The sequence below is a fragment of the Centropristis striata genome, chromosome 9 (assembly GCF_030273125.1).
Source record: "Centropristis striata isolate RG_2023a ecotype Rhode Island chromosome 9, C.striata_1.0, whole genome shotgun sequence".
NCBI classification, from domain to species: domain Eukaryota; kingdom Metazoa; phylum Chordata; class Actinopteri; order Perciformes; family Serranidae; genus Centropristis; species Centropristis striata.
In genome coordinates this window covers 26,015,331-26,137,226 of record NC_081525.1, presented here as the reverse complement: position 1 = coordinate 26,137,226, position 121,896 = coordinate 26,015,331, and the positions used below count along the sequence as shown (strand labels likewise).

The window sequence follows — 121,896 nt, the reverse complement described above, 5'->3', positions numbered from 1 at the left end:
GAGGGGCTAAAGGATATGAAACAAGGAAAATACTAATAACAATAATCACAATAATTTAAGGAAATTTAAATAAAACGGTGTAAAGTTTACAGAGGTTATAGGTTTTAACTACCTATTTGTTAATAATTAACAATTAGATTAAATGTACTGTTTGATAAGGAGGCTTTATTTATTTAAGAGGGAGAACAAGCTTCCTATCGGTGACGTACACTGGCGTGATGACGTCACGAAACTCACCTGAAGTTCTAAGCTGAGCCGTTTGAGGCCCCTCCTCCTCCTCCTCACCTGTCTTCAGGAAGATTTAGGAGAAAGTTTTCAAACCAGTGGAAGATCTCGCAGCGAACAAGTGAAGCTTTCAACAGGATTTCGTTTTTCTTTTTTTAAAATAAATAATATTGATCCTTTTCTTCTATAAAACGAGTCTCGTGAGAGTGACGGACAGGTTATCACACAAGCGGAAGTTTACAGGTAAGTTTGCTGCTGTCAAATGTTTCTGTCCAGGTAAAACGTGGTTGTCAGGCCACATTATCAGCCTGTCGAGGGGAAGGAGAACATAAAAAGAAACATTGTAATACTTAAAAACCTTTTATTAAAAAGGAAATACTTGTATTTAGTGTAAATGAGGCAGCCAAAGCTCACCTTAAACACTGAGCCGTTAGCCACAATTAGCTTTGAGCAGCTCCAGGCCTTCTTTAACTTATTAAATCTAATATCTTCATTAATTATTCCTTCATCATGGTTTGAGGAATTATTGGCCCAAATGTCAGCTGTGGTCGCTGTGAGCTTGGTTAAACCACATATTTTGGTTTGTGGTTTTCAGAATTAACATTGTACATGTAAAATCCTAGGTGTGTGTCCTGTTTTGTTTTATTGTTGTGTGTGTGTGTGTGTGTGTGTGTGTGTGTGTGTGTGTGTGTGTGTGTGTGTGTGTTGGTGACTGTCAGCTGCTCTCCTCCTCATCCTCACCTTACTGGTTCTGCCACACATGCAAGTTTCTACCTGCCTGCCACAGAGTTTCACAACAGTTTCACCTTTGAATTCCAAACCAGCTCTCTCTTCCTTTCCTTCACAGTAATTTCATATTATTATTAATATTAACTGATGCACTGCTTGATTCAGAGCTGCATTTCAATCAGACTGACTGATTGTTTGCCTGTTGTGGAAAGTCACTTTGACATGATTTGAGAGCCAGATGTTTGGATCTAGTTTAAGTCTTTCAGTCTTTGTAGGTGGTGTGGACCAAGGTTATAATAGTTTGGGATTTTTCCCAAGGAGCTCTTTGTGATCAGTGGAACATCTGAGACTGTGGTAAGCAGCAAGGTTATAATAGTTTGGGATGTTTCATTGATTTCGTTGTCAATTTTTGTTTTCAAATTCAGTTAGTTTTAATTAGTTCTAAGAGTGTGTTTGCTGGTTTTAATTAGTTTTTATTTTCAGGAAAATGCTTAGTTTAAGTTTAGCTTTTATTAGTTTTAGTGTTTTTGTAATGGGGTATTTGTTGGGTGCCAGATTTTTTTAAAAAAAAGTCACAATAAATGTTGCCTTTTTTTTCCTTTGTCTGATCCATCTCAGCCCCAATAAGTTTATTAATTCATAAAACCAGATAGATGAAATAGATTTCATATCAAGCAAAAAGGTGTACGTATGAAAAAAGTTGACAGACGAAAACAAAGGACATTTCACTATAACTTTAGTTAGTTTTAGTTAGTGTTGTAAACACAAAATACTGTTTCAGTTAGTTATCATTTTTTTTAAAAACTCTCATTTTTATTTTTATTTCAGTTAACAAAAATGTTTTTTCAACTATTGTTTTCTTTATTTTGTTAGTTTTCGTTAACTATAATAACCTTGGTGTGGATACAGTTTTTTATTGTGTGTGTGTGAAATTTTTAATTGGTTAAATTGTCATACATGAAAGTCTGATTTCAACTGATCCAGCAAATCTACATCACATCAATGCAATGTGAAAAAATAACTACAAATGATAATAATAACAATCATAATTTTATCCAATATTACAATAAAGTAGTCTTGTCATTGATATTGGCACTTGGTCCATACAATCCTCAGAAAACAGTCCAATATGATGTCTTAAAAGTCTTGTTTTGTCAGCCCCAAAACCCAGTTTTATAACAAAAAAGTGAGAAATATCCAAAAACAAAACAAACCAAAACAGCATTTTCTTTCACCATATTTACATTAAAATTACTGAAATGATTAATTCAAAATAAGTAGTAGTCGAATAATTGTTGCTCTAATCTCCAATCTCTTTTCACAGTAATGGAATCAGCACAGTGGCAAAACCTCTTAACACATTCACTCGTCTTTTAGTTTATATTCATCAAATTCTGAATAAATATACATCATAAAAAAGTCAGATGAACTTATTTCTGTTCTTATTTTACAAGCATTCTTTTTCCTTACACACAGGATCTATGCTTGAAATTGTGAACAATTTTCTTCACGAGCCTCCAGATAGCTTTACATTTACACGATCACTTGTATTATATTTCACAGTCCAAAAAAACCTGTTGTTTTTACGGTAAAAAACCGGCAGCTGTGGTTGCCAGAACTTTACCATATTGATTTCACGTTTAAGATTGCCAATTTATTCCATATTTTACCGTAAAAATAAAGTTTTTCCATTAAAAGAAACGCTGTTCTGCCATATAATTGACAAGAAAATACTTTATAAATGCTGCATAAATTAAAGATTTTACCATTAAATCTTACAGTATATTTTTGTTAGAGATATGGTGTTTAGTACATTTGACAGTGAGAAAAAGTATTTTTACAAAAGATAAATGCAAAAATTACAATGATGGTTTGTATATATATTACAGTATATATTTACTGCAAACACAGTGCCAGTGTATTTAACAGTGGAGTAATGGTTGTTTTTTTTTAAAAACAACTGTAAAAAAAAAAAAAAAAAACAGTTTTGACTGATTTATACATTTAAGGTGTTTCATTGTTACTGAAACTGAATTAATCCATTTATCATTTTATGGTCTTTTACTGTCATGGTTTAGCAGTTTTTCACCGTAAAATCTACAGACATTTTTTACAGTGTAACTCAGTCATTAGTATTTACTGGAGTTTGCTCGAAGCACATTTGAAGAATTCCAGTTATGTGTCGCTGTAAAAGTAGGCCTCAGTCTGTATTCACTTGGTTGAACAAGGTGCTCTGGAGTTGTAAGTTTGCATGTTGTTGGGCTGACAGGAGTGGCCTCAGCTTAAAATGAAAGAGTCACTGGAGTGATTATTTACCTACTAGAGGAGGCACACCTTTGCTGAGTGTTTGTTTTAGTAACAGTAGTGGTTGCCTGCCATGTTTTCTTCTGACTTATTGATCATTTAGAGCAGGTGCCCTGACTGACCAAAGGAAAGCTGTCTAACCTGACTGAAGGCAAGCCTCTGAAACCCATCTCTTTCTTAAAATGATCGCGGAAAATACACCGTTAATCGTAGAAAGAAACTGTAAAAGCAGCCATTATCACTGGAATTTGACCTTTCCGACAGTCCTTGAACAGATCATAGCTTATGATAGTCTCTGCTGGGAAAAGTAACCAAAACAAAGCTTAAAATTGTGATATTTCTGTCAAAATCACTTTATTCTACATGTCTCAGTTAAACATGTTGCCAAAAATAAACTGTTTGGAATAACTACATCCTGTTAAAAACATTATATTCTGCTCCTCAGTGACACTGAATTAGGGCTGCAAAATTAATCAAATGGATGTTAACTCCTTAGGGTCCAGTCTGCAAATTGCTAATAGGCTAACAGTTAGCTCTGTAGCAGTACAGTATGTATGTGCTGCTGCTGCAGGAGGTATTCACTTAGCGATCTCTGTTTGTTTACAACAAGCACCAGACACTCTGTACACACACTAAAAACTGTTCCTATTGTTTGTTTAAAAGTAGTGCAATAAAAATACTGATGTTTTCTCTGATGAACATGATGAATAATCGTGATTAGTAATCGTTATTACAATATTGATCAAAATTATCGTGATTATCATTTTGGCCATACTCATGCAGCCCTACTGTGAAGCCATGATTGATTCTGCTGAGATGAACGGTCACATGACAAATATTCACTGAAAATCTGTTCACACTGAAAAGAGAGGAGAGTTCAGGAGAGGCTGGAATAGTTCAATATGTAAAGCCTGTGGAGACCCAATTTTATTTCCCCAATATTCACAACACTTGTGGGCACTTGAAAAGTGTTGTGTTTATAAATTCCATTTTATTCCAATCTTTAAAAAAATGTTTTAATGTTTTTTGTTTTTTTAATGATTTATGTCATTATAACTGTGTTATTCTGCACAAAAGACATGTTTGAGTTGTTCCCACTTTTAGCCATGTCTGTGCTGATTCCATAGAGCTGCAGGATTTAGTCCACACACCACTCTGTGATAGAAGTTCTCTCCTTTAGGATTTCATAAGCTGCTTGATGTTGTTCACTTTGCTGAACACCCTTCAGGTATGTTACCGCTCCTCCCCTTTGCGTCTCCTTCTGCTAAACAAGTCGGGTTCAAGTCACAGTGGCTCCTCACTAGGCAGGGCACTGATAGTGGGAGTCAAACACAAAGAGACTGACTGCAGCACACCGAGGCTTTGGGCTATGTGCAAATGTTAACCATGAAGTGAGCGAGAGATGCCATCATATGCAGTCATGCAGTCATTTCCTGGTCCTGAAACACAGCAGGGCCTGTGTAGGAACCCAGGAAGCTTTACTCAGGGCAAGCAGATCTATAGTGTAGCAAACACCCTGTCAATTATTAACAGCCCAGTGCTCTCATTCCCCTGATGTAACCATAGCACCCAGCAGACTGAAACTCAGCCAACAGCCTGGGATCTGCTGCTGCTGCTGCTGCTGCTGCTGCCTTGTGGGAAAGACTACACAAGACACTCACATACCACTAACAGTGGGAGCAGGTGGACCCATTTGACTTTATGAACCCGCCAGAAAGGGAATAATTGAGGATAAAGATCATCACTCTGGAGTCTGTTGGTAGCTGAAGAATGTCACTTCCTTTTTTCATTTTCTAGATTTCAGGTTGAAGTGTCCTTTCTGTGGATTGTTTTGTCTTTGGTGGACTTGGAGACGTGCATCAGTGACATAGTCAGACTAAAGTGACTCAGGTAGTTAGCAAGTGGTTTTTTTGTAATCAAAGAGGACTGCAACAGTTGTATCATCATGAATGTGACGCAGAGAAGGAAACTACTGAAGCACTTTGGCTCTCTGCCCCCGGAGCCTCCACCACCACCGCTGCTGCTGGTGCCTGTAAGTGGACGGAGACTGTAGCAACAACCTCTTAGTCTTATAGCCTGAGCTCACTGCAAAAACTGAAATCTAAGTAAGATTAAACATCTTAGATCTAGGAGATATATGCTTATTTTTGTCTGATAAGATAGTTCTTCTTAGTCAGCATCTTTTATGTTCGACTGTTTCACTTGTTTTAAGTGTTTTGGTCCTTAATTATCTAAATAGGATATTAAAGCTTGTTACTGGGATTTTATGACCTATACTGAGAAAATACATGCTTAAAACTAGAATATCAAAAGTTACAAAGCTGTTTCATCAACACTTACAAGAATAAAACTGCTATTTCAAAGTAATAATTTCTTACTTCAAGCATAACTAAGAAATCATAACTTTGACATAATTCTACCTCTTCACATACTTAAAACAAGCAGCCAGATGGAATCAATTTTTTTATTATCAATGAAACAATATAAGTGTGTATTGTTGTGTAGTATGTATGTAATTAACTAGTACATTGGCACATAGCTGGAAATTGACACTTGATATTTAAACATTTAACATGAAACATTTAACAACAACTATTTAAAAAAACACTTTTTATTAGTTAGAATACACTAATTCTAAGGTATTTTGGGGTTTGTTAAGATTAGATATTTTTACTTGTTTTGGGAAGTCTTGGCAAGCAAAATTTTCTTGTTCCATTGGCAGATAATTTTGCTATTTTTAAGCAAAATATGCCTTATTTTTGTACTCTTTTTTTTTTTTTTTTTTCTTCTTCTTCTTCTTTTTGAGAGGTGGCTTTCTGGAGTGTGTCCCCGCTGATTATAGTATTGTAACTTAATTCATGTGTATTGCACTGGATCAGTTTCCAGTTTGTAACTATAGCAACAATGATATTGAGATCAGTGAATTTTAAATGCTGTCTGCTTCCCGCTGCTCCATTATGACTATTTTGCTCAATATTGAGATCAGGATCATTTAATACAGTACTCACTGACTTTGAAACATCATACATTTATTGAACTTTTTTTAATAGTCTTTAAACTGTGGGTTTTCTTGAATTTTAAATGTAATTCAGTTTTCAATAAGAAAAGTACTAAAGAAATGGATAAATTAAAAACAAATATTGTATTAATAAGTATTCAAGCTTTAGTCAAGCTCATAGAACTTTACCTTTTAATTTTAGTTAAGATCCCAAAGTTTAAATTTATGCACTGCTGAGACAAGTTGTTGATTAGTTAAAATCTTAAATAAAGAGGCACTAGCTAATATGCGTAAAACTACCAAATGCTATTATTTGTAATACGATATAACAACAATCTGATGATCTTCTAGTGCTTATTTTATGTTTAAATAATACCAGTATATCAAACTTCAAACAGGGGATTTTACATATACATTTATGTGCTACTATTTTGAATAACTGCCAACATATACTCTCATCACAGACAGATAAAGTATCTGCAATAAAATTTGGCCACCCATCTGTCGGCCTGGCTTCATCGTGCGTGCTGCAGGAGGTTTTTGGCTGTTTATCAGAGAGAGAAATCCAAAGATAAAAAGTTACACGTGATGAGTTTTTCATTGCACCATTCAAGGACAAAGATAGTAAAGCCACTCACTCATAAAGCACAAAATGCTTTAAACAAAGTATAAAACAGATGCATGCTCATAAAATAATCGTAAAAATCAAATGGGTAAAATAAAACCCAACACGGAGTATGGTGTGTAGTTATGTGTGGAAAAATATTATTTTCTGACAAAAGCCAACTTCAAATCTGTTTGCATGTAGGGCTGCAACTACAAAATATTTACTATTTTGTAGTTTATTTTCATGTCCATCCCAGTTTCTCCAATGTGATGTCTTTAAATGTCTTGTTCTGTATATTCAGTTTAATATAAAACAAAGCAGAGACAAGCAGGAAATTTACAGATTTGAGAGGCTAAAAACAGCATCTTTTTTGCTTTTTAATTTTATTTAATTAGTGGTCAAAATCGTCGGCAATTATTTTTCTGTTAATCCACTAATTGATTAATCGTCAAATTGCAGCTCTATTTATATTTTTTTAGTATTTTTGTTGTATGTACCCTTGAATTTCCATCTAATATGAGTTAATATTCATCACTCTCCTCTCTGTGATAATGTTGCCTGTCACATTTACAACACTTTGCTCTTTTTCTGTCTGTGTTTGGGGGTTTGTGTACAGCAGTGCAGTAAATCCATGTCTTTTCAAAGGGCACTAGAGGGCAACTTTGAGAGTGGGCAAAGGTTGGTGGGGGAGGAGCGCTCCAGGTGAGGTCTCCTAGATGTTTTTTCCTTCTCTCCCTGCTGAGACGGAAACTCCACAGCTGGTCATATTACAACTAATTTCAGCCGAAGGAGCTCAGGTTTCTTTTTAACAGAGAGCCACCATCCTCACAGAGCTGATCCGAGGGGAAGTAACTGGAGTTGGATGACTGTAGGATCTGTGATTGTTTTGTTTTTGGTGTTTGCCATATGGAATATAAAGAGCTGGCTGTTCATTGAGCACCGGGGCCACAGGTGTTTTGTTTGAGCGTAGAAATCCCAGTGGGAAATGGAAGTGAGGTTCAAAGACCAAGCGGTAAGTGGAGAGGGAGGGACACAAAGCATTAATAGGCTTACAGTATACCGCTTTCTGAACGCAGCTGTTAAAAATCAACAAAGGAAATCAATATGTAAGTTTCTCCAGCTAAATGTTCCTTCAAGCTGGGTGGGTGAACACCTTAAGGTGCAGGAGGGTGTGTGCTTAAACCAGCCCTACGTCAGTAAAATCCTTTATTTGTCTCGACGTTTCTCAGTTTTTTGGCTAAATTAAATCCCATAATCACCAGATTATTATCGGAGCTTTTGCGCTAAAACCATATAGTAAGAAATGTTGGTTAATGACAGTGTGATTGATGGAAACTGTGTGTGTGTGTGTGTGTGTGTGTGTGTGTGTGTGTGTGTGTGTGTGTGTGTGTGTGTGTGTGTGTGTGTGTGTGTGTGTGTGTGTGTGTGTGTGTGTGTGTGTGTGTGTGTGTGTGTGTGTGTGTGTGTGTGTGTGTGTGTGTGTGTGTGTGTGTGTGTGTGTGTGTGTGTGTGTGTGTGTGTGTGTGTGTGTGTGTGTGTGTGTGTGTGTGTGTGTGTGTGTGTGTGTGTGTGTGTGTGTGTGTGTGTGTGTGTGTGTGTGTGTGTGTGTGTGTGTGTGTGTGTGTGACTGAGATACATTGCTCTCCATTGTTCAGAAGCCAGATTTTTTTTTTTTTTGGAAATCTGAACCTATTTTAAGGCAATTCCGTCGACTGAGAACTGATAGCATGTAACTGTTGCATGTTTTCTTTCCCTACCTTGAGTGGTGGATGAATATTGGATACAGCATTAACTTCAACTTCAACTGTTTTCTCAGCAGGGCAGTTAAAGAAGCTGTTTTACAGACATGCTATTTGCTCATCATTTGATTGAGTTATTACATGCATACATTTCTGGTTAATGATTTTTTTTGACTCGGATGAGCTACTGATGCACAAATTCAAAGACTGTAAATAACCATTTTATCTTCCATTGACCCGCTTTTTAAATGGGCAGATTTGTGTTTCTAATTGGGCTGTCTACGTTCAGTTGTGAGCTGTTTTCTTGCATGTTGTAGCTATAACTATCTGCAGTGAAACTAATATGTCAAACATTAACTCCTTTAGTGACAGTTTCGATGAGGAAAATCCACAGCCAGCTTTTATTTGCGCGATCAGGTCAGTTGCTGTGTTTTTTCTTCCCCCCTCAAGTTTATGATTAACCCGTTCAAAGAAACGGCCCACTGTTCACAGGTCACACACTGTACACCAGATTTTTGTGGTGATCATATTTGAGATTCCTGCCCCTCAAAGGTAGAAAAGAAGGGTTAGACTTGTACAGAAAAAAACATCTCAATTGTGATTTATAACCCACTGCAAGTATATGGAAGTGTCCGTCTCTGCAGAAATCCTGTCCTGTGCCTGTATTTTCTCTTTTCTTTTCATTTTCGTGTGTTTTGGATGTTCTGGGCTTCAAAGCACCAAAAAAAAAGAGCAAAAACAGCAAGGCTAAACACCGAGCACACAGAGCAAATGAGGGTGAAGCTCTCACTTTTATTGAGTCGGATATGACAGAGCAAGTTAGAATGTTGTGCTTACAAACAGTAAGTTACAATTCCTGCATAGTACATTTTACTCACTGCGGCCTTGTATTTCACTGCAATATATATAAGTCCTGTACCTTTATGTAATCAGCACAACCATGGCTAGAAGTGGGAACAACTCAAAATGTCTTTAGTGAAGTAAAACAGTTATAATGACAAATCATAAAAATTGAAAAGACGCAAGTTACTTATCTCTGATAAATTATTGGAAAAAAATTGGGTCTCCACATGCTTTTGAAGTATTTACATTTTTAAAACCTCTACTTACAACATCTCCTGTCCTCTCTTCTCTGCTCTGTGTGAACAGCCTCTCCTGTCCTCTCCTCTCTGCTCTGTGTAAACAGATTTTCAGTGAATATTTGTCATGTGACCGTTGGTCTCAGCAGAATCAATCATGTCTTCAGTGTCTCTGAGGGGCAGAATTTAATGTTTTTAACAGGATCTAGTTATTCCAAACAGTTTATTTTTGGCAACATTTTAAATGAGACATGGAGAATAAAGTGGTTTTTGACAGAAATAGCACAATTTTATGCTTAATTTTGGTTACTATTTCTAACGAAAACATTTGTAACCTATGATCTGTTCAAGGACTCTTGGCTTAATTTAAAAAGTGTTTGCAGGATCAGTGAATTCATGTAGTAAATTCCGGTATTTGGGCGTGACGGTACACTGGATACTTTGCTAGTGTTTGCTCAACAAGGTTCCTAAAGTTGTAAATGCCATCTTGGTTCCAGTGCCACTGTTACGACATGTCGTTGCCTTGTACTGGTTGTGTGACCTACATATTCTACTCAAGTGTTTGAACAAACTCCAAACTGTTTTTATCACTTGATTACAACAGTACATCTCTGTGTCTAGTGTAGCCTGCTTGACCCGTTCTCACTGTAACTGCACTGCTGAAAATATAGTTCAGAGCCAGCCCTCGCTTTGTTTTAGTTTGGTTTTGAAAAGAGCTACAGTAGTATGTGGAAAATGATGAACACGAGAGGCATGTTGTCATGTTAGTGCAGCGTAAAGAGTAAAAATCTGTGGTTTGGTGTGTGAATGAATGTCTGAATGTTGCTATCCAGGAATACTGAAACAACTTGAAGTGTTGTATTAGTGATTTTGTCCCAAGCTTAAGGCTTGTTAATGAAAACTAACAAAATAACAAAAACTAGAATTGGAAAAAACATGTTTGTTAACTGAAATAAAAATAAAAATGAGAGTTTAAAAAAAAAAAAATAACTAACTGAAACTGTATTTTGTGGTTACAAAACTAACTAAAACTGAAATTATAGTGTAATGTCATTCGTTTTTGTCTTTGTCAACTTTTTTCATACGTAAACTTTTTTGGTTGATATGAAATCTATTTCATCTATCTGGTTTAATGACTTAAACTTATTGGGGCTGAGATGGATCAAAGGGGTAACACTTTACAATAACCAACTAAGTGATATTTATAGATGGTTTATAAACCAATTATTAACCACTTACAAAGTGCTATACATATTTAATCTTTAAATGTTTTCAACCAATTTCTTAAAGGTTTAACATACATTAACATACTGAATATGGTGTTATAAATGTCATGAGTGCAAAACTATTAATAAAGTAATAATTATAATGCAATTGTTGTTAATGGTAAAGTAACTACCAACTTACATTAATATACCATCTATTTGCCATTTATAAATTATAGTTCAACATTAATGAATTATCTATTTACCATTCTAAATGGCCTATATACAGTTTATAAATAATGATTACACTTTTATAAACTATTTGTTTACCATTATAAATGGTCTATTTACCATCTCTAACTGATGGTTATTGTAAAGTGTTCTCGACAAAGGAAATACCATTTTCTATAACCAACATGACCAAAAAACCTATATAACAACTTGACTGTCTACAAATAATCTACTATTTCAGCCTGCAGCGTTGAGTGATCTGACTGTTTACACAGTCAAACATAGAAATGTTCTCCATAGAACAGCCGCAATGGATCTGTGTCACTTTAAGAGGACATATTTTGTCTCTAGAGCTGCCACGGATGCAGGTTATTAGATTACTCAATCAACAGAAAATTTATATCCAACTATTTGATAATTGAACTATATTTTTATGCCAAACACTTGCTGCTTCCAGCCTCTCACATGTCAGGATTTTATGTTTTTCTTTGTCATATATGACAGTAAACTGAATATATATTTGTTGTTGTTTTTTACCGTTAGGCAGACAAGACATGTCACCTTGGGCTGTGGTATTTTGTAGATCAAATTAATAGATTATTCGACGGAATGTGAGATTCAGATTAATCCATTTTGACAAGAACCAAGAGTTGCTGCTCTGTTTTTCCTCAATGCAATGTTTACTGTATGTATGCTCAGTGAAAAAGCCCCGGGTGTTATATGTGTCGGCACCTAAGGGACTTTTGAGCGCGCACACACACACACACACACACACACACACACACACACACATTCTTGTACTTCTATCTTTGTGAGGGCCCTCATTGGAATAGTAAATTCCCTAGCAAGGTTCTAATAGTTTTGGATTTTTCATTAGTTTTAGTTTTAATTTGGTTGTGATTTTTTATTTTCAAATTCAGTTAGTTTTAATTAGTTTTTAGAGTGTGTTTGCTAGTTTTAGTTTAGTATTTATTTTTTGAAATGCTTTAGTTTTAGTTTAGTTTTTATTAGTTTTAGTTTTTTGTAATGGGGTATTTGTTGGGTGGGAGATTAAAGAGGTCACAGTAAATTTTGCCTTTATTTCCTTTGGCTTATCCATCTTCAGTATGTATGAAAAAAGTTGACAAAGATAAAAACGAAAGACATTTTTACTATAATTTTAGTTAGTTTTAGTTAGTTAATTTTATTTCAGTTAACAAAAATGTTTTTTCAATTCTATTCGTTATTTCTTTTCATTAACTATAATAACCTTGTTCCCTAACCCTTTAAGTTAACCCTTAACCTAACCTTCACCATCACAACCAAATGCCAAACCCTAACTCAGCATAATTGTAACCTTAACCCTAAAACAAAATCTGAACTCTCAAAAAAGCCTTTAAAGGAGTGAGGACCGGCCGAAATGTCCTCACTTTGCAAAAATGTCCTCACTCTGTTGGTTAAAAACTTGTTCCGGTCCTCACTATGTTGGAAATACAAGAAGACACACACACACACACAGAGGAGCAGGTAGCCCCTCCTCCATACCGGTCAGGCAGGATTGAGACAGGTGAGAGCATGTCGACATCAGGTTGAGTAGTACACACTCTCTCTGCTTGGCTAAAGCTCAACTGTCCTCCCTGTTCGTACCTGGATTATGTATTAGAATTTATTTATTTATGATTTAAATTGTCAAAGATAAATATTTTTTTAGGCCAAAATATAAATGTATTATCTTTATTGTTGTTTGTTTTCTTTCTTTCCAGAAACCAGGAATGGAGGAGCTAACAATATGGGAGCAACATACAATAACACTAATCAAAGTAAGTAGTTGTTTGTTGAATAATCTAAGTATGAAGTACTTGAAATTATATGCATTTTAGACGTAACGATGATGGGAGTTATGATGAAGATACTGATGTATTTTCCCACTCCACTTTAAAAAAACAACAACAAAATGAAATTCCCAAGAAACTAAGATAATTTGAAGTGCAAAGGGGTTACTGAGTGGCTGCACCAACACAGATGTGAAAGTCGAAGCTTGGTGTAAGACACAGAGGCAGCTCCAGCCTTGTTTCTGTGGGTATTGTAAAAGTGCTTGCGGGGGTTGATCTGGACCAGGCTTCAGCCCTCTCAGTTTCACAGCAGACTCCAGGAGGAATTCCGATGGACACGCCCTGCTGCACCCCGCAGCACCGGAGCCTCTTCACTATCACAGCCAGCACTGCTGGAATGTGCTCCGACTCTCTGCACATGCTCATACTCTGCCCACTCACTTTCCTGCATTCTTCCTCTTCGTTTAGGTTTCTCTGTCTTGAACTGAGCTGTCGTTTTTTTTAAATCTCATTCTCTCACGATGACAGGATCCCAAAGTGGGGTTCGGCTTTGCCATTTCAGGAGGCAAGGAGAAGCCTCACCCAGACAGTGGGGACACGGCTGTGGTGGTGTCAGATGTGCTGCCAAATGGACCAGCCATAGGACGACTATTGTAAGTTGACAACCAGGACTTTAGGATGGTGTTCTTTTTGTCAGCAATATATTATTTAGTTTTAGTCCTGTGTCAAATATCCTTATGAGTTTTTATTGTATTTAGTCCGTAGTCGACTGAGCATCAAGTCTAATCTTAGTCAAAGAAAAGTATTTTAGTATAGTTTTTTTTTTAGTCTTTAAATTATCTTGAACATTTCAGTCTGTCTATTCAAGCCAAAAACAATACATTTGTCAATGTAATTAAACTTATTAAACATAAGATTTTATCTAATTATGAAAATAACAGGTTGAATAATTAAAAATGCAGATTCAGAGAAAGTGTCTGGTCTTGTGGTTTCATGGTTTCCATTTTCAAGAATACATGCAAACATGAACATACACTGTAAAGTAAACATAGTCTAAGCACATAATGTAAAGCCGCAAAACCAATTTTTTTAAACCCAGGACAAGAGCTGAACCTCCTCCAGCCAAGACACACTTTCTGATTCACATATTTATTTTGGACATGAACAATCAAACAACTGTTTTGGGGGACCCAATTCTGTCTATAGAACTATTTATAAATCAATGACAACCGTACAGAGTTCCCCTTACTGTGCTCTAAGTGATGCATGGATCAGGGTTTTTTAATACCTGCTATAAGGGCCAATTTGCACCTCCAAACCCCACAATAAGTGACAATTCTGGACTGACAAGGACTGAGTGCTGCGTTTGAGAGAAAGAGAAACTCATAGAAAGCTTTTTGTTACTTCAACTAGATTTTTAGTCCATAATATTTTAGTTTATTGGTGTGTTTAATGACATTGGTGTAGTATCATCATCTTGTCTCAGTCATAAATTTTCATTACTAGATTAACACCACTGTAGGAACATTTAAAACTTGACCATTGAAATGAAAAACACATGATTACGTACTTGTTTTTACTCATTGTGTGTGTTTGCTTGTGCTCTGCAGCAACAAAGACCAAATTGTCATGGTCAATGGAGTGTCTATGGAGAACGTCCACTCTAACTACACCATTCAGACCCTCAAGTCATGTGGCAAGACTGCAAACGTAGTAAGTAACCAAAACACTTCGATGGCCTCTAATCTCTGATTTTTCACTGCCCTTTTTAGTCTTTAAATCTCTCCGTCTTGCTCTCTGTAGACAGTAAAACGCCCTCGCAAGATCCAGATCCCAGCGACCACCAGACCGTCTCGGGCCGCCTCCCATTCAAACCTGCTGGACCCGGATCCTCCCAGACGAATGCGACGATACTCTGACGGCAGTGACAACCGAGACCGCTATCGTTACCGCGGCCGCAGCGCCTCGCCCGAGCGCAACGGACATGGGAACACACTACCGTTAATGTCGTCGGGGTACAAGAGGCTACCACATCAGGACGTTGTAGAGAAACCCATCAAAACTACGCTACGTAAAAAGAGAATCACAGATGGTAAGACTTCAGGAAAGTTTGTCCTGGTGGGAGTGCTGACATCGGATTTGACTCTTGTTGCTGTTGTTCTCTTTCCTCAGAGTACGGGTTGAAGCTAGGCAGTCAGATTTTCATCAAGCACATGACGGATACGGGCTTGGCTGCCAAGGAAGGAACGCTGCAGGAGGGAGACCTCATCCTCAAGGTGAAATTTAAGATTTAGATGATTCATTTAAAGCCACTGTTTTTTCTCCATCCATTCATCCATTTTTCTCAGCTTATCCGGGGCCGGGTCGCGGGGGCAGCAGGCTAAGCAGGGCGTTCCAGGCATCCCATTCCCCAGCCACAACGTCCAGCTCCTCCTGGGGGACCCCGAGGCGTTCCCAGGCCAGGCGAGAGCTATAATCCCTCTTCTCTCCTACCAGTTGGAGGTGCCCGGAACACCTCTAACGGGAGGTGCCTAGGAGGATCCTTGCCAGATGCCCAAACCACCTCAGACTGTTTTTTCTTCTCATGTTAAATGATTTGTCTCCTTTGACCAGATCAACGGCATGACGACGGAGAATCTCTCCCTGCTGGAGACGAAGCACCTGGTGGAGAAGAGCCGGGGCAAACTGACTATGACTGTCCTCAGGGACGACCGCAAGTTCCTGGTGAGCATCCCAGAGGTGGAGGACAGCGCCCCCAACAGCGAGGATGACCGCCGCCGAGACAGCAGCTCTGAACTGGAAGGTGAGGGATGAAGGTGGAGCGGGAGGGAGGGAAGGAAGAGAGTTTGGGTGTTAAATGTGAGCATGGTGGGATGAAGTGGGAGCAAGAGCAGCTCTGAACCACAGAGTGTAAGAGGAAAGACAGAGACATGAATGAGAGACAACAGATGAAGTATCTCGCTGTGTGTCCGTCTTTGCAGAATTTGTGGCCTCACTAATTAAAGTTATTTTATGCTTCTCATCAGATATTTCAGATCTTGATGAAGACGTCCCGACTCACAGAACGTCCCGTCAACCCACCAGAGAGAAACGGACACGCAGGTACACACAACAACAACAGTAAAAAAAAAAAAAAGCTAAAAGCCAGCCACACCTGACGTTTACGGAGCGTTTGCAGAGATGATGTCCCACTGTACTTTTTACTGGCTACACATGAGGAGTAGGGTCGTGTCAGTCATATATCTTATAATGTAATATATAAATATTATATATAATGATCTAAATTTGATTTAAAAAATTACATTCATGCTTTTTTATGTCCACTAATAAAATGTGAATATCAGAAATCAATGTGTACTGACAAAATGAAATTGTTGATCAAGAGCTCAAAAGAACTTTAGCTCATAATGTAAAGCAGATGGATGCATGTTTTTTGGTTTTAAGAGAAAAAGCACTGCATCTTTTTTCTTTTTCTTTTTTCAACCCAGGACAAGAGCTGAACCTCCTCCAGCCAAGTCTCGGGATTCATCACCTTTGCGCTCCACTTTGACTCGGCCTCCTGTAAAAACCTACCCCTCTCGCAGAGGTCAGTCCTGCTGAGAATCACTCTCCCAGCAGAGCTGCACATGACTGTGAACGCTTAAAATAAGAAATTAACTCTTAAAACAAGATAAATTATCTAACACTTCTAAATCTAAAGTTTTTTTAAATCTTGGTAAGAAACAAGTAATTAGCAGTGCTCTCTGCTCGGGCCAGTTCATCGCTGCTTGCAGCTTTAATTTATCTTGTTTTAAGAGTTAATTTCTTATTTTAAGCGTTCAACATGCTCATTTCTTAATTTAAGAAATCTTGTCAAGTAAAATTATCTGTCCATGCAGCAAGATCATTTCCCTCAGATTTAGTTTTTCTATCTTGTTTTTAGACACACCTTTTTTGCAGTGTTACAATAAAGATTTACAATAATGAGTTTTGTTATTTCTACAGCTCGATCTGATTCAGAGTCGGAGCGCAGTGCCTCTCCTCCTCCTCCTCCTGTGAGGAGAGACAGCCCAGACATGAGGGATCACTCCAGCAAATACAAGTCAGTTTCATTACTGTTTAACTCATCAATGTTACAGATGTGGAAAAATGGAAGAATTGACTGATTATTTTGAATGTTTATTATTCAGTAAAGTCCCAAACATCCAATAAAACTATTATTTATCGAAGAATCAATCTTACCCTGTGCTTGTGTTTGTATCTTAAAGTAATCATCTGGGAATTCTTTTGACTTTGTTTTAGTTTCAGTTGTAATCTGACTAGTTTGACAGTGGATGAAAAAATAATTATCATTTACATTTTTGTTTTGCTCATTCTGTAGAGCTCTGCCTGGTTTGTCCACCCTCCCCAACCCGCGCTCCTCTCCTATACACCCCAACTGGACCGCCTCTCGCGCCTCCTCCTCTGCCTCACGGCCTCGCAGGCCGGTGTCTGACTCCGACTCTGACCGCAGCGCCTCCCCTCCACCGCGCAGAGAGAGCCCCCGCCTTGACAGATACAAGTAAGGACAACATTTGAGTCAACTCAGAGTTTAAATTAGAGAACCTTAGGAATTACAATGCTGATGAACACCTTGAGAAATCTTTTTTTCCTAACTGTCTCGTCTCTCGCTGCAGACCTCTTTCTGACCTGCCTCACGCAGGACTGAGAGACTCCCCCATCAATGTTCGCCAGGAGCCACCTAGGAGGGTTAACTCTCCTCTCAGAGTCCTGCCCCCAGGTCAGTACACACACAGCGAAAACAATCCAATTCCTTTTGATGGTACACATCCTGGATTCTGTCCGACACCTCTCTGACAATATTTGTTCTGAAGGTTTGATGCTGAACACGTGTCAACAGTCAAATAAAGCACAAGCCAGAGCAAACATGAGGGGGCTCTGTGCAGCGTTTTTAAACCGCAAACCACTAAACCAGGGGTCTCAAACTCAAATTACCTGGGGGCCGCTGGAGGCAGTATCAAATTGACCAAAAACGACACAAAATTACAACAAAAAAAGACACAAAATGACAGAAGAAAAACTAAATTACTCGAAAAAGACACAAAATGACCAAAAAAAGACACAAAACTACTAAAAAAGATACAAAATGACTGAAAAAAGACTAAATTACTTTTAAAAAAATACACAAAATTACCTATAAAGATACAAAATGACCCCAAAAATACACAAAATTACTGAAAAAAGACACAATTATTAGAAAAAAAGACACAATTACCAAAAACGACACATATTACTAAAAAAAACATACAAAAACAAAAACACACAAAATTACATTACATAACATTTCCACTTCTTCCGGTAACAACAACAAGGCAGATAATAAACGTTCCGGTAGCAGCTGCCTTTCTTTTTGTTAACGTCGTCATAGAAACAAGTGAAACAAAGCTCCAGCCGGAGCAATAAATGGACCTTCCACATACAACACGGTAAAGTGCCATTCATATAAAACTCATATTAAACTTTCATATCAAGGTGGGGGCCACAAAATATCGTTACGAGGGCCGCAATTGGCCTGCGGGCCGCGAGTTTGAGACCCATGCACTAAACAGTAACCTGTGTTTGTGGTGACAAACATGTAACCTACAGCATAGAGACTGACAGAAGCTGCCAATACATATCTATAGTTGAAGTTAGTCAGAATCAGAATTATTTTTATTACCAAGTAGGTTTTCACATACAAGGAATTTGCTGTGGTGTATTGGTGCAAACAACAAAGTACTAAATACTAGTACTAAATATAAATATAGATGAAGGAAACAAGTACTCTGAGTCAAAAAACAGCAACATAAATAGAAAGAAATATTATTCATGCAAATATATATATTAAAGAGTCAGTTCAATTTAATCATAAACAACATATTTGAAAAATATATATAAAATTAATTTTAAGGATATTTATTAACTATAAAACACCTAATATACCTAAATAGATGATACACATCCACTTACTTTTACCCACAGGATCAAAACACACTTTCTTAAGTTGGAGAAAATAAACTTAGCTTAATACAGCTTTGTCTACCTTGCCTGATCTTTATTTAATTAAAAAAAAAAAAAATCATTTTTTATACTACTATCTACTTTTACTACTTACTTACTTTTATCTACTTATCCTACTTTTTTCCTAGCTTGTCTTTTTATTTATTAATTTGATGTGACAGTGAAAGCAATACTTGTTGCTGTTTAAATCTGCCATATGTTATAGCTGTTTTTCTTTCATTCTCAGACTCTGACTCGGAATCAGAAGTCAGCCTGGCGCCTCCTCAGAGGCAGAGCACCACGTACAGTCAGGACTCCCTCAGCAGATACAGGTACAGATGAAGGTCCACCCAAACCCCCCCACCCCCTCCCCGAAACCCAAACAAGATCTGAAGGACTGGGACACTGAGCAGACTGTGCACGCATCTCCCTTTTTAACAATAGCTAATCACGTTTTATTAAAATTTACACTTTTCTGTCTTGTGATTTTAATTGATTTGCTCATTTTATTCATGAAGTCTCATTTTATAGCCTTTGATTTTGCTTGATTTGTTGTTGGGTTTTTTTGACTGTGTACCAAGTGTTTGTGTTTGTGTTGACATTTTGTTAACCAATGAAATAAAAGTGACTTATACTGAACATGTCCCTCTCCTGTATGTGGCTAAATGCTGATTAAACAGAGGACACCTATCACCAAAGCAACAATATTCCAATCAAACATCTGTAGAATAGTTTCCCTAATTGCAAATCTGCATGTTTTATTCAGCATGTTATAAACATTGGTAGTACACATGATCAGGACATACTGCTAATGCTACTGAATGGTTAATTTTGATCAGTTACAAAGCAGTTTACCATCAAAGAGAGAGCTTCCCTCAGAGACACGAAGGTGAATATTCAACATTTCAGTCTCACCCTCTCATCAATAATCATCATATTAGCCACGCCCCCCCTCTCCAAACGTAACTGAGATTTGTTGTCTTCCTCTTCCCTCACTCCCACCTCCCTCTCTTCTCTTCCAGAGTGCTGCCAGACGTTGCCCTGCACCCCCAGGTTGATCCACCACGATGGAGCCCCCCCAGCGTCACCGCCAGCAATCCGCCACAGAAAGGTGCGTGTGCATAATGTTTCAGCTGAAGTGTGTCTGTTTGTTTGCTCTTAGTCATTATGCACTGTCAAAGAAGGAGTGTCTGTTTGCTGTTGTTTAAATTTAAAGATTTTTAAGTTGTGTTGGGTTTTTTTTGCACATGAACTTTTAGTTTTAGATAGTTAAAGCAACATCATCAGTACAGCGATTTTCGTTGATTGATTTATTTTTTTAAATTGGCCACAAGTGGCATGAATAATGGGGGTGGGGGGGGGGGGGGGGGGGGGTGTCGGGTCTCATACACATACTATACATAATGAATAATTTGCATTTTTACAACCTCTCCTCAATGCTCTGTGTCAGCATTCTGCAGTTCTGTCTGGTTTCTAGTGAATGTTTGTCAAGTTGCCCTTCGTCTCTCTTAATGTTTTTAACAGGATTAAGTTTTTTCAAACGGTTTAATTTTGGACACATTTTTGGCTTTAAAAGAGACTCGTAGAATAAAGTGACCTTGACAGAAATATCACAATTTAAGCTTCATTTTGGTTACTTTTTCTAGCAAAAAAACTTTTGTTCAAGGACTGTCAGGAAATGCTGACGATAACGCCTGTTTTTCACGTGCACTGAAGTCTGCACACACATGTATACATACACTAAAATAAAAATATGACACGTGCAATATGACACCAAGCTTATGATAATTTTGGATTTTTCATTAGTTTTAGTTTTAATTTTGTTGTGATTTTTTGTTTTCAAATTCAGTTAGTTTTAATTTGTTTTTAGAGTGAGTTTGCTAGTTTTAATTAGTTTTTATTTTTTGGAAAATGCTTAGTTTTAGTGTTGGTTTTAGTTTTTTTGTAATGGGCTATGTGTTGGGTGCCAGATTCAATTAGGTCACAATAAATGTTTCCTTTATTTCCTTTGTCTGATCCATGTCAGCCCCAATAAGTTTATTAAGTCATAAAACCAGACGGATGAAATAGGTTTCATATCAACCAAAAGGGTTTCCGTATGAAAAAAGTTGACAAAGATGAAAGACATTTTCACTATAATTTAAGTTAGTTTTGCAACCACAAATTACAGTTTCAGTTAGTTATCGTTTTTTTAAAAAGTCTCATTTTTATTTTTATTTCAGTTAACAAAAATGTTTTTTTTCAATTCTAGTTTTCGTTATTTCGTTAGTTTTCGTTAACTATAATAACCTTGAGGCACACATGTATACATGTTATCTATTGGTCTTTACAGCTGCTTCAGAGACTGAATCAGAGGCCAGTTATGCATCTGTCCCTCGCCGGGCGTCTACAGACAGCACCAACTCCAACCCTCCTAACAACCGCTACAGGTGAGGACCTTCTGTCATAAGAGTGAAGTGACGCAGAGCTACCAAACACAGAGGTTCACACTGGAAAGCTTCACAATACGATACTTCTTGTATAAATGTGACCTAAAAAAAGATAAGATATTCCTTTTTTAGTCCCACAATGGGGACATTTTCAGTGTTATTATAATAATAATCATGTATATATAATATTAACAAGAAATATAAAAGTATTAACAATTTCAACAAGAAGACATTTAAAAATTAGGAACAATTTATACAGTATAGAAAGACTCAACAGTTTAAATGGCATCATTACACAGAGAAAAGTTTCTATATTGCAAAGTGAAATGATAATTCACCTGATTGAAGTAGTGCAGTGATTCCCAACCTCTGTTCCGCAGCACACAAGTGTGCCGTGAGAAATCATTAGGTGTGCCATGGAAGATTATCCAATTTCACCTGATTGGTACTCTAAGTGAGCGGCGTGAAGTGAGAGGCAGAACAATTAAATAATCTTCCAATAGAGAGCAGTGTTTCAGTGCGTTATGTCCAGCAGCTGGAACAGTATTGCAACTTAGCGACTTTGTTGATATATTTAGCAACTTTTCAGACCCCTCCAGTGACTATTTTTCAAAAAAGCAACTTGGGACAAATCTAGTGACTTTTTCTGGTGTTATTGGAGTCTTTTGGAAAGTCCTTCCAGTGTGTGCTGCCGTGGGCCCGTCCCAAAGCACTCACAAGCAGCCCAGTCCTCCAGCAGCAGTCTCTGCCAGCTGCAGTCAGAGCAGAGATGTTAACCCCTCAGCGTCCAGTCTGCAAATGAATCGTGCATGTGCAAAGTCGCCACTGGCTGGCTTACAGTCTGTGTTGGATCACTTTTGCCGGATCCTAGGTCAGATAAAGGAGGAGGGTTGGAATTGTGACAGATGACACATGTAGTTCTAAACATATTTAGTTTTTTACTGTCTTTTTGACATTTTTGTTTGGTGGTATGACGTGTTTTTTCTAATGTAAAATTTGTGCCGTGGCACAAAAGAGGTTGGGTAACACTGAAGTAGTGCACTGACGTCGGTGTACATTATAGTGCAGTTATTGTCAGTTTCTACTGTGAGCAGCGCTGCTTGGAGAGTCTGAGAGCTGCAGTAAGGAAGGACCTTCAATATCGCTCTTTCACACACTTTAAGTGTAGCAGTCTGTCTCTGAAGGAGCTCCCCAGTGCTGTTAAAGTGACCCGTGGGACAAACTAGAAACCTAACTCTAAACTCACAAAATACTTCCGAGGACCTACATTTAACCTCAACCAACACTGTTGACAGTAATCCAGTTGGCTATTTATAGTAATGTGAGCAGGTGTGCCATCAGAAGTAGATCACATCATGTGTCTACAGTTTGTTAGATATTTGTTGATAGTCAACAAATAAAGTTTTACCCAGTTGATTGGCAATAGTAAAACCCTTACTAAGAAATCGTTGCACAGCAGCTTAAGATAGAGACAGGGGAGTTTAAAAGATATAAAACTAAATACATTACACGCAAATGCTTTTTCACTCCTGACCCCTTTAGCTCTGGCTGGTTGATGTAAATTGCAACTCTTACGGTGCAACAGTACAGGAAATGCACAGACACCTCAATGCAGTTATGAAAATAGAGCTTTTGTATGTGGATGTTGCACCGATATGCAAAGTAGTTAGAAGGCTTCTTTCCTAAACATAGATCTCTAATAAAGAATATTTAGCATTATAAATACAATGTCTGCCTATTCACTGTTGTTTTTCAGCAATCTGTAGGTTATAAAGGAAAGGAATATTTTATAGCAGCCATGGAGCTATCTATATCTATATATATATATCTATCTATATATATATATATATATATATCTTATATATATATATATATATATAAGTAACACTGACTCTTTTATACTCATTTTTATCATGTGTTATTTCTTGTTCTGTATCACAAATTACAAAACGGTTAAATTATGTATTATACTTCATCGTATTCGTCTTGGAAACAGAGTCCTGCCTGATCTGAAAGCCACCTCTGTGGCTGTGAAGCAGGAGCCTCCTCGTCGAATCCCGTCACCCACCAGGCCTCCTCCTGACGGTCAGCTCACTCTCCTCTGTCTCACACACACACACACACACACACACACACACACACACACACACACACACACACACACATCCTCTGCTTCTCTGTTTTGTCTTAAGTTTTAGAGCAGAAAGGTCAAAGTCGGTCCTGACCACAGTCTCTGTTGTCCTCTATTCAGATTCCTCAGAGTCCGACCAGCTCTCACATCTCAGAAGGTCTGGGAGCTCTGAGCGGGGTGAGAGCCACAGCAGGTATGGCTGAGCGTTACCAATCAATCAATCAATCAATCAAACTTTATTTATATAGCACTTCTCATACACATAAATGCAACTCAAAGTGCTTTACAAAAGCCATCAGCCCATCCGAACGTGTAAAACACCCACAAACAGTATGACAGAGGTAAACAGGACAGAGAGCAGCATAACCATGCACAACCATGCACTTTATCAAAGTTATTGTTTACTCTGAACCCCAACAAGCTGTTTTGGGGTGTGTTTTTTTTGTTTTGTTTTTTTTGCTCATTTCACTTTTACATTTTACTCACTGTGGCACTGTATTTCGCTGCAATAAGTCCTGCACCTCAATGAGCAACTCAAAAATGTATTTGAAGTTGAATTTTGCTGATAAATTATTTTCAATAAAATTGAATTTATATATACACTTTTCCAAGTGTGAATGTGTTGCTGCACAAATATCACAGATGATGTTTTCTCTACCTCACAGAGCTCCGCGTCCTGCTAATGGAACAGACACACTCAGGTCTGGGATTTCTGTGAAGAGCAACCCACCAGCCTACAGTAAGACTCCAGACTAGAGCTACTGAAATTACCTGATTGACAAGAACATGCATTTGAGTTTGTTTTTATGTAATTTATCAAGGAAAAAATATCCAACCTCTGCTGATTTTAGCTTCACAAATAAGAAAGGTTTCCTCTTCTATGTTTTTCACTTTGAGCTGTGGTGAATTGTGCTTCGATAGACTAAATAGTAAGATTAACTGACAACAAAGAAAATGTATATAAGTATCACTAGCAGGGAGTCTTACCATTTCTGTATCTCTTGTAGCAAAACCTACAGAGGAGCCAATCTACTCCCTACCTCCAGACTCCTATCCAGCACCTATTCCAGGGTGAACAAAGCACATGTCCATTCAAATATATCTTCATCTTTGATCTGGTTCATTAATCTAAACCGATATTAATACATCTCTAACCCTTCCTCCATCTCAGGTACAGCTCAGACCTTCACACAGTGTTGTTTGTGAAGGAGGGCAGTGTGGGTCTGAGGCTCGTTGGGGGCAACGATGTTGGCATATTTGTAGGTGGAGTTCAGCCAAATAGCCCTGCATACATAGAGGGAATGAAAGAGGGAGACCAGATCATGCAGGTGAGAAAATGATGCTCTACACTGAAAAAATAATAATAATAATAATAATAATAAAATAAATAAATATACACATGTATATACATTTTTTAAAAGTAAACAATCTGGCAGCAAAATATGCCACTAACCCTTAATAACCAAGTTATTTTACATATATATTTTTTTAAATACAGATAATGTACAGTAAATATCTTTATTAAAATAAATAAAAATGATTTATACTTTAATATGACTGTGTTTGTGTGCAGCCAGATGTTTTAGGTTTTTTTACATTCAATTTATTTAATTTATGTATTTATTTTTTACATAGGATTCACTTTAATTGAAAATGTAATTGAATAATACTGTGCAAAAACAAAACGATCCTTAATGTCCTGTTATATTAATTTACAGATTTCAACTTCCATTTTATGGTTAAAATCTTACTTTTTATGGCATTTGCACTTAATGAAGAAAATGTAAAATAATACAGTACATTTCTGGAAATTATTCTTTTTTTTTTTTTTGTACTTTTGGTTCACCTTGCAATAGTTCATTATTAACGTTTTAAAGCTTGACATTAATGAAGAGGTTAATATTTATTTTAACATCTAGAACAGGTAATGCTGCTAAAAGCATTACAGCCCTTGTTTTGGCGTGTCAGCTGATTTTCATCAGTCTGCCAAAGATGGAACAAGTCATCATGAGTCAGCACAACTTATCTTGTTATGTGATCAAATCTTCTTTGCCATTTAAGCTTCAGGAGAGGCAAAAGTAAAACCTGAATTGCAGAACTTTTGTATCCATCCTCTGGCAGACAGAGTAACTGTTGACACGTGCTTGTGATGTTCTGTATGCCTGCAAGTGAGCTTGCTGCATCTCTCATGTACAGTGTTTCCATGCAAATAAGTGCAGAGTAATATAACAACATCTGTGTCTGCCCTTTGTTACTTCTCTTCTGTCAAAGCTCTCCAGTGAGGGAAATTCTCTGCATTTGAATGCAGAGTGTCTTTTTCTTGGACACTTTGACTGCCATACGCCTAGCTGCTGCCCTGTCCCTATGGTCTTGGTTGTTTTTAAAGCTATGAATGGCTTAACTCCCAGTGGCGGTTCTAGACCAATGTTACTGTGGGGGCCAAGGAAGGGCCAGTGTTTAATCAGAGGGGCACATTAAAAAACGGCAAGGATGATATTTAAGCATTAAAAACCTTTTATTTTAGCTTATTTAAAAATAAAATTTGAGTATATTCGGACGATACAAATACATTGATTGAAACAATGAGACTTATTAACAATTACAATTATTTTTGTACGACAATATTTTATCATTTTTGTGCACACGTGTGATTTATCAAACGATCGTATCTCTCCAATCACAGCGTAAGAATGATCGCTGTTGATAAATGTGGCGGCTCGAAACATGCGTAATTTAAATACCACGCCCTAATATATACCCGATTCAGAAGACTCGCCTTCAGACTTTACGACACCGAAGGGCGCAATGCGGCCAAAAGGAGGATTTTTTTCACCCTCTAAAGTCAGCTTTATTAGCAAAGTGCACCGTTACAATTAACAAAAGGGGCAATATAGACATATTAATGAAAAATGCAGCGACGGAGGTTCATGAAATAAAAGTACTTATAGTTATAAACTCAAACAAGTTCAGTGAATTCAGTAATTCTAAAAGAAGAGGAATTTCTCAGTCAGAAAGTGAAACGCTGACGTTCAACAGCAGCAACACAACAAACTAGTTTTGTTTGGCAGCATAAAAAGTGAAAAGGAAGGAAATCAGTGGTGCTGTCAGCAGAGTAGCGGACTATTAAACTCCCGGCGAGGTTTGAGTAATTACATCGTGATATATAAAGCCCAATAATCTATATAATATCCGAATATTGCTATTATTATGATGGAGAGATATTATTGACCTCTTAACATTTACTAATAATGATGTCCTAGTGAGATGAGCGTGTGGCAGCGCTGATTGGAAATGTTTCTATTCGGGCAGCACCGCTGGTGAAGGAGACGCTGACGCTCCGGTGTCGGAGCTGGTTAACAGTAAACAGCAGAAGACAACAACATTTAATATCCTCGGCTGGTATTCTGTTTAAAGAATTTCACGATCGCAGGGTGTATTTATTTTTGGATTATGTTTTAATGATAAACTATGTAGTCTAAACATGTTTTGCTTTGTCACTATTAAAAATCAAAACACCACAGAGTTTTATCAACTCCAGGCATCGATACTGTAGTCTAAGATCAATTCTCCGACTCAGACGTGTGCACTTCACGCTGACTCAAATTTGCGTAGACGAGCTGAGAGCAGACGTGAGATCTGATTGTACCGTCCACTCACGTCCAAATTGATAAATGCCGAGGCTTGCGTAGAAATCATCTTACGCCCACTTTACGCTCACTTTCTGACGTACGCTCGTTTGATAAATGAGGGCCAATAAGTCCAAACTCTCTGATTTCAGCTTCTTCAATGTGAATATTTCTGTTTTCTTTGTTCCTTTTATGATAATAAACTGATTATCTCTTTGGTTTGTGGACAAAACAAGAGATTTGAGGACGTCATCTTGTGGTTTGAGAAACACTGATTGATATTTTTCAACATTTTATTGACCAAATAACTAATCGATTAATCGTTTAAATAATCGTCAGATTAATCGATAATTAAAATAATAGTTAGTTGCTTTTTATTGCAAAAATAAACTATCATACAATGTACACATTCTGGGTTTCTTTTGTGTACAATGAGATATTGTTTGAGCAAAAAATAGGTAAGGATTGTTCCTTAAAGTCTCTTTTAAAAGCAGTACTATTGTTGCTTCTTTTAACAATGATAATACCACTACCTCTTACCCTACTCTACCCTCATTTTTTTATGCTGTATTATATGTTTTTATGTATGTCACATTATTTTATGGTTTATTTTATCTGTTTTATATATAATGTTCATGCAATGTTTAGTGTATGTATATTGTATATTTCTGTCATGTATTTTTACTTTAAGCACATTGAGTTTACGCCTGCCGTATGAAATGTGTCATATAAATAAATTTGACTTGACTTGACTTTCGACCACTCCTGACCCATTTAGCTCCAGCTGGTTGATGTAAAATGCAACTCTTACGGTGCAACAGTGCAGGAAATGCACACAGACGCCTCAATGCAGTTATTCTTCAGAATATAGAGCTTCCCCTGCTGGCGATGGGCTTAATCAGCATTGTGTGAACTTGTTTGGCAAGGGCTTGAATATAACAGACGTAACTAGAAAATTTCCTCTGGGGAAATTTTGAAAGGGCCTCGGGGGCTACTGCCGGTGTGTGTACACTATGATGAGATTCTTCAGAGATTTCAAACTATGCCCTTCAACCTCTGTGTGTGTGTGTGTGTGTGTGTGTGTGTGTGTGTGTGTGTGTGTGTGTGTGTGTGTGTGTGTGTGTGTGTGTGTGTGTGTGTGTGTGTGTGTGTGTGTGTGTGTGTGTGTGTGTGTGTGTGTGTGTGTGTGTGTGTGTGTGTGTGTGTGTGTGTGTGTGTGTGTGTGTGTGTGTGTGTGTGTGTGTGTGTGTGTGTGTGTGTGTGTGTGTGTGTGACATGTATGTGGAGGAGTGTGCGCTTCCCCGCACATTTGTGTGTGTGTGTAGCGAAAATCGCGTAAAGTTACCTGTGTGTGTGTGTGTAATTAAAATCGCATAAAGTTACCTGTGTGTGTGTGTAGCGAAAATCGCATAAAGTTACCTGTGTGTGTAATTAAAATCACAAAGTTACTTGTGTGTGTAATTAAAATCACAAAGTTACTTGTGTGTGCGTGTTTGAAGCATGTGTATGCATGTGTGAGGAGTGTGCACACTTACGCGCATGTGTGTGTGTATCTGTAACTGTAATCACATCAAAGATCAAAGGCAATAAGATCAAAGCAATCAACTGAATTAACTGATACCACCTGTTAAAGTTCCGAAAGAGTGACAGCAGCCAGAGGTGGACTGGAATTTCTGGCCTCGAACAGAAAGCATTTTTGGCAAAAACATAATACCTATCATTGATTCGACTTCACTTTGAGCGTCCTGAATTCTTCCTGAACGTCTACATATGTTTTTTTTTTTCAGAAAAATGAAAAAATAGCTTTGTTAGAGCGATCTAAAAGAACTGTTCCATATCCCTTTTTCAAATATCTCCCTGCGTTTTTAATATGGGACCCAATGAGGCTGTTGGTGGTGTTGGTGCCGCATCTGTGCGTCGTACGCCCAAACTATAACTCTGACAGCTTTACTAGAGGATTGTGAGTGAGAAGACAAATTTTCCTACGTTTCTGTGTATAAATTATTTCTGTAGAGTGAAATTTGTGGCCTGGAGCGCAGTTTTAAAATGTATTTTTTGACAGTTTTACCTCTCCCTCTACACTCTGAGCGATGACATCACACACTCTGACACGAACATTCCGTGCAATACACACCCATTATAATCTCAGAATTTCTCCAAAAATTATCATGGTCATTGAACAGGGATTGATAAAAAACTATATGATACACAAGACCGACACACAAGACTTGTGTCTACTGTTTAAAGTTTAAATGGAGCCTCTAGGTGAAATTATGCCGGAGAAGTAGACGTTTAAAAATCTACAATGATTGTTCTTTTTCGCTCATTTTTTGTCGGCTGTCCCATTAATTTCAATGCAAAATTTTTCGCGACGTAAGTCGCGAAAAATTCATATTCTGTAGAGAAAAGTAATAGCACACCGATCCCGATCAAACCGCACGTTTTGATATATAATTTGTCCTGCAACTCTTTAAGTTGTAGGACTAGTAGCGGGACAAAATTACGTCCGGAAGAGGAATAAGAAGAAATCCACAGTATAACAGTAGTGCTCGGGGCTTCGCCCTGGTCCCTACAGCTATTGCTGTATGGGACCAGTGCTCGGTGCAATTGCCCCGAGGCCCTAATTAATATGTAAAAGTCCTGCAGTCAGGCTTGAAATAAAATATTTCAAATTGCAAACTGTTTTGGAATCTATAGGTCCTCTAGACTGTATTAATCTTAAGATAAAATGTCTTACATTACTCCTCCCAATTGTCTCTTATTTTTTCAGGTCAATAAAGTAGATTTTGGTCATTTCACACGAGAAGAGGCAGCCAACTTCCTCCTGAACATCAAGAAAGGAGAGCGAGTTGAAATCCGCACTCAGAACAAAATGGACAGTAAGTTTACCACTAAACTTCTCCGATGATCAATCAGTGGTGGAAGGAGTACTCAGATCCTTTACTAAAGTAAAATTACTAATACTACACCATGATATTACTCTACAAAAGTATCAGCATCAACATGTACTTAAAGTAAAGTAGTACTTGTGCAGAATGGCCACACTCATATTGTTTTTTATATATTCCACATATATAATTGTATTATTATGATTATTATTCATGTATTTATGTAAGCAGCAAGTAGGGCTAATTTCAACTACGTAATATACTGTGATGTGGTTTAATTAAAAAAAAATTTAATCATTTTAAATTGAGTTGAATTAAGTTTTTTGTGTTGAATCTCGACCTGAAGAGCAACTAAAGCCGTCAGCTAAATACAGTGGAGTAAAAGTTACATTATTTTCCTTTAAAATGCATTGGAGTAGAAGTATAAAGTTACAGAAAATGGAAATACTCAAGTACAAGTATCAAAAAAGTACCTCAATAACTGAAAGTATCATTTTCCTTCTCAGTTTATAAGAAGATCATCAAGTCAAACCTGGCAGACAACTTCTACATTCGCACCCACTTTGACCACGAGGCAGACGGCCCCATCGGGCTGAGCTTCACCAGAGGAGAGGTGTTCAGGGTGGTGGACACCATGCACCGCGGGAAGCTGGGCAAATGGCTCGCCAGCCGCATGGGGAACGACCTGCACGAGATGGATAAAGGCACCATCCCCAACCAGGCCAGGTCAGGAAAACACTGACAGGAGATTTCGATTTCTAGTTTAACCAACAAACACACTGCAAAAACGGTGTGTCTAAAAACAAGATAAAAACACTAAATCTGAATGTTCTAATGAACTAATGATCTAATTAATAACTAATGCTTATTTCTAGATTTAATAATCGTAATTTAAGAAATCTTGTCATTTAGTGAAATTATCTGTCCATGCAGCAAGATCATTTCCCTCAGATTTAGTGTTTTTATCTTGTTTTTAGACACCCTTTTTTGCAGTGCATGATTCAGTTCTTATAACTGTCATTATCTTCCTGCAGGGCTGAGACAATGGCCAGCATCGAGCAGGCTCAGCGGCTGACTGGAGAGAGGCAGGTTTCGGGACCAAGAGCTGAGTTCTGGAAACTACGAGGCCTCAGAGGGAACAAAAAGAATGAAAAGAACGTGCGGCGATCTCGTGATGACCTGCTGCAGCTCACCATCCAGGGCAAATTCCCAGCCTACGAGAGAGTCCTGCTTAGAGAAGGTTGGTGTGTTTTTTACCCTCACACACACAGATGATGTCTTATAGAAACATGTCCTGACTTGAGTCCTTTTTTCTGCAGCTAATTTCAAGCGACCCATTGTCATTCTGGGTCCTCTGAATGATATTGCCATGGAGAAGCTGGCCAGAGAGAAGCCTGATGAGTACGAAGTGGCAGGTTGGTTTGTTTAAAATAGAAAATTCTTTCCTAACTTTTTAGTTCTTCTGATCTGATGTTTACATTATAAACTTTTTCTGCAGACATGGTTCCTCGCAGTGGAGGAGGAGACAGCGGTTCCACAGTTATTAAACTGGACACTGTGAGGAGAATAGCAGAGAAGGTAAGTCTTCAATTGAGCAGAAGTAATGGTGGTATTAGTGAGCTTCCACACCTAACCTGTTTGGTTCGGTTAAAAAGAACTCAGGTTAGTACGGTTCTTTCATGCTGGAGTGAAAGCTGTCATTCGAACCCTGGTGTGGACCAAACAGCCAAACTGAGATAGATTGTTTGTGTTGTGAAAGCAAACAAACCAGCAACAAGATGATAACACATGATTCTGACGTGATTTTGGCACATTTTCAAAAACGAAACTATTAATAAATCCACCTTCGCTACTGTACAAGATGTCTTCGTGAACTCTTAGTGACTACAAAGAACATAAGGATACACATCAGAAGAGTAAAAGTGTTTTACGACCTGTTGTCAGTCACCAGAATTTGATTTCCCCCTGTGGGTCCTGATGATGCGGAAAAACAATGTCAAAAATGTCCAATCAATGAGTCAGACGTGAACTAAGATGCAACAATGTATAATTCCTCGGCCCCAATCAACCTCACTTCAGGTGTAAAAGTACTCCATAACAACAACAACAACAACATCTTGTTTTGATGCGTTTCTGTGCACCCTTCACACCTCTGTTTGCTCTTCTCTTCTTCCAGGACAAGCACCCTCTCCTGGACATCACTCCCACTGCAGTGGAAAGGCTGAACTACATCCAGTACCACCCCATGGTGCTGTTCCTGGACCCTCACAGCCGCAAGGACGTGAAGGCCATGAGGCAGAGGTACAGCCCCAACTCCAACAAGAGCTCCAGACGCCTCTACACCCAGGCCCTGAAGCTGAGGAAACACTGCAGCCACCTTTTCTCAGGTAACAAGCTGAATCTGTCCCTGCCATTTGTTATCTGTTACCACTCACTCACTCTTCATTATAATAACTTTCCCCTCCAGCACGTATTGACCTGCAGCCCAACTCCAATGTTTGGTACGAGAGTCTAAAGGATAAGATCCGCCACCAGCAGTCAAAACCTGTCTGGGTGTCTGAAGTGACGGTATGACACGCACACACACACACAGGCACGCACGCACGCACGCACGCACAAACACAGATGCACACACACACACAGGCACGCACGCACACACACACACACACACACACACACACACACACACACACACACACACACACACACACAGACGCATGCACTCACACATACACACAAACGCACACACGCACGCACACACACAGACGCACGCACACACACAGACACATACGCACACACAGAAACAGACGCAGGCATGTAATAAAACGCCTTAAACTCGTCGTCTGCACCTGCCTAAAGACTGTTAAATAGGTGTGCATACAGGCGATGACATCAAACCTCTAACGTGCGCGTGTAAATTCCATTCACTTTCAATGAGTGTCACATACGTGACGGGTGAACTACGCCCATCTGTACGCTCATCTCAATGTACAAATAATTATTTACTTTATGATGACGAATTTTGAGTTACACAGCTGCTTCGCTTCATAATTAAAGCAGTCCATGTATTACCAAGAGAGACAGATGAGACAGTTTAGGCTATTTCAGTCTACACGTGCACATGTTAAGGTGTCGTGTTAACGCCGGTAACATGTGTACGCCTATAACAGTATATCAGCAGGGTTCGTACGGGTGCTTGAAATCCTTGAAAATGCTTGAATTTTAATGTTGTATTTTCAAGGTTTGAAAAGTGCTTGGATTTTGGATTAAGTGCTTGTAAATGTTTGAAATTCTTACTGTATTTCTCTTGCAATCTGACTATAGATAACCGCATTTTCAATGGAAAAAAATATATAAACTGAATAGCCTACAACCTATCTGAAATGAAGACTGCTCCGCCTGCGTCTCGCCAGCGTCTTCTTGTTTCTGAGATATTTCTTGTTGCTCTACCCTGTATCTTCTTACTGAAGGGAGTTTTTCTAATTCCTAGTGGATGTGAGGGCTCCTGAAGTATTTGTGGGGCTTTCCTCCTAGTTTGGGTCGTGTATAGTTCCACCAGCTGCCAGTCATTTTTTTTCTCCTAGCCCCTAGATTCACATACCAGTATGTTTTATGAGATTAGCAAACTACTTTTAGTTGTTAAAAGTGTAATACCATTGGTGGTGGTATGGTTAAGTGAAATTACCCCTTTTAGTATCGAAGTACTCATCTAAAACATGCCATTTACAACCGTTGTAAGGTCTTCGAAAAGCTTGAAATGGACCTTGAAAGTCCTTGAAAAGTGCTTGAATTTGACCACTGAAAAAGTGTACGAATGCTGATCAGGGACTGGACCATTACTCAGGAACAAACTGAGGAAGAAGCTGTTACACACAGTCTCAGGTTCAAACTGTATTGTTTTATAAGAAAGCATCACTCATAGATGAAACCCAAGCCCCAACAGAGCTGTCAGGACAGTTTTATTTTCAGGCCAATTTCATTTTTTTGATAACGAAATAACGCTCTCAAAATAACATTTTTATTTTTTTCAGCTTTAATGAAAATTTGATTACATCAACAGGATGTTATTACATTTAATGGGTGCTTGCTGCCCTGTGGAAAAGGAATAACTGATGTTTTTCTGTCCAGTTGGAGAGTGGAGGAGAACAGGACTTGGATGCTCTGGACCAAACCCAGTCAGACTACTTGAGTGCAGCCAGTGACCTGGAGGACACTGACGGAGAGGCCTTCACTGACGGAGATGCCTACACCGACAACGAGGATCTGGAGGAGGCGTACCCCGGTGAGAGCGCAGCCACGCTGCCCAGAGGCTCCAGGGTGGCTGGAGCTGCTTTAGCCCGATCATCTGAGCCCGCTTCTATGCACCACGGCTCTGACGTGGACTCGGAGCCTCACGCCGACACGTACTCACTCAGAGAAATCCCCCCGCTGCTGCACGTACCCGAGCCCAGGGCCACACGCCTGGAGAGTTACAGCCCGCCTCACAGCCCTGCTGAGGAGGAGGACCCCTCCCATCGCAGCTTTACAGACTCAGATTTCAGTGCACACGATGTTGTTGCACCCACCACTCCGTCAGACGGACCCCCGGATTTTATAGCCCCCGACCCGACCATACGGTATTCTGTGAACCGGCCCTCCAACGCTGAGGCGGAGCCCGAGAGCCCACAGCCTGCCAGCCTGTCTACTATCGAGGAGAAATTACAGCAGGTACATAAAATGTGACTCTCTATACCTGTGTTTCTATCAATTTAACACTATCTACCTTAAACCACATGCACTGGAACAATTAGTTCCAGTGCATGTGTTTATTGCATGCATTGTTTATAAATTGAAAATGTTCACAATTTTCACTATCATTAAAGTTATTTTTTAAGAAAAAACACCAAATTTTACCCCCTCAAAATAAATATATGCAGCTTTATTAGTCTTCTATGAAAGTAAACTGAATATCTTTGGGTTTTGCACTGTAGCTTGGACAGAACAAGCAGTTAAAAATGGCACTTTGTGAAATCTGTGATGGGCATTTCTTGTGACTTTTCCAATATTTTATAATCCTACTGAAGCATGGTGCATTCCCTTAAGAGAAGGATATCTGCCCTGGTTTACTAAATGAATAAGATAATGATCAAAATTTCATAGAAAATAAATTCTACTCGTTTTTTCTGAATTAAAGGAATAATAATAGGGACCTCATTTATTCAGAAACAGGGCAGATATTTGTGTCACATCTTTTGAATGCTTCCGTAAAAACCAAACAATAAGTTAATGATTTGAAAGAAAATTATGAGGTTGCGAAAATAATCGTGAGCTTTACATTAGTGTTTTTTTTAATGAATGCTGATGGGAAAACGTCCCAGTAACAGTAATACAAAATGTAAAAAAGCTGCATTACACTTTTCTTTTAAATCCTTTTTTTCTCCCTTGTTTGAAAGGATATTACATTTGAAAATGAAATTTCCCCACGTTTTCCCACATTACATCAATATTTTAACCCAAATGTAAAGAATAGAGTGAGTGATTACTCTTTAAGCAAGTTTAAAATCTATTAGTTGATTTTTTTTTTCTTCCCTGGAAAGTCATTGCTGATAACAATTTTCTAAAGCCAGTTATGTTATAATACTGTAAAATATGTGATTTGTAGAAATTGCACTTAAATGTGTGTGTAAATCAAGGTTATAATAGTTTTGGATTTTTCATTAGTTTTAGTTTTAATTTCGTTGTGAATTTTTGTTTTCAAATTCAGTTAGTTTTAATTCGTTTTTAGAGTGAGTTTGATAGTTTAAGTTGAGTTTTTATTTTCTGAAAATGCTTAGTTTTAGTTCAGTTTTTTATTAGTTTTAGTTTTAAGCTCCACTGCAAAAAAATGTGATTTGTAATATCATGGGCAAATTGAAGACAGGCATAATAATTGAACGGTTGATGCTATCAGAATTTTCATATTTCCAAAGGTTTTTAAAGCTGAGAAGTTGCTCTTTACAGAAATATGGTGTCATTGTGGTAATTATGCTTGCACATCTCCCGGAAGCCCACAAAGCAGGAATACACACACTCAGCGGCAGAGAAATAGAAACACTGGATTATGTATGAAAAATGTTGACAAAGATGAAGGCAACAGCAAGACATTTTCACTGTAATTTTATTTAGTTTTAGTTAGTATAGTAACCGCAAAATACAGTTTGTTAGTTGTTGTTTTTTAAACTCTAGTTTTTATTTCAGTTAACAAAAATGTTTTGTCAATTCTAGTTTTCGTTAACTATAATAACCTTGGTGTTAATATTTCATGTGTTTTTTGCTGTTTTGAGTACATTTTCATTTGAAACGAGATTGAAAAGAAGTTCTTGTCCTGTGTTCCAGGCCCGCTCTGCAGAGCCACAGGCACACCCTGAGGAGAAGAAGGGCCCTCAGTTCATCGTGTAAGTCCTCTTCTTCTGTTGTCTCTTCCAGGTTTCACAGTAAAGTAAAACGTAGGCTAATGTGCTAATCCCGACCGTCTCTCCTGCTCTTTTATAGGCTCGCACATCATCACCAAGCAGTCCAGTTCAGGCGCACACAGATCAGAGGCAGCGACAGCTCTGATGACGACGAGGAAGAGGTGGATGACATCGAATGGGGTCCTGCAACAGAACTCTAGAGTCTGCATTGAGGATGAAAGCTGGACTCTAACGAGGACATGGGAACTATTTCACACCCTAAAGAAACTCTCTGTTGCACAACAAACGTTTTGTCTGAAGATGGTGGTCGGCCTACATTACACACCTGAAAAGATGACTAAAAGTTTTCCACAAGAATGTTAAGATCAAAGCCTGATGTCTTTTCATAGTTTTTATTTAAATGTCAAACAAATCAGTTGCTACTTGACACTGCTACTATATGTAACAATTAAAATAAACACTAGTTATATTAGAATATAGATCATACTAAATGAGTCTTTTTATAAAATGATGCAAGAACATTTATGAAATGTTTGGATGCCTCCTTAACTTTTTCTACATTAAACTGTTTTCCTGATTTCAAAAGTGGGTTTGTTCAATTGTTCAAAATGGCAAAAGGACAAATGTTTTATGCTTTTTCAGGATTCTAATCAGTATTCTTTACAGATATGTACTGCAGTCTACAGTAACTACAAAAAGGATAAAACTGAGAAAAACTGCTTTAAAATTGAACGTTTTTTAACTGGCCAGCCAAATGTGTTATAGGTAGGTAAGTGATATGACACTTATTTTTCTCATTTTTATAATAGTTTTCTAATAGTAATGTTTTCTTCTTTCAGCTTTTATATTTTGTTTTCATTTAATTAACATTCTCAAATTGATTTTGTTATAAATTTATTTAAAAGTGTTTAACAATTGGGCGTTCCCGGTAGCACACCTGGTAGAGCGCGTACCACAGAGGCCCAGTCCTCGTAAGCGGGCGGCCCGGGTTCGAATCCGGCTCGGAGCCCTTTCCTGCATGTCTTCCCCTCTGTCTCCCCTTTCACTCTCAATATCTCTCTCTCTCTCTCTCTCTCTCAATAAAGCTACAAAATGCCCAAAAAATATCTTTAAAAAAAAAAGTGTTTAACGACTATTTAAAGATGTGCGTATTTTCGACTTAATATTATAAAGAAATGTTATATTTTAGTCTTAATATAACTTAGATAGTAACTCTAAGATAAGATAATAACTCTAGATAATAATTTCTCTTTCAAATAAACTTGTATCTATTATTTTTATGTTTAAATTAGTACATATATCCAAAGCAGTGCAATTACTGCTTGGTTTTGAGTTGGCTTTTGTGGTTTTTATATAATTATTTCTCTGAAAGAAAGCACAATTGAAATCTAAAACTTTGTCACAAGTTAAAACAGACATCAAGGAGTTCATTTATAGTGAGTTTAAGTTTTAACAAACTTATAACCAAATATGTAGTTACTGCAGTTAGGCTTTGTAGGGCAGTATAATCATTAACTGTATGTACAGCCCTGATGACTGATAATCAGATATTAGCTACTTTCCCCCCTCAAAGGCTGAATAACCCAACGGGGCAAAGACGCCTCAGGGGCCATTACTTTTAGCTTTATTTCATGAATTGCACATGTGATTGTGCAATGACCGCATATATCCCTAATGCACAACATTAACATAAAAAACACAAGGTGGCTTTTGCATTTTTGGAGGATCTTGCATAGGGGCCATACATCTCTAATTTATGTTTCACTTGATGTTATGTTCACATCGGGGCATTTCCTTAAATTGATTTGCATGTAATTAAACTCGTATGGAAAGGAAATATACAGTATTATTTTACAGGGTTTTTCTAATTCTTTCTACATTAATGCCATAAATAACATGCCATAAAAAAAGTAAAATTACTGTTATAGCGATTAAAATTAAAATTAAAATAATTTTAGTGAGTAGCCACCGGGAAAGTCTCAGGCTACACCCTCTCAAAAGTCCACTCATTGGCCCTCATTTATCAAACGTACGATAGAAAGTGAGCGTAAAGTGGGCGCAAGATCCTTTCTACTCAAGGCTCGGCATTTATCAATGTGGACGTGGTACGATCAGATCTCAGTCTGCTCTCAGCTCGTGTACACAGGTTTGAGTCAGCGTGAAGTCGACACATCTGAGTCTGAGAATTGATCTTAGACTATTGTATCGATGCCTGGAGCTGATGAAACTCTGTGGTGTTTTGATTTTTAATGGTGACAAAGCAAAACATGTTTAGACTACATAATTTATCAATAAAACATAATTTAAAATAAATACACCCTGCGACCGTGAAATTCTTTGATCAGAATATTAGACGAGTCAGCGGTTCCCAAGCGTTTTTAGCTGCGCACCCCCTTCTATGTCCCAACCGTGTTGACGCACCCCCAATCCCCCACACCTTCAAAAAAAAAATGCAATAAGCTTTTTTATAGCCATATTAAAGGCGGCATGTTTAATCATGCTTAAATAAGACACAAAAAATACATAAAATGACCAAAAAATTACATAAAATTAAGCAAAAAGGGACTCAAATTGACTACAAAATGACAAAAAACGACCACAAAAAGACACAAAATGACCAGAAAAGACACAAAATTACCTAAAAAAGACACAAAATTACCCCAGAAAAAGGGACAAAATTACCAAAAAAAAGACACAAAATGACTAAAAAAACACAAAATTACCAAAAAGATTAAAACATATGAACACTTTAACACAGTGGAGACAGAGCTGACTTCCAAAATGATTTGGCGACCCCCAGAAATCATCTTGCGACCCCAATTGGGGTCGGGACCCCAAGTTTGAGAATAGCTGCCCTGGACAACAGGCTCCCTGTGGTGGTAGCCACAAGAACATATTGAATTCTTCAGACCCCGGGAATGAAAGGTTCGCTCAAACACAATAGCCCTCATTTATCAAGCGAGCGTAGAAACAAGCGCAGATCCGAGTGTATATTTCGTCTTACAACAGGGTCCACTTGTGATTTATCAAACGATCGTATCTCTCCAATCACAGCGTAAGAATGATCGGCTGTTGATAAATGTGGCAGCTCGAAACATGCATAATTTAAATACCACGCCCTAATATATACCCGATTCGGATGACTCGCCTTCAGAGTTTACGACACCGAAGGGCGCAATAACAGGATTTTTTTCCCCCTCTAAAGTCAGCTTTATTAGCAAAGTGCACCGTTACAATTAACAATAGGGGCAATATAGACATATTAAAGGAATACGCAGCGACAGAGGTTTATGAAATAAAAGTACTTATAGTTATAAACTCAAACAAGTTCACTGAATATTTTACATTTGGAGCACGGACTTAGAAGTTTTCAGCTTTTTGGTTGAAGGAGGTAAACAATGTTTTAAAGTAAGTTTTAATTCTAAAAGAAGAGGAATTTCTCAGTCAGAAAGTGAAACTCTGACGTCCAACAGCAGCAACACAACAAACTAGTTTTGTTTGGCAGCATAAAAAGTGAAAAAGAAGGAAATCAGTGGTGCTGTCAGCAGAGTAGCGGACTATTAAACTCCCGGCAAGGTTTGAGTAATTATCGTGATATATAAAGCCCAATAATCTATATAATATCCGAATATTGCTATTATTATGATGGAGATATATTATTCACCTCTTTACATTTACTAATAATGATGTCCTAGTCAGAGCAGCGTGTAGCAGCACTGATTGGAAATGTTTCTATTCGGGCAGCACCGCTGGTGAAGGAGACGCTGACGCTCCGGTATATGAGGGGCCGTATAGGCCATAATTCAGAATTACTATTCACACACACATATAAAACAAATCACATTCACACACTATAGTAAAAACCTCACACACATACAGGTGAAATGCGTTCACAAACACTACTGAAATGTTATGCTGTCTCACACACACTACTGAAAAGCTTTCATACACACAACTGAAATGCTTTTATGCATACAACTAAAATGTTGTGATCTCACACACACTAGTGAAATCCTCTCATACACACTAGTGAAATCCTCTTATACACACTAGTGAGATGCTCTCACACACACTAGTGAAATCCTCTCACACACTAGTGAAATCCTCTCATACACACTAGTGAAATCCTCTAACACACACTAGTGAAATCCTCTCACACACACTAGTGAAATCCTCTCACACACACACTAGTGAAATGCTTTTATACATACAACTAAAATGTTGTGCTCTCACACACACTAGTGAAATGCTTTTATACATACAACTAAAATGTTGTGCTCTCACACACACTAGTGAAATCCTCTCACACACACTAGTGAAATGCTTTTATACATACAACTGAAATGTTGTGCTCTCACACACACTAGTGAAATCCTCTCTCTCACACACTAGTGAAATCCTCTCACACACACACTAGTGAAATCCTCTCATACACACTAGTGAAATCCTCTCACACACACTAGTGAAATCCTCTCACATACACTAGTGAAATGCTTTTATACATACAACTAAAATGTTGTGTGCTCTCACACACATTAGTGAAATCCTCTCACACACACTAGTGAAATCCTCTCACACACACTAGTGAAATGCTTTTATACATACAAGTGAAATGCTTTCATACATACAACTGAAATGTTGTGCTCTCACACACATTATTGAAACGCTCTCATAAATACTACTGAGATTTCAGTGTAACAGGAAGGCGTTTCAATGTAACAGGAAGGCGTTTCAGTGAAACAGGAAGGTGTTTCAGTGTAACAGGAAGGCAGCTAAAAAGAGGAAGTGTGGGCTATTTTTCTTCTTTGGAGCATTCTGAGGAGGCACATGCGGCCTACATGGTGGATATTATTATTATTATTATTATTATTATTAAAATGAATCTTCTCTTTGTTTTTAGTTTATTGGTGCAAACTTTATTTTATGATGTGCAAGGGAATGAAGAAGATGTAATAAGTTTTTTTACAAGCGCTTTGCAGTGTATTGAATCGCTTCAGAGAAATGAGCCTAATAATTCTGACCAGGAAAGGCTTTATAGAGTGCTTGATGACCACACAAGAACTATATCTGCTCTTCAAGCGGCGGTGTCCAGATATGATCCTTGGAATAGGGACATCAGTCACCGGCTGGGATCACTGCACAGGTGTTTCCGCAATTTGCTTCATGGACAGGAGGCCAGACAGAGGTCTGCTGATGAAAATATATTTTTACCCCCAACTACCTTCACTGGTCACCCCGGCCGTCCCAGATACACCATAACCAGTGAACAAATTTCTCACTGTGTGTCCATTGGCATGACATGGCAGAGAATTGCATCTTGCTTTCGGATAAGTAGAAGAACTCTGCACAGGCACAGACTACTACTGGGAACTGAACCATTAAGATATGCAGTTATGTCAAATCAAGAACTGGATAGTCTTGTGACTGTTATACTACAGAATACTCCAAATGCAGGGGAGACCTATGTCCTTGGTAGCCTGAGGTCACGTGACTTAAGGATCCAGCGTTGGCGGGTCAGAGACAGCTTGAATCGGGTGGATCCCATTGGACGATCATTAAGACGCCGTCATGCTATAAGGAGGAGGGTCTACAGTGTTCAATCCCCCAACCAATTATGGTAAGCTCATGGTGAAAGACTTGCCAAGATCATTTTTTTAATAAAGGTGCCATGCCAAACCATTAAAAATAATGTACAATTAAGTCAGACATAATCAAAAGTTACTTTAAAGGAGACATATTATGCCCCTTTTCCACAAATTAAAATAGTTCCCAGGTGTGAGGGAACAGCTCGTAAAACAGCTCGTAAAAACCACATAGATTTATTTGTCAATTCTCAGATTTTGGGAGCTGAAATGCAAGACAAACACCCAAAAATATGTCAAAGAGCTTTAAAAAAATTGGTATTTTCATAATATGTCTCCTTTAAAGCACTCACTGTGCTGGAAATACACCATGTCAGTGTTTTTAACCCTCTGGGCCCACAAGGGACATTTTCAGCCATGTTTGTAATTTTTCACTTTTGTTTTGGCAATAATTTTGGCTGTGATACTGCAAATGACATGATTTTTGGAAGAAGGATGTCTTTCTTGATACATTTTGAAATTCTAATTAATTCATTTCTAATGGCTCTTTAATACACTGTCCAAACTTACTACCCTTTTGAGCCATTTGGGCTGAAAATGTCCACCTCCAAAAAATGCTATAAAAACTTTACAGATTAATATTTTTTTCTACTTTTTTTCTGCATAAACCTCTTAAACAACTTCTGCTCTGCTCAAAACTACCAAACATTCAAATATTTTGAGGATTTTAACCCTTTAAATGTTTGATTGCACAATGTCACTGTTTTTCAATCAAAATTGATTTTGATGCATTTTTAGTTTTCTGTGTAGTGTCAGATTTAAAATGTAAAAACCCCTGTTTGGCGACTTGATGGCAGACATGTCCACTTTTAAATAACGCTTTAAAAATATTACTGATATATATATGTTTTTCAAATCTTAAATCAAATTTTAAATCTTTTAATCAACTTCAGTCCTGATAAAAACTATCAAATATTCAATTATTTTCAGGATTTTAACCCTTTAAATGCCAGTTTTGATTCCATGATGTCATTGTTTTTCAAAGAAAAAACAAACAAAAATTGAGTTATTTTCCATTTAATAGATAGGGCGTGACATTTAAATGACGCTTGTTTCCATCCACCACATTTATTAACAGCCGATCATTTTTAAGCTGTGATTGGAGAGATACGATCGTTTGATAAATCCCACGTGAATGACGAAATATACGCTCAGATCTGCGCTGTTTGTTAAATAAGGGCCACTCTGTGTGTTTCTACTACAAGTTAGCCCCCATAGGAATTTCAACACTCTGGAGGTGACGTATGGTTTTCGCTGTCGCTAACTGTGCACAACGTCAGCAGCTGAAAGCAGCATGGCTAATTATGCACAGAGGCTTATCATAAACATAGTGATCTTGAATTAACCTGCATCACTAACTGTGCACAGAGTGTCTGGTGCTTGTTGTAAACAAACAGAGATCACTAAGTGAACACCTCCTGCAGCAGCAGCACATACAAACTGTACTGCTACAGAGCTAACTGTAGCTAACTGCAGCTCACGGCGGCTCTTGTAACAAGCCTCAGGCTAGTTAGCGGCTCGTTAAGAAGAGTAAGAAGGAGTCGCTGGATTTGTTTCCAGTCGCTTTCTTGAAAAATAGTCGCTAAGGGGGTCTGAAAAGTCGCTAAGTTGGGAACACTGCTTTGCAGGCTTTTACAAATGGCGTGTGTTGTTGTCATGTAGAGTACTACTTCACATTCCGCTTTGCGATCTATCCAATCAGTAAGCAGGCTGTTTTCAGGAGAGAAAAAGGGCCCTGCTCTTCAACAGTAGCGGTTCCAAAACTTTTTTAGCTGCGCACCCCCTTCTATGTCCCAATCCCCCACACCTTCAAAAAAAACAAAATGCAATAAGCTTTTTTATAACCATATTAAAGGCAGCATGTTTAATCATGCTCAAATGACCAGAACACACATATAATTAAATAATCACCATCACAACAATGTGGTCTTGCATTTGAATTAATCTAAAACACAGTTTCAATATAATGCAACAAAGTTATACAAGCTTACACTTTTAAGAGCAAAGAGGATGATGACAGGCTCAGGATCAGAGGCAGACAGCAGATAAGTTGGGAAAATGTTATAATATTTTGAGCCGTGTTGAACAAAAATTGCAGCAAGTTCAAATGACCGTGGAGCTAAACAACCCCGTCATCATAACACAGGTTGGGAAAATGGAAGAAAATAACTTCCACGCTTCATTTTAAGATGAAGTGCATTCCGAATAGCCTGCTTTATTTATTTATTAGCTAATATTACACTTTTTGATTTTTACAAAGGAAATGTTTATTTACACTTCTTTATTGTGTGGGGGAAAAACGTAGCCTAATTGTGTAATTATCAGACCGCCATTACATTTTTCATCTCGCGCACCCTTTGCGGCAGCTCGTGCACCCCCGGGGTGCATGCACCACACTTTGGGAATCCCTGTACTACTGGGACGAAAAAAGTCCCGACAAAAGCCGGTTCCAGACTGTCTGCTCGTATTCAAATTGGGGGCGTTTCGCCGAGTGCAGCCCGCCTCATTCTGGGTATTGTCCGGGTATTACCCGGTTGTGGAGACAGCCCTATGTATCTGGCCTTGTCATGGTATTTATTTGCTCACATGATTCACATCTTTACGGTCATCTGCTGCCATAAAAGGCATTTAAAACAAACAACAGTGTGTCTTATGATGTTTCCCTTCTTCAGTTTCTCTTTTGTTTTGTCTTTTAAATGAGTTGTCAGGTGCACTGGGAGGCATGAAAAGCTTCAGGTCACATGCTGGAAACAGGTGTGTGAGGATGAAGTGATTAGTGACAATCAGCACTTTGTTTCTGTTTGCTTTGCGTCAGGAAGCGCTTCATTGTCCTTTAACTTAGTTTGAATTACTGAGAACGTTTTGTGCAGTTTCTTGAGTGTAATTTAAACGCGATTAATCTCCTGAAAAGTGAGTGAAAAGTGGTAGGCTATTATCTAACCTCCTCCTGCTGCTGCTGCTGCTGGAGGAAACTGTAGCGCGCAGAGCGGATGCGGGAGCGCAGAGGCAGTTTGCGGTGAGCTGTCTGTCTCTGCGTCAGTGAGCCTGCGCGGCTCGATGTGCGACAGCAGCAGCAGCAACAGGAGGAAGGCAGACAGACAGGTACCGTGGCTGAAGGCTGGCACAGAGCTCCCGCTGAGGCCGAGCAGCGGCACAGCACCCAAGTGGCGAGTCGGGGGGTGGGTGGGGGGGTTGTACGTCAAACTCAAAGAAGTCGGGATGGACGGAAAAGGCACGCTCAAGATGTTCACCAGGAAGAAACGGGAACTGATCAAGACGCCATCCATCTCGAAGAAGAGCCGAGCAGGAAGCCCCGGGCCCCAGAGCAGCCAGTCTGTGAGTACAGCATCACTTCTGGTTTCTCCTGCTGCTGCGGCTATCAGTGTGTGTGAGAATGTGTGAGAGTGTGTGTGTGTGTGTGTGTGTGTCAGATGACCTTCGGCTGGAGGGGACATGCTGTAGAGGGGCCTGAGAGTGTGTGTTGAGTATTATTTAGGCAAGTTTTAGTGCGCATTAAGTCTTATGACAGGTTAAAAGTGCAGTCTGACTGTATGAAACTTCTTCATGATGTGTGTCTGACACACTGACGCATAGGAAGTGTATCTTTTGTGGGGTTTTACCACTAAAGCAGTGACGGCCGCATTCGGGGTGTGTGTGTGTGTGTGTGTGTGTGTGTGTGTGAAAGCTCTGGTGAGATTCAGAAGTTGACTTTAGTTAGAATGGGGACCGAGCTGTAGTGGGAAGGAGCATGCTGAAACGTGTCGGCAAAGGCAGCTACAAGCCTTACTCTGCCAGTCTGAGAGTTAAGAAAGCTGACACTAAAAGCAATGAGAAGCTGGAGATACTACCCAACAAGCACAACGTATGGCTGAAGCAGGTATGTGTGAGGAAATTCATCTCATAGAGAGGATGCTTTTCTGTTTCTTGTGAAATGTTGTCACGGTGAACAGCTCTATGTGCACTTGTCAGGCCCAGAACTTTAAGGCACTAACGATAAAGAAAATGATAGATGAGATGCACTAATCGGGCAAGAAAATGGAAAAAACCTTTCCTGTGACTTTTTGTTTCTGTTTGTTTGCAGATGAGAAGGTCATTTCTTTAGAAAAATGTCATTGTTCATATTCCAAACAGTAAATGACATTTCTACACTGTTGCCACACCCGACAGCAGCTTGGAGTCAGGAAGTGTTGCACAACGCAGCACAGGATCTTGTGAAAGTCTTCACATGTGTGTTTACCAACAACAGCTCTGCTCAAGTGAAGACGTCCGCCTTCATGACGTTCAGGTCGAGCTGTAAAATCCATCTTGACCTTTTTCTTTCTCTCTTACTGTGTGTTCCTTTCAGCTGTCTATCCTCCAGGAGCAGCCTCGCAAAGATGCAGGTGACATCACCCTCTCTTCTTCACCATCATCCTCTTCCTCCTCTTCCATGCTCACCCCGACTGCTGCCGGGCTGCAGGACCCCTCCCTGTCCTGCCCCGGCACCCCCAGCACCCAGCACGGCAAGCTGGCTGCGATGCAAGGGGTGGGCTGCCCGTCTCCTGTGGCCACGCTGAAGAGGCCCACAGCACTCAGCAGACACGCCAGCGCTGCAGGTCAATATATCATATATCATATCATATATAGGCCTATATATATATATATATATATATATCTCACCCTGTTGACTTCATCAAATATATTCTCATTCCTGTCTGCTGTGCACCAAGGTTATTATAGTTAACGAAAACTGACAAAATAACGTAAACTAGAATTGAAATAACTGAAATAAAAACGAGAACTAACTAAAACTGTATTGTGTGGTTACAAAATAACTAAAATTATAGTGAAATGTCCTTCGTTTTCGTCAACTTTTTTCATATGTAAACCTTTTCGGTTGATATGAAATCTATTTCATCTATTTGGTTTTATGACTTCATAAACTTGTTGGGGCTGAGATGGATCAGACAAAAGAAATAAAAGAAACATTTATTGTGGCCTTTTTGAATTTGCACCCAATCAATACCCCATTACAAAAAAACTAAAACGAACACTAAAACTAATAAAAACTAAACTAAAACTGAGCACTTTCCAAAAAATAAAAACGAATTAAAACTAGCAAACTCACTCTAAAACGAATTAAACTAATGAAAAATCCAAAACTAATATAACCTTACTGTGCACTTCATCCACACCTTAGACTGGACTAGAAAAACACACCTACAGAGCAAAACATCCTCAATAAAAAACATTCTGTTTACTTTAAATTTGACATCCATTGAATCAAAACAGTTGTTTTATTATGACCTTTTAAATGATCCGCACCAGTGAAGAGATAAGAGTGTAAAAGGTGAAAATCCCTGTTTTCATTTGGTTTTTTGATTCTTCTTCTTCAATACATTATTTATTCTCCAAAATGTGTCTTAAATAAAAGGCAAATGCCCGTCACCTGTCCCAGAGACAGAGGTGGTAAAATAAGTTTGATCTGTCTATCAGTCCAAAATTCCAATGTATTTAATTTACAATTATTTTTAACAGAGAAACACAGCAAAGCATCACATTTAAAAGATAGTTTGACATTTTGTAGTGCGTGTATGCATGTTTGGTGGAGTTGTATGAGAAGATCAATGCCACTCTCATGTCTTTAACCAATGAAGCCTCAGCCAGCAGTAGAGTTGCAACAATTAATCAGTTCTTTTGTTCAGCACAAAATGCTGTTTTCAGCCTCTTAAATATAGAGCTTTCTTTTGTGTTCTACCATATTAAACCGAACATCTTTGGGTTTTGGACTGAAAAAACAAGACATTTAAAGGCATCACCTTGGACCCTGAGGTACTGGGATCCACATTTTTCTTGTTTTTCTCAGATTAATCAATACTGAAAATAATGTTTAGTTGCAGCCCTAAGCAGCAGCTGGTTCGTTTCTCTCACTGGAGCAAACTGCAAACCAGTTTGTTTAAAGCTAACAAATGAACATGATATATCTGGTTATACAAAAACCAAAGGAAAAAACAGCTATTATCAGTTGTTTTTTTTTACAGTGCTTATGTGCCCAACTATTTCTTGTGCAGGAACTCACTGCTCAAGAAAGAAAGGACCAGTACTGTGCATAGAAGAGCCCGTTACAACCTTTACACTTTGGTTCTGTACGAGTTAAACAAACAAGATATAAAGTGAATTAGTGAGACTTGGAGGTGCTGCGGGGTGGATTTTGTTTTACATTATTAAACAGACAGTGTCATTGATCCTCTCATGTAACTCTTTGCCAAAAAGTGAATAAACATTTTCCCTTGTAACATTTTGGAGCTGAAGTTTTTGGCATTTCTGCTCGATAAAGGACTTCAACAATGCACTTGTCCTGTGTGTCTCCCTAGGGTTCCCGCTCCAGTCGTGGGTGTTCACTAAAGGTCAGGGGAAAGGGGCCCTGACCCCGACCACTCCGTCTGAAGGTCCAGAGAGCACGGCCATAGAGGTGGAGGACATCCCGGCCCTGCTGAGGGACGTAGCTCGCTTCGCAGAGGCTGTGGAGAAGCTGAAGGATGTGGTGCTGGCTGAAGGTGAGCATGTTGACTGATTAAAGGGGCAGTGTGAAGGATTTAGAGGCATCACACACACTGCAAAAAACAACTGACAAATATGAGAAATAACTAGAATTGAGCAAATACATGCTTGAAACAAGTAAAATTATCTGCCAGTGCAGTAAGTAAATGTTTCTAATATCTAGGCACTGGAAAAACCAATGATGTCTTAAAATAAGTCCAAAAGTACTTATTTTGACTGTAGTAACATTAAAAAAAAGCCAGCAGTACTTGAAATTAGCATGTTTTTTTCTCATTTCAGTATCTGTGGGTAGATACTGGTGGTAGAAAATGCTTTTGTAAACGCATTTAAACTACATGCCACTAAAACTCTCAACTGGAGCCAATATTTTAGGGAACAACTTACCATAATCAACAGTTGAATAGATTGAAAAGCATGAAAAAGCTCACAGTGTCAATCCCAAAAAGAAGTTTTTACACAAGACTGAAATCCCTGTGAAGAGGTGACTCACTCATTTTTGTTACAAAAAGACACATGTTCTTAAAATAAGTACAAAAAGCTATGGTCAGTAGGTAAATTATACTCAACAAGATAATTAAGATACTATTGCTAGATAGAATAAGAAAATACTTGGTAAACCTAATGTTTTTTGCAGTGCAGTGGAGTTGCAGGTTGCAAATAACTGAATAGCCTATGCTTTCAAGCATATAGTAAACCTAAGCTCTGTCTAGAGCCAGTGTTTGGTTTATCCATAAATGTGAGGGGCTTGTTCTAATCTAACGGAAATCCAGTCATTCTTAGTTTGATGAAAACATAGTTATGAATATTATATTCAATTTCTGCCAATAGATTCCCCAAAATCTTACACACTGCTCCTTTTGTTTTTTTAAAAGCTTTGCAAACCTGCAAATCAACCTGCAGAAACAAAGATGATGTGATTTAGATTTAGAAAGACCCTAATTTCACCTACCTACCTGGGCTCTTGTGAGTCTTTTCAGCTGGTACAGTGATGTGTTTGAGGACGTGTTATATTCATTTGAGTTTTAACTAAATGCTCTCTGTGCTGCGATCACCGCACTAAAGATATGGTGTTCACCACTGTGGAGACCAACATCGATATCTTTTGCGTGTGTAGCCAGTTATGATTTTCATCTTCTGGCTTGTTTGACACTATGTCTTTGTTTCTTTTTGGTGCCGTTGCTCTACATTGTGTTCACATGTGTTTTTGTAATACATTTTCAGGCAGAACAATACTGTTTGGCCTATCCTCTTTCCCTCTGTGTTGCATGCTCCTGTTCATTTTGACAAGTGGCCTCCAAAAAGAGGACTAGGTATTCACACCAAGGTTTCTGTTAATCTTACATCAGTCCTCCTCACTGACACGTGTGCATTGTGCACAGGGGGGGTGGAGCCACCTTGCACAAGAAAGCTAACTAGTGGCAGTGAGTGTCCTCTCTCCAAGTGAAGGGCTGTGTTTCCGCTGCACCCACAGCATCGACCGCACTCTTGTCTCCTGCAGGAAGCCAGCTTCTTGTTTACTGCTGCCTCACACACACACCAAGGTTATAATAGTTTTGGATTTTTCATCAGTTTATTTTTAATTTTGTTGTCAATTTGTTTCCAAATCCAGTTTGTTTTAATAAGTATTAAGTTTGAGAGTAAGTTTCCTAGTTTTAATTTGTTTTTATTTTTTGGAAAATGCTTCGTTTTAGTTTAGTTTTTTTTTTGTTTAATGTTAGTTTTAGTTTTTTAGTAATGGGGTATTTGTTAGGTGCAAGATTCAAAAAATTCACAATAAATGTTTCCTTTATTTCCTTTTATTATCCATCTCAGCCCCAATAAGTTTATTAAGTCATAAAACCAGATAGATTAAATAGATTTCATATCAACCAAAAAGGTTTACATACGAAAAAAGTTGACAAACGAAGGACATTTTCACTATAATTTTAGTTACTTTTAGTTTGTTTTGTAACCACAAAATACAGTTTCAGTTAGTTTTGGATTTTTTTTTTAAAAACTCGTTTTTATTTTTATTTGAGTTAATGAAAATGTTTTTTCAATTCTAGTTTTCGTTATTTTTTTAGTTTTCGTTAACTATAATAACCTTGACACACACACACTCTTCCTCCTGTGTAATGCAGAAGCTTAAAATGGCAGAACACCTTTACCTTTCTTCAAATACCGCCACTTCAGAGTGGACTCCACCTGCTAAACAAGTTTGAGTCATTAAGGTTTTTCAGAGCAGAGTTCTGTGGTTCAGATGAGACAGAAAGAGCTTAGTTAGTGTGTCTTTCAGTCTGCCGTTATCTACGCTCTGTTCTGTCTTGTTCTCCACCCAGAGTGTGCTTTCTAAACAGGAAGCCATGATGGATAGCCTCTGACATAAAGGCCTCGTCCACACTTCCTCCTCTGATAGGCCGGCTGCATCGTGGCGACGTGATGCCTCCTCTTCTTAATCAGGAGTGCAATCAGAGTATAGCTTTGTCTCCTCCCCACTGCAATCTAATGCACCTCTCAATCTGGAGCTCCTCGTGGCTGCTCGGTCCCACCTTATTCTGCTTACATCAAACCAGTGATTTGTTTTCATGAGCCGCAGAAAGCAGATGCAACGCGGCACCAGAATTAGTTTCTAGTCTTGCAAAACAATAGAAAAGACCACATCCTCTTCAGATTCACAGCGTTCAGGTCACTCTGTTCTTACTGTCTGCTGCTGTTCAGACACTCTGACACACATTTTCAGACAGACTGTAGGAGGATGCAGGATTGGCTGCTCTCTGGCCTCCTTCCTGAGCGAGCTGGCACCATTTAGAAAAGGAGTTTACAGAGAAGTATGAGGGTGCAACATTAGACGGAAAGAGAGTTAACGAAACCAGTCCTGAATGTGTGTGTCAGGAGGAAATGAGGATGCAGGGTGAAAATGTGTCACCAGCTACCTCAAAGCAGAGGAGCTGACACTGTGTACCATGTCCCGACCTGCCTGACACTCTGGACTTCTTAGCCCTTTATCGCTGAGCGGACTGTCTGTGCTCCCTGCTGTCTCCATCCGCTATGCAGAAACAGTTGAAACACTGACTTGCAGAAACGTAAAGGAATAGTTCAACATTTTAGGTAAAAAGGCTCCTGACAGGGCTGCCAGCCTGCACAATAAAACCGCTTCAGATGATCCAGAACGTGGGGGCGTGCCTGGTCTACAACCAGCCAAAAAGGTCACATGTCACACCGCTGCTCATTGAGCTCCACTGGCTACCTGTTGCAGCCCGCATCAAATTCAAATCTCTAATACTGGCCTACAAAGTTGTCCCCGGTACTGTCTGAACGCCCTGATTCAGACATATGCTACCTCACCACCGTTACGCTCTTCCAATGAACGGGGCCTGGCTCTGCCCTCCCCCCGTTGGTCCAAGGCAATCCAAACTCTTTGCGTTTCTTGTTCCCCGCTGGTGGAACACACTACCAGTTCCAACCAGAGCAGGGACGTCCCTCTCTCCCTTTTTTATATAAAAAAAAAAAAAAAAAACTCCTGAAGACCCAGCTCTTCAGAGAGCATCTTTTCTCCTAGCACCACACGATAATTCTACTCCTTAAAGAATCCTCACTGGCACTTATTGATGCACTAATGGCTCTTATTGCACTATACCTTGATTGTTTGCTTTTATTCTTCCTGTAAGTCGCTTTGGATAAAAGTGTCTGCTAAATGACTAAATGTAAATGTAAGGCTGATTTCCTTCCTTCCCTTTGCAGCAAGTTAGAAGAAAATAAGGATATCACTCTCATATAAGATACACTTTATTGTCCTTGGAAGGAAATTTGTCTTGGACTCCAATGCTGTCATATATAGCTGCTTTACAGTAATAACAGTAAAGGTACAGACAATACATACATGTAGGCCACATATAACATCTACAGTCCCTGACAAAAGTCTTGTCGCTTGGGTACAAGTTGACCTTAAGTGCCCCTCAAATATATTTCTAATCATTTTTTTTTACAAGAAATGGCTAATTTTAATCCCAACAGCTTTTGAAATAATATTTTGGTGCCAAATGAAACTGCTGAAAAGCATTCACAGCTTGGTAAAACCCACTGGGTCAGTTTTTGCAAAGACAAAAGTCTTGTCGCCTTGTCATATGATGCACCCAAACCTAGATTACAGCCGCAACTGTGATCAATAATTAATCAGTCAATTAGTGGGTGTGTATAAAAAGAACCCCAGCACACCAGACCTTCACATCAACTGCAACTTGACCTCTGACAACATGCCTAAGATTCACCCTGAGACCAAAGTGTTGATTATCAAGAGGCTGAAGACCAGATCCACTGCTGAGGTGGCTGACACATTCAATGTGTCTTAGCGTCAAGTGCAAAGAATAAGAAAAAGGTTTGAAGAGACTGGAGATGTTTTTGACAAGCCCAGGTCCGGCAGACCCCGCAAGACAACTGCTCGAAAATCCAAGGCCAGCCCCTTTCCCACTGCAGTAGAGCTCCACCAGGCCTGGTCACCTCAAGTCCCCATGTCAACCAGAACAGTTTCTAGAATTCTGTCTCGAAATGGCCTCCATGGTCGAATCAGTGCCCAGAAACCAGCACTAAACAAAAGCCAATTAAAAAAAACGTGTGCCATTTGCCAAGGCCCACAGCCTGCTAAAAGGATGGACGCTGGAAAAGTGGAAGAAGGTGGATTTTGCAGATGAATCTTCGGTTGAATTACATCACAGCCATAGCAAATATTGCAGGAGACCTACTGGAGCCAGCATGGATCCGAGATTCACCCAGAAAACAGTTAAGTTTGGTGGCAGAAAAATCATGGTCTGGGGTTACATCCAGTATGGGGGTGTGCGAGAGATTTGAATATCAATAGCCTAACATATCAAGAAGTATTAGCTACCTCTTGCGTTCCCAACCGTAAAAGGGGTCAAATTTTGCAGCAGGATGGTGCTCCATCGCATACTTCCATCTCTACGTCAAAGTTCCTCAAGGCAAAGAAGATCAATGTGCTCCAGGACTGGCCAGCCCAGTCACCAGACATGAACATCATTGAGCATGTCTGGGGTAGAATGAAAGAGGAAGCATAGAAGACAAAACCCAAGAATCTTGATGAACTCTGGGAGGCATGTAAGACTGCTTTCTTTGCAATTCCTGATAACTTCATCAATAAATTGTATGAATCATTGTCGAACCGCATGGATGCAGTCCTTCAAGCTCATGGAAGTCATACAAGATATTAAATATGGATCTCACAGCACCACTACTTAATTCACTGATGTTATGCAACATATTTTTGTATTTGAAGGAAATTATTTGTTCAATTTTGACATTACTTTCTGTAGGCGACAAAACTTTTGTCTTGCCAAAATCTGACCTTTCTGTGTTCATTAAATGATCAATCTTTCTTCAGTGAAGCAAATTTATTTTAGTATATTAAACATAATTTGGGAGGGTTTTAGCTTTCATATGAGCCATTTCTAAAACCAATGGATTAATTAAAAGTTAGGTTATAAGCTGTTGTTTCTAAAAAATGGATAAGCGACAAGACTTTTGTCAGGGACTGTACACAGTATACAAGAAACAGTGCAATGCACACATACACAAACACACACCCGCCCAGACCCTCCCTCGCCCACTGTATTATACAATGGGTCATGATCAATAGTACAGTTGCACAGTTTGTTTGGTCCTGGGGGCATTTAGGATCTTAACTGAGGTGGGCACAAATTAATTCCTAAAACAGTTCAGCCTGCAAGTGGGGACTCTGAAGCGTCTATCTGATGGTAGAAGCTGGTATTCTGTGTGCAGAATATGTGTCTGGTCAGACAAGATTGTATAGTATTGTACAGTCAATGTGAAACTAGAACCTCTTGGCATGAAGCCTGAAAACAGGAGGGAACAGCTAGCCTGAATCAGTCTAAAGTTAACACAATCTGCTAATTAACACGTTATATTTTGATAATTTATTCCACACAAAACCATTATAACATGTCTCTGTTGAATGCTTGAGAAAAAGTGTACCCCCAAAGTGTTGAAACTATTCATTTAACCCTCTGAAACCCACAGATTAGAATACCAAAAATACAGTTTATTGTCAAAAGAAACTTTGCTGCAACTTTGCTTTTCCAAAGGATCAGAGGTTATGAAAATTTATTTCAGAAAAGTAACCAAACGCAGCTTAAAATTGTTATATTTCTTTATATGTTTCATTAAAAGATTGCCAAGTATAAACTGTTTGGAATAACCAGATCCTTTTAAAAACAGTCAATTCTGTGCTCCAGTATTTAAAAAATAATTCATCAGGAGGAATTCAACCTCTTTTTTTCATGATGAATGTCATTATCATACTGCACAAAAGACATTTTTGAATTGTTAACACTTGATTGTATATAACTGCTTTGAAATACAAGAAAAACACCCATGAAACGGCTTAGAGGTCAGAGGGTTGAAAACAGATTTTTTTTCACTTTTGATTCACTGCTGTAAACATTTGATGTTCTTTATCTTTGGTCAAATATGACCAACAAGTTGTGATGCATTTTCTGGTATTGACAGAAGTCCCCCTTACTGATGCGTTCATGGAAAGTCTGAGAATCAGGAATTGATCCCTGTTTGCACAACATTCAAAATGAAAAAAATGGGTTTTGAAATGGTCTGAAACAAGTTAAAATTTTCTGAAAATAAAATTAAATACCTCGCTTTGAGTTAAAAGCATCCACTAGTGAATAGCTGCCAGTCATATAAAGTCTAAATGCCTCGTAGTTTCTGTACTAAAACACTCAGAACCAGAGTGTGGTCCGTGTTATTGTTGCTGCTCCTCTCTACAATTCTACAATGTCATTTAGCAGACGCTTTTATCCGAAGCGACTTACAGGAAGAATAAAAGCAAACAATCAAGGTATAGTGCATCAATAAGTGCTAGTGACAATTCTTTGAAGAGTAGAATTATTGTGTGGTGCTAGGAAAGAAGATGCTCTCTGAAGAGCTGGGTCTTCAGGAGTTCTTTAAAGGTAGAGAGGGACGTCCCTGCTCTGGTTGGAACTGGTAGTGTGTTCCAACAGTGTTCATTGGAAGAGCGCAACAGTCGTGAGGTAGCATATGTCTGAATCAGGGCATTCAGGTAGGTAGGAGCAGTACCGGAGACAACTTTGTAGGCCAGCATTAGAGATTTGAATTTGATGCGGGCTGCAACAGATAGCCAGTGGAGCTCAATGAGCAGCGGTGTGACATGTGACCTTTTCGGCTGGTTGTAGACCAGGCGCGCCGCCACGTTCTGGATCATCTGAATCGGTTTTATTGTGCAGGCTGGCAGGCCTGTCAGGAGGGCGTTACAGTAGTCAAGTTTTGAGATGACAACAGCTTGTGTCAAGATTTGAGTGGCATGTTGAGTGAGGTCTGATTATTCTGATGTTGTAAAGTGCAAAGCGGCATGACCGGGTAACTGAGGCGACATGACTGGAAAAGGTGGGTTGGTCATCAATCATCACCCCTAAGTTTCGCACCACCTTGGTGGGGGCAAGACACAGGGAGTCAATTTTGATGTTGATGTTGTGGTGTATTGTAGGTTTAGCAGGGAGGAACAGCAGTTCAGTTTTTGAAAGGTTCAGCTGGAGGTGATGTGCCTTCATCCAAGTGGCTATGTCAGAGAGGCAGTCAGAGACCCGTGCAGAGACCGATGGGTTATCAGGAGGAAATGACACATAGAGCTGAGTGTCATCTGCATAGCAGTGATAGGAAAAGCCATGTGAGCGGATAACCTGACCCAGAGAGGTGGTGTAGATGGCAAATAGCAGGGGTCCCAGCACTGAGCCCTGGGGAACCCCTGTGGTGAGGCAATGCAAAGTAGACAACTGTCCATGCCAGGATACACTGAATGAGCGTCCTTTCAGGTAGGAATCAAACCAGGACAGAGCCAAGCCAGAGATGCCCATTTTTGAGAGAGTAGAGAGGAGGATGTGATGGTTAACTGTGTCAAACGCAGCTGACAAGTCAAGCAGAATGAGAACTGAGGACTTTGCTGCTGTTCTTGCTTCTTTTAAGGCTTCTGTCACAGACAACAGAGCAGTTTCAGTTGAGTGACCACTTTTGAAACCAGATTGATTTGGATCAAGAAGATTGTCCTGTAGGAGGAACTCTGAAAGTTGCTTAGCGACCGCCCGTTCAATAGTTTTGGATAAGAATGGAAGAAGTGAGACAGGACGATAGTTCTCGACTTCAGCAGGGTTGAGAGAGGGTTTCTTGAGAAGAGGTGTTACCCGGGCTGCTTTGAATGCAGTGGGAAAAGTGCCGGAGGACAGTGAGGCGTTAATCACATGTGTGACAGCTGGCGTGATGGTTGGGCTAATGGACTGAAGAAGGTTTGTTGGTATAGGGTCCAACAAGCATGTAGTAGGACGGCTACATGTCAACAGTTTGGATACCTCACTCTCAGAGAGGGGTGTAAAGCCAGAAACAGTGGTGCTAGCAACTGATTCAGTGCCGTCCAGCTGAGATATAGAAAGACATGTAGTAGGACTTCTACATGTCGCAGTATTAGGAGTCGGGTGGGGGTCAGAGAATTGGCTGCTAATTGCTGCAACTTTGCCTGTAAAGAAGGATGCAAAAGTGTCCGCGGTGAGGCAGGTAAGAGGGGGAGGAGGCGGAGGGTTGAGTAGTGATTTGAAGGTGGAAAAGAGTTTCCGGGTGTCAGTGACACTGTTGACTTTGTCGTTGTAAAAAGCAGTCTTTGCATCGGTGATGCTGCCTGAGAAGGAGGACAATAGTGTCTGATAGTTTATGAGATCGTCAGCAAGTTTGGATTTGAGCCATTTTCTTTTTGCAGCTCTGAGCTTGGTACGCTGTGATCGAAGGGTATCAGTCAACCATGGGTGGGATTGGTTGGGTCGAGCAGGCCTTGTAGATAAACGCCCTTGTAGATGAACGCCCTGATTCAGACATATGCTACCTCACGACCGCTGCGCTCTTCCAATGAACGGCGCCTGGCTCTGCCCCCCGTTGGTCCAAGGCAATCCAGACTCTTTGCACTTCTTGTTCCCCGCTGGTGGAACACACTACCAGTTCCTACCAGAGCAGGGGCGTCCCTCTCTACCTTTTTAAAAAAACTCCTGAAGACCCATCTCTTCAGAGAGCATCTTCTCTCCTAGACCACATGATAAGTCTACTCCTCAAAGAATTGTCACTAGCACTAATAGCTCTTATTGCACTATACCTTGATTGTTTGCTTTTTACTCTTCCTGTAAGTCGCTTTGGATAAAAGCGTCTGCTAAATGACTAAATGTAATGTAAATGTAAATGTAATAAAGGACATAGCCTGTTCAGACATGAGTTCAGAGTAGAGCAGAGTGAGTCAGTGGCATCATTAGCCTTCAGAGAGGAGAATGTGCTGAGTGGAGGTAGGACAGAGGCGACAATAGAGGAGAAGTGGGCTGGGGATAAGTTACGGAGGTTACACCGGAACGTAACCATTGGTGCAGGAGCAGAGGGTTGCTCTGATAGAGTGACATTAAACTGGATAAAAAAGTGATGTGACAGGTGGAGAGGCGTTACCACCAGTGCATCTGCGGCACAGTTACAGATGAGAATTAAGTCAAGGTTCTTGCCAGCTTTGTGAGTAGGAGGACTTTGGACCAGCTGGAGGTCAAAGGAATGAATTAACGACATGAAGTTATTAGAGTCTGGACTGTCGAAGTGGATGTTCATGTCGCCCAGGACAAGCAACGGACAGTTATGATCACGTATGGAAGAGAGCAGGGTATCTAGCTCATCAGTAAAGCCACCCAGCTGGTCTGGTGGACGGTAAATGACAACAACGAAGGCTTTAACAGGAGCAGTTACTGTAATGGTATGGTATTCGAAAGTGTCATATCTGATGGAATGTAGCAGAGGGGTGAATTTCCATTTATTGGAAATTAGCAGGCCAGTCCCACCTCCTCGTCCAGAAGGACGGGGGGTGTGGGAGAGGGTGTAATTAGTGGAGAGAGCAGCTGGGGTGGCTGTGTTCTCAGGTTTGATCCAGGTCTCAGTGAGAGCAAGGAGCTGAAGAGAAGGTGGTTTGTGTAAGCCGTAATAAAATCGATTTTATTTACTGCGGATTGCCAGTTCCACAGGCCCATGGAAAAGGAAGTGACAGTGTGTGAGGACTGTTTGAGAGGCCGAAGGTTAGGTAGGTTTCTGCACCTTTTGGCAAGATTTCTACGTGGACCGGAGACAACAACAGGAATGGAGTGGCACATATTGTAAGTCTGGGGAGGGAATAGGACTGGTTCCTAAAACTTAAACTTAAACCTAAACTTGTCTTAGCCTTGTCCGTCTTACCCAAGGACGGCTGCCACTGACGCTGCCGCTTCATAAGGTGGGACGGGGTGGGATGATGAGGAACTTCGTCTTTGAGAGGTTGAGCTGAAGGTGATGTTCTGTCATCATGTGGAGATGTCCACAAGACAAGCAGAGATACGGGCCGAGACTGTGGGGTCCTTCGGTGGGAAGGAAAGGAACAGCTGGTTATCATCGGCATAACAATGGTATAAGAAGCCATGATTGCGGATGATAGTGCCAAGTGAGGTGGTGTAAATTGAGAGGAGAAGAGGGCCTAGCACTGATCCTTGAGGCACCCCAGTGGAAAGGTTTTTGTCACGTCCCGCTTCTCATTGCTCAGTTTGTACATCCTCACCTCATCTTCTCACATCTTGGTCCTTCCCACCTGAGATGCAAGTGGAGGAGTCGAGGACACATGAGGAGAGAGGAGTCGAGACAGCAGGCGTGCTTCAGAGCCGCCGCCTAAAAGTAGCATCAATGAAATATGGCACAGCTGCATTGTCTATCCATTGTATTGTTATATGGTTGTATTTTTTGATGTAGGTCCTATAGGCAAAACAGTATTTATGACAATTTATATAAAACATAGAGTAAATTGACAGCTGTGCCTCTTTTATATGTTCCGGATGTTATCTGTGCACCCTCGCTCATTGCTTCTACAGGAAGCCTCCTCTCTGCTTGAGGTGCATTTTAAGAATTGAGACATCCTTCAAGATGGTGCAGTGAGATTGACATCTGTGTCACATGCATGAGGCAAAACATTTGAAGATCAATCAATTAAAATCGTTATCATCTTGCAAAGCAGCAGTTGTACAGTGCAAAAACGTTTCTCAGGGAATACCAAAGCATCCCATACATACCACATATTAGGAATAATAAAGTAGAAAAATGTTCACCTTTTAAAAATGTTTTTTTAAAAGTGTAAAATGCAGGTAAAAAAAGTGAGGAATTAATAAATTGTCTTAACTCACACCTTCTTCCTTCCTCCCTGTTGTCCAGGTAAGGAGAGCCAGCGGCCTGTGGCTCACGAGTGTTTGGGGGAGGTCCTACGGGTGCTGCGTCAGGTCATCAACACCTACCCTCTGCTCAACACTGTGGAGATCCTCACTGCCGCCGGAAAGCTCATATCCAAGGTCAAAGGTCAGTCCGTTGTGCAGAGAAAGCTATAATTAAGTGAAAACAAATTGACAGAAAGCTCTTTTTAAAGGTTAACTAAACCAAATTGTTAGAAATGAAATCCACGTTTCCAACATCCTTTTTGTTTCACTTTGCATGTAGTTTGATGTAGCTGATGTGCAGGTGTGTGAGCTCATTTGGACAGCAGTTTATTTCAAACCACAACTGAAACCTGAACACATGCGCGGTTGTGATTTTGCAGGTTTCCACTATGAGGCTTGTAACGAGGCAGATAAAAAGGACTTTGAGAAGGCAATTGAAACCATTGCAGTTGCTTTTAGCAGCAAGTGAGTATCTGATGCACCTTCACAACATGTCTAAATATCTCAATTACAGCCTTTTCAATCCTAAAGTTAACCGATGGTCCTGGCTGCAAAGACTGATAGTGATACAGGTACCAGTGTATCCCACCAGACATTTTTTTTTACAGACCGTAGAGTCAGGTAGTGTGTATGTGTGCATAAATGCATACAGGATATTCTGTTGTTGGGAATCGGAGAGAGAAGTGCAGCGATGGTGACACATTTGCATGAGGCAGTGCTGAAAACAGGAAGTGGTTCTTTTTCTTCTACCGTATGACACAAAACCAGAACTTGAATTTGCTGTTGACTACCTGGCTGACAGATTGTTACACAATGTGGAGATAAATAACAAGAATGCTCTCTGCATTCAAGATACTTTGAGAGGAATTAAAAGCAAACACATTTTTAAACGCAACAGTGTCTTCAAAATCAGGTTTTCCAAGATTCATCTTTTTTACCCAGATATTCTCTCTCTCTTAAAATAATATTGTAATAAATAAAAATAAACCCAAGAGAAGAAGAATTTGTCATTTGTATGTGTGATTGAAGTGCAACAGTTAATCACATGTCGGTGCCATTTTAGGTTTAGACCTGTCACAGAGGGTTAGGAGGAAGTGAGCTGGCAGAGACAGTTGAAATCTGCCTGACGTGTCTGTTTCCTCATTCTCTCCTCCTCTCTTCCTTTGTTTGACTCATTTTCTGTCATGAACCGAAAAACACCAATATGGAGATGCTGCTTTTGTTGTTTAGCCTGTATTTCAGCCAGCAAACAAAATGAATCAAGAGTGGATGAGGGATATTTAAAAAATAAAAATAAAAAAGACTACTTTGACATATGTTGCAGGGTCCAGGTAGAGAAAACTAACTAAAATTAAACTTTTTTTCACTTCCGGTCTCAGGACATTTGTACCTGTCGTCCTAAGAGGACCCTTCCTCTCTTTTCCTTCCTTCCTTCCTTTTTTTTTTTTTTTTACACATATATGATTATTTACAGCCTCTTATCACATCCATACTATATTTACATTTTTTTTTCAACAATATGTTTAACGATTTAACAATATATTGAAAAAAACATTATTTATGCATACTTAAAATCAGGGATGGGCAACTGGAGGCCTGTATACGGCCCGCACCCTCATTTCAAGTGGCCCTAAGTACGACTACATGCATTTGAGCATGAAATCTTTAAAGTGCAGTGTAAAAATGCACAAAATTACAATTGCAATTAATGTTGGTCTGCTAAAAAAAGAAATCACACTAAGTGGTTATTTTTTATTTGCTACTACATTATATATACATACACATTAATGCACAAATAATATCAAAATGATTAAAAATTAATAATTAACTCCTTACATATATTTGAACAGCAGAATTTTAATAAGAACTAGGACTGTGCGCAGTACTGAACGGGCCCTCGCAGTACACGCGTGTCGGGGCATGCTGCCGTCTGGGTTTGTGTGTTACAGGGACCGGTCTATACCACCCCTGTGAATTTCACTGCCTTAAGTCTTATGGTCTGGGCACAGTGGCACTTATTAAATTAAACCTCCGCCAGAGCGCCATCTAGGGGCCGATCAATAACATCTTCAAGGGTTATCCTCAGGAGGGCATTGACAATAAGTATACCAAATTTGGTGTTAATCCGACCAACCGAGGTGGAGATATAAAATACTTCAATTTAAAGAGCGCCACCTAGTGGTCATCACCCAAAATTCTGTAGCGAGCCTCAGGGGCTCATGGGGAAGTAGTAACCTGAGTTTCATGTCATTCAGACACACCAATGTGGAGAAATGCAACACTTTGTGTTTTGTGTTGAAAATAGCGCCACCTGCAGGAAGTTGTTATTTAATAACTTGAGAATTATTTGGGTTATCAAAATTCTTTTAATAACTTTTTGTCATGAGGGTCCTTAGATGCTGTGTGCGAAGTTTGGTGCAAAACGATGAAATTGCCTAGGAGGAGTTCGAAAAAGTAGTTTTGCGACATTTTGTGAATTTGCGGAAAAAAACGGCAGGCGAAAATGGGCGTGGCTTATATCACGAGATTCAGCACAACTCAATGAACGCGTGGATATACGTTTTTTGAATGTGCAATAAAGTATATGGGAGTTATTAGCCAAAACGCACTTTCCTTTATTATAGCGCCACCTAGTGGTGGAAATTCAGTATGACAATAGATTATAAAATTTTTCACCATGTGTGACTTATATTTAAAGTTTCATGAGTTTTGGGATATGTTCAGGCAGTGAAAAATGCGATCATTTGGGACCAAGAAAAAAAAAAAAAAGAAAAGAATAATCACTAGAAATACAATAGGGACCTCGCAGGTCGTTGCCTGCTCGGGCCCTAATTAAATTGTTGTGTTTTTTTGCAGTGTGTCTGAACTGTTGATGGGAGAGGTGGACAGCAGCACGCTGCTCTCCCTGCTGCCCACTGAGAAGACCAGGGTGAGTTTATCACACAGCTTCCAGCTTTCCCATCTGCCAGTGTGGCTGTCGAATAGTCAGTCACTAATTATTTAAAATTGTGCACCAGTTTTGTACACTTCGATCAAATCACTGTACATATGGTGGTTTCCACTCCTGACTTTCCACTGGATGAGCTGTCAGTTGTTGACAAGCCTTGATGTGTCAGTAATGAATCATGTTTGTGATGTGCAGTCGATGGAAAACTTGTATGCTGCGACAGGCCAGGGAGCAGACGGGGGACAGTTCAGGAGCGACCTGCAGGACATGGGTAGGACATCAGCTGCAGCTCCACTCACACTGCAAAAAAAGGGTTGTCTAAAAACCGATAAAAACACTAAATCTGAGGGAAATGATCTTGCTGCATGGGCAGATAATTTCACTTGACAAGATTTCTTAAATTAAGATTATTAAATCCAGAAATAAGCATGTTGAATGCTTTAAAATAAGAAATTTACTCTTAAAACAAGATTTTTATAAGTTATTTTCACATGGTTTTTTTACTCTCATTCTTCCATTTATACCAGAAAGCAGCAATTTATTCAGCTTTAATAGTTGTTGCACACACTGGATGTCTGGTATGTCTCCCCCTGCTGACCTAAATACTGTGGTACACTCACATGTTTTACAGCTGCAGAAGCCCATTTTATGACAGAAAATCCAACAAATAAAGTGACAAAAAAGTCAAAGTAAAAAAAAATGACAGTATTGACAATAGTGAGTTTACCAAAGCAAACACAAACCGTTATGACCGAAATAAATCACAGGAAGTTGGAGTTTGTCACTCTAGCTCTTATTCTTCACACCTCGAAACAAACTTTTCGCCTTTCACAGATCATCTTAATCAGCAAAAACAATTTACGTTGTCACAGCAATGAGCTGTGTGTGTTCCTGTGCAGTGAATGGTGTTTGTGTGTTGATGCGTAGGCAGAGCTGAGGAAGTGGATGTGATCCTGCAGCACAGCGAGGGAGGGGTGGACTCTGCTCTGCTCTACGCCAAAACCATCTCTAAGTACATGAAGGACCTGATGAGCTACGTGGAGAAAAGAACGTCATTGGGTGAGTGGGACTGCCAGAGGTTGAATTATTTAAATTGGCAAAAAATTATGTTGACATTTTATAAGCTAAATCATCAATTGTGAAAAGATGCAGATTAATCAGTGATGAAGACCATCTTGAGATGAGATCAAATCAGCTGTGACACCAAATCGGGTTATGAACCACTGTATGAAAAGTTGCTAACACATTTTTCACCTTTTTTTCTTTTCTTTTACCAGAGGCTGAGTTCTCCAAAGGCCTCCAGAGATTGTACCAGTCCTGCAAACACAGCATAACACATGTAAACCTTATATTTCACTTCCCAAAAATCTGGTGATGTTGAATAGGACAAACTTAAAGCATTTCTTCTCTCCCTTTTGTGTTGGATATTGAACCTTTCTTTTCTGCGTTTGTGTCTGCTCCCTGCAGCCCCAGATGCCCCTCTTCTCCATCTACTCTCTGGCTCTGGAGCAGGACCAGGAGCAGAGTGTGGGGCTGCAGCAGGCCACCACCACACTGCACACACAGACCTTCATCCAGGTAAACTTCACAAGTTTGTTGCAACATGAACACTTTACAACAGGGGTCTCAACTCAACTCAAATTACCTGGGGGTCGCTGGAGGCAGTATGACCAAAAAAAGACACAAAATGACCAAAGTAAGGCACAAAATTACCAAAAAAGACACAATTATTTTTAAAAAGATAAAAAATTACCCAAAAAGACACAAAATGACCAAAAAAAGACACAAAATTGCACAAAACAGACACAAAGTTAATAAAAAAGACAAAATTAAAAGACACACAATTATTAAAAGACAAAACTATTTTTAAAAAAGACACAATTACCAAAAAAAGTAATTAAAGGGTCCTTCCACACACAACACGGTAAAGTGCCATTCATATAAAACTCACTTAAACTTTCATATCAAGGTGGGGGCCACAAAATATCGTCACGAGGGCCGCAATTGGCCCGCGGGCCGCAAGTATGAGACCCATGATTTACAACTTCTGCGAGCTGTGGTATTTTTTTTCCTATTTTTTTTATTATGACCTTTATTTAACCAGGAAAATCTCATTGAGATTAAGAACCTCTTTGTCAAGGGAGACCTGGCCAAGATTTGCAGCAGCAAATACAAAACAGAGTTACAAAATTACAGTTTAAACAGAAACCAAGGACAAACAAAAGAGCAAAATAAGATTACATTTACAAGCAGATTATGAAAAACACATACATGTTGTGGAGTCGGCCTCAAGTGCTCTGTTTTGATTTATTTTTTCTTTCTTTTATTTAACTTTCTTTTTATTGAACATTTTAACAAACATTTTGCGTACATCTGGTATACATAAATCAAACCCATCCAATAATGCATCTTCAGATTAAACTTGACATTTTTTCTCAATCTTTCATCTTGGATCAGATATAAAATAACTTTACCTTTTTATATACTGCAACTGAAATAGTAGTCATCCACTGTTATCCAAAAATGATGACTAATTAAACAGCAGTTTGTTCCAGCAAAAATAGAGAAATAAAAAATAATATTCATAAAAGGAAAAAACAAACAAACGATCAATCAAATTAGAAATAATTATAGTAAAAAAGAATAAATAAAAAACAGAACTTTTCAACTTCTGTAGCTACGAACCAGGATACTTTTCTTTCTAATGATGGACATCTCAGGTAAAGTCAGACCTAATTGGTTTTATGTACACTACCCATTTTTTCTTTTAAATCTGTCCTCCTCCAGTCTCAGGGAGAAAGTTAACTTTTCCATCACATAAGTATTATGTATAACTTCAACCCAGTCCTCAATCTTAGGTTCCTCCTTCTTCATCCACTTTCTGGTAATTGCTTTTTTGCTTGCAATCAACATTACTTTATACATGTGTTTGTCTCCTAATCTCGTAAAATCTATGTCTGATTTCCCCAAATATAAAACCAACAAAGTAGGTGGAAGGTCTACATACAGTACAGTTTTAATTTCTTGAGCGTGGCGGTCGTTCATGCTGCTGTTAATAGTGTGTTATAACAGTGCATCTGTGTATGTGTTTGTCTGTGCAGCCTCTGTCGCAGCGGAAACAGGAGCATGAAAAGAGACGTAAGGAGATCAAGGATCATTGGATTCGAGCTAAAAGAAAACTGGTAAGATGTCCTGTTTTGTAGGAGACAGTATTATATATTATATAATATTATATTATTAATTAATATTAATATATATCCATCTAATATAATATAATATTAATATTAATATTATATTAGATGGAGTGTGAGGCGAATCTGCGGAAAGCCAAGCAAGGTTACATGGTCCGCTGCGAGGAGTACGAAAAGGCCAAAACAGCAGCCTGTCGAGCTGAGGAGGAGGGAGGAGGGTCTACAGCAAAGTCTGTGGAGAAGAAGAAACGAGTTGAGGAGGAGGCGCGCAACAAGGTATTTATCATGTTTTCCTAATGCTCCCTATACATCAGAAGACTTTGAAAAGATTTGGAAAAGACTATCAGCTCACACCTGCTCACATCTAAAGACAAGTTTAGAGTTTTTAGTCCCAGCCTAGTCTCACACTGAGATTTTAGACAGACTGTCAATCTGGCAGGGTCACTATTTACAAGACTACAAGTAGATTCTTTTCGCTGTTTTTACCTACCGTGCAATTTTCCCCCCCATCATGCTCTTAGTAAAAACTGACCAAATGGAGAAGAAGCAGCTTTTGGCTCCAGCTGCTCTAGTGTGTGCAGTGCTTTTTGTTGTTGTTGTTTTTTTTCCAACACAAACAAAAGATGCCACAAAATGCCCCCTCACAAAGGTGAAAAAAGGTTTCTGTTTTTATCACATGAAAAGTTGACTATTTTACAATAAAAATAGATATAAAGAAGAATAATGGAAAGGAACATTTAGAAATGAATTCATGATATATATGTATGTCCTATTTAATTATGTGTTTAATTGAATAATTATATTTATCAGCTCTATCAACTTTCATTTAGTTGATTATACATTAATTACTTATTATTTATTACTTATTTATGTATACATTTATTTATACATTTTAACTGGGTCTCCTTACTGTTCTCTTTACTAAGAAACAGCGCCCCCAAAAATCTAAATATATGACATCACCATATTTTTATTTAGCTTACTAGCATTATTGTGATGTCACTTTTTCCTGTGGAAGTGGTTTTACTGGCCGGTCTGGAACCAGGGACCTTTCCCCCGCTCATCTATTGGTTGGTGATTGTGTTACGTCACTGAGACTTGAGATAATATCAAACACGTTGGATATGATCCAAACCCAAGACTAGGACTAGACTGATATGAAACAGTGCAGATTACTACCTTAAACTTAAAGATGGAGATGATGGGAGCGCTGTGACTCCAGTAAAACTCCTAGATTTACTAAAGACTTTCAGTTTTTAGTCTGGGACTGGGGAAATCATTTGGTGTAAGCCCAGCATAACTTTAACCTTTATTTATACTGGTGAGCTCATTTACCCTTTGGAGTTTTGGGCTATTTTGTCTATTGAAAATTGTGTTTTCTTTCTTTCAAACACAATCATGCTCGATGAAGAATTCTAAATGTTGCAAATGTTAACACAGGTTGCAAATATAACATATAAGAGGTAAAATGAGGATAACATCTAGGTGTATATTTTTATACAAAAAATATTTGACCATATCTCCGGTTGTACTTCCCCTATCCTCTATCATAATAGACCTTTTTTTGTGTATGTTTGTATGGGCTGAAATATGTGCCACCAGAAACTGAATTTGAATTATTTATATTTAATTTTGAATTGCTTAACTTGAATAATTCCATTAAAAAACTGAATTTGAATCACATAATTTGAATTAGTATTGTTCAATTTGAATCATTTTATTGAAAAACTGGATCTGAATTGTAATTTTGAAATTGAATTTATTAGTTTGGAACTGAACATTCTGTTCTCACAATTCAAATTCAGTTCGCAAAATTCAATTTAAATTTTTTGCGACGAATTTCCGGGTAGTCGAGGCGGAGCAATCGAGCACAGATACACAGAGCGCCTCTTCGGCCAATCAGCACCTCCGTTTTCTTTTGTAATATTTGTTGCCGCCCAGTTGCCATAGCGCCTCTTCGGCCAGTCCATGGTCAAGCCAGTCTAACTTCTTCCTCCGTTTCGTGGCGAGTGGCAACCGGGTGGCAACAAATGTTACGATAAAAAAACGAATGTGCTGATTGGCCGAAGAGGTGCTCTGTGTATCTGCGCTCGATTGTTCTGCCTCAACTACTCAGATGTTCATCGCAGAAGATTGAGTTTCGCAAACTGAATTAGAATTGTGAGAACTGAATGTTGAGTTCCAAACTAATAAATTAAATTTAAAATTACAATTCAGATCCAGTTTTTCAATACAATGATTTATATTGAACAATACAAATTCAAATTATGTGATTCAAATTCAGTTTTTTAGTGCAATTATTCAAGTTAAGCAATTCAAATATAAATAATTCAAATTCAGTTTCTGGTGGCATATATTTCAGATCATATCTTTGTTTATGTTGAGTTGAAATTATGTTTATCTGCCACATTATCACTTTGGAATTAAGTTTAAAGTTCAAAACGTTAACTTTACACACTGTGTGTGCGTGTGCGTGCGCAGTCAGACGAGGCGGAGGCCACCTACCGGACTTGTATAGCAGATGCCACCGCTCAGCAGATGGAGCTGGAGCACACAAAGGTCACAGTGCTGAGACAACTGCAGGACGTCATCAAACAGAGTGACCAGACCATCCGCTCGGTCCGAACAAACACACAGACACACACACCTCATTCTTATAAAATATATCCCTTTTTACTGTACTCCAGGTTTTGAGCAGCTCTCCCCTGATTCTTTTGTGGTACCTCTCCCTTCCACTAGGCGACCATCTCGTACTACCAGCTCATGCACATGCAGACGGTAGCCTTGCCGGTCCACTACCAGACTCTGTGTGAGAGCAGTAAGCTGTACGACCCCGGCCAGCAGTACGCCGCACACGTGCGAGATCTGCAGCTGCCGGAGCAGCCGAGCGCTCAGTACACATTTGAGAACTACTCTCCCTCCAGCTCATCACAGTAAGAGCTTCAGTCAGAGCCCAAATCATCCCCTTTTTCATTTAAATCTTTAAAGTTCAATACTTTTGTCCTAATGATTTTATGACACTGTACAAAAATGTTTTAAAAATCATCAAAATCAGTGTTATTTTATTAATCATTGATCCCATATTGTGATAAAATACCCCTTGCATTTAGTATGCATAAAATGATTCTGTTATGTAAACAAACTCGCAATTTTGAAAATGAATATAGTTATGTAGTTCTGATTAGAACTGAAGTTGGTTAAAATATGTAATTCAGTGAAAGTGGAAAGTAATACTAATATATAATTTTATGACACAAGGACATTTTCTCTCATGACATCAGAGTAATGTAATCAGAGTAGTTTTTTGAGACGATGCACATGGATTAATCAAGCAAGACACATCTTGCTAATTAAAAGGATTTTGATGTGTTGCTAGGCAGATTATGCAGCCTTTGGACCGAGCGCGGCTTGCAATTTGTGGCTTCACATTCACTGTACAGCAAGGGTCTCAAACTCGCGACCCTCGTGACGATATTTTGTGGCCCCCACCTTGATATGAAGGTTTAATGTCAGTTTTATATGAATGGCACTTTACCGTGTTGTGTGTGGAAGGTCCCTTTAATTACTTTTATTAACTGTGTTTTGTGTATTAATTGTGTCTTTTTTGGGTAATTTTGTTTCTTTTTTTTTTGTCATTTTGTGTCTTTTTTTGGGGTCATTTTGTGTCTTTTTTTGGGGTCATTTTGTGTCTTTTTTTGGTAATTTTGTCTTTTTTTGGGGTCATTTTGTGTTTTTTTTGGGTCATTTTGTGTCTTTTTTTTGTCATTTGTTTTGTCTTTTTTTTGTCATTTTGTGTCTTTTTTTTTTTATTTTGTGTCTTTTTTTGGTCATTTTGATACTGCCTCCAGCAGCCCCCAGGTTATTTGAGTTTGAGACCTCTGCTGTACAGACACGAGTTATAAAAATTATCTAACTATCAGCAAGAAAGCTATTATGTGTATTTAACAAAAACTATTTAAAAAAACAACAATCAATTGTCTTATACCACATTGCAGGAGCCACAGACCGAGGAATGACAGTTTCAACAACGAGCTGATGAGCCACAAAGACAGTCCTGCCTCCAGTGTGGACACAGCAGCTGCAGACAACAGAGACACATTGGCTCAACGCAAGAGTAAGTAATGTCTGCTGCTGTTGTTATCAAATAAAATCAAATGTATTTATATAGCACATTTCATATGACAGGCGAGTGTGTTATTGAGACATCCAGCCTGTGGTTGCATGTATTTTATTTTCTCTTCTCATTACGTATTTCTAATGTAACAACAACAATCAAAACTCAATGTAAATCACTTTCTCATTATGTCCTCTTGTTTTCAAATGAGCCAATCTAAGATTGTCAACACCTGACAAAGTTGCTCTATTCAGCCATGCAAACCCATTATTAGGGCCTCGGGACAATCGCACCGAGCACTGGTCCCATACAGCAATAGCTGTAGGGACCAGTGCTCGGGGCGATTTTCTTATTCCTCTTCCGGACGCAATTTCGTCCCGCTACTAGTCCTACAACTTAAAGCGTTGCAGGACAAATTATATATCAAAACGTGCGGTTTGATCGGGATCGGTGTGCTATTACTTTTTCCTACAGAATGCGAATTTTTCGCGAAAAACTGCTTAAAATTTTGCACTGAAATGAATGGGACGGTCGACAAAAAATGAGCGAAAAAGAACAATCATTGGAGATTTTTAAACGTCTACTTCTCCGGCATAATTTCACCTAGAGACTCCATTTAAACTTTAAACAGTAGACACAAGTCTTGTGTATCGGTGTATTAATCCACATTTCGATAGGTCATATAGTTTTTTATCAATCCCTGTTCAATGACCATGATAATTTTTGGAGAAATTCTGAGATTATAATGGGTGTGTATTGCACGGAATGTTCGTGTCAGAGTGTGTGATGTCATCGCTCAGAGTGTAGAGGGAGAGGTAAAACTGTCAAAAAATAAATTTTAAAACTGCGCTCCAGGCCGCAAATTCCACTCTACAGAAATAATTTATACATAGAAACGTAGCAAAATTTGTCTTCTCACTCACAATCCTCTGGTAAAGCTGTCAGAGTTATAGTTTGGGCGTAAGACGCAGAGATGATCCACCAACACGCACCAACAGCCTCATTGGCTCCCATATTAAAAACGCAAGAAGATTTCGGGAAAAGGGGAAAAAAAATGTTTTTTTTAGATCGCTCTAACAAAGCTATTTTTTCATTTTTCTTAAAAAAAAAACATATGTAGACGTTCAGGAAGAACTCAGGACACTCAAAGTGAAGTCGGATCAATGATAGGTATTATCGTTTTGCCAAAAATGCTTTCTGTTCGAGACCAGAAATTTCAGTCTGTCCACCTCTGCTGTCACTATGCCGTAACAGGTGCCAGTTAATTCTGTTGATTGCTTTGATCTGATTGCCTTTGATCTTTGATGTGATTACAGTTACAGATACACACACACACACACAAATGCGCATAAGCACGCACACTCCTCACACATGCATACACATGCTTCAAACACACGCATGCACACACACACACACACACACACACAGTAACTTTATGTGATTTTAATTACACACACACACACACACACACACACACATTTACATTTACATTTAGCAGACGCTTTTATCCAAAGCGACTTACAGGAAGAGTAAAAACAAACACACACACACACACACACACACACACACACACACACACTTTGAGGTTAAAGGGCATAGTAGCCCCCGTGGCCCTTTCAAAATTTCATCAGAGGAAATTTTCTAGTTCTGATTACAACTACTCACATATTCTTGTCCCTTTGTCATCACCAGGGCAGGGCCACAAGTCGTGGGGTTCAACAGTGAGCGATGACAGTGTTGGAGGAGAGGGAGGCCTCGAGTCTCCTTCTGCCAGCACAAGTGAGTGACAACTTGGTGCTGTTGAAACAGAGTCACAGTAACATACATATTTATAAATAGCCCGCGGGAAAGATTTCATTGATTTTTCCACTGAAAGGAAGATTGAGTGAGAGTGTCTTTTTATTTAAGAGATAATATTCAAACTAGATTTTATATTTATTAATTAACTAATAAAGCATCAAAAGAACATACATTGACATCTATAAAAAACAACCCTCAACATTAAATATTATTAAAAGAATAAAAAGTAATGTATATTAATGCAATGGGAAAATGCTCACATGGTAAAACAGACATTTCTCCCACCACCCGATACACCATCTGATTTGAAGTTAATTAATAAGATAAAGTACTTTTTGCTTGTTGTGTCAGTTTCACTCATTAATTTCAGTCTGACCAATTTCGAAGAATTGCAAAAGTGTCCTGTATTTCTCTGATTTCATCAATTTTTTGATATATTTAATATACGCATATTTATCCTAGGTGACATCAGTAAAATTGCCCGGACGTCATCCACTGGAACGATGTCGTCCAATGAGGACGCAGACGAGAAAGATGGAAATGTGAACTCATTTGAAACTCCAAGTAAGATTGACAGATTAATGTGAATGTTTGATAACATGATCAGACTGACAGTTTCCTGGATTGTGTATGATATGGGTTGTTTTTCTTCAGACATAAACGGCATGGATCCTGATGTGGGGGCGTCCACCAGACCTTTCCGTAACGTCGGCCTGTCTAAAGCAGCTCAGACCCATCGACTGAGGAAACTACGGACTCCTTCCAAATGCCGCGAGTGTGACAGCTACGTTTACTTCCAGGGAGCAGAGTGTGAGGAGGTGAGTCCTCCATCTTCTCTTTTAACATCTAACCTGCAAAAAGAGGGACTTAGGATGACGATGTCCATGATGTCAACACCTTCTCCGTCCTCCCAGTGTTTCCTGGCATGCCACAAACGCTGTCTGGAGACTCTGGCCATCCAGTGCGGCCATAAGAAGCTGCAGGGCCGTCTGCAGCTCTTCGGCAGGGACTTCTCTCAGGTAGCCAGCTGTGCCAGTGACGGCATCCCCTTCATCATCACCAAGTGCATCTCCGAGATAGAGAGACGGGCGCTCAAGATGAAGGTGAGAAAGTAAATTTATAGTAGAGGTGTGAATCCACAGAGGCCCCACGATATGATTTTTCCCAATACTTGAGTCACAATTAGATATTATTGCGATTTCAAGAATTACGCGATATTGTGAGTATTGCAATACAATATATTGCGATTTAACTGTTTAACTGCATTTTTTGTTCACAAAATTAAATTAAATCAAGAATTATTTTTTGTTAAATTAGAGAAAAATTCTCAGTCTATTCATCTCACTTCAATTTTTTTGTTTTTCCACAATGATGGTTGTAGAACCTGATAATGTAATAAATTCCCGATAATGTAATAACCCCAATAGTGTAATAAAAATCTGCACTTGAGTCCATTGAAAATGTAATAAAACCTGATAATGTAATAACTTCCCGATAATTTAATAAAGTGCATTTCCCAATAATGTAATAAAGTATAACACCAAGCACCTTTAGATTTCAAGAAGCCGTTGAATGCATTCGTGTGTCATGGATACCTCATTTGTGAAAAACGGATGAACGGGTCAAAAGTTAATAAACATTCAAATTTGACCTGTTGGTGGCGCTAGAGCTCTTCAGCTAGAGTTGCCTACACAGTATCACCACTTGAACCCAAGTAATGGGTGGTCTGCTGTTAAATTATTACAATATTGGGGAATTATTACATTATCAGGACTTGCAAAATGAAGGCTAACCTGATAATGTAATAAACTCCCATTAATGTTATACTTTATTACATTATTGGTAAAAAGGTGTATTACATTATTGGGAAATGCACTTTATTACATTATCGGGAATTTATTACATTATCAGGTTCTACAAGTGTCAAACCCACAGACACACACAACAAAGTATTCAGTCAAACTGAACTGATATCAATCATGTATGGACGACAACAATTGCAGCACTTTGTCAAACTTTTTTTTTTAATGAAACATTAAAAAAAAGCCTAAGTTTACAGCGTTATTTAGAAAACTTCACATGATATCCTGATGCACATGGTGCCTATAGATTCCTTAGATCTTCTAGATTCATATGATACCAGTATCTCCAGTATATTCCTAAAAGTGAGCTCACTATGGAACCCGGGGAAAAAAGGTGAAAATACTAATGGCCAGTCAGCCGGCACAATGCTTAACATCGATACTTGACAGCCATTATTATACGATATTATATTGCCACGTAAAATATTACGATACTATGCTGTATTGTTCCCCCCACACCTCTAATTTATAGTGTATTAAAGTGAGATATGCATGTCTGAGTCTTTGCCACAGAGGTATTTTAACCTATCCGCTTTCTCCTCACAGGGCATCTACAGGGTGAACGGGGTCAAGACTCGTGTGGAGAAGCTGTGTCAGGCCTTTGAGAATGGAAAGGAGCTGGTGGAGCTGTCCCAGTGTTCACCACATGACATCAGCAACGTCCTCAAGCTTTACCTCAGACAGGTACACATGCAAGAGTAAAACAGTGTTCTTAAGCCACTTATTGGTCTAAGGAGCAATGGCAGCTATTGTGGTGGCAGCTAATGTGCCAGAATAAAGTAGTTCATCTCCACTCATTTACAGTTTTAGTATAATAAACCACTGTCAAAAGATCATTATTAACATCAGTATGTTTATTGATGTGTAACATTTAAAGTCCCCCTTTGAACCCTACCAAGCCGTTTTAAGTCCTGCAGCTCTATGGAATCAGCACAATCATGGCTAGAAGTGGGAGCAACTCATACATTTCTTTTGTGATGAATAACACAAGTTGTAATGACATAAATCATTAAAGTAAAAAGAGGGTTGAAATTCTGTTGAATTTTTTTTTTTTAAATGGGGGGGGGGGAAAAATATTTTTATATAGAAAACCTTATATATAAATGCCATTTATACATATAAAAATATCAGAATTTGATTTTGACAGAAGTATCACAATTTTAAGCTTCGTTTTGGTTACTTTGGAAACATTCATAACCTATGATCAGTTTCAAAGTCTGATGATAATGCCTGTTTTTACAATTTCTTCCTGCAATAAATTGTGTATTTTCGGTGATCACTAAAAGAAGTTTGAGTTCAAAGGGTTAAAAAGTGGGGGTTTTTATGCTGCCTAAATGTCCAACATAGACTATTCTGACATGCATCTTTGCAGGTTTGTCATTAAATATACTCATTATAATTAATGGAGCACCTCTTACACTTCTTCCTGTATCTGTCACTCCCAGCTGCCAGAGCCCATCATGCCGTTCCGCCTGTATAACAGTCTGATGGGTTTGGCGAAGGAGAGTCTGCAGAGTGAAGCAGAGACAGCAGAAGGAGAGGAGGCTGAGTCCAACAGTCACCCAGCACTGGGTAAAGGTCCGGAGCTGGTGGATCTGGGCCCCGACACAGATGCAGAGATACTGGTCCTGGTGGACAAGCTGAAGGAGCATCTGAAAGATCTGCCGAAGGCTAACATCGCTACACTTCGCTACATTATTCGCCACCTTCGGAGGTCAGTAATTAAAAAAAAAAAAAAAAAGGCTTGTAGAACCTGATAATGTAATAAATTCCCGATAATGTAATAAAAATCTGCACTTGAGTGCATTGAAAATGTAATAAAACCTGATAATGTAATAACTTCCCAATAATGTAATACACTTTTTACCAATAATGTAATAAAGTATAACACCAAGCACCTTTAGATTTCAAGAAGCTGTTGAATGCATTCGTGTGTCATGGATACCTCGTTTTTGAAAAACAGATGAACGGGTCAAAAGTTATTAAACATTCAACTTTGACCTGTTGGTGGCACTAGAGCTCTTGAGCTAGAGTTGCCTACACAGTATCACCACTTGAACACAAGTAATGGGTGGTCTGCTGTTAAATTATTACAATTTTGGGGAATTATTATATTATTAGGACTTGCGAAATGAAGGCTAACCTGATGATGTAATAACCTCCCATTAATGTTATACTTTATTACATTATTGGGAAATGCACTTTATTACATTATCGGGAAGTTATTACATTATCAGGTTTTATTACATTTTCAATTGACTCAAGTGCTGATTTTTATTACATTATCAGGGTTATTACATTCTCGGGAATTTATTACATTATCAGGTTCTACAAGGCTTTCTTATTACCAAATCTTTCCAGACTCTCTTATTTACTCTTGATCCTTCCTCTATCTCCCCCTCCAGGATTGCAGAGCTAGAGGAAGATAACAAGATGAGTCCCAGTAACTTGGGTATTGTGTTTGGCCCCTCACTGATGCGTCCCCGTCCCACCGGGGCCACGATCTCCCTGTCCTCTCTGGTTGATTACCCCCACCAGGCCCGCATCGTAGAAACCCTTATAGTCTTCTATTTATCCATCTTCCAGTCCAAAACCTCTCAGTCCAACAAAAGCGGTCGCTCTGCTTCCACCTCCACTCAGCAGGTAAGATTCCCTCTCATTTTATTTTAGCACTATGACTTCATATTTTATGATACAAGTAGTCACTTTATGAACTGTAGTATATTAGGAATGCACTGCTGAGCCTTTCAAGGGAGCTGTGGGCTTTATATGAAACTTGATGTGAAATTAATGAAAAGCCAATGAACTGCTGTTATGGTCCTGTAGTTTTACTACGCCACAGCCAAATATTTGCATTTGCACTGCAGCATATCATTTAATAGAACTCACCAGAAGAGAGAGCAACACTGTGTCCCTTGTGTTTATTACTGGGCTTTAACCCTCTGAAATCTTCGGCTATTATGTCTGTTAAAAAAATCTTTACCATGCCATGTTGGTATCAGTTTTTTCAGCGTTGCCTCACCTATATGTCCTGATAATTCATTTTTAACTTTGACTTACTCGATCAAAATGTTGAACCCAAAAGAAACTAAATCTGATAAAAAAAATCTGATCTTGAAAAACGATGTCTCAAAACACAGAATTTTAAATATTGCAAATATGAATACAGGTTGCAAATATACCATACAACAGGTAAAATGAGGATAATATCTAGTTCAATATTTCATACCAAATATATTTGACAATATCTCCAGTTTTACTTGGCCGATTATCATCAAAAAAACATCTGGCATGGAGTTTCAAGCCAGAACTTTAGAGGGAAGCTGATGTCAAGGCTCAATGTTGCTTCATTTTTATGTCTTCACATCATGAAGAAGCAATACTATACTTAATGTTTAAACAGTCATTTGTTGGTGTATGTGGGTGTGCATATTGTCCTCAGATTCTGAATCAGAGCAACTCTGTTTAAATATTGTCTTCTTTTTGCTCAAAAGAAACAAGCCAAAATGCTTTACTCCATTAACCATTGTGTGACATCTATGTCCACTTCTTTTATCCAGTTTTTTGTCTATTATGTTTGATTAGGGTGTGAGCGGTGGCTAGTTAATATATATTTAATGTTTAAACCCTAACCCTTACTCCTGGCAAATGTCAGTTCACCCAAAAGAAATGGCAGCATGTTTTCAAATGAAAAGTGGTCTTATGGAAATATATGATGTGTATATATATATATGTATATATATATATATATATATATATTTTTTTTTTTTTTTTTTTTTTTTTTCATGAACATCCACCCGCATTCTTCATTCAGTTATGGCCCTGATTCATTTGCACTATAAACACTCATGTTACTTCTTTTAATTTAATGTGCAATATTCTCTGTACAATGGTCCATATTCAACTGCTGACTCTGTCTACATTGTATATAATGTTCTTTCAAATTAAATTGTTTTTTAAATTGTTAATACTTTTAAAATATTTTTTACTTGTTTATTTGCTAATACCTTTTTTATATTTTTAGTTTGTACTGCCTGTTGACTATTTGTTAGTTATGTACCATCCAATTTGCTGCTGTAACTCTAGAAATGTCCCCTTTGTGGGACTAATAAAATATTCTATCCTAATTTTGGAATACAGCTTTGCATGTCCTGACAACAATCTCTTTATTTCCTGGTCCAGGGTAGTGTGGCAGATGACAAGATAGGGAGCTCTGCTGATGGAGAGGAGGATGGAGGCAGAGAGGAGCCAAATAAAGCAGAATCTGACAAGATGGAGGAGGGATGTGGTACGTATTTTATGAAGCCTAGGTTGTATAATACTGTTGTAAATGCATATCAACCAACTTTCTTTTTTAATTAGTGTAAATTTAGAACAGTTAAATAATGTTCTAGAAGCACTATAGCCTGGGTATACCCATACTGCCTTGCACGCTCGATTTCATTTTGAACTGCCAAGGGGTCTGGAAACTAAAGCCCTTAGCACTCTTAACACTGCCGGTAGACTGTGAGCTGAAACTACAGAGCAGCCAGAGTCAGAACATGCTGCAGAAAAACGTTGCAGAAGCAGAATTGAGCATTTTAGTCTCAAAGTAGAGATGGGCTAGTCTGGCTATGTAAACCATAGATGTAAACATCAATTTCTGTTGCCCTACATACATCATCTGGTATAACTGATACGATTGGCTTAGAGCTACGTACTTTTGATAAAAATTCGTAGCACCCAATAAACTGCTCTGGAGGATCGTAAACCACGTCTCCTCTACAGAGAAATGAATGGCTGGTTTCCAGACTAATCTCATTTGTGATTAGTCTGGTGTTAGCCAGGCTAGAAGCACTCATTGACATCACAGTATTTAAAAGTGGGCAGAATGCACGTGTCACTTCTTTATGATTTCGCCATGTTTAATTTTTTAAAACTCTGTTGAACCATGGCTCTTTGTCTCCGTTCAGAAAGTTCTTTAGGGTCACTGGGGTCTAGTGAGCAGCTCCCAGACTCTGACTCAGAGCTGGATGAGAGCAGTCAGAGGTCTGCACAGTCACGCAGCATGCAGAAACAGGAGAGCGAAGGGAGCATGGACGACCGGCTGAGCTTCAGGGACAGTCTGGACCTGTCCAGCCAGTCTGCAGCCCAAACAGAACCAGAACAAGACGCGGATCAGGACCACGACAGTCCCGACTTAGCAGAGCCCCCTGCACTGCCGGACAGCGGGCCACCAGATGAAAACACGGAGGCAGAGCGGGACCTGAGCGCCACTCTGGCTGAGCTCAACGTGAACCAGTCCAACAACAACAAGTACCCGTGCTCCCCCGTTTTAAGCCTATCGGGGCTTCCACTGGCTCGTCTCTGTGGAAAGAAATTACCCCTGACCAGAAACAGGGACAGTGAGCCCGAGTTTGTCTAATATTGTTATCAGAATCATTGTTTGTGTGTAAAGTCTGTTAGAGATTAGCGACAGGATGGTTGATCTGGTTTTTACCCTTTTAAAATCCAGCAAAACCTGCACTGAGGGGCATACTGTGTTGTGTGCATCAAGATGAAATTTTTGCAGGTGTGAAATCTCTGCACGCTTACTGCTGATTGATGAGATTTATTCCTGTCATTTCAAAAGGTTTTAACTAAAAAAAAAATAAAGTATTTTTGCTGTTTGTGTCTTTACTCGTTGCTCTTGCAAGCTTGAGGAAAGGTTGCTGGGAAGTCACATCAGAATGCAGAATTTCAAAATCTCTTTAAAGTGCTGCTGGTTTTATTTCAGCACTAACATTTAAAAATAAATTTAGCAGTATCTTGTTGCCTGTTATTTCCTTGTTATGGATGTTTGGAATATTTTAATAAACATTTAATTTTAAAAAGACTTTCGTATTCAATCTGCTACCTTGTTCTGACATCTCTGTGTATTTTACAGGTCAAAGACGGATAAGGGAACAGGTACAGTGAGCATAGATGTATTCACTTCCCTTGTGCTGGGGAGGGCACTGTAGGAAATGTTTCCTTTTTAAGCTGCACCATGTGAGGCACAACAACCAGTTGTAAAAGGTTCAGTGTGCTGCAGCATGGCTTTCAAAAGGAAAAAGAAGGTAGGATTCTAAAACTATTAACAGCTTGATGGAGATCAAATTATTACTTAACTTCTAGTTTTTAAATAAGCAAAGGGTAAAATTATGTGAATGAAAACAATATTTGATTTTATTTTGAAAAGTTTATTTTACAAAATCAGGAATAACAAGAAATACTATTTAAACGAGTCAAAAGCAGAAGGATAATCCATGGATTAGTGATGAAAGATGTAACATTGTCTGGTTTCTTCACTGGTTCTCCTAAATGATGATCCAGAAGAATATCTGAAAATTATAACATACAAAGCATGTTTTATTTAAAAGCAACTTATGGTCCAAACGTGCTGAGCTCATAAATCCCAGGGTAGCACCCGCTGCAAAGTAACACAAAAGCCTCTGAGATCTTTAAATATTAATGCTATACAAAAATTTACAGAACAAGAAGTATAATCTCTTCCATGTTCTATCATGGTTGAACTGTAGGCACTCACCTGTCACTGCACCAGTCTGTATGTGATGTACCTGCCAGCAGTTTCACTGGGTCTGATGATCTTTACTACCTGCAAAAGTTGTTGAACAAGAGAGTTTACTGATCTGACGACAGTACAGGTTTATGCAAATACATGAAGGGACTGTATAAATTATAGCTGTTGCCAAGCGTTGCATGCAAATATTGCTCCTGAAATCCACTTTATGACATGTGTCTTGTTTGATAGATTTTGCCACGATTCCCATCAGCAGTAAAGGTAAATTCCTGAAAATTACATGGTCCTAATAAGACTGGACTGAAAGGAAATATCCTGTAAATATTAGTAAATTAATGGCTTGAGAATTCTGAATGCTGACACTTTACTAAGACAAGCAGTTAATCAGGACCAATCCAAGATCAAATACACAGCACCATGCAATCATTACAATGTTAATAATTAGAAATGTCTTCTAGATGCATTACCTGTCCTCTTTTTAAGCCAAAGTAGCGAGCCACAGGGTCCCCCGCCTGGATCCTTGGCAACTGACTTTCCTTTAATTTACTGAGGTAAGAACATTAAGGAAGGATAACAAAGACATGTTCATAAAGAATTGATTTTCTTTGAGAAACTAAAAACAGCTCCCTTGTGGTGCAAATGTAAAGCACCCGCTTATTTATTCACTAAAAATGGCCAAGTGCATTTTTTGTGCAGGCAAATCTAATTTAAACATTGTTAAATTGAATAATTGTAAATAGTGCAGTGTGTGGAAGGATACTATCTTGCCAGAAGTTCAGTCACTTCCTCTTTCGTCATAACAATGTGCTCTGGAACAAGCTGAAAGATAAAGAATCAAAAACAAAAAATGTACTTTAAACATCAGTCTGTAAGATCACTTTTTAAATACAGTGGCATTTTTTAATGAAGTGGGCTTAGTGGTGTGTTGTTTACCTCGTGCTCTGTGATGTTAATAAGCAGCTCCTGTTGTAGAAACTGTTCCAATATGTATTTGGGTGCCATGTCAACTAGAGACTGTGAGGAGACATTTGATTAAATATGTTGAATAAGATAGCAAAATCAAAAACTGGAAGAGGGTGAAACAAGATAGTCATAGTGTAATTACAACAGATGTTCAGAAACCATACGCATCATTGGTTTGGTTAAAATGTAAGAGTCTACCTGTTTGGCTGATGGTGTCATGCCCATCTGAACCACGATGATGGCCCGTGTGATGTTCTCTTCCTGCATCCTCTGACAGTACATCTTAATCGTCTTGATTCCCACCTTAGGCTCCTCTGAAAAGAGAAGGAAAAGTCAAGCATAAAGGCACAGTCAGAAATCCACGACATCCATCCATGGAAGGATATACTGGCTATACTATATATCTTTATTTCCAGGACAATTTGTGTATTTTTTAATAAAGGATGGCTGGACAGTCAGTACTTAATAATTGTATTAACTAGGGCCGGGATTAATCTAATTAATTAGAGGCTTTGTAATTAATTAATCGAAATTAATCGCATTTTAATCGCATAGAAATATTTGACCTGAGAACAGTGAGAAGTAATTTTTTTCATATGGATTTTTAGTATACCATTGAATAATGACTGAATACATAAGCTTAAGCAACAAAAATATTGTTTATTTTTGTTCAAGTCCAACAGACCAGTAGCCTGGGTATACCCAGACTGCCTTGCGCGCTCGAATTTGATTTCGAACCTCCAGCCAGTCTGGAAACTAAGCGATTTTGCTAGCCCTGTTTTAGGGATCCAATCACAGAGCGGGGAGGGACGGTGAGACGATGACGCGTACTACTCGGCACTTGGAAGCTTTCCGGATCCAACATGGCTGCTGCAGACGCGAAACTCTCTTTAGCTGTAGATGGTGTTTTAAATAGTTTAGAGCGAAAGTTGAAAGGCGAAAGGTCTCTCGGCAGCTCCGCTGTCCCCCGGCTCGGAGCCAGATCACAGGTAGCGGGACTATTAGCGCCGCACGGGCGGTTTCTGCGGCTCGTTGCGCCGAGCCGCCGAGACCGCCGGTCACCGCGGGTGATCTGGCTCCGAGCCGGGGGACAGCGGAGACCCGCAGCAGCTTGTTTATTGCCCATAAAATCAGTGGATGTGTGTGGCTGAATGACATGAGGGGGAATAAAGCGTGAAAATAAATAATCTTGCAGAAAGCGAGAACTGGAGAAGCAAAGCAGCAGCAACACTCTCTCATAGACACACACACAACAAACATCCATTTCTGTTGCTCTACTACGTCATCTGGTATAACTGATCTGATTGGCTAAGAGCTACCTACAGACGCTTTGATAGACATTCTAAGCGTCCAATAAACGGCTCCGGAGGATCGTAAACCACACCTCCTCTACGGAGAAAAGCATTGAAGGTGTCCAGACCTAATCTCCAATGAGATTTGGTCTGGTGTTAGCCAGGCTAACAGACCAGTGCAATTTTTGCCATTAAGTGTAGCAATAGCATATTTAGAAATATAGTACATTTCAGAAATTCAGGTAGCCTATAGGTAGGTAGACCTTCTGTAAACTATAATACTTTGTTTTGTTTTTTTAAAGTAAAACACAATCCACGCTAGCTACCACACAAGCCGCTAGCTGCTATATGTTTTGCATTGAGGTGATACTTGAGGCTCGATGTGCTGCGGTGATATGTGAATTCCTTGTTGTATAGCAACACAACCATGCTCTTATCGACGCTTCCATCCGTTGGTTTTTTGTAACAAAATGTCTCATCATCCACGGGGCCAACCAAAGCGCTCTCATCAGCTTCTTCCTTCATGTTCACTGTGGTTTGTTCTCATGAACGCTAGTTGGTGCTCCAGTATAATCAAAAGCATGATCGCACTTATTTTTGCATAAATGCAAAAATAAGTGCGATCAAATGCATCAATTTTTTTCCGCGTTCATTTTTGTGTAATTAATTAATCTTAATTAACGCGTTAAAGTCCCGGCCCTAGTATTAACATATAGAGCTGTAACAATTATTCGATTGATCGAACAATATTATTATATTAAATTAATCGTCAACTATTTTGATAACCGAATAATTGGTTTGGTTATTTTTTTAAAGACAATAAGTCCAAATTTTCTGATTTCAGCTTCTTCAATATGAATATTTCTGGTTTCTTTGTTCCTTTATGAAAATAAACTGAATATCTCTTTGGTTTGTGGACAAAACAAGATTTGAGGACGTCATCTTGTGGTTTGGGAAACACTGATTGATATTTTTCAACATGTTATTGACCAAATAACTAATCGATTAATTGATAATCGACAGATTAATCGATAATGAAAATAATCGTTAGTTGCGGCCCTATTAACATACCAGGAAAGAAAACAAACATCTGGTCGGTGGGGTCATCGTTGTGGGCCACCAGCACAGTGAGGTCTGTGCGTCTGGGGCGTCCCTCGCTGGGCTTGTCTCCAAACTGACTCTTGAACTCGTCCAGTGTCTGGTCCAACTCGTCCTGTGTCACCAGGTAGCCTCTGTCATGGCAAAGCTTTGGGTGTAAACATGAGACCAGAAAGTCAGTGAGTGTATGAGACACAACATTATGTTTGAAAAGCACAATAAAACAGACTAAAGTTAAATTCAAGCATTTTCAAGCTTTCCCAGCACCTTACAGCTGTGGTAAGTTACATGTTTCTATACAGTGTACAGAATATTTTACTTTTCAAAACTCATATTATGCCGAACACCATATTAAAAGTGTTTTTCTAAGTTTCCCCAGCAGCCAGCTCCTCACTCCCAGCCTGTAAACCTCTAATCGGAATCAGAAAAAGGTTTACAACCAAGTTGGTTTTCACTCACAAGGAGTTTTCCTAGGAGTCTGGTGCACTGCTGATCTCTAACAGCAATTAGAAGACAGTGTATAGGCTTCCAATATTTGCTGTGTTAATACTGAGGCTACTTTAAATCGCTCAGTTCTGATAATTGGTATTTTGATTGTTTCGTTGAGTAGTTCTTCCTGAAATAAACATTAACTTTATGTTGTTCTGCAAAGCGAGTGGCACTTCCTCAGGACCAACTGCTGTCACACTGACTGTATCAACAGCAAGAAACACAAATAGCTTGTCAATACACACACAACTTGCAAACTACCGGTGTTGTGTCCTCACTGGTTTCCAACCTTACTGGTGCCCGTACTGGTGTGTGCAGCTTGTTCTGTCAAATTTAGCAGATTCGTCACATATTTAATAAACATATACAGTCATAGAAAAAATTATTAGACCGCCCTTGTTTTCTCCTTGCTTGCTTTCTTGTTCATTTGAATGCCTGGTACAATTAAAGGTACATTTGTTTGGACAAATATAATGATAACAACAAAAATTGCTCATGAGAGTTTAATTTAAGAGCTGATATCTAGACATTTAACATGGTTTTCTTGATAATGATTTTGGTTATAATCAAGAAAAACATGGAAAATGTCTAGATATCAGCTCTTAAATTTACCTTTTATGAGCTACCTCTGTAGTTATCATTATATTTGTCCAAACAAATGTACCTTTGGTTGTACCAGGCATAAAAATAAACAAGAAATGGAAGAAAACAAGGTGGTCTAATATTTATTCCATGACTGTAGAGGTGATTGTTCATGAACAATTCAATTTTGTTGAAGTGAATTCGAATCCAGCTCTAACCGACCTTGCAAACATTATATTGTCATGCTTTCTTTTTATGTATAGGTGGCTGTGATGTAGTGTTCACTTATATTATCCACAGTAGATGGAGATGCGACCTGGAAATCGCCAGTTAAATGTTTATTAAATATGTGACGAATCTGCTAACTGAGGCAGAAAACAGCTACACACACCAGTACGGGCACCAGTTAGTGTGGAACCCAGTAAGGACATAACACCTGCCACAGCCAACAAAATCAACAAAACCCATGTGTACAAGGTTACAAAAACGAACTGCTGCTTTAGGCTAACGTGCTAACTTAGCAAGCAAAATGAAAAACAGTCTAAACTAACGCACCTGCATGATGGTTTTACGAATCTTCCACAGCCTGTATGTTTCCTCCTCATCATCCATGGCGTCTCAAATGTTCCACTTGCGCTAAATTTAATTTAAAGTTAGTTTTTTGGTAATTTACTTTCGCTCCTGCGAACAACGCGACGCACGTTTCCGTTAGCCGACCCAGGTTGATGACGTAACTCTAACGTGTGGGTGGAGTTTGGCAAAAATAATCATAAATATTTTTCTGTATAATATTATGATATAATTTTATCACTATCGTTGTAATGATTCAAACTGTGATTTTAATTACAATAATTCATAATAATATATATAATATTTAATTATAAATGGTGATTGTGTTTGAGCTTCCTGTTCCGCCACTGTTTCACAACAAACTGCGGGGCGGAGATTCAGCTACAGTGCAGCTATTCATCCGGATCAATGTGGCCTGTTATACAGCTAAAATGAGGCCCTTGTGTGTTATTTTGACATTTGGGGTTGTTGCGAGCAGCGGTGTCCTCCTGGCGATGGTACTGTACTTTGTTTTATCCCCAACGGTAACGTAAATACGGTACTCTGTCATTGTGCTGCTCCTGTGATATTCCAATGTGCGTACTGCGTCACGGTGATGTTTGAAAACAGGCAAATGTTAACAACAGCTGGAAAAACCTCTACTTTTCAGTCATACATACTGCATATGAGGAGTAATATTTTTGGTAAAGAAACGTTTGTGCAGTGGCGGACTCAGACTGTGTGAAGGTCGGGGGCGAAAAAATAAAAAGGGCACATTCTGCACAACACCAGCACGCAAAAAGCTATGGTGCGTCATGTATGATGAAACAGTCCTCATCCTTGATTACAATTAACATTAAGTTAAATGAGATCCAGATCAAAGTAGTTAATGATATGGTACTGACAAGTAAGACCATCGAACTGAACCAGGGGGTCCGGGGGCATTCGGATTTTAGTACCAATCGATGTAGCTGTCCGTCATTGTGTATAGTCGTTGCTTTGCATAACTTCACTTCATAAACCTTTGTTGTCTTGTCAGCCTGCTGGTGCACGATCACAAACACCACACAGGCAGTGCACTTTAGTACTAGTTACTAATTACTAAATTGAGGGTGTTGGATTGTGGAAAAATATAGTGCAAAGGTAGATAATTATGAAATGTGAAAACAACGGATGTTTCTGCAGCAGCACCCCCATCTGCACAGCTTCTGTTATCAGCTGATAAGCTTATCAGTCTAAGAAATAACAGTCACTGGGAGGTTTTATAACACAAGGTCTTTGCCCGTTACAGCTGAAATGTTTTATATAACTGATGGAAATTCATTTGAGCCTACCAAAACCCTTAAGGCAACTAAACCTCCAAATTAGCCCCATAAAATATAAAAATATTTCTGAAAAGAGGTGGAAAACAGTCTAAAAATGGTACTCAAGTGAAGCACAATTATATTAAAATTGCATCATAATTTTTTTATTTACTTCTCTCAAAACACACTTCATTTGTGGTTTTCATTTACATATAGTTTGGGATGCTTAATGGTGTATTTTCACTTATAAGTAGCAAAGTGTCTGTAAAGATTTTTAGGGCAAATTATAACCATTTATCAAAGCCATGTCATGAAGCCTGATTCCCACGTAGGCAGAAAATTGTGAAATAATCTTGCAAATACCAGATCAATGTGTTGCCTAACCGCTCACTTTGCCCCGTATTCGTTTTTCTAAAGCAGTACATGTGCAGGTACAGTGCTGTTAAGAGTTTACAAAACATAGATTAGTATTTTGCAATTTCTTGAAACACCACGTCTGTTGTTTTCCTGGATTATGACCATTTGGTAGAATGAACAAATGTTTCGGTCTCAGCCCTTTATGCTGATTCATTGAATGTGGGTGTTTCTCATGAACATGGTACAGCTCATAGCAAAAAATCCAAGAGCATTGAATACACGTTTTCTTTATAACATACACAATCTAAAGTCACTGTTTAATATGAATTTATAATCTATTTAAAAAATGTTAAGGTGTTTTCTGACATTCATAGAGACACTGTGAAGAGAATTCATTACCGTAACACATTTTAAAAAATTATAAAAAAAACGAAAGGTTGTTTTGGGGTTTTTTTCTTTGGCCAGCACTTAAATATGCTCAAGGGTAGCTGGTAGCACCAAAACGTATTTTATTAAAATATACACATATTTTAATGCAAACAATTCTATCATTACCGTAACATTTAACCATTTTTTCTCATCAGTTTTCATTCAGATTTTGTTCTTTATACATTGTTAAAAACCATTATGTTTGATTATATTCTGTTAAATTATACATTTTTAAACAAATATATATTTATTTTTATAAAGTTTAAATATGTATTGTATATAAGTGTGGGGAAACCATGACATTTTTATCTGGACGCATTACAGTAATGAATTTGTGAATCAAAAATATGTTTCAAATTATAAAAAAATATTTTTTAACACAAAACAATGAATTGTGCCTCATTATGGCTATATTGTTCATTCATATAAAAGTGAAATATATTCAGTTTAATAAAGTATTTCCTTATAATCTTCACAGACATAGCTTAGACTGGCTTCATGAGAATCACCCATGTCACTTTTTGTTTTTCACTCTGATATTAATCTCTTTATATAATGAGTTCATGTATTTCTTCAGACTGTTGCCCTTTGTCCCGGCCACATGACTTAATTCTTAATACGGAGCAAACTTTCTTGATGAGGTTGTGATAATGTTGTGGACTCTGGACTGCAGTACATTTGCATGTCTGATGTGGATTTATTAGTCAGCAACAGAGAGGGACCTATTGGGCAATCAGAGCCTATCAATGCTGTTAATGATCACCCGCTCCCTTTACATGAGGACACTGGATTGCGTGCACTCTCTCAGTAGTGTGGTTTGGGTCTGGCAGTGAGCTGCTAAGGGGGTTTACAGATTTGATCGCTTTCTGCCTTCAGAGGACCTTACTGAAGGGCAGTCATGCGCCTTACAGGGTCTGCTGTCCTTTTCTCTGTCCTGTTGCAGGCTATGGTAAGAAAAATTGGACTGGAAGTACTGAAACTCTAGTTTTGCAGTATTGTAACTTTCTTTTGGACAGTGTCAGATTTGGTTGGACTGAATTCGTCATTGGATGTTTTCTTTATTTAGAATTTAAGTTATTTTATATTTTATATATTTATTTATTAAATTATTTAATTAAGCTAAACATAGATAGACAAGATAAACATACAGTAGATATTCAACCCTTTACTGTTTTTTGATATATATCCTCTGGGGAAATGCATATCTGCTGTAATATATATATATATATATATATATATTCAGGGTTCGTACGGGTGCTTGAAATCTTTAAAAATGCTTGAATTTAAATGTTTTTCAATGTATTTTCAAGGTTTGTAAAGTGCTTGGATTTTGGATTAAATGCTTGAAATTCTTCCTGTATTTCTCTTGCAATCTGACTATATCCATCTATAGACTATAGATAATCGCATGTTCAATGTAAATAATCTGAAATGAAGACCGTTCCTCCTAAAAGTGTAATGCAGTTGAAACCAGAAGTTTACATACACTATATAAAAAGACACATATGCTTTTTTCTCACTGTCTGACATTAAATCAGACAATCACTTTTCCTGTTTTAGATCCGTTAGGATTACCAAAATTATTTCTATTTGCTAAATTCCAGAATAATGAGAGAAGGATTTTTATAGACAATTTTTTATTACTTTCTTCAAAGTCAGAAGTTAACATACTTACATTATTATGCCTTGAAACAATTTGGGAAAGCCCAGATGATGCTGTCATGTCTTTGGAAGCTTCTGATAGGTTTATTGACAACATTTGAGTTCATTCGAGACACACCTATGGATGTATTTTAAGGCACACCTGAAACACACTGCTTCTTTGTGTCAAGTCATGGGAAAGTCAAAAGAAATCAACCGAGATATCAGGAAGAGAATTGTGGACTTGCACAAGTCTGGTTCATCCTTGGGTGCAATTTCCAGATGCCTGAAGGTGCCACATTCATCTGTTCAAATATTTTTTAAAGATTATTTTTGGGGTATTTTTCATGCTTTATTGAAAGTGACAGATAGAAAGGGGGTGACAGAGGGGAAGACATGCGGCAAAGGGAGCTCAGGCTGGATTCGAACCCGGCTCCGCCGCAGCAAGGACTCAGCCTTAATGGTAAGTGCTCTACCAGTGTGAGCCACCGGGACGCCCCATCTGTTCAAATAATCATACCAAAGTATAAACACCATGGGAATGTCCAGCCATCATACTGCTCAGGAAGGAGACGGACTCTGTGTCCCAGAGATGAATGTGCTTTGGTCCAAAATGTGCATATCAACCCAAGAACAAAAGCAAAAGACCTTGTGAAGATGCTGGCTGAAGCTGGTAAGAGTGTGTCATTTTCCACAGTGAAATGAGTACTGTACTGACATGGGCTGAAAGGCCACTCTGCCAGGAAGAAGCCATTACTCTAAAAGAAACATAAAACAGCCAGATAACAGTTTGCAAATGCACACAGGGACAAAGACCTTAATTTTTGGAGACATGTCCTGTGGTCCGACAAAACTGTTATCTGGCTGTTTTATGTTTCTTTTGGAGTTAGGATGAACCAGACTTGTGCAAGTCCACAATTCTCTTCCTGATATCTTGGTTGATTTCTTTTGACTTTCCCATGACTTGACACAAAGAAGCAGTGTGTTTCAGGTGTGCCTTAAAATACATCCACAGGTGTGTCTCGAATGAACTCAAATGTTGTCAATAAACCTATCAGAAGCTTCCAAAGACATGGCAGCATCATCTGGGCTTTCCCAAATTGTTTCAAGGCATAATAATGTTAGTGTATGTACATTTCTGACTTTGAAGAAAGTAATAAAAAATTGTCTAAAAAAATCCTTCTCTCATTATTCTGGAATTTAGCAAATAGAAATCATTTTGGTAATCCTAACGGACCTAAAACAGGAAAAGTGATTGTCTGATTTCATGTCAGACAGTGAGAAAAAAAGCATATGTGTCTTTTTATATATTGTGTATGTAAACTTCTGGTTTCAATTGTACCATCGCTGTTGGTGTGGTTCAGTGAAATCTCCCCCTTTTAGTATGTAAGTACTCATCTAAAACATGCAATTTCCACTGCTAAAGTGTACGAACCCTGAATATTCCTTGTCATCTACTATTCATTAAGCAGGATGAAAGTAAGCTCACATCACTCAAAGTTGTCGTTTTTTGCCTTACAGTCTACTCCGACAGAGGACTGGCAGACGGCCACGTCAATTTATGACTTCTCAGCGACAGATATTGATGGCAATTTGGTTTCCCTAGAAAAATACAGGTGAATCTCTCAGACATATTTCTCTAAATTTGCTGCATCATCCCATTACATTAGCTGTATTTCATTAATGTTTGTATCTTTAGGGGGGATGTTGTCATCATCACCAACGTTGCCTCTAAATGAGGTAAAACCCCCGTAAACTACTCTCAGTTTGCCGCAATGCACGTCAGGTACGCTGAGAGAGGTTTACGCATCCTTGGCTTCCCTTCCAACCAGTTTGGGAACCAGGTACGTGACAAATGCATGTTTTCTTAAAGTGAATGTGTCAAATGTGAAAGGTCAAATTCGAAAACAGTCTTGTGTAGTCTTTACTGATAAGGATGGAAGAGCTTAATAAAAACACATAAGAAAAACATGATATTTGCCAACGGTGTGTCCAAGGAAGAAAATAAAACATATTGTAGTAAATTAAGCCAACTTTTGCTTGTTTTTAATCATTGATTTAGAACAGGGATGGGTAACTGGAGGCCTGGGGGCTGCATACGGCCCGCATCCTCACTTGTGTGTGGCCGTCAGTACAACTACATGCATTTGAGGATGAAATCTTAAAGGTGCAGTGTAAAAATGCACAAAATCACTTCTTGCATTAATGTTGGTCTGCTGTTCTTGCACTGAAAAAAAAAGAAATCACAGTAAGTGGTTATTTTTCATTTCATCATATCTGGTTAAGTGCACGGTCCTATATGTGGCCCTGTGGTAGTGTCCATGAAAAACCATTTAAGTTGCCCATCCCTGATTTAGAAGAACAGTATAAGGGGAAACTACAGGTAAAAAGAGTGAAATGAAGTGTTCCCAGTTGATTTTTATTTTATATATTTTTTCAACTGTGGCATTATCTTAATAAATGTGTGCAAATTTCCACAATTTTCCAGAACATGAATCTAACCATTGAGTTATGACAGGTTCAAAATGATTATTTTATTTTGTTGATATAAAAGAGTCAAAGGATTTTACAAAGGGAATTTTGGATGTTGGCTGTTCTTATCACACCATTATAAATAGTGTTTTACTTTGTTTTTAGCAATAAAATGTTTTATAAACAAGGTTTCAATGACATAAGACAAAAAAACCTCTTCAAAACCTTCAAAATGTAGATAGGAATGAAACTGAAAAACTGAAACTGATATGATACTGCTACAGAAGTGGAGTTTTCTGGCTCAGAAATTTTTAAATAAAATTTTATTTTTTCGAGAAAACAGACTTTAATGATATGTATTGTAAAATGTCATACATTTTACAAGATGCTACAGGTGAATAGGGGAAACAATTAATAGATTAAACTTGACTAAAATTGACTACTTACATCAGGACAGTTTTTTTTTTCTCGAAATTTTATCCAAATGAGGCATTATCTAATGCTTACTTTTGGTGAATTTAGGGGGAATCTGCAGAAAAAAATAGACAGTGTCTTAAAATGAACACCTAAATGTGTGTTTTGGATGTTTTCTTTCCACTAGTCTGTCAATAAACCTATTATGGAAGCAAAATACCCCTCAAAAATTGACCTGTGTATGAAGGGGCCTGGATATTTATTTCTCTCAACCAAGGTTATTATAGTTAACGAAAACTACAATTAAAACATAAAAAACATTTTCGTTAACTGAAATAAAAATAAATACGAGAGTTGTTATAAAACGATAACTAACTGAAACTGTATTTTGTGGTTACAAAACTAACTAAAATTATAGTGAAAATGTCCTTAGTTTTCGTCTTTGTCAACTTTTTTCATACGTAAACCTTTTTGGTTGATATGAAATCTATTTCATCTATCTGGTTTTATGACTTAATAAACTTATTGGGGCTGCGATGGATGAGACAAAGGAAATAAAGGAAACATTTATTGTGACTTTTTGAATCTCGCACTCAACAAATACCCCATTACTAAAAAACTAAAACTAACACTAAAACTAATGAAAACTAAGCCAAAACTAAGCATTTCCCAAAAAAAAACGAATTAAAACTAGTGAACTCACTCTAAAAACGAATTAAAAACCAAAAAAATCATAACGAAATTAAAACTAAAACTAATGAAAAATCCCAAACTATTATAACCTTGCTCTCAACTTGTTTTACTTTGAAGGAGCCGGGCACTGAAGCTCAGATTAAGCAGTTTGCCAGTTCTTACAACGCTCAGTTTGACATGTTCAGTAAGATCGAGGTGAACGGGGCCAACGCTCATCCTCTGTGGAAGTGGATGAAAGAGCAGCCAAATGGGAAAGGCTTCTTGGGAAAGTAAGTCATGATATTATATTGATTCAATAACGACATGATACTTGTATACAAACTGGTGAGTATGAATATGAATTTTGAATGTAATCAATTTATCATCTCAGTGATTGTTTTCTTACATGTGATTTGTTCTCATTCCTGCAGTAGCATCAAGTGGAATTTCACCAAGGTAAATATTATCTATCAGTTATTTATTTGATATTTAGACATTACCAGGGTTGGTAGAGCTGACAATGAATCATCTTTTCTTTTGTTCTTGTGCATCAGTGCTAAGCAGGTGTCCTTTCACCATAGTGCGTTTACTATTATTGCTTTAGAAAATACATTTATTTCTTGTTTAAATTGCACTGTAATAAATTATTCTGTAGTCAGTTTTACTTAATATATTTGATAAAATGTATTAAATATAAATGCATCCTTGATTTTGAGGCAGTTGTTTCAGTAACTTTAATATAATCTACTTATTTTGATCACATTAAATGTAATCTTTATGTGTATGTAATTCTAAATCAAGACAATTTTGAATGAATCCAACACAATAGAATTAATCCGTTTTTAATTGACAGGCATTTCCTGTTAAGTTGTTATTAACTCAACTTGTAACGTAGTTAGATTTAATTAATAATATTGCGTGCAATCTGTTGCCTCAATTTTATTGAGTAGCTATTGTTTATCTTTTTTTACAATGTGGTCATATATTCTTCATTTTCTGCGATTTATTTAAGATGTGCTTCATTCATTGGATGCAAAATTACAAATGAGGGTCCTCTTTCAATCTGTTTTCAGAGGTTTCAAATAAATAAATAAGATTAAATACAAACAACATTTTGAGGGTACAGAATACTTTCTGGGGAAAAAAGGCCTATAAAGCATTTATCTTTTAAATATAAAAACACAATATAATTTGTTAATAAATGTCATGTATTTGAGTTTTCCTTTTTCTACTTTTTCTCTCTAGTTTTTGATCAACAGAGAGGGTCAGGTGGTGAAGAGATACGGGCCCCTGGATGATCCAAGTGTATGTATAGACATCTTGCTTTGCCACAGATACTGTAGTGCAAATATAGCTTAACTTTAGCACACTTTGTGTATATCCTTTTATTTTTTTATTTTGTCTTTGTTATAGTTTGTCCTCAGAGGCCTGAGCTTCTTCTGTTTCCTTTTGCTGATATAAAATTGTTTAGAGAAAAAAGTTCTGCTGATGTGTTAAAAATATGAATATGTTAAATGTAATAAGTTGAATGAATAAACACAAGGGCTTGAGACTAGAGGCTAGACTTGTTCAGATTCCGATTCCAGTATCGAAAATTGTTCCGATACTGCCGAAAATGCTGGCATCTGAATCGGCCAGTACTGGAGTCCAGGCACCGATCTGATACCACCTAATTTATTTAATTAGCTCTCACTGTGCTGCAACCTGCAGCCCACTGTTTTAGAGGGATGAGGAGGAATTGATTACGTAACACAGACACAACAGACACACGTGTGTCAGAGCCAGGGCCGGGTCTAGGCAGGGGCAAGAGGGGGCCTGGCCCCCTCAAATAAATGTTGTGCCCCCTCAAACTAAATCCCCCAAAATATATTATATTTCATATATTTTTATTATCTCATGCCTCTCTCCTCCGCTCCACTTCTTAATGTCTTAATGTCTTGCTTGCCCCCTCAAATATAAAATATATCAAGTTGTTTCTTGTGTCATGTTTCTCGCCTCCGCTCCATCTCCCCTTTTCGCTCTGCTCAGTGTATCGGCCTGCTGCCGGCTCGCTGTGAGGGATAGCTGTCTGCCCAACTTCCAATCACCCTTCAGTATGCAAATGAGTCAGTGTCAGGTTTCTAATAGCAGCTTGCAGCAGTAAACTGCGAATGCGAAGCAAAGGAGCTCTGTTAAACTCGTTCATAGTGTTTTGTGTAGTTACATACTTAACCCTTGTGTTCTGTTCATATTTTTGTTACTCAGCCAGTGTTTGCGGGTCTGGTGGACCCGCTGCATTTTTTGGTTTTTAATTCAACACAATCAAACAATTTTATGTTAAAATACTCTACAGATGTTTACTTCATCCCAATTACAAGCAATATAAACAGCATACATGATTAATATTTGCCCCTTACCTTTGTTAGATCATATTTTTGTATTAAAGTGCTACTCGTTTTTGTTTGTTTTTTTAAGAAAAATGTAATTTAAAAAAGAGAGTTGAAAACATTCAACAAATTTACAATTTTATTTTAGTTATATTAGAGATTTAACCCTTTCAGGTCATGTCAAATGTCCTGCACGAGTAATTGCCATCTGTGTTGGCTGTTTTTGCATTCTTATCACATTGGAAGCCATGCATGGTGGATCATTTCTTGGGCAAAAAGACCATTCCATTTTTTGACATCCAAATTTCTTCACTTGCTAGCTGCTGACAGGGGCTCACCACTGCTCACTGTTTGGTGCCGGGGTTGCTAGCCTTGTGGTTTGTCTTCATTTTGCAACTAGCTGATGCTAAATCTCATCATCTTCTTCAAAATCACTGTCCGACTCTTTTCAGAAATGTGATCCTCATATTATGTATCCTCTTCCTCTACATCATCATGAAAAGCTTCTCTGGCCTCCTGTACGGAGAATCTTTTGACCATTTTGAGCAATTGTATTGTATCAGTTGTCACTGGCAAAGCTCCATTTATTGTGCCCCAGCCCAAATTTGCAGCTAGGATAGAGTAGCCTATGTGGAAAAAAGTAATTTGTATTATAAAAATAAAAAAATAATAGTAATAATAAAAATAAAAAAATAATAGTAATAGTAATTTGTATTATAAAAAAAAAAATACAAAAAATAAAAAAAAAAATACAAAAACATCCTCCTGAGGGATTGCCACCTTATCGTGGTCAGGAGGTTTGAGTGCCTCAGTGACCCTAAGGGCTAACCCAACAGAAGCTAGTCTTCATAGGGACACCCAAGTTGGGCAGGTCTTAGGGTAGAGGCCTGACAAAGTGCAGTCAGTATAGGTTCAGGGTAGGACATACAACTAACAGCAACCCAAGTTCATATATTGTTAGTGTAACAACAATAACTACAATAAAATAAGTGTGTTAAGCATTTGAGACCACAGTACTTTACAAGGCACTTGTTCAGTGTACCTGCATCCGAGTGAGTGAATTTGTCAGTTAGACATGGTAAAAGGTGCTGGAGCACAATGCCCCCTCAAGATTTGTGGCTGCTCCCTCATACATGCCTATCTAGACCCGGCCCTGGTCAGAGCAGGTTGACGTGAAGCTTGGAGCTAAGCTAAGTAGCACTATTATGTCGGCAGTGTGGCAATATTTCACACTGGAATCTCCCACAAGCATGAGGCAGATGGCACTAGGGACGGGGGGAAACATCCCCCCAGATTCAAAGTGATCTCGATCCGTCTCCCTACTTTCAGCGAAAAACATCGTCGGTAAAACCGGATTCATGTTTCATTAGTAAGATTATTTACATTGCAGACAAGAAGACTGTCAAAATAAGATGCCTTTAATAAAACATATAAGAACCATAGACTGCATATAAATAATGGACGTAGTCACCGTGACGTCACCCATTGGTTTGTGGCCCATTGGAGTTCAACATTACACTCGTTGCCATCTTGCGTCGCCATCTTGTTTCCGATATGCGGAGCAGACCATATCTGGACTGTGGAGGAGCGAGAGGGATCTGAACACTGACTCCAGGTCCTACACCTCAACCTGACTTAGAGAAGCTGCTGCTAATTCATGTTAGCATTAACTGGGATGTAAGTGTTGGCAGAAAACAAAAACAAAAACAAAATGTATGTTACTGACCTCAGAAAACTGAACAGTGACTCCTTGGAGTGTCTGTTAGTCCAACCAAACACTGAACAAGACATTTTTACTTCCTGATTTACCTCCCTGCTCAGACACGGAGACTGCCGCCTGATAAGAACCCTTATTCTCCTTTACAATAATTCTCTGAAATCTGCAATGATTCAGATGGAATAGTGGCATTAGAATGTGTGAGAGGCACCAAATCTAGGCTTTAAATTTAGGAGTATGCCCCCGGACCCCTAGATTTATTTATTTAAGTTGCTTTTGCACTACTGTTTTGTATACTGTTTTATTTAAAACATAAATGTAAAAATAAATGGCTTAAATCTGCTGTATATATTCATGTTTTATAAAGGGTTTAACCTGAGCCAGGCCTTACCACAATGATAATCATATCACAGTCATGCAGGTGTAGTATGATATATTTTATAACATACTGGTATCGGATCAGTACTCTGCCGATACCCACAGCACAAGTATCGAAATCGGTATCGGGAAAAAATGGTATCGGAACATGAGACTGAGAGAGGACATTTACCACAAATTCAACTATCCTTTAATTATCTTCAGCCCACAATTGACAAAAACAGTGCAAGACTTTTTCATTACTAAAGCTGTAACTTCACATGCTGTGTGTGTATTCTTATATCTCCAGGTGGTAATATAATCTCTTGAGGACAAGTGATCCAAACTTCTACTCTCTTTCTTTTCAGGTGGTGGAGAAAGATCTTCCCCGATACTTGTAAACATCCAACATGTGATTGACGCCTCCCTTTCTGATCCTCGGTCCTTTCTCTGCTTCTTCAATCACCAGTGAATGAAGTTTTAGTCCAACCCCAGACCAGTGACGGTCTGCTCATAAACCTGCATAGCTGACAGAGCAGACCTGATGAAAATGGCGTGCAAACCTCCTGGGAGGATAACCAAGCAATCATTCATCTGATTCTCTGAAGAGAAGGAGAACCGATCCTCAAAAAGATCATTAACTCTGTTCATACATTAATGTGTGACATTGTTTTCATATTAAAATGCACTGAATTTTTCTCTAATGATATTTTTTGTCTGGTATGTTTTTGTGTCAGGAAAATATTGGCATCTTCCAAGCGGTGCTATATTGTTTTGTATTGGTCTTTCTTGTAGAATAAATGTGTCGTGCATAGTGATCTTTCATGTACGGTGGAAATGGTGAGAGAGAGCTGAAAATCCATTTCTGTCATACTGAAAAATGCAAGTGTATCAGAAAACCTGTTCATGAGTGAGCACTAGAGCTTAAAATGAAACGGTGAGATTTGTTCTTCTGGGTAGAAAAATGAATAAGATCAGAGTTAGATCTTTTGGGCATTGGATTCATAATACAGCAACTCAATATTTCAAAATAGATTACAGTCATAGTTATGATAAATCACACAATATGCTTTAGAAGGAGATGAGCACATTCTGTTTTATATCATTCAAGTCAATTTCAAGTCAATTTTATTTATATAGCCCAAAATCACAAATCACAGATTTGCCTCAAAGGCCTTTACAGACTGTACATGGTACGACATCCTCGGTATTAGACCCTCACATCGGCAAGGGAAAAACTCCTTAAAAAACCCTTTTAGCAGGGGAAAAAGAAGAAGAAACCTCAGGGAGAACGACAGAGGAGGGATCCATCTCCCAGGACGGACAGACGTGCAATGGATGTCGTTGTACAGGGCAGATCAACAGAGTAGATAGAGGTTGGGGGGGTAGAGAGACGTTTGAGAGAGAAAATGAGAGAGGAGCAGCAGTTCTGGGAGGGGCACAGCAGCAGGTGATGAAGCGCCACCATTGGCCAGTAGTGATGGTGAGTGTAGAGTGGACCAGGAGAGGAGCATTCCCATCTGGGGCCAAACCAGATCCATAGCAGTAAGACCAGCAGGAGTGATGCCGAGCAGGACCACAGCTCTGTAACACCCTGTAAAAGAAAAGTACGAGTACTCTGGAAATACATACAATAATACACAGGACAAGATGATACTATCGTTGTGCCATAGTCCTAGGGAGTGGACACACCCCTGTCCACACCACCACTGCAAGTACCACGCGGCCCCCACCAACGAATAAGGCTGTGATGAGCCTCACTCACGCCGTACAAGCACGCTCAGTGTCGTTGGTCCCGCATGGCATTCTTAGCTAAAACATCAGAACCAAGCGGCCCTCCCCAACGGCTAAGTGTTGTTGGTCCCGCATGGCATTCTTAGCTAAAACATCAGAACCAAGCGGCCCTCCCCAACGGCTAAGTGATGTTGGTCCCGCATGGCATTCTTACCTAAAACATCAGAACCAAGCGGCCCTCCCCAACGGCTAAGGCTGTGTCGAGCCTCACTGGCGCCGATAATATGCGATCAGTGCTGTTGGTTCCGCATGGTTTCGCACGGCATTCTTAGCTAAAAGTGACAAGTTAGCAAAAACATCAGAAGAAAAGAAAAGTACGAGTACTCTGGAAATACATACAATAATACACAGGACAAGATGATACTATCGTTGTGCCATAGTCCTAGGGAGTGGACACACCCCTGTCCACACCAACACTGCAAGTACCACGCGGCCCCCACCAACGAATAAGGCTGTGATGAGCCTCACTCACGCCGTACAAGCACGCTCAGTGTCGTTGGTCCCGCATGGCATTCTTAGCTAAAACATCAGAACCAAGCGGCCCTCCCCAACGGCTAAGTGTTGTTGGTCCCGCATGGCATTCTTAGCTAAAACATCAGAACCAAGCGGCCCTCCCCAACGGCTAAGTGATGTTGGTCCCGCATGGCATTCTTACCTAAAACATCAGAACCAAGCGGCCCTCCCCAACGGCTAAGGCTGTGTCGAGCCTCACTGGCGCCGATAATATGCGATCAGTGCTGTTGGTTCCGCATGGTTTCGCACGGCATTCTTAGCTAAAAGTGACAAGTTAGCAAAAACATCAGAAGAAAAGAAAAGTACGAGTACTCTGGAAATACATACAATAATACACAGGACAAGATGATACTATCGTTGTGCCATAGTCCTAGGGAGTGGACACACCCCTGTCCACACCACCACTGCAAGTACCACGCGGCCCCCACCAACGAATAAGGCTGTGATGAGCCTCACTCACGCCGTACAAGCACGCTCAGTGTCGTTGGTCCCGCATGGCATTCTTAGCTAAAACATCAGAACCAAGCGGCCCTCCCCAACGGCTAAGTGTTGTTGGTCCCGCATGGCATTCTTAGCTAAAACATCAGAACCAAGCGGCCCTCCCCAACGGCTAAGTGATGTTGGTCCCGCATGGCATTCTTACCTAAAACATCAGAACCAAGCGGCCCTCCCCAACGGCTAAGGCTGTGTCGAGCCTCACTGGCGCCGATAATATGCGATCAGTGCTGTTGGTTCCGCATGGTTTCGCACGGCATTCTTAGCTAAAAGTGACAAGTTAGCAAAAACATCAGAAGAAAAGAAAAGTACGAGTACTCTGGAAATACATACAATAATACACAGGACAAGATGATACTATCGTTGTGCCATAGTCCTAGGGAGTGGACACACCCCTGTCCACACCACCACTGCAAGTACCACGCGGCCCCCACCAACGAATAAGGCTGTGATGAGCCTCACTCACGCCGTACAAGCACGCTCAGTGTCGTTGGTCCCGCATGGCATTCTTAGCTAAAACATCAGAACCAAGCGGCCCTCCCCAACGGCTAAGTGTTGTTGGTCCCGCATGGCATTCTTAGCTAAAACATCAGAACCAAGCGGCCCTCCCCAACGGCTAAGTGATGTTGGTCCCGCATGGCATTCTTACCTAAAACATCAGAACCAAGCGGCCCTCCCCAACGGCTAAGGCTGTGTCGAGCCTCACTGGCGCCGATAATATGCGATCAGTGCTGTTGGTTCCGCATGGTTTCGCACGGCATTCTTAGCTAAAAGTGACAAGTTAGCAAAAACATCAGAAGAAAAGAAAAGTACGAGTACTCTGGAAATACATACAATAATACACAGGACAAGATGATACTATCGTTGTGCCATAGTCCTAGGGAGTGGACACACCCCTGTCCACACCACCACTGCAAGTACCACGCGGCCCCCACCAACGAATAAGGCTGTGATGAGCCTCACTCACGCCGTACAAGCACGCTCAGTGTCGTTGGTCCCGCATGGCATTCTTAGCTAAAACATCAGAACCAAGCGGCCCTCCCCAACGGCTAAGTGTTGTTGGTCCCGCATGGCATTCTTAGCTAAAACATCAGAACCAAGCGGCCCTCCCCAACGGCTAAGTGATGTTGGTCCCGCATGGCATTCTTACCTAAAACATCAGAACCAAGCGGCCCTCCCCAACGGCTAAGGCTGTGTCGAGCCTCACTGGCGCCGATAATATGCGATCAGTGCTGTTGGTTCCGCATGGTTTCGCACGGCATTCTTAGCTAAAAGTGACAAGTTAGCAAAAACATCAGAAGAAAAGAAAAGTACGAGTACTCTGGAAATACATACAATAATACACAGGACAAGATGATACTATCGTTGTGCCATAGTCCTAGGGAGTGGACACACCCCTGTCCACACCACCACTGCAAGTACCACGCGGCCCCCACCAACGAATAAGGCTGTGATGAGCCTCACTCACGCCGTACAAGCACGCTCAGTGTCGTTGGTCCCGCATGGCATTCTTAGCTAAAACATCAGAACCAAGCGGCCCTCCCCAACGGCTAAGTGTTGTTGGTCCCGCATGGCATTCTTAGCTAAAACATCAGAACCAAGCGGCCCTCCCCAACGGCTAAGTGATGTTGGTCCCGCATGGCATTCTTACCTAAAACATCAGAACCAAGCGGCCCTCCCCAACGGCTAAGGCTGTGTCGAGCCTCACTGGCGCCGATAATATGCGATCAGTGCTGTTGGTTCCGCATGGTTTCGCACGGCATTCTTAGCTAAAAGTGACAAGTTAGCAAAAACATCAGAAGAAAAGAAAAGTACGAGTACTCTGGAAATACATACAATAATACACAGGACAAGATGATACTATCGTTGTGCCATAGTCCTAGGGAGTGGACACACCCCTGTCCACACCACCACTGCAAGTACCACGCGGCCCCCACCAACGAATAAGGCTGTGATGAGCCTCACTCACGCCGTACAAGCACGCTCAGTGTCGTTGGTCCCGCATGGCATTCTTAGCTAAAACATCAGAACCAAGCGGCCCTCCCCAACGGCTAAGTGTTGTTGGTCCCGCATGGCATTCTTAGCTAAAACATCAGAACCAAGCGGCCCTCCCCAACGGCTAAGTGATGTTGGTCCCGCATGGCATTCTTACCTAAAACATCAGAACCAAGCGGCCCTCCCCAACGGCTAAGGCTGTGTCGAGCCTCACTGGCGCCGATAATATGCGATCAGTGCTGTTGGTTCCGCATGGTTTCGCACGGCATTCTTAGCTAAAAGTGACAAGTTAGCAAAAACATCAGAAGAAAAGAAAAGTACGAGTACTCTGGAAATACATACAATAATACACAGGACAAGATGATACTATCGTTGTGCCATAGTCCTAGGGAGTGGACACACCCCTGTCCACACCACCACTGCAAGTACCACGCGGCCCCCACCAACGAATAAGGCTGTGATGAGCCTCACTCACGCCGTACAAGCACGCTCAGTGTCGTTGGTCCCGCATGGCATTCTTAGCTAAAACATCAGAACCAAGCGGCCCTCCCCAACGGCTAAGTGTTGTTGGTCCCGCATGGCATTCTTAGCTAAAACATCAGAACCAAGCGGCCCTCCCCAACGGCTAAGTGATGTTGGTCCCGCATGGCATTCTTACCTAAAACATCAGAACCAAGCGGCCCTCCCCAACGGCTAAGGCTGTGTCGAGCCTCACTGGCGCCGATAATATGCGATCAGTGCTGTTGGTTCTGCATGGTTTCGCACGGCATTCTTAGCTAAAAGTGACAAGTTAGCAAAAACATCAGAAGCCCAGCCCTAACTATAGGCTTTGTCGAAGAGGAAAGATTTAAGTTTACTCTTGAATAGAGAGAGGGTGTCTGCCTCCTGTACTGAGACTGGGAGATGATTCCACAGGAGAGGAGCTTGATAACTGAAGGCTTTGGCTCCTAATCTACTTTTAAGGACTTTCGGAACCACAAGTAACCTAGAATTTTGGGAACGTAGTGCTCTAGAAGGGTAATATGGCATTATGAGGTCTTTAAGATATGATGGTGCCTGACCATTTAGAGCTTTGTAAGTTAGAAGAAGGATTTTAAACTCAATTCTGGATTTTACAGGGAGCCAGTGCAGCGAAGCTAGAACAGGAGAAATATGATCTCTTTTCTTGGTTCTTGTGAGTACAAAGCCGCAGCATTCTTGACTTTTTAAAGGATTTTTTGGAGCAGCCTGACAGTAAGGAATTACAGTAATCTAACCTTGAATTAACAAATGCATGAACGAATTTTTCAGCATCATTTTGGGAAAGGATGTGTCTAATTTTTGTAATATTACGTAGGTGAAAAAATGTTTTATATGGGAGTTAAATGACAGATCTTGATCAAAGATAACTCCAAGATTCCTTATGGTGGTATTGGAGGCCAGGGTAATGCCATTGATGCTAATAAGGTCTTTAGATAATGAGTTTCGGAGGTGTTCGGGTCCCAGCACAATCATTTCAGTTTTATCTGAGTTTAACATTAGGAAGTTGTGGACCATCCAGGTTTTAATGTCCTTAAGGCATGCATTAAATTTGGCTAGCTGATCAGTTTCATCTGGCTTGATTGATATATAACTGAGTGTCATCAGCATAACAATGAAAGTTAATTGAATGTTTTCTAATTATGTTACCCAGAGGGGGCATATAAAGAGTGAATAAAATTGGTCCAAGCACAGAACCCTGTGGAACACCGTGGTTAACATCAGTGTGCACGGAGGATTCATTGTTCACATGAACAAACTGGGAACAATCTGATAAGTATGATTTAAACCAGCCCAGTGCCGTTCCTCTAATGCCAATTACATGTTCCAGTCTCTGAAATAGGATACGATGGTCAATTGTATCAAATGCAGCACTCAGAAAGACAAATCCTTTGTCCGAAGAAATTAAACGGTCATTTGTAATTTTTACCAGAGCTGTTTCTGTGCTATGATGAGTTCTAAATCCTGACTGGAAGTCCTCATATAAACTATTGTGTTGAAGAAAATCACAAAGCTGATTTGCGATTGCTTTCTCCAGGATCTTAGAGATGAAGGGGAGGTTAGATATTGGTCTATAGTTTGCTAAAACGCCAGGATCTAAATAAACCTTTTTAAGAAGAGGTTTAAAGCTACTTTAAAGGATTGTGGCACATAGCCCGTTAATAATGACAGGTTGATTGAATCTAAGAAAGACGTACCAGTTAAAGGTAGAACCTCTTTAAGCAGCCTTGTTGGTATGGGGTCTAAGAGACAGGTTGACGGTTTAGATGAGGAAATCATTGAAGTTAGTTGTTGGAAATTGATGGGAGCGAAGCATTCTAAATATGTGTCAGGGTTTGTACCTGTTTCTAAGGCTCCTGGGTTTAAGATGCCTCAGTGCCAGTTAATGGTAACTTTTCCATTCTTTGTCCCATCTGCTCCAAACTTCTCATGCTTCATCAGAGTACAGACCTTAACACTTCTACATAACAATATTTTCATAAAGCCCCGCCCCTTATGCTTTATCCACGCCCCCTTTCATAAAATGACCACGTTGCATACTTTACATAACTTCTCCAACAGATTTAATCCCATTGACTTCAAACTTGGACAGTACCATCACAAGGCTTTGGGGAACACAACTTATCAACACGTTTACTGACCTTCACAATATGTGGGCGTGGCATGGCACCAAAATATGGCGTCTCGCCATAAAACACGAGATCGTTATAACTTTTCCATTCTTTGTCCCATCTGCTCCAAACTTCTCATGCTTCATCAGAGTACAGCCCTTAACACTTCTACATAACATTTTTTCATAAAGCCCCGCCTCTTATGCTTTATCCACGCCCCCTTTCATAAAATTACCACGTTGCATACTTAACATAACTTCTCCAACAGATTTAATCCCATTGACTTCAAACTTGGACAGTACCATCACAAGGCTTTGGGGAACACAACTTATCAACACGTTTACTGACCTTCACAATATGTGGGCGTGGCACTTTATCATTTTCAAAAACTCTCCATTTTTGGAATATCCATACATCTCCGCTGAAATTTACGTATTTTAGTGGTCCCGGGAATGGGCGTGGCAAAATGACTCAACAGCGCCCCCTCGAAAATCAAGGAAATTAAGCCCCCAGCACAGGAATGTTGTACAGACACAAAATTTTCTACGCGTGTCTATCATGGGAAGCCGCTCCGAAATGTAAAAAGAACCCATACCCTAAAACGTACACAAAGCCCGCCATTTGCCATCAAACATGCCATTTCCTGCTGTTTTTGCCCATTTCCACCCCGCATACTCTAACAAACTCCTCCTGCAGGTCTAACCCAATTGACTTCAACCTTGGTCAACCCAAATGCGTTGTGATGGTACCATCACAACGCATTTGGGATCAAAAGTTATTCAAAGCTTTACTGACTGTCACACTATGTGGCTGTGGAATGGCGCCAAATATGCCATCTCGCCACTAAACACAACATCGTTATAACATTTCGATACTTTGTCCCATCTGGTCCAAACTTCTCATACTTCATCAGAGTCCAGGCCTTAACACTTCTACATAACAATATTTCATAAAGCCCCGCCCCTTATGCTTTATCCACGCCCCCTTTTACAAAATGACCACATTGCATACTTTAACTAATTCCTCCTACAGATTTCATCCCATTGACTTCAAAGTTGGTCATTACCATCACAAGGCCTTGGGGGACAAACCTTATCAACAACTTTACTCACCCTTGCACTATGTGGCCGTGACATGGCGACTAAATATTGCACCTCGCCATATAACAATACAACAATGTATGGTCAAGTTATCCAGTCTGGTGTTAGATGGCGAAACGCCATATTTTGCCGCCATGCCACGCCCACATAGTATGATTGTCGGTAAAGATTTATACAACTTTTGATCCCAAAGGCCTTGTGATGGTACTGACCAAGTTTGAAGTAAATTGGGTGAAATCTGTAGGAGGAGTTTGTTAATGTATGCGACGTGGAAATGGATAAAAAGGACAGGAAATGCCATTTTCGATCCTAGATGGTTGACTTCCTGTACGTTTTAGGCTATGGGTCCAAGAGGCTTTTTGGTGCGTCTCCACATGAATCACGTGTGTACCAAATTTCGCGTCTCTATGTGAAACCTACTGCTGGGGCTAGGTGTACAAGATGTTACTTCCTGTTGTCAGCGGGGGGCCCTATGACTGTGGACGTGGGTGTGTTCCGGGCTGGACCCTAATCACGTGTGTGAAATTTGGGACAGATTGGACAATGTATGGTCAATTGTCCAGTCTGGTGTTAGATGGTGAGACGCCATATTTTGCCACCATGCCACGCCCACATATTGTGAAGGTCAGTAAAGGTGTTGATAAGTTGTGTTCCCCAAGGCCTTAGGATGGTACTGACCAAGTTTAAAGTCAATGGGATTGAATCTGGTGGAAGAGTTATGTAAAGTAGGGCTTTATGAAATATTATGATGTAGAAGTGTTAAGGGCTGGACTCTGATGAAGCATGAGAATTTTGGAGCAGATGGGACAAAGTATGGAAAAGTTATAACGCGCTCGTGTTTTATGGCGAGACGCCATATTTTGGCGCCATGCCACGCCCACATAGTGTGACCGTCGGTAAATATTTATACAACTTTTGATCCCAAAGGCCTTGTGATGCTACTGACCAAGTTTGAAGGCAATTGGGTGAAATATGTAGGAGGATTTCGTTTAAGTATGCGGCGTGGAAATGGCGAAAACTCCATATTCAATCCAAGATGGCCGACTTCCTGTACATTTTTGGGATACGGCTTCTTGAGACTTTTTGGTGCATCTTCCCATGATACATGTGTGTACCAAATTTCGTGTCACTACGACAAACTTGTGTGAGGGGCTGCATTCTAGGTGTGCTAGTAGGTCATTTTGCCACGCCCATTTCTGAAACCTATAAAATACGTACATTATCGTCACGATTGAATTTTGGTGCGAGTTTGGTGAGTTTTTGAATATGATAAAGGCATAAAAAGGCGATTAATTTGTCGAAATAATAATAATAGACGGACCAATTACAATAGGGTCCTCTCACCTTCAGTGTTCGGTCCCTAATAATAGACGGACCAATTACAATAGGGTCCTCGCACCTTTGGTGCTCGGTCCCTAAATATATAAAAAAATATATATAAATGCACAGACAGAGAGATGTATTAGTTGTTGTCTGCTTCATTATTTGTCCAAAATTCGTCATATCAACTGAGTTTGTCTGATCTGAACTGTGCGTGTGAGATTCTGTTCAGTGAGCAGGGGGTTGCGGACAACATGCATGTTAAATTGGGGGTCGCGACGAAGGTTGAGAACTTCTGGTTTAGAGGGTGGAGCGGGGCCAGTTGATGAGAAGGAAAAATAGTTTTTACAATGACCTAATTAACCATCTCCAGCAGTGGAAGAAGTGTTTAGATCCACTTCAGGTTCAGCATCAAAATGTATTTAAAGTATCAAAAGTAAAAGTTCTTGTTATGCAGACAAGGTTGTATATATATTCCAAATATATTGTTTGATTATTATTATTGATGTGTTTATGTAAGCAGTGTTTTAATTTTCTCAAGGCAGGGCTCATTTTAACCACATGATATAGTGTTATATGATTGAACATAAAAAAATTGAGTAATCAATTTAAATTGATAATGTTTTTCATGTTAAATCTTGACCTGAAAAGTAACTTAAATAAGTAACTGAAAGGTAAAGCTGTCAGCTAAATGTAGTGGAGTATAAGTATACAATTACGTATTAAGTAATTGAGTAAATGTACTTAGTTACATTCTGCCACTGACCATATCTATAGCTGATGGCCACTTTGTTTTCTCCAGAGGGTTAACCCTTTGGAGTCCACGAAAGCACCGGAGCACAACTTCTTCATGACGTCAAAATAAGACACAAAAATGACCAAAAAAGACACAAAATGACTAAAAAAACACACAAAATGACTAAAAAAACACACAAAATGACTAAAAAAACACACAAAATGACAAAAAAGACACAACAACAGACACAAAATGACCAAAAAACACACAAAAAGGACACAAAATGACAAAAAAGACACAAAATAACTAAAAGAAGACACAACAACAGACACAAAATGACCAAAAAAGACACAAAAAAGACACAAAAAGACATGAAAAGGATTAAAAATTGACAAAAAAGTCCAAGACTCCATAGAGTTAAAAGCTGGTTGAGCCCATGGTTGAGCCTCAGTTGAAGCTGACCTCTGCATGTGGCTCAGAGCATCCAGGAGGAGAGGCTGAGCTCCGGGCTGCGGCTCCTCCAGCCTCCTGCAGAGGGAGCAACAGGCTCCAGCACATAACCAGACAGCAGCAGCAGCTCACTGAGCAGCAGCAAGTGCGGTGAGAGGAGCTGAGTGGAGCGGACGCTGCTCCGCCGTCGTGAGGGAAACACCGCACAGATGAAGGGACCGTAGCTGATAACTATCACATATCCCTCCGTTTGATCGCTGTTACATATCAGACAACACACCCTCCATCCCTCCTGTATCACCGGGATCGCTCCGTCGCTGTGGGTCTTTGACACGGAGGCTTGGCTGTTTTTCCTCCGGGAGGCTGAATGGAAGCCGAGGGAGCGGTCGGGCTGTCGGAGGCCAGGGACGGGAGCCCGCTGTCCGGGGCCGCAGCATCCGATGATGGGGACACAGTGGTGGGAGTTAGCTACGGGATGGACGCCACAGACATGGGTACTCTATCACCTTTAGATAAACCGTGTCTCTAATGTTTACTCACTAGCATGACATCCATTTTCATCTGATGCTACTGTGACCACAAAGTCCCGACTCATCTTTGCTAGCAAGGGATTGGTAAGCTAACGTTAGGCTAGTAGCTAACTTAGCTCCAGGTAAAGTTATCTACTCATTTTATTACAACAGTGTGTTTCTCTGCTAGTGTGTGTAATGCATTCATATGGATAGACGTGTCTAGTCAGCAACACAACAAACACAGGCTAGGGAATGAATCGATATTAACGGGGCAATATAATACATATAGTATAGCTGTAAATATGTCTAATGACTTTCCTTAACGTATAGATGTAGACAGGGCTGTAGCTAGGATTTATCACCACCTTCTCCCTTTGGAGCTAAATGTCTCCCAGCCCCCCACCCCCTTCCATTTCCACATGTAGATTATCACCACCTGTCACCCTTTTCTACAGGCTGTAGAGAAATCATCAATATCACCCAATATGTTTCTGAAGAAACCATTAAAGCCTCACTTGGGCTCTACGAGTTGCCACCATCTTGGCATTTACTGGAAATTTCTGCTCGGTGGAGGCTGATGAACAGACTGCAGCAGCCAGGGCTGAGACACTGAGCAGTTGGAGCAGACATTATTATATTTTTATACATCTTTACCCTTCAGCGGTTGAAAAATTGCTGCAAGTTGAGCATGGAAATGGACTTCAGAAAGCCACACATTAATGTTCTGAACACTTATACATCTTAATAGGTTTACTTAATTGATTAGTTAAGTCATATTTTATTCACGATTTATGGCCAGAACAACTTGATTAGGGCTGCAACTTGCGATTATTTTCATTATCCATTAATCTGTCGCTTATTTAAAGATTATTCGATTCGTTGTTTGGTCAATAAAATGTTGAAAAATATCAATCAGTGTTTCCCAAACCACAAGATGACGTCCTCAAATCTCTTGTTGTCCACAAACCAAAGAGATATTCAGTTTATTGTCATAAAGGAACAAAGAAACCAGAAATATTCACATTGAAGAAGCTGAAGTCAGAGAATTTGGACTTATTGTCTTTGAAAAAACTGCTCAAACCAATTATTCGATTATCAAAATAGTTGATGATTAATTTAATAATTGATTATTGTTTGATTAATCGATTAATTGTTGCAGTATTTCCCATTAAAAATTTCTCAATAAAAGGGGGCAGAATCATAAGGTGAGCGTTTCTTTTTAAGTGATACTAAGACATGCATTTTAAAGGATACAAATTTTGTTAAATTTTCTACTAGAACATGTTTACATGCTTATATGTTAGCAAAAACACATATTTTTTCTAATACTGTTTGTCTGAATGTACCTGTAATCACCCTTTGTCAGAAACGCTCCATTGTAGTGCGTGTCTCTTTCATACTCTTTAAGACCTCACCATCCATGCTAAAAGCATTCTTAACCAACTTTAAAGATCTATTACAAAATGCTTGTTTATGTTATATTATTATGTCAAAAAGATATTATCAGCAAACATATGGTTTCCAGATTTTTTCAAATATTCATGTCAGCCACAAAAATCCGTTTTGTTTTGGCATACTTTTATTTTGTAATTCAAGAGTTTTCTCAGTCACTTCAATGTGTTCAGTTTTCTTAAGCCCAGTTTCTTTAAGCTGAGTGTATTGAGCTCCTTTGCCTCTGCTGTGCGGTGGCTGTTTGTGTCATAAAGTTACAGGCTGCATTAGTTGTGTGTGTATGAAAGTATCTGTAGAACAAGTTTGGCTATCTTAACATTTGCATGTAATTGAAGCTCGATAAAATGTTTATGTCTGTTTAGAGTGGCTTCATGAATAAACAAGAGCCATAACTATCTTCTTACAGACAGAGGAGGTCACATTTTGGAAGTGATTATTTTCAAATTGAGATAATCAGTCCTTGTTTTGGAAAATAAATGTAGTTTTGCATGCAATGAAAACAACACTTGGGCTGTTTGTTGAAGAATCAGACAATATGTGATGATGTATTCTCAGTATAGAGATATATTGTATTATATTGAAATAATACAAAAAATTGAAAAAATATTGACATTTTTTAATTGTCATTTTTTACAAAAAAAACCTGTTGTATAAAGAACACACCACCATATGCATAAAATCTGCATCATCAACAGAGATGGATGCTACTTAGGGCTGGGCGATATGGACCAAAAGTCATATCCCGATATATTTAGGCTGAATATCGATATACGATCCAGATATTTTTATCTCAAAGTGAGAGCAAATGTTCAGTCAAAGTCAAAGCCAAATATGACATGTCACAAGTAGTTTTATTGAAACCGTTTATTTAAGTAAACATAAATACTGTATAACAACAGGAGTACCTTTTAAAAATAAATAAATATCAAAGCTCCATAAAGTCCACATTTAAATAATAAAAAAATGAAATAAAAATAGCATATGAAATAAAATAGGCCAATCTTTTTCTGAAATAAATATATTTATATGAGAAAAGAATAACAAACATAACAAAAGAACTAAATATGACAAACCCTAGTAAGGGCAGCATTTATATAAGAAGACAGAATAAAAAATAGAACTAAATCGATATATGTGATATGGTCTAATTCCATATCACATTTAAAAATATATCGATATATACTTTATATCAATATATCGCCTAGCCCAATGCTACTATATGTGACCTTAAAGTACACCAACCGATGTGAATATTTCTTTAAATACCCGTACGACTGTCTGAAGCTAGAAGTTGGGCTCCGTCATGCTGCGTTCACTGTACAACAATTTTGGGATTTTCATTGTTCCCGTCTCCTGGTTGGGAAAACTGCTGACTTTACCATGAATTCATGGCTCATGAATCAAAGTGCTCCCTGGTGAGAATTTCTCCTCAAGCATAGCTGTAGCAAAGGGTGAAAATGGAAGCCTTTGGCTGCAGATTCTTCATTCCAGCATGCTTGCTGGCACGTGCCTCAAGGATTCGAGGGGTAAATTTAGTGTGTACCTTCACAGTTAGTGCACCTTCACATGCAATAGGAAACACAGACCTGACTGGAGAAAGAGTTTGAGCTTTCACATGCAGATCGGACAGATGCATTATTATGCATTATTATAATAGTTTGGGATTTTTTATTAGTCTTAGTTTTAATTTTCGTTGTGATTTTTTGTTTTCAAATTCAGTTAGTTTTAATTAGTTTTCATAATGAGTTTGCTAGTTTTAGTTTAGTTTTTATTTTTTGAAAATGCTTTAGTTTTTATTTAGTTTTAGTGTTAGCTTTAGTTTTTTTGTAATGGGCTATGTGTTGGGTGCGAGATTCAAAGAGGTCATAATAAATTTGCCTTTATTTCCTTTGGTTTATTCATCTTAGTCCCAATAAGTTTATTAACTCTTACAGGGTGTTTGAATTTTGGTTGGAGTGTAGACACCCCAGTCTCAGAAAACATATTTACCATGTGTTCCTGCAGATTCACTAACAGAATCCTCTTTCTAATAGAAACACTGGATTATGTATGAAAAAAGTTGATAAAGATGAAAACTAAGGTCATATTCACTATAATTTTAGTTAGTTTAGTCAGTTTTGTAACCACACAATACAGTTTCAGTTATTGTTTTTTTTTTTTTAAAACTTGTTTTTGTTTTTATTTCAGTTAACGAAAATGTTTTTTCGATTCTAATTTTCGTTATTTAGTGAGTTTTCGTTAACTATAATAACCTTGCTACCCGACCAAATGTATTTAGGCTCCGGTTTATAGAAGCGGATGAGTCTTTATGATGCAATTTGTAGTGTGATTACACTAGATAGAGTAGAGGACTGAAAGACACTGTTGATTGTCGAAGCTTTTTGTTTTTAACATCTGAAACCTGAAAACAAGTCATCCAGTGTAAACTAACAACAAGCTTTTCTTCTTCCAAGTCAAATGTGCTGCAGCAGAGTAAATCTACATGCTGCTACATGTCTGTAATTTGCTTCATTGATTTTTTTTTTTACAGGCATGTTTCAATGAGTACATTTTTGAGCAAAGCAGCCAAGATTTTACCTGAAACATGGGAGCTTGAAAGGGACTTATTATGCTTATTCTTATTATTGTTTTTTCAACATTATAGCCTGTAATTTTGTAAAAAACACAAAATACAAATACAAAATACAAGTATGAACCTGAAAATTAGCATATTTCATTAGCATTATTGTATGAATTACACAGTTTAAATTGTGCAAGGCTCAAGTCTGGGATTGCCTGGCTAATGGAGGTGAAACTTACCTAAACTCTGTTCTTTTTTATCACATTTTTAATCAGAGAGTCAATTATCACATTTTTAAGGCTGACTTGTAGCATATTGTCAGAGCTATGAACTATTTTAACGACAATGAATGTGCGAACACATCATCTCCAAGCGAGTGATATTATCAGACAGTGCACTGCTCTATCACAGACTCTGTCACTGTTTGAGTTCATCAGCACAGTAAAGGTGAACCTACACTTTGTGTGTGTGTGTTCGTGTGTGTGTCTCCTCCTGTAGTACAAATCTTTTTGTAGGGTTAAGTCAGGGTTGATAAGCCTTGCAGCAGGGAGGGGTAGGTTAGTATCACACTGTGACTCCCATGCAACATCTGCCAGTGAATGGCCTTAAAGGCATAGTCCATTAAAGAGCATTCAGCTAATATGTGCTTAACCGAGGGATTGTGTTCATTTCTACTGCAGCGAGATAGCAGTCTGGCATTGGCTGTTATCAATAGGAATCATTGGAGATGTCAGCTGAAGAGGTCTTGCTTGATTCTCATTGGCTCCTAGAGATGGTATATGTTCACGAAACACATCAAAGTGCTCAACCTGAGAGCTTTGTTAACGTCAGATCTTGCGTATGTGTAATTGTAGGCTGCGTTGTTCGGCTCAGCTGCTCTGAATGTGTGAATACAACGCTGTGGGTGGGTGTCACAGCTGGCTGTTAAATATCTGTCTGAGCATTTAGTCCCATTCAAAGCTCCTCATCCTCAGGAAGCTTGACTCTGCCCCTGTAGTCTCCTGTCAGCAGCACAACACCATTACTCTCACTTTTCTTTTCTCCTCATATTGGTCCTCTCCTCTCCTCTCCTCTCCTCTCCTCTCCTCTCCTCTCTTTGCTCAGTCACTCATTTGTCACTATCCATCAGTCTTCCCTCCTATGTGTTTTTCTCTGTGCTCTCATTCAGGCAAGGCCTGTCAGCATTGCTGACAGAGGCACAAAAGGTGGTTGCCTCCTGTGGAATTTACCGTCTTTGCTTCCTCCCTGTTCATTGTACAAGGTCTCTCTCTCTCTCTCTCTCTCTCTCTCTCCTTTTGTGGCTGCGCATGCCAGTATCACTTTGCATCCCACTGGCCAATGCACAAGGTTTATATAGGACGTTGACCCTCCGCCAGGTTATTTGATGTCATATTATTTAACGTAGATGATGACGCAGTTCTGTTACGTCTTATGCTGATTTTGCCTGCGTGTGGGGGATGTGTGCTACAGTAGCTATTTTAAACTCCTGTCTGACTGGCCTTGTGTGCTTTGCCAGGGTTTTTCATTTTCTGAATGATAGCTGTTGGGGAGATGAGTCAAGGGGGGGAAGAGTAAATGCTGGAGATGGAGAAACAGACAGGGAGGAGTAGGGTTGTCATGATACTAAAATTTTCAACTCGATACCGATACTCAGGAAAATATTCGATACTCAATACCATTTTCGATACCACCAGGATAAAAACAAAGACCCCTAAATTTAACAGAAATATTTTTATTAACAAGAAAAATGCAACATGTTAAAATTAACAGAACCACAGGTTAAATATTTATAATGAAAAACAGTTGTGCAAAAAGAAACTGCAACTATGATAACAAGCTTCAGGTCTGTAATAACAATTACAATTCAGGGTTTCCTGCAGGAAAAAACTTTGGCCGGGGGGGGGGGGGTTCAACCGAGAACCGTTCTCGGCAAAAAAAAAAAAAGGATTAATTAATTACTTTGTTCAATTATTTTGGCCCTCAATATTAAAGAGAATATGCTTAATCAATTTTTATTTTTGGCTCTCAAAATATGAGAGAAGTTGCTTAACAATAAACCCACAAACATGATGATGGAAAACACGAACTGTTTATTTTTGGGGTCATGGCCTAATAAGTTTGGGAACCCTTGGCACACAAAGCAAACAGAAAATTCTGAAAACAGAAACAGACTAGGGATGCTCCGATCAGGATTTTGGGTTCCGATCTCCGATCTTACTGAAATCAGTATCTGCCGATCCGATATTTCCGATCACCGATCACATCGTCGTAAACAGTAATTGAAGCATTTTAATTATTGTGTAACAAGTCTTAAAATGGGACACTCCACTCTAGCCATTACTCTCTTGGAGACACAATTTCAAGCTTACATAGACTGTATAATCATAAATCAAATGAAATACTTTTCATAAGTGCAACATTGCATTCTTTAAAGCAGGGGTCTCAAACTGGAAATTACCTGGGGGGCGCTGGAGGCAGTATCTGGTATTCCACAAAAAAAAAACTTTCCAAACGTCTCAAATGCCATTACTAACAGTTATTTAACTTCAATGGCTTCTTCTGAATGTGAACTGTCCTGAACATGAATGGAATATTAAAGAACATGAACGGTTCTTCTGAAAAAGGCTTCTCCTGCCTACTTCTTGCTGCCAGATGTATGTATATACTTGTTCTCACAAAACGTATACAGAAAGGCAACAAGAGACAGATTTTTATAATGATAATAAATACAAATATGTTAATGTTGTGTTATTATTGTTATCATTATAATATAAATATTACTAATATAACATACATGTAATGATTAAGTTTTATATATAAATGATTTAATGTGCAAACTTCCCGAGTAAGGTACTATTGAACTTCCCTGCTCTGCCCTGTTCGGGACGTCGCCGAACGTCACCGGAAAGACCCGAGTGGTCCCGAGTAGACCCGAATGAACGACGAACAGTTCCGGAGGAAAAGCTACCAGTTAAGTGCGCCGCTGCTGCCGCACATGCTCGTTGGTTACGGCAGAGTCAAACTGAGCCTAATCATAACTGCCTGTTATCAATTAGTGGTCGTTGTGCGTGAGTACAAGTTATTTGCATAGGTTGATTATTATTATTTGCTGTATAATGTACGTTTTTATGGCTCCGGACTGGTCGCCATGTTGTGATGCGTGATCCCGCACACAGAGTTTTATTTGTGTGAGACCTCACCACAGCAAGTCCTGTACCTTGTTCATGTGTGAACCAATGAAAGAGGATTAAAAAACTCTATGGAGTAGCTGCAGTTTTTCTAACAGAAAATTAAGGCCAGACTGTCTACGCCAGCATACAAAATATAGTTTACAAACAATACTGCAGATAATAAACTGTCCAGTAGCATTTGCCTTTCATTTTGCGCTCAATATTTATGTCTTTCATGATGACATGAACATCATGACAGGTGGGGGCCACAAAATATCGTCATGAAGGCCGCAATTGGCGTGTGTGAGTGTGTGTGTGTGTGAGAGAGAGAGATATGGCGCAGAATGCACTGCAGGCAGACAGCGCAGCACTAAAGAATCAACATTAATTCATTATAACACAAATCTATCTGTGTGCTGGTAGATTAATTCTTAAGCGCTGCCGTGTCGCTTGCATGCGTTGCGTTTCTTTTTTTTTTGCCAGACATTCTAGCCCGGGCGCTACAGATTTCAGGCCGGGCGGGGCGCCTGGCTAAATAAGGTCTGCAGGAAACCCTGCAATTAGAACAATATTTTGAGGTTGTATGCTGTGCACAATATTAGCAAGGCTTGATAAAAAAGAGGTAGAGTAGGCTGTGTGTGTTGCTGTTTGGTTGCAGGTCGACTTTTCTCTGCTTCATTCTGGGACTTCAAGAGAGAAAATAACACTTCAGTCACCAATATTTATGTAAATGTATTAAGTCTATGCTTATGTATACTGACACTGTGTCAATTAACGTAATATGGCTGATTTATTTATTTATTTACGTTGCTTATAATCATTGACATGACGTCAGCCTGTAATTGCTAGCTGCGGCTAATGGCTAATAATAACACGGCCAACATTAATGCGGGCCGCCGGCCACAATATCAGGTCAGTTTGAAACGACACTATCCTGTCGAAAGTCACTGTAAAGGCTGTAAAAGGTGTCGGTCCTTAAGATGTTTCGCAAAGTTTGAAGTACTGCTTGTGCACGTCACATTGAGGGGGAGGGGCCTGCTGCTGTGTGTGTGTGTGCAGGCAGAGAGAGGGAGGGGGTATCGATACTTTTGAAAATGAGTATCGTATCCGGATACAACGTTTTAGTATCGATACTTTTTTGAGTATCCATACTTTTGACAACTCTAGGGAGGAGACACATTTAAAGAATTCTTCGGTTGTGGTGACTTTGCAGCTCAAAAAGGTAATATTTGCCAGTGGATGAGGCTCTGGCTCACATGACTGCAGTGTCGTTCTGCTCTGGCTTCTCTCAGAGGGGTTTTTAAGGCAAAGACCCTGCTGTTATCAATTAAGAGAGTCACCGTGCCCACTGTGCAGGCTATTATTATTTCATAATCAGCACCAGGAGCATGAAGCTGTCAAACTCATCTCACTCTAGTCTGGTACAGAGCAAAATTAGAATGAATTTTCACTGCAGTAGTAGTAAACCTGTTTGTTTGCCCAGCTAGTGCTGAAACCTTGGAGCTGCTGAGGGACTAGTTCAACATGACACATAGACAGGTTAGCTTCTGTCCTGGTTATCTAGGCCAGTGGTTCTCAACCATTTTCCAGTAATGGAAAATACCCCCTAACCAGGGCAAAGCATTTTTGGTTGAAAAAAACAACAACTTAAAAACAGAGCGCTGTGCCATCAGTGTCTGATTTATTAAACTTTGGAACTGATAAATACATACAAAATTCAAACATTAAAAAAACAACCTATTTCTAACATTTTAAATGTTAATAATCCATGACTAAATGTATTGCAAATATTTCTCATCACTAAAATGTAGTGATTCAAACTTATAAAAACGGTGAGCATATAACCATTTAAAACTATTACTGCTACGCTTCAACCATGACTCCATCTTTGAGTTTTCAAGTGACAGGTCATGCCAGGTGGCATATGACAGGTTGGGTCGACATCCTGGTATGGGGGACACTCTGGGTTTTTAGGATCATGAAATTGAATAGTCTACTGAATATAACATTCATTGCGAACCACTGATCTAGGCAGCTGGAGCCTCTATGTGTTTGCATGTTTACCCTGTGTTTATTTTGGTTATCGTCCACAGTCCTATAACATGCATGTTAGGTGAAGTGGAAACTCTAAATTGCCTGCAGTTATTGTCATGTCTGTCTCTGTCAATCCTGTGATGGACTGGTGACCTGTACTGTGTGTACCCTGCTTCTCGCCCAGTGGAGGCTGAGATAAGCCCCAGAAAAGCTTTTTGCAAAATTGATTAAAATGATTAACTCATTTTCAAATGTAATCCATGTGGGACTAGATCACAAAAAAGTTTCTGTGTCAGATTTACTGCTCTGTTTGGTCCGATTTGTCTCTCTGGAAGATTTACTACTGCAGCTTTAAGCACCTAGTTTCTGATGCACTCTCAACGTACTGTAGTGCATGTTATTTATTAAATAGGCATACTGACGTGGATGTATTAGTGGGGCGGCATAGCTAACCTGTTGTTCATTTTGTGATAAAAGTACCAAATTTGGTACATATATAGCTTAATATATTTAGAAAAAGACTGGATATTGGGCCATCGCATATTCGCAATCTGACCATGGAGGCCATTTTGGAAAATTGCGGCCAGTTGTTGTTAAGTAGATAGAACCTGGGCCGCCTCCAAGCTGCTATTTACATGTTTCCAACACCACAAATATTAATAACATAAAAGTTCAAGTGAAAATATATTTTATGACAACGTAAAACAATAAAAAAATTAAAGAAAATACAATAAAATATTGAGATAGCCTCTGCATGTTGCAGTAATAAATCGAACACCTTGGCATTCTGATGTTCCGCCCGTGGTACTGGCTCATCGGCCAGCCGGCGGGCTCACGGGGCTGTAGCAGGCTTTAATTTTCACATCATATATATCTAATGAAACTAGAAGGTTAAGGAATCCATTGGTAGTTGACTTAATTAGGCTGCAAAGTGATGCTACTTTTTTTTTGCAAGGGTAATTTAGCATGACGATTTGGTCATTTGACCTCTGGCATCATGCTATCTCAACGAATGGGCTCTCTGGGTTCCAACAAGTCTCCTCTTTACAGACACGTATACTTTATGCTGATAACATGCAGTTTAAGGCAAAAACCACATCATTTTTCTCGTGCATTAACATTTTCTTTTTTCCCAACTCTATTTGAATATTTGTGCATACTGGGCTCCCTAAACAGGCTTTGAATTACACAAATTGGCTATCAGTGGAAAGCCGAGATCCTTGTGGTTCCAGTGAGCCCACTTTAATTCATGTTGGATGATGTCAGTTCCCTTAAGAGCCCATGAGGGAATTTCTTGAATCTTGACCTCACTGTATAAAATGAGCTACTGTGACCTCTAGGATAGTCACAGCATCATGGAGGGCTTTCAGAAGATGTTAAATATATCATAAAAATGTTCATTTTGTGATAAAAGAACGAAAATTGACAGACGTGTTGATAGATATATTGGGAACAAAACTGTTTTTTGGGCCATCATAAATTCAGAGCCTGGTTGCCGTGGGGCTGATGGTTTCTCAGCACTACTAACAACAGAAATTATGCTATCCAATCATTGAAAATACAGAAATCTCCAGAATGATTAACATGTTTGAAGCCAAATCACAGCATGGATTTTTGTGTTGTTCCAAAGCTCTTGGTGTATTGATGTAATATTCTGAAGGGTTTTTGATCATTTTTATACATTCTTGATATTAGAAGAATGCCTATTTCAGCAACAAATGTGTGTAACACATGGAATCAACTTTAACCACAAAATTGCTGCAACAACTTATGGGACATAGTTGAGCATGAATATGGACTTCAGAAAGAAAAATATTAATATTCTCAACCAAAATAAAATAAATAAATAAACCTTAATAGGTTTATTAGATTCACAGTGCTGAGCTGCATCTCAAATTAATCTTCAGGTTCACAGCTTTCAGATGATGTACACCACTTTTATGAGGCATTTACTGTTTCTTCAATTCCCTATACAATGGGGCGGGAGGTGTTTTTAACTGTTGCACTTGCAAGTACAGTTGACATTTTTAAAAATGGCTGCCATGGCAACCAGGGTCTGAATTTGTGATGGACCAATATCCAGTTTTGATCCTAATATAATTATCAACACATCTGCCAAATTTGGTGCGTTGATCAAAAGATGAACGATTATTATGATATATTGAGCTATGCTGCCCCACTATGTATAAGTAAGGCACAGTTTACATGTAACCAGTAGACTTCTCTCTTTTGTGCTTATAGGGAAGGATTGTGCAAATTTGCACAATAGGGCTGCATGATTGAGGAAAATATATCATTGCAATTATTTTGGCTGATTTTGTAATTGTAAGATTTGTGATATAGGGAATGATCATTTTTCCACAATTCTATTTTTTTCTGCAAAATATGGTCATCTCATATATTATTTTGCCAGGGTCAGTGGCAAGTGACCTATTCTGTTGTTAAGGTATGAGGAATGTGTTGCATTTATCCCAGCATGCCCCGTATGCACCCGGCACTTAGACATGCTACAGTACACCACAAAAAACACCTCTGCAGGCCATCTGAATGAACACATAAAGTGCAAATGATATGGCACTGCTGTTGCGTTGAGGCCTTCGGTATACGGTCGGTTACTCAGCAAGGTGAACTCTGTCATCTGCCACAGAAAGCTGCCTTTATCCCTTATGCACAGCGTGAGCCTGCACTGCCTGTGGTTTCAAGGAGAAATCCTTTTCACAGCTACTGTAGGCCCCAATGAATACCCACAGAAAAAAATGATAGGCAGACAGCAGCCTTGGCCTTTTGTTAAACACAATGCAGCAAATAACACAGCGTGCAGCTGCTGATCAAGCTCAAACTATATAGAAAATGAAGCTTCTTCTCCAAGCTGCCACCACAATGTGAAAACATGGAGGAACCAGATATTTGTCTGTGGAGAGAGCCTAGAGGAGAATGAAGAAAGTATTTCCCCCTGCAGTGCAAGGAAAGCAATAATCACACACTGGTGGGATTTCAGAGCAGAACATGTTACAATTTGGCCGCAACACAACCATGTAACTGTGACATCACAAACTGGAAAAGTATTTAAAATAGACGGGGGTTTTTTATACAAATGCATGGTGAATGTGTTGGCAAAACAGATTGCTGTGTGCGTTCAGATTTATATTGCCTTCCTTAGTGGCACAAAACTTCCATTTTAAGCACGGGTGTCAGCTCTCCATTGAGCTCCAGATGTCACACTACATCTGCAGATGTATGTGTGGATTGTTCTGGTACAGGTATGAGCAGTTAGCCACACTGTTGTGCAACTGTGCTGCCTCTGTAGTTAGAGCAGATTACCCTCCACTGAGTCACCAGTGGCAGAAGATGCTGCTCTCAGCACTAACAGCAGCACACAGGAGTCAGGCTCATCACCACCCTGTTTATTTGTATAATCCTCTCCCATGACTCCCTACCCTGTCTCCTCTCCTCTCCTCTCCTCTCCTCTCCTCTCCTCCATAGAAGGACCTTTTTTCTCTCTGCTGACTGCATTTTTCAGGATCAGCGAGGATCATTAAGCTCAGTTCTGATCTGGGAGCTCAGTAATGAAAAACATACTGAAATTGCATAAAAGTTTGTGTGTGTGTGTGTGTGTGTGTGTGTGTGTGTGTGTGTGTGATTTTGCTGTGAGGACAGCTGTTTTTAGCTTTGCCCAGGGTGCTGCCAGTTTCTTCAGGAGCAACATGACCTCCCAGAGGGACTGTACTGTAGGACACACACACTTGTGACATGTCAGTCCAGGGGTAGTATACAACATTGCATCCCACTAGCTTGGTGTTCAGGAGAAAATGTTAACTGTGAATATTACTACAAGAGTTCTCCTGATGTGTATTTGTACTGACTCAGACTACATGTTGACTCACGCTGTGGGCCGGCATCACATTCCCACAAACACACGGGTAGACGTCTGCATAGCTGATTGTCAGGAATTGCTCCTGCATTGACTTCTGGAGGTGTATGCACGTGTTTGTGTCCCTGCGTTGTGTGTAAAAAAAACAGCTACTATCAAAATGCTGCTCATAATATTCTGTCAGGACTTGGCCAAGCAGCG

General features: G+C 39.2%; 5 protein-coding genes across 10 annotated transcripts in view; 4 read left to right on the top strand and 1 right to left on the bottom strand.

Moving 5' to 3' along the window:
- Positions 1-300: 300 nt before the first annotated feature.
- Positions 301-37,051, top strand: tjp3 (tight junction protein 3). 3 transcript variants are annotated; one of them, XM_059340872.1, is made up of 30 exons: positions 301-468; positions 12,860-12,916; positions 13,457-13,581; positions 14,539-14,641; positions 14,732-15,020; positions 15,101-15,204; positions 15,542-15,731; positions 15,955-16,030; positions 16,417-16,514; positions 16,913-17,009; positions 17,289-17,468; positions 17,584-17,687; positions 19,194-19,278; positions 19,969-20,057; positions 21,279-21,375; positions 23,372-23,460; positions 23,627-23,699; positions 24,172-24,245; positions 24,514-24,577; positions 24,678-24,834; positions 29,903-30,011; positions 30,527-30,746; positions 31,055-31,260; positions 31,340-31,435; positions 31,519-31,598; positions 32,197-32,407; positions 32,488-32,588; positions 34,149-34,727; positions 36,375-36,433; positions 36,531-37,051. In XM_059340872.1, exons 2-30 carry the CDS (start codon positions 12,869-12,871, stop codon positions 36,649-36,651), a joined length of 3,924 nt encoding a protein of 1,307 aa, XP_059196855.1. In that variant the 5' UTR covers positions 301-468; positions 12,860-12,868; the 3' UTR covers positions 36,652-37,051. The 3 variants fall into 3 exon arrangements, with proteins under 3 accessions (XP_059196855.1, XP_059196853.1, XP_059196854.1); XM_059340870.1 differs by lacking the exon at positions 301-468 and adding an exon at positions 4,852-5,290; XM_059340871.1 differs by lacking the exon at positions 301-468 and adding an exon at positions 7,253-7,875.
- Positions 37,052-45,276: 8,225 nt separating this feature from the next.
- On the top strand, positions 45,277-79,672 carry arhgap45b (Rho GTPase activating protein 45b). 2 transcript variants are annotated; one of them, XM_059341560.1, is made up of 24 exons: positions 45,277-45,429; positions 46,439-46,688; positions 48,447-48,629; positions 59,908-60,048; positions 60,287-60,371; positions 62,763-62,835; positions 63,049-63,124; positions 63,781-63,912; positions 64,131-64,192; positions 64,321-64,431; positions 65,955-66,035; positions 66,153-66,320; positions 68,526-68,663; positions 68,784-68,977; positions 70,040-70,158; positions 71,851-71,937; positions 72,421-72,522; positions 72,613-72,776; positions 72,873-73,061; positions 74,367-74,504; positions 75,266-75,534; positions 76,226-76,463; positions 78,003-78,108; positions 78,773-79,672. In XM_059341560.1, exons 1-24 carry the CDS (start codon positions 45,313-45,315, stop codon positions 79,222-79,224), a joined length of 3,675 nt encoding a protein of 1,224 aa, XP_059197543.1. In that variant the 5' UTR covers positions 45,277-45,312; the 3' UTR covers positions 79,225-79,672. The 2 variants fall into 2 exon arrangements, with proteins under 2 accessions (XP_059197543.1, XP_059197544.1); XM_059341561.1 differs by lacking the exon at positions 45,277-45,429 and adding an exon at positions 45,776-45,970.
- A 327-nt stretch (positions 79,673-79,999) lies between these two features.
- Positions 80,000-85,509, bottom strand: polr2eb (RNA polymerase II, I and III subunit E, b). Its single transcript, XM_059341371.1, has 8 exons — positions 85,341-85,509; positions 83,688-83,862; positions 81,523-81,638; positions 81,295-81,375; positions 81,122-81,180; positions 80,829-80,907; positions 80,368-80,436; positions 80,000-80,161 (listed from the first exon to the last, which is right to left on the bottom strand). Exons 1-7 carry the CDS (start codon positions 85,395-85,397, stop codon positions 80,371-80,373), a joined length of 633 nt encoding a protein of 210 aa, XP_059197354.1. The 5' UTR covers positions 85,398-85,509; the 3' UTR covers positions 80,000-80,161; positions 80,368-80,370.
- Positions 85,510-85,651: 142 nt separating this feature from the next.
- gpx4a (glutathione peroxidase 4a) lies at positions 85,652-97,772 on the top strand. 2 transcript variants are annotated; one of them, XM_059340965.1, is made up of 7 exons: positions 85,652-85,852; positions 90,587-90,681; positions 90,765-90,909; positions 92,762-92,913; positions 93,055-93,079; positions 93,869-93,928; positions 97,432-97,772. In XM_059340965.1, exons 1-7 carry the CDS (start codon positions 85,670-85,672, stop codon positions 97,462-97,464), a joined length of 693 nt encoding a protein of 230 aa, XP_059196948.1. In that variant the 5' UTR covers positions 85,652-85,669; the 3' UTR covers positions 97,465-97,772. The 2 variants fall into 2 exon arrangements, with proteins under 2 accessions (XP_059196948.1, XP_059196949.1); XM_059340966.1 differs by lacking the exon at positions 85,652-85,852 and adding an exon at positions 88,215-88,373.
- Positions 97,773-107,979: 10,207 nt separating this feature from the next.
- pip5k1ca (phosphatidylinositol-4-phosphate 5-kinase, type I, gamma a) overlaps positions 107,980-121,896 on the top strand; it is a 90,088-nt gene continuing 76,171 nt past the window's right edge. For both annotated transcript variants that reach the window (XM_059340470.1, XM_059340469.1), the window contains exon 1: positions 107,980-108,590. In XM_059340470.1, coding sequence (XP_059196453.1) covers positions 108,464-108,590 — 127 coding nt within the window. In that variant the 5' untranslated portion in view covers positions 107,980-108,463. The remainder of the gene's footprint in view (positions 108,591-121,896) is intronic.

What these genes read in the sequence shown, in the direction of transcription:
- tjp3 (XM_059340870.1), top strand. Translation starts at nt 5,204, where the DNA reads ATGAATGTGACGCAGAGAAGGAAACTACTGAAGCACTTTGGCTCTCTG. An exon ending in TAAAAAGAGAATCACAGATG is followed by an intron (nt 15,021 to 15,100) that starts GTAAGACTTCAG and finishes CTCTTTCCTCAG; the next exon opens with AGTACGGGTTGAAGCTAGGC. An exon ending in TCGAGGAGAAATTACAGCAG is followed by an intron (nt 34,728 to 36,374) that starts GTACATAAAATG and finishes CCTGTGTTCCAG; the next exon opens with GCCCGCTCTGCAGAGCCACA.
- arhgap45b (XM_059341561.1), top strand. Translation starts at nt 45,842, where the DNA reads ATGCTGAAACGTGTCGGCAAAGGCAGCTACAAGCCTTACTCTGCCAGT. An exon ending in CTTCCACCTCCACTCAGCAG is followed by an intron (nt 76,464 to 78,002) that starts GTAAGATTCCCT and finishes TTCCTGGTCCAG; the next exon opens with GGTAGTGTGGCAGATGACAA. An exon ending in CAAGATGGAGGAGGGATGTG is followed by an intron (nt 78,109 to 78,772) that starts GTACGTATTTTA and finishes GTCTCCGTTCAG; the next exon opens with AAAGTTCTTTAGGGTCACTG.
- polr2eb (XM_059341371.1), bottom strand. Translation starts at nt 85,397, where the DNA reads ATGGATGATGAGGAGGAAACATACAGGCTGTGGAAGATTCGTAAAACC. An exon ending in TGACACCATCAGCCAAACAG is followed by an intron (nt 81,376 to 81,522) that starts GTAGACTCTTAC and finishes GTCTCCTCACAG; the next exon opens with TCTCTAGTTGACATGGCACC. An exon ending in TTAACATCACAGAGCACGAG is followed by an intron (nt 81,181 to 81,294) that starts GTAAACAACACA and finishes TTTATCTTTCAG; the next exon opens with CTTGTTCCAGAGCACATTGT.